Raw genomic sequence first — 144,179 nt, 5'->3', positions numbered from 1 at the left:
TTTAGTAAAATTCCCACCAAGATATAAAATGCTTTGTTGTTTATATTTCTCTGTTTTGTTTAGTTCAGCTATTACCTTGTCCCTATTTACTTTTGTTTTTTCACATTGTATTAGCACATGGAATTTAGAAAACGGGCCTCTTTTACACAGTGGACATTTTGGCGCTACTCTGACCATGCGCCTTATCACTGCAGCCTCTCCAGTCAACCATGCATTGTGCATGTATTTAAAGCAGAGGCTTTGAATTTTAATGGAGCCTAGTTTCATCCAGTGCCCCCATGCTCTGTTTCAGTTAACGTATAAATTTTCTTTTTCTTTCGTGCTTTTAATATTTTTATTACGTCCTCACTTATCCAGTTATATGTTAACGTTTCTTCTTTATTCCATGGTTCTTTTTTATCTCTATATTTTATTAGTAAATCTTTAATGTTTTTGAATTTTCTTGGAATTTCTAATTGTTTTATTAACTTATTATTTTTGTAAATATCGTCCCTATTTCTTATGGAGAATCCATAACGGTATATGTAAACACCTTCCCATGGACTCTTTGGTTCTAGTCTTAGCCTCTTAAATCTATTTAAAATATTGCCGGCTTTAAGTAGGATAGGGCTGGGGAGTCCTATCCTTCCCCTTTCTTTAGCTTTATATAGTGTTTCTTTATTAATATAATGAAGTTTAAAATCCCAAATGAATTCTATTATATTATTATCTATTGTGCTTAATGCTTTGTTACTAATATCTATCGATTTTAAGATATAATTAATATGGGCGTACATGTATGTTTTCGCTACTTGTACTCTCTCCATTAGGCATAGTGGCGTTAGTCCCCAGATTTTCACATTCTGTTCGATTGCATCTCTTATTTGTCTGCAGTTTTCCTTCTCTTCATTTTCTCCAAAATTGACTCCCAAAACTTTGACCCTTTTCTTGATTAAATGTGGGGGAAACCTAGGTGGTTACCTCTCCAGTTTCCTATTTTGAGTATTTCCGTTTTGTCGTGATTAATCTGTGATCCCGATGCTTTGCTAAATCTGTCAAATTCTTGGATCAGGTATTTAAAGGAGTTATGATCCTTTATAAAATTTGTACAATCGTCGGCGTGTTTTAACATTTTCACTTCTTCTTTTATATTCGGTATTTTAATACCTTCAATATTTTTATTTTGTTTAATGCTCATGCTTAGTATTTCAATCGCTATTACATATAATAGCAGAGATAGTGGGCAGCCTTGCCTCACCGATCTTTTAATATCAAATTTACCCGTCTTTGCTCCATTCACCTGCACTCTTGAAGTTATTTTTTTGTACAGGATTTTGGTCCATATTTGAAATCTGTTTCCAAAGCCAAATTTCTCTAAGACTTTTTGTATATAGTTGTGTTCTAATCTATCAAAGGATTTTTCTTGGCCAAAAAGTACCATAGCAGCTTTTTGTCCACTAACATTTATATGTTCAATAATTGTTTTTATACTTAACATATTATTTTGTAGATCTCTGCCTTTGGGACCACATGTTTGATTTATATTTGTTATTTTCCCCATTTCCTTTTTTATCCAATTCGCTAAAATTTTGCTTAGTATTTTATAGTCCGTATTTAGGAAGGAGATGGGCCTCCAATTTTTAAGATCTTCCCTATCCCCCTTTCCTTTATACAGTAGTGTTATTATCCCTTCCCTCATACTCTCTGTTATGATATCATTTCTAAGTAAAATATTATTATACAACCATTCTTAGATGAGCGACGACTCACCACAGACATTCGCATAGAAGTCCGTGGTGAGTTCATCTCCACCTGGGGATTTTCCTTTGGTGAGGCTTCGAATACTTTCCACTATTTCTTTTTGCGAGATGAACTCATCACATAAGTCTTTATGTGCTGATGATATCCTCTCGCACTGAATATTTTTAGAGAGTCATCAATTTTGTAGTCTTCAATTTTTTGAGCTGTATATATTTGGGTGTAGTATTCCTCAATGTATTTGAGTATTTTATTTTTATCAGTAGTTTTTTCCCATTAATTTTCAAGGTCTCCATAATTTTTTCTTTGTTCGTGCCATTGCCGACGATATAACAGGAGAGTGGATTTTTTGTGCTCTCCAATCAAGAAGTAAGACTTTAAATCTTGGTTCGCACAGGATACGCAATTAGCGGTCATTTTAAGAATGATGAAGAAAGTATGCCTCCCCCTATATTTATAAGAATGTCTGTTTGATAAATGACGCTCTAATTGTCACGACTGATTATCATCGTCTGTTTTCATACTTTGATCAGAACGCGCTTAATTGGATTAATCGCACACAATATTGATAACGTGATCATGTGTGTGGGAAAACTAAGTAGCGTGACCATATTGTAACCAGCAATTGTATAAACAATTAGCTAGTCGCCGACGGGGATGTTAATACTTAAATAAACACACTTGGATCAAATGTCCACACTTTTTGACATAACATCTGGTAAATAAATTAAGTGTGTCATTAAACCTCTTTTTTGTTTACCAATTGTATGTAGCAATCACAGTTTACTGCTGGCTGTACAATTACCGGTATAGTTAATTTATTTAAGCCGTGGACAGTATAGGGCTTCATTTCAGAATAAAATGGTTACGTCAATTTGCAGCTCATTAGCAGCTATAACAGCTGTGAAATACGACTTATAAAAATGACTGCATTTTATTTGTTTAGAGTTCCGAAACCAGGAAAGAAAAGGAATCTTACTGGATACTCCGCATTAGAACATTGAAACCAAGCGGTTTAAACCAAGAAGACTTGAAAAAGACAGCCATGCACAAATAAAATTTTCTTTTAAATAACTCTCTAAATTTACTTATTAGCCTAGAATTACTACTATAACAATGAAATATCCGGGATATAATTTGCACTTACATAAATTTACATCAAATAACAGATGTAATGGCTCATCGATTTCTAGGTCAATAAAAATATTTTCCAAGATCCGCAACGAGTTGAAATAAACTAGCTGAAACAATATAAATTTAAATGTTTAATTTCTGTGGAAACAGCCATGTAAAGTTTTGCAAACATAACCGTTTTTCTGTTTTATTTGTTTGTGTTGTCTATGTTTTGTATTTGCCTTTGAAAAAGACTCGTTAAGAGTCGAAATTGCCCAGGTAAGTTAGATACTAGTTTTGCACTGTTCGTTGTCAGTTTATTGCATATATATATATTCTTTATTTTGGTTGAAAAAATCTAAATGCTATAGTTAATATGGAGTTTGTTCTGGTTTCGGTTAAAAATGTGTTAACAACTGTCTTACGTAAATTTAAAAGCCGAATATCAACTTTTTATATTCTCTTAGTATGTCTGCAAAAACAGTAATAACTACTAAACTAAATAATGTGTGTTACACGGTTTTTCTTATAATAGTTCACATGGTCCGAATCAGCCCGTCATCTGGTCCAAATCAGCAGGTAATTTGGGCCGAATAAGCCCGTCGTTTGGACCGAATCAGCTATGGTCCGAATCAGCCAGCATTCGTCAAAAATACCGACTGAGTGTCTCCCACCATATAATATACTGTTGGTTACCTAGCCATATTGGCTTTAAAGGTAACGAAAAAGCAGATCGCGCTGCTAAAATGGCTCTTACTAAAAAACCATCTGATTTTAAAATACAGTATACTGATTTTAAACCTAGTGTCAGAAAGTCCTTACGTCAGAAGTGGCAGGCATCATGGAATGATTCAGTGAATAATAAACTTCATGCAATCAAGTCAACTCTAGGAGAATGGACTCCTTCCTACAGAACCATGCGTAGGGAGGAGGTAGTTATTGCAAGAATCCGAACTGGTCATACTTATATCACCCACTCACACATACTAAAAGGTGAAGACCCACCAGAGTGCGTCTCTTGCAATGAACGATTCACTGTTAAGCACTTTATGATAGTGTTTTGACCTGCAACCTACGCGCGATCATTATTACAATGTGCATGACATGAAGGAACTTTTTGATACAATTAACATCACTTGTATTATAGAGTTCCTGAAAGCAGTGAATATTTACTTTAAACTCTAACTTTTATCCTATCACCTTGTACAGTTTTATGCAATATATATACCGTCCCTTTTTAATACCTTTTTATCATTCTTCATTAACATACACCATTTACATCCCCCGTTGATCGGGAAGGTTTATTTTTCACCGTTACCAACTTATCGTTTTAATTTCAACTATTTGGTTTTGATATCTCTGGTCGATATGAGACTTTTTATAATTTTTAAAAGATTATACATCTAACATTTTGTTTGGCGCTAAATAGCTTAACAATGCTGATACGCCGTTAAATTGCAATCAATCAATCATTAGACATCGCAAGTTTATTCAGTTGTTCATTTAAGCATTCATCATTGAGATTAGTTGTTATATATATATATATATATATATATATATATATATATATATATATATATATATATATATATATATATATATACACATATATATATATATATATATATATATATATATATATATATATATATATATATATATATATATATATATATATATATATAAAGGAAAATTCTATTCTGCAAAGATGTTAAACGTTTTGCATGCATTACACCTGCGTAATCAAAGCTTTTAAACCAGATAAATGTTAGGAGCAGTTATTTTAAGACAAATTCTTTTTTTCAAGCAATATGTGAATCCATACTTTATATTTTGATGTCATAAAAGTACATAACATGGAAAACGTTTAAATTGCCTATATCATAATTAAGAAATTGGAATAAAGTGCCATTATCAAGGACATGCTGAGGAAGCTGACTTGGACTGGCCCAGGCAGGAATTGAACTTGTAACCTTGGGATTACATGTCAAATCCTCTATCAAATGGGCTATCAAGGATCCTTAAAATTGGTACGGTCATGTAGGAATGCGTCAGTGATTAAGCATGTCCTCTTACGGTCCATATTATTTGTGATGTATTGTTATCTGTTGGACATGCAATTGAAACACTTATCTATTCCAGTCTATTAACGGGAGTTTACAAGTTTTCTGATAGGCACCATCTCGTCGTTTAAATTCGCATTGACCTATCATCTTCTTCTTTGCTAATTTGCTAAGATCGTGATGAACAACTAACTACGAACTGGATGAACATCACTAAGATTCTTTCCAAGTATGTTGATGTTTATATCCACAATGATGGGAAACGATCCCGGCAAATTCATATGGGTAAGGTTACTTTTCAGGTTTATTTTTTTAAAGGAAACATAACTGAAATTGAAAATAAGTACAGCAACAACTTAGCAGTATCATTATCTTTATCAAATCTAGCGCTTAGCATTTAAAATACCCTCATATACAAAATATCAATAGGGATATTCACTACAGAATCTTTGAGAAAACTGTTGATAAACTGAATTTTAAAAACAAAAGAGACTAATATTATTCAGTTGTTTTCAAATGTCTCTTGACAGGACGTAAAGATGTGGCTGACTTTATCGAGAGTAAAAAGTGACAAGAACTTGAGTAGCTACCGATGAAGAAGATACATAACAGTCAAGCTAAAATGTTCAGTGAACGGAAGTTTCAGAAACTGGCTCACAAGATGAAAAGATTAAAATCATAAAATCTGCATTGGGGGAGGTAGGTACAGTTTAATCAGTGAGGATTTCCTTTCATTTGAATAATTCCTCACTTTTTTCAAAGAATCAAAGTATTGTTATGTTTACAGTTTTACAACGGTGAGGTTCATTTACATCCGGCTTACGGCCTCTATTTCTGACAGGTATCGTCATCCAGATGTATACAAAATTAAAAAAGATACTATAAATTTCTTTTGAAAGAAAACATTTGATTACAAATTTATAGAAACTGTCCACTAAACATACAAGGCCCAGTCTGTCCATGAATGAACTTTACATGATTGATGTTCAGTTTGAAGTCGTTATTATATATCTTCATCACGTTTCCCATTAATATGCAACTCTTACAGTTGGTAAATCAAATTTGTTCCTGTATCATTGTTTAAGATCACTACGGATATTATTTGATAGAACATTTGTTAAGTATTTTGAAACTTCATGGAGCTTTACTGCTTGTTTTGATACTTGCTTCAGGTGAAAGTGGTCTTCACAGAGATTAGTATGGATGATGTCCACTGTATTAAAATAGACATGTTCCCAACTTTTTTACAATTAACATGAAAACAGAATAATTGTATTTCTGCATTGTCATCAATGGTGTATGGATGATCTGCATTCCTATTTTGCTGACATACTATTTAAGGGTGAAACATCTGATTATATTCGTACACTTTGCTGAATTTCCACTCTGAAAACTGATCGAGCAACTGTCTTGAAAGACAGATTTATCGTTAGCAGAAGGGGTTGCCTTAAAGAGTAGGTTTTACTCTACTACAAACTGAAGTTATATTTACTGAAAATCTAATTTTTTGCATAATACGTATGTAAATTTGTCTGATTAACTTATTGTATCTAACAATTGTATATAGCTTTTCATAAGTTCATTTATATAAATTATTTATATTGATCAACAAGTACAGACGTTTTTGTTTCAGACAGTAATGCTTTCATTTTGAAAGTAATATATATATATATATATATATATATATATATATATATATATATATATATATATATATATATATATATATATATATATATATATATATATATATATATATATATATATATATATATATTACTTAAGCTTTTGTGAATTTCTTCATCAGTTATGTTTTGATGTTTCCATGAAAACAAGTTTTAAAGTCTGTTAACTTTGTTTGATATGTGTAAATCAAAAACTGTTGCAGCTATCAACATAGTACATGTGATGCATCATTTAATGTCACACTATTCAGACTTTTCAATATAACAAATATTCATAGATACTATAAATTGCCGATTTTGCTTAATTGTGAACAAGCTGATATTGGTATATTGAATGGAGATAGTTCCTCATCGGTATTGGGTAAAGAATTAGTTTGTTTCGCTTAAGCAAAAGATATAATGCAAGTTACCAATTAGATATTTGTCCTACGATTTTAGCAATATCATTGAAAATATCAAAATAATGTTCCGTTTGTGTAATAACAGACACATTAATAAACCACTCTTACTATATTGAACATCAGGTACATGAAAACTAATTAACTGTTGAAAATGTAACAGATGCCATTTTTGTTGTTGATGTTTGGTTTAACGCCATTTCTCAGCACACGATAGGCTATACATGGCAGGCAGTATTAATGGTTGAGGAATAATCCGGGAAAACCCCAGAAAGAAACATCGACCCACGAGAAGCTACTGGCAAGCTTTCTCACATACCCATATTGGCTGAATCCGAGATTCGAACCCACGCAGACAGAGGTGAAATGGCAGTGGTCCGTAACGGAGAGCGCTTTAGACCACTTGGCCATTCTGGGCCCCTGATGCCATTTTTGTTTCTTAACTGAAGATTATGAAACAAATAATCATTAACTTGAAACAATTGTGTTGTCATAATTTTTTACATCCATATTTTGTAATTTTGTTGTATTATTATTCCTAATTTGGGTAATTATGTGTCCTTTAAAACATCTGTTTCTATGCTTTTTCTTTCCTTTTTGTTCATTTGGAAGCACCATAGGTCACCTACCACCTCGTTACATAATCTGGATGATATAATTAAAGTATGCTGGGTCATTTTTAACCAATTTACGTTACTCCTTACTACTCACGTTTTTATAGCTCACCTGCCATTATGAAATTTCAACATCTGTGTACTCTATGACGTTTGCTCCTAGTAACAGACTAATTATTCGAGCTGAGGACTATATCCCCAGCACCGACTGCACATAATCAAACAAGTAATCATAAAAATCTAAGAAATCCTTACAGTATATACAAATGTGCATACTCAAAATTTATTACACTAAGATCGTGCATCTGGTTGCCATTGTGAAATGCCATTAGTGGTTTTGATAAAAGTGACACAAAAGGTCAAGACAATACTTTAGTAGTGTAGTATATAGTCACATACGAGAATGTTAATTGCAACAAGCAATTTATAATGAAAAGAAAAGTCAAAGCAGCAAATTAATAGGCAGTTATTGTTTACTGAAAGCATCTTATACACATCGAGGACACAACCTCTGGAGAACATACAAGGAAGTTGCCCTAATGACTGATATAGCGTAAGTAAACAATATTTTAGAAGCATTTGAGTTAAGCTATCTGATGATAATATACTTATAATGCCTCCCAAACCAGGATCCAAACACTTACAAAAATGGTACTAGCATCTGCCTCGCTTGGTGCTGAGCATTAGGACTGGTCGGCCTGGCGGCAGGATGATGTGTCTGGGTGGGACATCATGCTACATGTCTGCGGCATGATGCCCCAGTGCTAAACATCACTATAAACTGTCACACTGCATACATCGTAGCGATATGACTGAAAAATTGTGAAAGCTACGTTAAAAATCCAATCACACACCCACACACACCCAAAGCTGGATCCAGTGTTGCATATATATATATATATATATATATATATATATATATGATTTTAAAGAAATATATCTTGACAATTCATATAAAACTTGAAACCTTTTACTATAGTGTTGTCTTTATTTACTGCTGCTTTTAGATTCAGAAACTATGTTGTATTTTTATTCATCGACCTAGTGGGGAAGTATTAAATGTTGAAGGTCACTTATCGGTCCTCCATAAGTTCTTTTTATAATTGTTGTGTATCTCAACAGGGTTTAACAGCACGTCAGCACAATCCTAGCTATACATCGTCGGTAAAATTTCAAATTCTAAAACTATAAATGTAAATGATTTCCAACACTTTCATTGCGTGGTAAATGAGGGTGGTGAGAAAAAAAAAAGAGGTACTAGAGTGGGTGAGCATTTATTGGGCCATTTGTCTCGCAAATAAAGATTGCTGCACAAAAGAGTTTCACTTTGAGATAAAGACATACAAATAGCTGGCTATTTGATTAAAGCATCGTGAATAAATTATAAAGTTAGATAATTTTTTTTACGTGAAAGATACTAATGAAATATAAATTAAGATTCAGAAGAAATCGATGTAATGATAATTAAATTGAATTTACAACACTGTGAAATACTAGGTTTTATCAACTTCTTGCAGGCTAAATGCACTCTGCTTCACTAGGTCTGCGTGGAAAGATAGATTAATAGTTTTACCTTGGCATGGCACTTGTAGATCATTTCTCCAGCTGAACATTGAAATACCAATTAGAAACGGTAGATCAATATCTTAGACATGTGTCATGTCTCGAAATGATCCGATGAGGACCTGCATAATTCAGCAACATAATTCTTTATATACGCTATCAAAGCTTGCTTCCCCTACATGCTATCGATAATTCAATAAGGACATGGGAAAAGAAAAAGTATAATTGGCTGAGATATAGACAAGCCCCAGATTGTATGGCACCTGGATGAGTTAACAAAATGAAAGAGTGACCTAGACAAAGTAAAAGGATTGAAACTGGTGCTCCGTTTTTGGTCTTACAAATATTAACATAGGAAAAACAAACCAAGTAAAGAATTACCAGTGTGAAAGGAGGTCAATGTCGTAGACATAGAAGCCCTTCCCCCCCACCATATTTGTGTGTGTGATGTTGGGTATGTGATTTTATTATAATAAAATGTGTCCATATGGCAGATGGGTATTTTCTTTATGACCTATGGCGCTTGTACTTAAATCTACCTTGTGCAAAAAATAGACCATAACATCATTGTGCCTGGCTCCGTCATACTGTTTTTGGACAACGTACGAGAGACGCTTAGTAACAAGTAGTAAATTGCGACATATATGCAAAAACGTATATATTGTTTGCACTTCCCTCACTATGTAATGTTTTCATATATTCAACTATAATATGTGAGCGTGTACAGTAATAATTTTGTACATTTTATTTCTTTGTCATCCGTTTGTATTCTTTTCCAATCTTCGTTTAGTAAAACTCTCCTCATGTGCATATTATATGTATTTTTGTGCATGTATGTATGTGTGTGTGTTTTTTAGAGTTTTCAACGTAGCTTTAACAATTTTTCAGTCATATCGCTACGATGTCTGCAGTGTGGCAGTTTATAGTGATGCCCCAGCATGATGTCCCACCCTGTCACATTATCTTGACACTGGGGCCGACCAGCCCTAACACTAACCTCTTAATGCTGAGCGTCAAGCGAGGCAGCTGTTAGTACCATTTGTATAAGTCTTTTATATGACTCGGCCGGGGATCGAACCCACGACCTCCAGCATCCGAGGCGGACGCTCTAACCACTAGGCCACCTGAGCGGTTATGTATGTCTGTATGGATGTATGTATGCACGTACGTATGTATGCATGTGTGTGTTTGTCCCAAATGAATGTGTTGAAACCAATAATATTTATTTATATCTTTGTTTTCTTTTCAGTTTGTGTTTGTGTGTAAAATGTGTATTATTTTAAGGTTGGCTGTTGTCATCAGGGACAGCAGTTTTCGTGTTGTTATTTCCATCAATACATGCAGAAAATTATACCTCCCAATAAAATGTAATTGTATATATCTTTTAATTAAGGAAATGTATTACCCACGTAGTATAAATATAATCAATCAGTCCTGCTCTTTTCTACACCATAACTCTGACGAATATAATCCATTCTTATATGTTCTAAACTGTCATTCAAAATTACGATTTGTTTGTAAAACAGTTATTGAAATGAACATGTAAATTTACTCTCTTCTTTTCTTAACTTTGTTACAGATTAACACATCAGAATCAGAAAAGGTTAATAAAATCACTAACGCATAATACCGACAAAACAAAGAAATGACCAAATAAAACATCCAAACACACAATTATGCATTGTTTTTAAATATATGGAATATCTATGCAGCATATCTAGATTATACAAGCATATCACAGCAGATAAGCAGAGTGTAATTTTATGCGCTAAACAAAATGTACGAAATGGTCACTTTACTATATATACTCCTCTCTATTTAAAATATGAATCACACTAGGAATACTTCATCAACATTATTTAATGGGGGTGGGGGCTGGCAGTTCCCTTGAAAAATGTAATTGTATATAGCTTTTCATTAAGGAAATGTATTATTCACATATTATGCATATAATCAACCATTACTGTTCCTTTCAACAACATAACTTTAATGAACATAATGCATTCTTATATGTTTTAAACTATTACTCAGAATTAGGATTTGTTTGTAAAACGGACATTGAAATAAACATCTAAATTTTCTCTCCTCTTTTCCTAGCTTTATTTCCGATTAACATTTCAGAATCAGAAAAGGTTAATAATATCACTAATGCATAATACAAAAGAAAACCCGCCCCCCCCCCCCCCCGAATAAACGATGCATTGTTTTTAAACTTATGGAATACATATGAAACGTTTCGAGATTCTACATGCATGTCACATCAACTAAGCAGTGTAATTTTGTGCGCTAAATAAAATATAAGAAATAGTCACTTTCCTACATACATCCTTCTCTATGTGTATGTTTAAACATGAATTAAATATAAGAATACTTCATCGATATTATTTAATGGGGTGCGATGGGATTGGCAGTTCCCTTGGAATTTTCATCTCAAAATATTCAGGGTATATCTATCGGTGATGAAATGCAAGCAATTTGTGTATTATAGTGTTCTAGAAAGATTCATCAAATTTGATTATATGATTTATAGTCTGCAGGATTAAGCACCACTGTAACAAAATATTGAAATGCACATCTGTATTCAGATGAACAAATTTAACGTCTAGTACAACGGTTTTCAGTAAGAACAATAATACGAACAATATCAGGGAAAAGAGCACTGAAAGCCGTTACAACGGTTTGCCTTTAGAATGGTTCCCTGCTTAGTATGCTCTCTGCGTTACACTCCGCTATACTAAGTCAGGCGAACGCTGACACCATATTGTCACGTGATGAAAACAACTGGCCTCACATGGAGAAATATCGGTAATCTAACCGTGGCACATTTATTGCTTTAATATTAAGTTTGTTAGTGACACAAATGCGAACTTTACTAATACTTTCGATTTGAACTATAGCAGTCGCTATCTGTTTTCAAGCTTAACCAGCAAATCCGCTACTTAGGTATTTTTACAAATATTTCTACAATTAGGCGAAGACGACGTATAGGGATACACAGAACAATATTTTGTTAATATTGCACGTTTCCAACTACGTCATCTAAAAAAGACGAAAACATCTTCCCCATTTTACCAGGGGTGAGGGTAACGATTGTTTTGCAAATATTGCACATTTCACACTGCGTCATCTAAAATATTCTAGTTGCAATGAATTTCTTGACTAATTTTATATAATCATGTATATATCGTTTCCCTGACAGCCCAAATGTTATGAAATATTAGGATCGATATAACAACCCTTTTCTACGAAGAGGCGAAAGTGACGACATTTTGCCAAATATTGCACATTTGGACTGCATCAGGTACGACATGCCATTTAATATCGATTACTTGATAATTAGTATATGGTGATATATGACATTCTTAATTGGCGAAAGGTTAATATCAAATCCCTTCATTGAAAGGGGGAGGGCAAATGTTGCCAAAAAAACTGAATACTTTAGACGGCATCATCTCAATGTTCCATCTTAAATCAATTGTTTGATCAGTTTTACATTGACATTGATGTATCGTTGAACACGACAACCCACATTTTGTGAAAGATTAAGACCAAAATACCAACCATTTTTTATTGGGCTGACAATTTGGCTTACATAGGACATTTCTTACTGTCAGTTCTATTACAAATTGATTTCTTGATAGAAAGTGGCATAGCATCCCCTACAACCTGGGGTGGAGTGAAGGAGCCTAAAATAACATCAGACAAATTTTATTGGGAGTGGCCCCTATCAATAAGTCTTTGGGAGAGTAGGAGCCAAATTTCTTGCTACACTACTTAATTGATATAGGTATATTACTGTAAATATATTCTATTCATTAGGCAAGGCACATTAATTGCCTCCACATGATACAAATTTAATGTGTTGCAAGATTTCCAAAACAAGCCATGAACTGCATTCAGATTTCATTCACATGCATGTTTATATTGGTAAGATACTTCAAAATTCACTCACTATATCATCATAACTGAAAGACAGTGTTAGTTGTTGTTGTTGTTGTGGGGTTTAACGCCATTGTGCAGCACATGATAGGCTATACATGGCGGCCAGTATTAATGGTGGAGGAAGAACCAGAGAAAACCCCGGAAAGAACCACCGACCCACGAGAAGCTACTGGCAAGCTTTCTCACATACCCACATTGGCTGGACAGTGTTAGTACATTTAATGTTAAGCACTGTACAAAAATTGTACTCTTCTCATCACTAATTTGATTTGCTTTCATAATGAATGCTCTTTTCAATATTTAGTTAATAAAATTCCAAAACTTAGCATAAACTTAGTGTTTCAGTATCATCAGTGAAGTGGGACAATATGGCGCCAATGGAAATACATTAGGGACCCCCCCCCCGCCTGTATAGCGTCAAAATTTATAGCATCAATGGGAAAATACATTACGGACACGCCCTTGTGCCTGTATAGCGTCAAGACTTTGAAGTACACCCTGGGCCACTTTAGCGTCAAGGGTAATTGAACATGAGACTATTGGGTTTGTAATTTATTTTTGGGGGAGGCAAGAAAGTAAATTCTTTTTTATTCATTTGAGGGGCCCTGAATAGGTCATTTGAGTTCATCTGCTTCTTTTTCTTCTACTTTCTCCATTTTTTCCACCGTTCCAAACTTTTCCTAATATTACTTTTTTCTTCCTTTTCTCCGTTCTCCGCATCCAGTCAGAATGGTCTATCGCTCTGAATTTTTCCTGGACTTTGATCCAGTTGTTGTTCAGCCTCTCAAAGTCTTCTTTTTCTTTATATTGTCTCTTTCCTTCCTCTCTTTAGTCCAGGTTTCTTTGGTCTTCTTGACTTCTTCTGTCAGCACTTTTGTTCTTCTGCTTTCTTGAGCTGGCTTACTACCCACATTACAAATGACCACTCACTCCATTCCAAGATATCTTCTAGGAAGCACCTGACTCTCGTGACATGATCCAGGGCTTCCTTCAAGCTACCTACTCTTATACAGAGAGGGTGAATGAAGCCTCTTAATCTCTTCACGTCCTCTTCTATCATACCCTGTACAAGATCCATAGCTTCCTTCAGGCTTGTTACTTGACTTGTCACAAAATCCTTTGTAACTGTATGCCTCCATTCATGTTCAAGCTTTTCTACTGCATAATAGCCATCCACAATCCAATGCCAACTGTCCCTTAAGTTGTTGAATAAAACCGTGACTGCTACCATCTTCTTTTCGTTCATTCCGTAGAAGGGTGCGAATGATGAACGCTTTGACATTTATTTCTAAAGCACGGACGTGAAGGAAAACATCCCCTACTTTTCTCTTCTCATGTTATATACTATTCACACAAAGGTAATGAGACAAGAAACTAACCACATTATATACTATCCACACATGCGAAGAAGCCAAAAACTAATCATAATCTACTATCCACACAAGCGAAGAAGCAAACAATCAACCATAATATATTATCCACACACGCGAATAAGCTAAATCAAACCCCTGATCTACTACCCACACACGCGAAGGAGCCAAAAAAAAAAAAAATAACCAAAATATACTATCCACAAACGGGAAGGAGCAAATTCAAACCCAAATATACTATCCACACACGCGAATAAGCAAAAAACAAAACCCAATCATACCATTCACACAAAACAGAAGGTTAAAAAACCACACACTCTACTATCTACACAAACGTACGTGAGCGATTACAAAACCCAATAATCTGCTATCCACACAAATGTACGCGAGCTCATACAAACACACATAACCACATTATTAAAGGAGGACTTGTTTATAATCCCTCTACTCCACACTCATAAAATTGGCAATTTGAATAGTCTCTTTTCTAGAGCTTTGGTTAGCCCTGAAAAGGGCTGTTTTTCTGGAACTCCACATGCACCTGGCTAATGATGACATCACCTAGGTTTGGCACCGCAGACACATTTCCTGCTCCAGTCATTATCCCAGTTGGCTGTAGCAGATGGGAGTGCAGAGGATTGATGGTTAGCCTCAACACCCCAATCTTCAGTTTCTGGGATTCTGAAGATTTTCCTCTCTCTTCTTCTTCTATGCCACACCCGAGGATGCTGTCCTTGCCGTGGCTCCCGCTGTCTCTCCAAGTCCTCCTCCCAGTTTAATATTTGGGGGACAGAAGCTCTTGGTACTGGTAGTATTATCGGCTGTGGTTGTTGTTGATGCTGTTGTTGTGGCTGTGGCTGTCGTGTACCTGTGGAGGCTTCCTTGCTTCAGGTTTCACTTCACACACAGCTCACATCATGAAGTGAGACAGGATTCATTTTTTCCTTTCCTTCTCCTCTTCCTTCTTCGTTTTCTCCTCCTCCTCTTCTATTCTGGCTTCTTCGGCTATAACCTCCATAGCCAGGTCATCCAGGAGTCGCCTGGCGTATTCCAGATGCATCTGGAGTTCCATTAACTTCGCTATTTTGTTACTCATCGTTTTGCTGTTAACGAATCAACAGAGGTAGCCAGACTGACGAGTGTTTCCCATACATACGTTAAGCACGGACGTGAAGGAAAACATCCCCTTACACCAGAATCTTAGTTAGTTAGTTGGATTATAGTGGTTTTCGTTCTTTTGAATATGTACCACTTGTTTATTCACGCACTGCGTGATTTTTAATTACTCCTGGGGGAAGGAAAAGGAGCCTCATCCCCCATCCTTTTATGTACTCACACAGTACTTTTTAATTTAGCCACTCAGGTGTAGGACTAACTAGTCCTTAACAACCTGACTGAAAGGTTAATAAGCATGAGTGGGAATAGTTACACCACACACTCATGTTTCTTAGTTGGATTGAAATTCCCCAGGTGTCAACCCAAGCAGTATGTGACACCTGCTACGATTGGTCGGCAGCGATGACGTCACATTAGGACACCTGGTCTTGTGGCACGTGGAAATCGTTCCACATACTGCCACGTGTACGTTGTCCGAGCGTGGTAAAGGAGGAAAGGTACTCGGAGAGTCAGCCATGGATGGCATGTACTCCCCAAAACGCCAGCCCGTACTTATTCCAAATCATGTCCAGTTTTACTAATGGACAAAATATACCAATAATATGTTAGCCACCTCTGCAATTAATTAAATCATGAGAGTTATAAATTTTGAATAAAATTTTCCGAACAAGTTTGAATTTAGTGTACATAGTGTACATACTTATTGAAATTAAAAACCAATCGGTCAAGTCTAAACGACTTATAGCAATTAAGTAACGTATGGCAAAAAGTAAGTGTGAGAATTTAAACGGCGGTACCAAAACAGATCAATTCAGATGTAAGATTAGTTGACGTAGGAGGGATACCAAGAAAAAATGGATCACTGTTAGATATTTACAGGCAATTTTAATAGCCCTAAGAAGGGCTTTTGTTTTCACGCAAACGTTCCCCGTCTGTCATCTGCTTCCCTGCATAGATGCAGACTGGAGACTACCCCCTTTTACGGTAAAAGCGCGGACGCGAAGGAAAACATCCCTACACGGTTTCGAGTCGGAACGCAAAAATAGTTTGATGTGAAGGATAGAGAGAAGTCAAAGGGCGTGGTTCATGATATCCATGGCAAACACACGACATACGCATTTTTTTTTGAAAACACAACATTTTTATTAAAATAACTCACAATTAACAATTAACAAAATTTTTACAAAAATTAACAATTCAATAAACTAACAAGTATTTTTTTCAACTAACTATCTATTTTGGACAAGGTTGACAACGTCGTGAATTTAATTGTGATTTCCATTGTTGGAAGTCATTGGGCCATTGATGTACACTACGTTTCCTAGCTAAAGACAAAAGATAACCATTATGGTCACAAAAACAATCGATATACTTTCTCATCGTTTCTAGAAGAATGACGATCAAAATAAGTCACTAAATGTTCTAAAGAATATCACAGACTGCGATGATGCAGAAAATACACACAATCTTGTCCACACACCAAGGAATATGTGCCTTGTAATTTCACATTCTTGAATCGTGTTGTCTGAGCATTTCTTCCCGTAAAGTCAATGATATCGTCTTCCAAAGGGGTCCATCCATACGAATTGAAATACACCACACATCCTTTTTGAGGAAAGTAGACGGCTACCCAGTGAGTTCCTGGGAGATGACTGTCGTCCATGTTGATCACATCAACTTGATGGTCTTGAGGTTTGCGATGATGTAGTTCATGTTTAGCACATACGACAGGATTCCAAGAAGCAGTGTACAAACTGTGGTTCAAAAGGTAATAAAGTTCCCAGGTATCCATTTTTTGTGTTGTTTTTTTTCTTCACAGGTAATGATAAGTGATCAATTCGATCCTGACGTTTTGCTTGAAAATGTCTGACAAGTAACCGTTCATTCGCCTTGTCTCCCAACTCTGAGCCAAGAGAGATTCGATGCGATGGATCTCTTGAGTTCATAATGGAGCCTTCATGCCACTGATGCAACACATCTTCTTCCGAGATGAGACTCCAAGCTTCTTTTAGATATTCTTCCAATTTTTCTTCTTGACTCAACATCAGACATTTATCGTGTTGAATTTGACTGGGATGATCGTTTTTGACAGCCATAGCAATCTTTCTTGATCAATTCCTTAATTTTTTCTAACAGTTTTATAGCAAAACAGGAGACTAAATGTTCTTCTTGTTCTGGCTATCGGGACTTTATCACTATGTCCTTTTCGTCTTTGTCTTGGGGTTCTCCTTCCATGGTCTCCTCACATTCCATGTCCAAAGATTTTCCACTAAGTAAAGAGGGATAACAGTCTTCCATTACCTCCAATAGTCTAGAATGACTTCTCTCAAACTGTTGATTAATATGGTATTATCAAATTCTGCATACAGGATGACGTTCACTATCTCTCCAGAGCTCTTTTAAACTGAAGTTCCACTCAAATCTGACCAGATTTTATAGGGTGGAAATAACCCTCGTCGCTGCATTGGCCTGGAGTGAAATCAAAAGTCCACAATGCGTAACCTCCTAAATAATCCTTGTACAAAAAGCCGTGACTGGTGTTAGTCCCTAGCTGTCCGGTGGCTTCGCACAGGGACAAGTACGACCTCAAGTAACTGTTCTTGACAAAGTCAGGTTCGAAGAGTCGGGTGTTGGAACTGGAACATCTCGGTCTAATTGGGATTGGGAGGCAAATGCGGTGTTCGTTGTTGTTGTCAACGATGGTATTCCGTCCATCGTTTTTAATGCACTAAAGCTAGTTTTTGTCCTTCCATTCGATGTCAAGGGTTACCTCTGATATCTTGGGACTCCAGAGGTCCTTTTTATCTTGCTTTTTCGAGTCCTCCCAGCATGGTTCCCAATACTCCTTTCAGCAAAGGTCCTAACAATAGTGGCAATATTTCACCACGTTGGACCAATATCTTCTTCTTTTGACGAATAGGGATTTTCTTTTGACCAATTTGGCGAAGAACGTGAAGATGTTTGCCTAAGCATTGTTATTGGTGTTTCGACAAAGGTATCGTACCTTTCAAGACGTTCAAAAAACATTCGCACACGGTATTGATGACATCTTAGGAGGCCGTTTGAATGATTTTTTTTTTCCGCATGGGTGGGTAAGCTTTGGACAGGACAGACAACATGTATCCATGTTTGACTAATCGAGGAGGCAGTCCTTTCCTTTTGTTTCCTTTGGGTTTAGAAGAGGGATGTTTTCTGGTGGGTGACATCTTTGCTTTTTGGTTCCGGGAAGTTCACTAAAAATACACTAACGTCGATGACTTAGCACACGCCCTTTTATCATCGCTTCGTCAAAAAAGTGACAATGTGCTTTCAAAAATTGCCAAAGAAGCCTCCCCTTTGATTACTCCTCTTTTTCTTTGAACGACTGTGTCTTTTCTTGGGGTGACGTCGATGCTTGGCTAAGCGTTTTGTCGGATGACTGTCCTTGTCTCTTTCCTTTTTGGACAGGAAAATGACGATAGTGACGGTGTGCACTTCTTTGAGGTGACATCTTTGGGAGTTCAGGGAGCACAAAAAACTGATACCCATGTTTTGCCTAAGGCCTTTTTTATACTGGAACGCGTCGCCACTGATCGTCTTTACGTTTTATCAACTTGATGACAGGCATCACACGTCGTGGAGGGGTTCGCAACGGACTAAATCGAGTCAGTTCCTGCTTGGACGAATCCAGTAAACTCTGTAACATGCCTGATCTCTCTTGGACTTTGATTTTGGGAGCAGGTTCTTTGTGAGCAGCTGCCACTGCACCTAAAGAGGAGGAGGGTGTCACCGCTGGAGGAGAAGTTCTTGGAGACAGGGGTTTCCATGGTGTTATCAACGGAGAAGTGGATGAACCTTAGGCTACCGGAGACGCGGTCAACGTCGTTGCACGTCGTTGTTGGCGAATGTAAGGTTGCATCCTGGCTGAAGTGCCTCTCTTGCGAGTAGAAGCTGTTTTCTGTGGGCTTTTCTTTTTTTGGGAACTTCTCTGTTTCTTTTTCTGGGGTTGTGACCTGGTCTTGACACCGTTGCTCTTTTTCTTATTGGGGCTTCGTTTAGCTTTTTTGGGAGTGGCGTTTTTCTTGGGGAGAACTTTGGGGGCATTAGGATCCCATTTTAAGAGGGAGCGAATGATGACACCACCTAGAGTACCGCTACCTATAGGTTTCAAAATAGTTTGCTTTTTGGTTTGAGTGTCGACGTGGGGATCGGCCAGTTGGGACAAAGCTACTTTGTTTCTATCAAAAACGCGTTTGGTTCGATGAGGAATCTGAATGATGCCTTGCAGTAATTGACGTGCTGTCACCGTGAACCATCTTCAGACTTCTTTGAGACTGGCTTCTAAGATACTAGCACATATTTCTGGATTTTTTCGCAACTGATGCCATACAAGGCACGAATCAATTTGACAGGAAGATAAGACTGATGGGACGTCATGTTGACGCTGTGTGAGACAGACGAAAAGGGTCGGACGTTTTTTTTATAGATTTATTTGGTTAAGTCGAGGACGGAGACATGTACAAGACAGGCCCTCCGCCTTGACACCAGTGGTGAAACAAATGGGTACGAAATCGGAAATAATCGGGGGTAGTGGGATTCAAATCGACGAGTAATTAGGCTAGTTGAGTTTGAGTGGCATCGTCGTACGCGTGAGTTAGCCAAGGCGTTTCTAACTGTTTGGCTAAGACTAGCACTTGCGATTTATCTCGAGGGCTTTTAAACAAGACCATGTAATGAGCATTGAGACTGATGGTGCGATTGGCTTTACTTTAAAGTTTAATTTCTTATTCATCTTCTCCTATAATGTCGTCGAAAATGACCAGATGGGTTTGACGGGGTCAGACACGATTCCGTCGTCTTGGTTAGGAATGCCTTCCACAAACACAATGGAATCGCCTTGATTTTCTCGCAAGAGGCTGTACGCCGATTGCCACTCTTTGTAACACCACACGATTCGTTGAGGTGGACGATCGATCAAATGATGTTTATATTCGATCAAACGTTTGACAAATTCGGTTTTGCCTCAACCGTTAGGTCCAGCAATGAGCATGTTAAAGGGATGGCGAAGATACAAAGCCTCGCAACTGGCACGATCTAAGTGTACGTCGATGACTTTGAAAGTGAAGGAAGAGGGAACAGAGACAGCAGAGGTAGCCATAGTGCATGGAATGTCACTTGTGACACGCAGACAGACAAGACAAGAGTTTTTAAAATTTTTTCAGGACACGTTTATTGATGTTTTAAAAATAAACACGAAAGACTAAAATACATAAAAGCCAAAGAGTTAAGAACAAAGATAAAATGCACAATCAAACGACCAAAGTGGAATATCAACAAGTCTCTGTGCAAAATGTTTTTGGTAACCAAGATGTCCTAGGGACAGGGTGCAATGTTCTTACAGATTCTACAGGGGGTAATGTCACACAAGTGTCCTCCCGGAATGGTCTTTCAGGAATGTCCATAACACTCTTGTCCTCGCTGACGGGTTCTTCTGGTACTGTCACTAACACAGGTTTAAAAGTGACTTTTGTCTTATACATTGGAAGGAAGGATCACAGCTCTTGAGCATACTGGACCACTTCTTGGGTCCAAGCCTCAAACCCCCAATTTTTCCAGTCACGTACATCTGTCCAATGGAGGTGTAAGTCACAAGCAACACACACATCGTCATACACCATTTCAATACCTAAAAGTCGACGAATCTTTTTTTTTTTTCCGTAGAGGTCGAGAAGTATCCAGATGAAAATGCAAGGCTTTGAGCAAAATGAGTCTCTCGTGACCATTTAAAGGTACCACTTTCATGTTTGATTTATTGGTAAGTACTGTTCGTAGAGTCCACAAAGAATCGGCTGGTAAAAGAAATCCCAGAAAACAAGTCACTAAGACACACCACACGTCGACCCAAATTCAACGGATACAGTTGTCGTAATAAGTGTTGGTAATCTTCCACTCTTTGAATAGTGTCATTGATTTCCTTCCAGGGAATCTGTTGAATCACTTTTGAAAAAAGCCGTGGCATGGTAGCCTGTTTTTATACCCTCTTTTTTCCGGAAGCAATACATGTACTTTCTGCCCAGAGATATTCGTTCTCCAGTAGGGAATCTAAATGATCCAAGCACTAACCTACAGTTCAGAGTTCGTTCAGAAGTTTCCTCTTCCACTAAGCAGATGTTGCGTAAAAGATTTTAGTAATCCTTCAACTTTTCTTCTGGAATTCGTTGTAGTAGGCGGATCTCGAAGCAACGAAAATTATGAATATGCCGATTCTTCTCGTCCTCGAAGTGTTTAACAAGGTCTGACCACTGGAACACTGTTTCGTGAATCAGGCCTCTTATAGCATTCAGGTGCCAGTGGTTTAAACATCGGTGACGTAACGGATGCAATTGTTCTTTACGTTTGACTTGTATTTTAACCAGTTCTCGGTAAATGCGTTCTCTCAACTCCACAGGCAAACCACGAATGTTCTCTTGTAAAATATCCATTCAGGGATTACTGATATCGTCCCGCTAAAGGTAAATAGTGACAATTTGGAGACCATCGAGCATGTTCCAGGTAGGCCGAATCGTGTTGTTCCCAATGGTGAAGTGACACACTGCAACCGAAGCGCTTGATTTTATCCCCTTCGCCCAAGTAGAAAAATCCAGCTCTGGCTAATTCTTCGGGGGTTGGTCCTCCCAGATATTTAGGCCATTACTTTTGAACGATTGAAAACGATTTTTAAAGTCGCATATAATTATGACATGGTAAACATTCAGATATATAGTGATTATATTATTTTTCATTACAGTACTTCATTATAATAATAACTACTTTTTATATTCCCATGTGTACTTTACAAATGCATAAATAATGATAAACAATTGATTTTAATTAATACGTATTTACTTGTCTTACTGATGAGTTAAATGAGAAACATCATGTATAGATTTAAGAGAATATCTGTTTCACTTTTGTAACAGATCTGAGGCAAAATGAGTATCAACATAAAATGAGCATCTTCTTACACAAGGTCTTGAATGCAAACCTTGAGGTTAGACATTCAAAATTTGTACAAAGTGAATCAATATATATACTGAGCATCTCCTTAAACCTTGAGGATAGACATTCAAAATCTGTGCAAAGTGAATCAAAATGTTGCCAATTGCAAGCGTAATACAAAGCATAATATACCTCTAACTGTCTGCTCTTGTCTATCTGCACAGGAGTCTTTCCTGTTGGTGATGACCTCTCTCGTTTGCATTAGGTGTGGAAACTAGGATGACGCTCCATTCTATGAAATCAACTTAAAACATTTCTATTTTTTATTCTCACTGGGTATCAAGAATCAATTCAGTGTATTTTCAAATGACACAATAATTATTACTAATTTTGTAACCATTTTCTATTGTGAAAAAATATAGATATAATGAAGATATTATTGAAAGCATCTTTTTTATGATATATGCTTCACATATCTTGTTTTATTTTAAGTCATTAAACATACAATATTAAATTTAAGTTGTCTTAACAAAATGATATTTATTTAATACCATGAAGATTTCGTCATAAACTTTGGCATGTTTGTATAATCTAATTTAATGCTTGATTTTTAAAAAAAAATATGCCTATGTAAACACAGAACACCAGAGTAAATAAGACGTGACCAATTTGGTACATTTTGGATGAATCAGTTAAAATGAGAATTTTCATTCCATACTCGAGATCTATCCATGCTTTCAGCAAACCCTCATAAATGTAGGCTGGTGTTTTGGTTTTAATAAGTGCTAGCTACATATGAACAGAGGAATACTTTACCCACCCCATGCCCTTCTAAATTTCTCCCCTCGGACTCTCAACACAATTCTTAAACAATTCCTTTAAACTGTGCTGTTTTATATTGACTCCTCTTATTTTCAATGATTATATAATCTAACATAAAATCATGAATGCCTTTTTTATCTCTCTTTCCTAAAAAGGTGTTATACAAAACTGAATACGATGCATCATGTCATTTTATTGCAAAAACATATAAGTTTTTATGTATAAAGAGCCCCTGAATCATTCGACCAAATTACCTATCTCTTTGAGGAAATCCTAGCTAAATCATGATTAATCTTTGGCAAAACCTGTGCTGTTACATAGTACAATATATTAATATCAATGCAAAATTTTGGTCAAAGAATGTATTGCAAATGAAACATTGAGATGATGCTGTCTATATTGTTCATATTTTGGCAACATTTGCCCCCCCCCCCTTTTATTGTTGAAGGGATTTGAAATTAACCTATGGTCAATTAAGGGTGTCATCTATCACCTTATACCAATTCCGACGTAATAATTATCAAGTAATCGTTAGCAAATGGAATGCCGTATATGGTGCAGTCGAAATGTGCAATATTTGACAAAATGTCGTCACTTACGCCTCTTCGTAGAAGAGGGCTGTTATATCGATCCTAATATTTCGCAAAATTTGAGAAGTCATGGAAGACGATATATACATGTTTATATAAAATTAGTCAAGGAATTCATTGCAACTAGAATATTTTAGATGACATAGTGTAAATGTGCAATATTTGCAAAACAATCGTTACCCTCACATATGGTGAAATGGGGAAAGTATTTTCTTCTTAATCTTTGGCAAAATTAAAGCTGTCGTACGTAACCTCGTATCAATTTCTACGTACAATTTATCAAGGAATCGATAGGAAATGGAATTGTTTAGATGACGTAGTGGGAAATGTGCAATATTAACAAAATATTGTTGTGTGTATCCCTATACTTCGTCTTCGCCTAATTGTAGAAATATTTTTAAAAATACCTACGTAGCCGATTTGCTGGTTAAGCTTGAACACAGATAACGACTGCTATAGTTCAAATTGAAAGTATTAGTAAAGTTCGCATTTTGTCACTAACAAACTGAATGTTAAAGCAATAAATGTGCCACGGTTAGATTACCGATATTTCTCCATGTGAGGACATTTGTTTTGATCACGTGACAATATGGCGTCAGCGTTCGCCTGACTTAGTAGCAGCAGGAAGGAGAACATACCAATAGTCGAAAAACGTCTAAATTTAAAAAAAGCGTCGACAAATTTAAGAAAGTGTTGACAGATTTTAAAAAGCGTCGACACTTTACTGAGACAACCTCTATGGAATTTCCGATTAATATTACTCCATTGTTGTTGGTGATTTTTTCTAGTTTATTATGCGCGTTGTTAACGCAATTACGTCTTCGCGAGGTCCCACCCTCCCTGCTGTTATTAATTAAATCATTATGTTATAGTAAAATAGTACATCCGGAATCTCATACTGTAAAAATAGCACGAGAACGATTAGAAGCAATCAAAATTTTTCTTCCTGTTAGAGATTCATTTAGAGAAGACCTACAAGCGCAGCGCAGCATCAATCACATGTTGAGTACGAAGAAGACACTAAAAGTTTATTTAAACCCGTCATTACAGCTACTAAAAAAGCTGCAGCGGCTGTTGAAAAAATTATATGGTGAGATATAAAGGATGATGAGAAGAGGAAAAAGGGTATTTTTCCAGTATTAGGACAAACTGCAGCGCAGACTGAAAAAATAGCAAGAAGAGCCAAACAAACAAAAAAGATTTTACGAGATCTTCCAACTGATATAGCTGTGGCTCGGCCTCCACCCGATGAAGAAGTACTTGAGGGCATTGGAAAACTTCGTACTGAAGTCGCCGACTTAAGAGAAGAACTTGAAACAGGAAGAGGAAATGTTGACTTGATCGCAAAATGTAACAAAGGGTTTATCGAAGATATTAGAAATACTGAAGAAGCTGATTTACCCGGGAAAATATTATCTGGTATATTTAATAAATCTGATATTTTAAAACCCGGTTATGAAAACACAAACAATGAAAATTTTATTAGATGGGTATATCGTATACATTATAACAAAAAACAAGCTAGATGTTTAAAATACGATAAACTTGTTAAAGAAATGAAAAGACTTAATAGAGAGAGACTGGAGCAAATAGAACAACGATATCAACTTCCTCCACCACAGCAAAAACCTTCACCCCTGCAGCGATTATACACCCGACGAAGTACTGTATTGATGGAACCAATTGAAGAGTTTAAAGAAGAAAGAGAACGGATGTTGGCAGGGGGGGATGATGATGATCCTCCGAGCGCTGTAGGAAGTGGTTTTCTGACTACATCAGGAAACAATAATTTTGTTTGTCCTGACAATATCCTCAATGATGTGTCACGGTTAGAAGTTCTCATAGGGGGAAAACGTGCCGGAAATAACTCACCAGAAATAACCAATGACGCAGCTGATATTTGTCAACGATTATTTCAGGGTGGTATCATGGATATCGGTGTTTACCGAGAACTTTTCGATGAACTTGTTGATGATTACAGTGACTAGATAATTGATAAATAAGATAACATGATCGTACACAATAATCATCGTAGACCTGTACAGGTCAGAGCGGTAAACTCACGATTACCAATGTATAGAGCAATTTACGGAGATGGACTTGGTGATGTTATTCAGGGATTATTTACAAAGTTAGCCCCTAACGCAGCACCTATTGCAAAACAATTATCGACGAAAGCTTTTTGATATTGTTAGACGAAAATAATTACAATAAAATGTTCAAGCGCATGTCCGACACAGCATTTGACATGGAAGCACCTGTCATTAAATATGAATCGGTACGTGATTATCAGTTGTATTCTTATGACGCACGAACACCAGATCAACGTGGAAGAATCGAACTACAAGTTCATGACACAAGTAGGTATTTTCTACCCGCTGAGGCTTTTCTTGAGGTAGAAGGTACAATTGTAAAAACGGATAATACTAATTTAGCAGATGCAGTAAAAGTTATTTTTGTCAACAACGAGATCATGGCATTATTTGATAGCGCCACATATATGATTGATGGAAAAAATATTGAATCAATTCAGAAAGATGTCGACGTTGCTACAACAATAATTGGTCTAGCAAGATATTCTGTGATTATACAACATCAGCAGGTCCCACAATGATGTTTATGAAAGATAATTGTAATAACCCTGAAAGCAATCAGTATAATGTAAGACGACCAAGAAATGTTGCCAATAAAGCTGATGCTGATGTGTGGCCAGTGGTTCAGGGTGCTAACCCAGATTTTCAACTTGGGATTTGCAACGGGTAGAAATATGTTGCTAGAAGCCAATAGAAGGTTTTCATGTACAATTCCACCATCGCATATTTTTGGATTTTGTAGAAATATTAGAAATGTTATTTTTGGAGCTAGACACACTGTTGCTCTTGTAAGAAAGGTTGATGATAGCGATGCTTTGTGGAGACCTGCTGGTGATACTGGTAAAGTAGTATTATCGAAACTTTCACTGTGGATGTCGGTAATGACTCCAGCGATCGCACAAGAACAGCGATTGCTTTCTTTCATGGACACAGGTGGTAAATCCTTGTTGTCATGGTTAACAACAAGCACAGATAGTATACAAACTGACGTTAACGGTCAGTTTACATGGCATATAGCATGACAACAAGGTGTTTCTGCACCACGGCATATTTGTATTGCGTTTCAGAACCATGATCGTTTAAAGCCACAAACTCACTCTCATATGATATTTGATAAACTAGGTATCACAGAAATTTCCTTACGGATAAACGGACAACAATAACCAACGGAAAATATACAACTAAGTTATGAACAAAATCATATAGGACGTGTATATCATCGTTTGATGCCATTCATGGGACGTTATCAAAATGTTGATACTGGGTTGCAAATATCATAACATGATTTCAGAACTTTGTATCCGATTTATTATTTTTCACTGGAGCATCTTGATCTATCAAAACAATTTGTCCTTGATATGCATCTAATACAATCGCGGTTATACTTAGCGATAAAGCAATGTTACTTGAAGGTGGTAGTGGTCGAATGAGAGTCGTTGATGCACCAGTGGAAAATCTTTAATTATTTTTTGGAGCGTGGTAAGTATTTATCATAAAATGTCATACAGTCATGTTAATGATGTTCCGACGCCCGGTCAGGTAAAAAAATTACAATCAAAAAACGCCAGCAAATGCGGAACAAAAATATGACTAAAGCGAGATCAAATTTCTAGTGACGGTCCAAACAAATTATCGTTGACAAATAACCAGATTAAACGTCTTACTAAAGCCCTAGAATCAAAATCCGGGGTTCAATTTCATCTTTCTCCGAGCGCATCAAGGACATAGTTAAAACAGATGGTATTTTTCCACTTCTCGCGGCTATTCCAGCGTTATCAGCTGCTGCCCTTCAGCCGTAGCAAAAGCAGCCGCGTTAGGTGCTGTTGGAACCGCTGCTAGAATGTCTCTAAAGAAAGCAACAGGAAATGGATACAAAGAAAAAGGGCGCGGCCTAAGATTGCCGGGATCTAGTTGGGGAAGAGGTCTGAGGCTTCCAGGAACACGTTAGACGTTCCAGCATCAAATTTTGATTTACTTAATGCTGCTAAACGATTAAAAATAAAAATCCTCAGAGGTGTTTTTATGCGAGATGAATTACCGAAACAACCGAAAAAAACTCGAAACAGGTATTATTAATCTTGACTCGAATTCAGGACCTGGTCCTCATTGGGTATCATACGCGGTTGATCCACGTGGAATCGTTTATTTTGATTCATATGGGTTAGCTCCACCGGTTAAATTTATCAAGTATGTCGCGCCACTTCACGCGCAAGTTTGGTATTCAACGCTACCCACACAAACATTGACCGATCCGCCAATATGCGGCCGTGAGGTAATTAATGTACTTAACGCTATATCAAAATCATCCAAACCACCGCATAAAGTCGTGCATGATTATACAAGCAACCGCTTCGTTTTAACAGATCTTAGATTATAATGGTTGATATTTACGGAAGAAGATCTTCCCGCGTTCAGAAAAAACCCGGCAACGTTGATCTGTCGAAGTACGCGACTAAAGATGAACTCGCTGTATTATGAACCTGGCTGGGGTTGACCAAGATGAGGTTGTTATTTTTCAGGATCGATATGGTAAACTAAAAACCAGCAAAATCAAATGGAATGATATAATTCGACGAGTACTTGGCGCAGTTACGGATAATATCCCTGTGTTTACTGAAAGCGGAAAAATCAGGGATTCGAGTATATCGTTTACAACCATCAGAGATCAAATCACAGCAAGTGTTGCTAATCGCGTGAAAAATACCGGTGACACAATGATGGGAGAACTGAACATGAACGGGAATAACAAAGCAGTTTTAGCGGATCCAACATCGGACGAAGACGCAGCAACAAAAATGTACGTCGACGTCAACTACAACACCGCAGGCTGTAAATTATCCACGTTGCGGGCCGAGTATGACGTTTACGTACGCGGGTTCACAAGATTTCGAAGAAACTTTCAAAAAACCGATGAATCCATAGATAAATTTTTCGGCACTCCGCATACCGTTGACGTAAAACTCGTCGATATCAAGACGAACATTGACACAACCAAAAAAACACTCGAAGATGTCGTAGCGGGGATTCCTGATATCGTTAATAAAATCAGTTTGATTAAAATCGCGGCGGGGTTACTACCGGGCATATTACCAACATAACATACACAGTATCATCTGGATTCGCAACATCGTCGCAGCAGAATACTACTATTAAATATACTGCAATAGTCACTGGTTTGTACAGGCTTTCTGTGTTCAGTGCTGCAAAATTTGAAATATTTACAACGTATCCATGGCGTCATTCAACTGATACGTTTTCCGGGGTTGTATATGTTGTATTAAATAGCGGAAACGAAGAAACATTTATTATGGAAGCAGCTGATAAGAAATTAACCGCAACATCTTACTGGTGGTGTTTGGAATTTGTAGCTGAAACACCTTAATTGGTTACTGCATAAAATATAATGAGTACCTCAATCGACGTTCAGAAATTTAGGTATAATCAAGCGCGTGAATGGCAGGCATCGTTAAAAGATCGAGTCGAGCAATATACGGTAAAAGTAAAGAAATATCGACGACGAATAGTTATCGTCGACGTGATCGTTTATTCAGTATCCGCTGTTGTTGCTGAAACCGGTGTGATATTATCAGCGGTGACAATGATGGCACTAGTAGCCGTAGCTATTTGTATTTGAGCAGCAACAACTAATGCAGGTGTGCTTAATATCACTGCAATAAAGATATGCACCTGCATGAATGAAAAATTATCAGATTACATGATAGAATTACACACAGCGACGGTCGCATATTCGAAGTTATCTTCGTTGTTATCAGTAAGCCTCAGTGATGAAATGATTTCTGATTTTGAATTTTCAGAAATGATTAAAATATACAACTGCGCTGGTATTAAAGGTACGCGTATTAATAATGATGTCACAGGAGCTACTGCAGCAGATTGTGACAAACACAACCCCGCACAAGACCACGATGATCTCGGTAAGCTCGACTAATCCCGAATTTAGTGTTAATTTTCCAACTGCGATTCTCGCGAATGAAATCGCGTTAGTACAATTACGAGTATATTACAGCTGGCCAAACATCAGATCGAAATCATTTGGTGGTACACCAGCAAATATTTCGCTTGTATTTGCTAATAAAAACAAACCAGATGAAACAACTGACTGGAACGTTGTCGGAATACCAGCTGGCAGTTATGAGATCGAACAAATCAATGAGGAATTTGCTCGGAGAATACAATCAATAACCGGAAAAGAATAAAAAATTTCGATTAATGTTCATGAGCCAACGCTATCTTCTGCGGTTGAGATACATTCTCCTGATTATGCCGTTGATATTTATCAGTCCACGATAAGATCCGTACTAGGTTGGCCTGAAATTTCGCCAGAATATCATGGACCATCTGAACCGAAGTTAGGTGAATTTCTAGCGGACGAAACAAAGTTTATAATAACTCCAGAATACAGAGAAAAATTTCCATGGAATAGAGCCGGTGGTGCGTATCGGGTTTATAATTTCGGTGATGATATAACCTACATGAATGTTTTTAGATTGTATTATAATCCCATTAATCCTGAGATCCAACAATCAAGTGACAAATTACAAAATCTGTTTTTGTCGTTATCGCAATATTATTCGGAGGATACAAAACAACAAATTATTGAGTCAATACAACATCTAAATCAAGTAGGATCAGATCTCAATTATATTAATGATATTTTTGTTGAAGCAGCACTTAAACATGCCCCTTCCTTCCCCCGTCCTAGAAGACCATTTCTTAATCATTATACTATATCAGAAAAAGAGTATGAAGGACCGGGTAATCTCGAATATATAGTGCCAAGGTTTACAAAAGATAAACTACATAAAATTATCAACGAAAACTTTCCTAAAATACTCGATGCGTGGAGGAAAATAGCCCCACCACCAACCGTTTTTCGATATAATAATGATCCATATGGAAGCGGCAGGCATGTATCCCCCGGAATCGTTGATATAACATCGACAATCGCGGTTGATCTTGTTTGTGACGTAATCGATGGCAGCTTTCAAATAGATCTCGGAAAATCAAATCAGGCTCAACAAGGATATATCTTATACACGTTCACACCACAAGTTGCCACTGGGGATTTGATCGTGCAAGTACCAACCAATCCTGTTTATCTACGTACACATAATCAGTATCTGTCACGAATAAATTTCAAACTTACGGACCAAATAGGACGATTAATTGACCTGCGTGGGAGCAATTGATTGTCAATCTACATGAAAGATCTTAAAGTCTTGTATCGTAATGATTTTTGATCATAGATCTTTGATCAGAAACATTTTATTTTTATCAGAAATATTTTTATTTTATCGTAGATCTTCGATCTTGATTTTATCAGAAATATTTTTATTTTTTCTGAAACATTTTATTTTATCATAGATCTTTGATCATAAGATTTTATTTTTTCTGAAATATTTTTATTTTTTCTGAAATATTTTATTTTTTCTGAAAAATTTGATCATTTTACATAGTTCTGAGTACCAACTAGCCCATCAAAGTTACGAAATTGATTGGTTTGCATGATTCTGAGTACCAACTAGCCCATCAAAATTACGAAATTGATTGGTTTGCATGATTCTGAGTACCAACTAGCCCATCAATTTCAGAAAAAATAAAATATTTCTGATAAAATAAAGATCAAAGATCTAAGATAAAATAAAAATATTTCAGAAAAAATAAAATATTTCAGAAAAAATAAAATATTTTTGATAAAATAAAATATTAAGATCAAAAATCTAAGAAAAATAAAATATTAAAATCAAAGATCTATGATAAAATAAAGATCAATGATCTAAGATAAAATAAAAATGTTTCAGAATTACACGTGCTCGGTCGTTTCACCAACGAAGTTACTCTGGATCGTTTCACTAACGAAGTTACTCGCTAACATAATTTCTCTTAATTGTTTTATACGAGTACTAATTATTTTCTTGCCTCGTATTCGTGGGATAACTCCAATCTAATTTTTTCTAATGCAGCAGAGAGAGGGGCGAGTTCCTTCACTTGATCTTCTTCTATGGTAGCTAGCGACTGAAACATCGCCGCTTGAACCTGTTTCATAAACGTGTATACAGATGATAGTGTGTGTATTCCTTGTTTCCTACGTTCTTGTAAAATTTCAAAGTCAGAAACTATTTTTTCAGGATTTAGTTCATTAGATATATCAATTCCATCTTTTTCCAATTTTTTTATAGCAACAATTACATCATTAATATTTTCGTAGTTCATTATTTAGTATATATCTATCTAAATAAAAAATATATCCTCGTGTTAGCCCCTAATCGAGTATTTTAGCGAGCTCACGAGGATGTTTCTAGGACGGAACAAACATATATGATGAATGATTGAACTTCTATTCGAGTGTTTTAGCATGTTCAGTAAGTATACAATGAATGAAATCTTAATTAAGGACGGCACAACCCAGAACTCGTAGCTTGCCACCGCATTCTACCAAGTTCAACGGGCACACGAAATACTACCCCTATGAGAGCCCCTAACCCGTCAAACAACGGTCTAGAGGCCCAAGAGGGAGGACAGCACAAACATATATAAATGAATGAATGAACCTCTATTCGAGTGTTTTAGCAGGTTCAGTAAGTATGCAATGAATAAATGAAATAAAAGATATACAATGAATGAAGGACGCCACAAACATGTATGATGCCATTTTCTACGCTCAGCAGAACACGCAACCCCCACCCCTAATAATCAGTCCGTGGGTGATACAAAACATGTATCAACCACCAGTGACGTGTAGTTGGAGGGGTTCTATTGGGCGCAGAGGGGCTGGCGGTGCCCCAATTAATTATAAAAATCGCTAATATGCGTAACCACCGACGGTTGTCATTCATGGCATTCGATCCTGATACCGTGAGTATCACGGCCAGATACGTTATCAACTGAGCTATCAAATCATCTTAGCAATATATGTTTCAGAAATTATTATATAGCTACAAATCAGTTTCTGAATAGATTGTAAATATTTATGCATTAAAACAGCGGTTTTTTTAATAGATTGTAAATATTTCTGTATTAAAACAACGGTTTGTAAATATGTAAATGAGAGCAGCGTGTTCTGCCGAGATTTCTCGTAACAGATTTTAAATATCTGCATTAAAACAGCGTGTTCTGCCTTAATAAAATATATGTACATCTCCTACTGCATTATCAAACGTTTTACCACCTGAAGGTGGGTTTCAATATTTCTGTATCATAACAGATTGTAAATATCTGCATTAAAAAAAGCGTGTTTTGCCTCGATTTCTCGTAACACATCTAAAAATAACTCCGCTACATTGTATGATGGGAAATTGCGTTAATTTTTCTATTTTGTAAGTTAGAAACCATAAATATCTTTATTTGGTGTAATTATTGATATTAATTACGACGTAGATAATTAATTAACTAATTACGACCATAAAAATCAGAAATCTACGAAGAAAACTATATTACAGAAGTAATCTCCCTTTCGCATGAACGAGAAAAGTAGTATAAAAATGGTAATTTCTGCCTAAAAGGAAAAATAGTTAAAAAAATAGTAAATAAATATAATTCTACGTAATTACTTCATAGTGATGATAGTTTATCTCACTAATAATATTGGAATAAGATTTTCTGTTTATATTTACTGGAAAAGGTGGATTTAGTTATATTTTCCGCGACGTATTTTACCACACGTGAGTTAACATCAAAGTATTTCGCAGCCGCGTTCATTGATTGAAACGTTTTCTCCTCACAGTATCTACATTTGTAGATTTAACCACCCTCCTTGCAACTGTTTTTTCATACTTACCAGTCCCTCCCCGTGCAGAATTATCACTCTGTGTAACAGTTTGAAGACTGGATAAATTATTGTCGGTTTTCACAACGTTTATGTGATCGATCACACGACCATCTTTGATCAACCCAAAGAAACACTCGTATACGAAACGGTGACAGAGATAATTTTTCTGTTTATCAGAACGAAACGTGAACATGAGATAACCAGTATTATTAACAGAACCAGCTGGTTTTTTCAACCTGCAATTTCTAATCATACCATCAATATTTGATTCGTAGTCTGTTATTATAGGATGCGGGACAAATTTTTGCTCCATTATATAATAATATTATTTGTTGAAATAATAATTTGCCTGAAAATTTAGATAATCCTCCACGGATTTTATAGCTCCATCACTGACATCATTTTTTTTTATAGCATAATATCTTTTAAGCTCTCTAATCGTTTATCACCACAACACGCACACAAATCTGTTTTATCTCGTACCCCAACACCACATCGCAGACATGGAATTGGTCCTAAGCTTCCACGGTGAACGTTTTGTTGTCCGCAAAATTCCCTTTTACAGGATTTATTACAACTAGTTAATGATCCGATCATCAACCAGTTGCATTGAGACATTGCATACATACTATTTTAATTTAAATACTTTTTTGAAATATAATATTTTAATTTAAATACTTGTTTGAAATATAATATGAAAGAATTCGATGGATTATCCCGAATCAAGCCTTGGAGCGCAGATAAATTTAATCTAGACAGAATATCTCCTGATTTACCAATAAAACATCTAGTTGATAAGAAAAACAATAGTTTGATTAATAAAATTCACGACGCCAAGAAAGAATATCCGCAGATGGTGCATCTCGTGTCTGGTAACATTCAAGATTGTACGCGACAAAGATATCATCAACGCTACGATGAATGACAAACGAGCAGCAATTATCATTAACTATCTTGATAATCGCAAATACCTTTTCAGAATAAAATTTGTCGTGTTGACAGAAACAGATGATTGGATTATCCGTGACAAATATGATCCTGTCCACGGTGATAAAAAAAGTCTGTCATACTAAGTAGAGATTCCAAACCAGGTCTCGTGACCGGTATTGACAAACCGTATTATGAACGAGCATATCCTGTGACCGCGGTTATTTATGGAATCTATGTGATAAATGAAAAACCTAACATTGATAAACTGTCGCCGATGAAGTTTTCAAAAATAAATTGTTTGGCTGAACGAGTAATAGAACATTTTACAAACGCAGCTCGTGGAAACGGTCTAACGGATAAAAGACGTAAACTAATAAATACGTGGGGAGAAACAGTTAAAGATACCGGGGCGTCCATCAAAGATGTGGCTGATTTAGGAAAAATATTAAAATTTTCAATAACCGTAGCGACGATAAGAGGAGAGATTTTGTATGAATCGAAATATAAATCAAAAGGAGCTTCGATCGAAATTATTGATCATAACGCACACAGGTGGACTAACGCAGTAACAGTGTTTCCACGATATCGAACTGTTAAATGTTATTCCGGAGATATGTTTGATTTTATTAACGAAATAAGCAAAATCGATCCTGTGTCAGTATGGTTATTTCAGAGTTTTAGCGACGAATCATGAATAGAGGAAAAGAATAAGTTTGATCAGTTTGTAAGACCAAATGGTGTTATTTATCGAACAGATCTTCTCCACGAAAAAGTGAAAAATCTTGCACTGCTATATACTGATGACACTGACAAACTACTGAGCAACTGTTTTACTGTTCCGTCAGTTGCGGCTCATTATGGTAGAAAGAAAAATTTGTGGAAGCCAACTCGGTCTGATTTTCTCATAGACATAATATCTAGTTGTGCCGAGTACGGACATGGCGGACTATGAAATACTAAATACGATCATAAAGATGTTATTTCAGTTGATATGGTTGCATGTTATCCGGGAAGTTTTCTTGGATACAGAGATTGTTCTGTGTACTTTGAGCGATTCGGTCATTCGACGCACGAGATGACACGTGTATCGATAAATGGACCATTACCGGATGTTGACCTAAGTGGATTTGCTTGTATCGAGTAATTTGAAATGTCTAAAGAGCTCCATGCGATTTTTTCTACCTGGTTTGGAAAACATTTTTCAGAAAAAATGTGGGCACTAATAGTACTGTTACGGTATATGCTCGATTGTGCGATGTTAACACGGTTAATTGTAAGTGAAACAATTATCTCATACCGGAAACAAACCTAAGTTTGGTTACCACAACAAAAGGAGTATTCGGATGAAACCGATTCAAATGATCTTGGTAGAAAAATAATTGGCAAGTTTACCCAAGGAGGAGCATATGATCACAGACAACATTGTACAAGATTGATCATGGACGATGCTGAGTTAGATTTTATAATCGCTGATACAACGAACAGAAATACGTTTATAAGTTGAGAAATAGCTTTCTTGTCAAATGGAAATAAATTAGGTACAATTGTAAGTTACATGGACGGTGAGTCACCGCAGTATACTCATTTAAGATCATTGATGCTCGCGTACGTTTCGATAAATCTATTATCAATGATAAATAGAGTATCTGCACTCGCTGTCAGAGTTGCTACTAATTCGTTTTATATAAGTAAAAAATATTCAATACTGTTAGAAAATTTAAACATAGGTACATGTGCATCGTGGGGTTCGTGGAGAATAAAAAAGGAATATATTCTCGATTGTTCCGAATCCGCTGATGTTGCGGTTAAAGATATTTACCTGATAAAATCCGACAGAAATAATCAGATATATTCTGCACCATCGGTATACGATCCAATAACTAGACACAAAACGGTTTATCTAACGGACCTGCAGGTTCTGGTAAAACCACTCCAGCGATCGAACTATTTCAGAACTTGGATATGATCGTGCTGACACCTACACACAGACTCGCGCGAGAGATGAAACAACGAGGAGTACAATCGTGTACATATCATAGCTTCTTCCGATGGAAGGGTGATGCATGGACATCTTTAAGGATGGGTGAGAAATACATTGCAAGGATTATATTTTGGGATGAAATATGCACGGTGCCGTTAGAAACATTAAACACGTTTCTAGATTGGTTGTTAACAAGAAATACTGCCGTGATAATGTGCGGCGATCACGGTCAACCACCACCGTTTGTTGGACCATCTCCACATGATTGGCTGAAAAATTTCGCTGATTACTATGAAGAAGTTGCTGATGATCATAGTGCACTTGATGCAACGTTGAAGGAGTTTAAAAAATTAATCAGACTACAACCGAATAAAATTCAGTGTGAAGTAATGCGTGGAATAATTCCAGAAACACCCATGAATGACTTTCTACAAACGTGGCGACCAAATGATCTGATAGTTGCAAGTAGAAAGATAGTTCGTGATACACTTCAACGAGAGTTATTTCAGTTACAACGGGAAAAGTTTTCGACGCTGCCAGTGCCGTTGTTATGGATTAGCAGATACGCGACGGCAAAATATTGACGATGATATACCAGGACAGACCGAGAAACAGAATTTAGTATTAAATGATATTATCACAGTTGGTGTTGATGTTGTTGAAAAGGCATTATCGTTGAACAAATCTCCGTGGACACTAGGATACGCAATGACAATACATTCTTCTCAGGGATTGACTATTACCGATACAGTTGTTTGGATTATAGATGATCGTATCGAGTGTCTAGAGTCAGAAAAATATCTCAATTGAGACGAATTGTCCTGGACGAGTCAGTGACTAGTGATGATGTTGACGGTGACATAATAAGAAAAAAATTAGCTGGTTATAAACAGTGCAATAAAAAAATAATAATCGAGAATTTGATGTAGACATTGACGTTGTCATTGTGCTGAAACAACAACAGAATAATAATTGTGCAAATTCTAATTGTGTGATGTTATGAAGATATTCCAGTAATAATCCAAGACAATTTACCGTAGATAGAAAAGATTGTTGTTGTTGTTATAGGGTTTAACGCCATTTTCAGCACAAGATAGGCTATACATGGCGGCCAGTATAATTGGTGGAGGAAGAACCCTGGAAAACCCCGGGAAGAACCACCGACCCAAGAGAAGCTACTGGCAGGCTTTCTCACGTACCAACGTTAGCCGAGCCTGAGACTCGAACTCACGCAGACAGAGGTGAGATGGCAGTGATCCGTAACGGTGAGCGCTTTAGACCACTCGGCCACAGTCGCGGTCATACACGAGAAAATATCATGTTGACCTGTCTTGAGTGTAATCGACGTAGAGGAGCTAATTAAGTGATCGCGGTGGTAATTGCGTGTCCTCGGGAATTACTTGTAATTTGTTCACGTACAAATCCACGTTGAGGAGCAGTTGAATCTAATCTGTAAATTGCGGGTCTACCTGAGAATCTTGTTATGTTAGATATCTTATGTGTGGTAACACTCCAAATAGGATCAGTCGCTTTTTTTTACCACCTTCGAGTTCACCGGGTTTGTATAAATACCTGACAGTGATATTACCTAATACTGGTTGCGTTGAAAAATCACGTCGTTGTGTAGTTATACCTTTTTGTGTGACTGCGCTAACAGGTTTCATGTTGGTCGTTCGAGTTACTTCATTATTTAACGCGTCTATCACACTTGGTAATCTTGCAACCCATTCACGAGATCTCGTATCCTGAATAAATTCCTTCGCGTATTGATATCCAAATAACCGCTCAGCGAGTGGTCGATTAAATCGTTCAACAATTTGCCTGATCACGACGAATCGCAGTATGTCCTCGTCGTAATTTGGTATTATGTTGTTTCATCAGCGATGATACTGGACCAAGAAATTCCTTGCCAGGATCAACCTGTAACAGCTGTGGCCATCGTAAACCACCTCGTTGATAAATTCGTTTAAAAGCATCGGCTACCTCAGATGCTGTTTTCGTTGAAAGCGGTTCTGCATCTTTGTATCTACTTGCAACGTCAATGACAGTTAACGCGTATTTGTATGTTATTTGACGTCGACCAATTTTAACGGTATCATGTGGCAAAAACAGAATATCAGCTTGATGAACTCTTCCTTAGGAACACTAACATCGAAATACGCGTACTGAATTTGCTTAGGAGGTGGTAGATAAATTTGCCATATTGCTTGTTTGGATAATCATGCTTTAGCAGTAGAATGTCTGACCGCTGCTGCATCAGCAAGTTTACTAATTGCTGCTTTTCCCTTCCAGTATCCAATTGGTGAATACTAAATCGATTCCATTTTATATATTACCAGCCCCTAGTGCTAATTTACCTTTCATCGCGGATCCTACTAACCAATTAGCTATTTTTTCTTTGATATCTTTATTTTTTATAGAATCCAACGCATGAATTAATTTCACATCTGCAATATGCCTATGTTGTAGATCATTATTTTTATACGCAACATCATGATCATGACATGCTTTATCAATAGCATTTATTGGTTCCTCGCCTGGTTTTGGTTGATCTTGATTATCAAGCCTGATATCGAGTCGAGTACCAGGACCGCAATAATTATATCCTGGTAGATGTTTTTCTCCTGGGTGTTTAGCCCACGGAGTTCCCGGTAACTTTGTTAATTTTGCTGCAATGTCACCTCCGCGTTGCTTTTTTTTTAACGCTGACTTTGGTTTTGACCTTGGCTTTGGTTTTGGTTTTTCACCTGACTGCACTGACTTGTCAGTAGAGATAAATTTAAATTTCTTTGTACCACACCGCGTACACTTACCCGTAACCGCAGATCTATTATTTTTTGTAGTAATATTTGTTAGTGTATCCATCGGGGTACGCGTCTTGCACTTACCACAATATAAATCCATAGATATTTTATACAGCTTGAATATAATTGATTTCTCAGCGACAAGAAAACAAGAACCTGTCAAACACCATCCTGCGTTACCGAATTCAATTAGAATGATAATAATTGGCCCATCTGGAAGTGGAAAGACGCAGTTGTTACTTAATCTTATAATGAGATGGTTAAAGTGGGATAAATTGTATTTGGTAGCCCCGTCAGTTGATGATCAACGATGTTATGATGTACTTAAGGATTTTAATGAAAACGCGCAAATAGATAAAGATAACGATGTTATCGAGTTTATAACCGATATTGATGAAGCACCATCAGCAGATTCCATAGACGGATTTATTAATAATTTAGTTGTATACGATGATGTGATGCTGGACAAACAATCAAATCCAGCTAGGATTTTTTCTCGACGTAAACATAAAAACACCGATGTTATTTATGTTACTCAACGATACACACAAATACCAAAAGTGATCCGAGATAACTGTAATATTTTAGTTATGTTTAATGGAGTTGATACACACACGTTGCGAAATATTCATCAAACTTGGTGTAGCGGTGACATGGATATAATTAAATTTAAAAATTTCTTTCCACAAGTGCAAGCTACTCTGCATGGATTTATAACAATAAATTTGCACGATCCTAGAACAAGATATCGTATTGGACTTGATAAAATATTTGGATAAATTAATATCGCAGCAGGGAGGGTGGGACCTCGCGAAGACGTAATTGCGTAAACAACGCGCATAATAAACTAGAAAAAGTCACCAACGACAATGGAGTAATATTAATTGGAAATTCAATAGAGATTTTCTCAGTAAAGTGTCGACTCTCTTTTAAATCTGTCGACGCTTTTTAAATTTGTCGACGCTTTAAAAAAATGTGACTTTTTCGACTAGTGGTCTGTTCGCCCTCCCTGCTGCTTTATTATAGAGGAGTGCAAAGCAAGGAATCAGACTAGTTTGCCTTGTCCGAATGGCTATTTTTAGAAACTAATATCACTGCGTATGACGTTTCACAGAGGTAAAAAGTACAAGCGACAAAATGTTATGCTAGTTAAATACAGAATATCATTACTGAGAGACCTTTATGTTCCTTCTCAACGTTTATAAATCCGTCCCATTTTGTCTTGCCGATGTTAGGCAAGTCGGAACAACAAATAAAGATACTTGGGTGAGAAAAGGTAGGTCAATATTGTAGATACTTTACTTCCCCCCTCTACAAAGTACAGCGCATCCCATTTGGAGTTACACCTGTTTTAGGTACTATGTACTATGTACATGCTTCACCTGTGTATATGTGTCTTGTATCTACAACTACATCACATTCGTCTTACACTTAATACAATGTCTTTCACACTCTCACAGTACACCTTGGAAGCATATACTAGAAATACATCTATCCAAATCCCATCTTCGTTTGCATGCCAGGGAAGTTTTTACATACAAACGTAGGATTGACACGCCTATGATGATCCAATCATCTTGTAGAGGGTTATGTATTATTATATCTACACGGACCTACCAATAGTTAGTGTGCCAGGATGTATTTATATTCTGTCAAATAGTACGACGGCCTCTCAGAGGTATTTGATAATTTGAATATTATGTGTTAAGACTTGGTGATATCCCCTTTTGGGCGTAATATTATTTAAGCAGCCGATCTGGATTTCATCAAAAAAACTTAGGTCTGGAGTTTTAACCTTAAATTTAGAACCCAGAAATCTGATCGTTTGAAATGCAATTCTGTATTAATTTCAACAAATCAGTTATCTTAAATCAAGACTTGAACTTTAAGACATGTTAATAAATTTATCTAGAGCATATTTTGTTTTAATTATCGTCCCTGATCCCTGTATTTACTTCCCGGTGCAACAGGTGTTCCAGCTCAGTTTAAGCGCTATCAATTTCCATCCACCAAGCGCTCCATTTTCTGTCTATCTTAACGTGTTAGGGAATCAATACATATAGAAAGGGAATTATGAATATACATCAGACAGATCGGAAAGTGCCATCCCTGGATTCCCATAGAAGAATGCTTGATAATAGTAGGCAGAATTAATATTTTAATATAAATAATACTAATAATACAGGTTAGAGAAATTCTCATGCATCTACACGGTCATTCCAGATTCCTATGAAAGAAATCAAGGTATATGAATTGCTTATATAGACTTATAAATATACACCAGACAGAATGGAAAGTGCTATTTGTGAGAGAATATGGGCTCGTGTGTGTAGGCAGATAATACAATTCTGTCTTTGATCCAACTTGGACCTCTTTTCTGTTGCATCTGTCAAATAATGTTATTTACTCTTAATATTCACACAATCACATTTGGTGTTCTTTTTAATATTAATTATTTTAATTGATGAATTTCCCTAACATTTTATAATCCATGTAACATGGAATGATTTGCTGTTAATAATTATTTAGACATTTACTGGGACGGGTAAGGAAGTCTTTAAACATACCACAAGTTTAATAAACAATTTATTTTTAATTAAATATGGTTTTCTTTCTTTTTTCCTTTTTTTTTTTTTACAGTTTCTTTGTTTTTAATGTATCAAACTATTATAAAATTGATATTATCATAGGTTGCTATTTATTACATATTCAAATGCAAAGTCCTGATTGCTTAAGAAGACATTGTGTACAAAGACTGGTTTTCTCACTTCTTTTACTAAAATACTAATCGGAAAAACCTGTAATTAATGGTTAGTTTTCTTGTAGAGATTACAGAATATATACAATCTTGTGTCTTGTCAGATTTGATAGGGGGATTTTTCATTTTTATTTGAGATCCCAGTAACTTCTGCTTACTGTACAATTGAAGCCATTTTTGCGATGAACAATATTTGACACAATTTGACTTAAGAATAAGCTATTTCATCATGACTTTAATAATAAAAAGCTGTCTACATTGTGTAGAGAAAGTTTACTTATTGATTACTGAATTTTATATTGTTACAGGAGGCATAACGTTTAACGAGAGTTTTAAAATAATATTTGGGCTAAGACTATCGGAGTATTATTGTAACATTGTCTCCTAGGGTATTTTTATTAATATCGTGGGGGTGGGGTGTACAATCTAAAATTTGTAAATAGATTGATATATAGCTCCGAGCCCCAGGTCAGTAATGCCGATGATCTAGGCGGATAATGTCCAAAAAAAATAAAATATGAGGAATAACAATTTAAAAGTGATCTAAATATTCAAACAATACAAGTAAATTTCCACAATTTCTCCACTCTGTCGACCTATTTTATCTGCCAATTTCATCATCTGATGTGCAACGTGAGAGTGTTTTCACCAGTCCCTTCTACTTTACTCATCTGTATTATTTACATTTCCTTGACTGGTACTCCAGTACCCCTGCCGTCCCTCGTCTACGTATTTCACCCTTCCACTTCCTTTCTCCAGTCTGCCTTTAAACTTCTGCCTCCATTATTTTACCCGGTCCCATGACCTCTATAACCTGCTCCCTACTTCGTAAACTTTAGGTGGCACTCGGTCCAACCCGAACAACTCCAAACAGCAATGAAAGCTTCTCTGTAAATAATAAGGGACGTATAGTCTAGTCTCCCTTTCGACCGACCCAATCTCACACGACCTTTCATCAGCATACTGCCAATTAAAACATTAGGTCATGCATACACTCACTTCAAATATTCCATACACGCTTCAATGATAAATTAAACGTAATAATACAAAAACGGTATTAACAACTCCTGATAGATACAGCAGTATTATACTTCTGTGACATGAGTACATATTTTTAATTCTCGATATAGGAACTACCAACAGCACAACAATCAGACGCATTCCTTACTTTATAAGTCATATGAGGTACACACAATGTTATAATACAATATGCAGATACTTAACAATATATTCACAAGGGCATCAAGCCTACCTCTGTATAGTTCACAAATAAAAAATTAAAACAAGTACAAGTTTAACATAACACATTAATAAATGCAATAATTCAATACGATGCACACAACAGCAAATTAAACAATTAATTTCAATCACAGGCTAACAATCTACGTACTTCAGTCTTGTATAATATGAATTACTCTACAGGTAAATAACTCAAACACGTAGGTGAGAATAACTCTAATAAGGGTAACTTCTACATACCAACATAATTCTAGTAATCAATTTCTAGATACTATATATAAACTTACAACTTTCTGTTAGTAATGTTCAACAAATTCAGGCGAAGAATCCTTACCTTTAAGAAGATTTTCAAATCTGAATTCCTACTCACCCATTTACAAATGCCATGCATTCGGAGTACTCTCCATTGGTCAAAATCATGACGAGTACTGAAGTGATCGTGAAATGACCTATAGAGCAAGTGTGTGCTTCAGGCAGGTGCCCCACCTATATCCCCCTAACTCGGCCCTGATTTGATACTGGGGTCTCACTGAACTGTAGTCTGTCTAGTTTCTCATGTGCATGTCAAATTTCTTTCTCCCACGGCTAGGCAGAGGCTGGGTGAGAATAAACAACTTTTTCCGGTCCCATTGAAGATAGCCGCCCCTTTGTTCCCCTAGTGTCGATTCAAGCAACAATCCTGTACAATAAATGTCAGTCGCCAAGGTCGTGGTGACATTCTCAGAGCAGGGTTTGACAAATCTCCAACGAATAAAGAAATGCAACATTCATCCTGTGAGGCAGGTACTAAATGTTTTATTCACCCAGAATAAACTTTTGATAACCAGTTATCATAGAGATGTCGATGTTACTGACCTGAATTAAAGTATATAAAACATTGTTTCTATATTTTATTATATGACCATTCTGACGCCAGTTGCATGTAATTAAATTTAGGCAAATGTTTTCTCCATCCCGTAAACATTTATTAGTACTGAAGGGTGAAAGGTAAGCTCTTGTTTAAAGGTTTACAAAAACAAATGGAAAACAACCTTATTGTAGAATGTGTTTAAAGAATCAAGTCGGCAATATTCTTGACATTAGAAACAATTTTCAGCAGCGTTGTGCTTTGAGGGAGACCTATGAAGGAGACCTATGACATCCCCCCATCTCAAACAGCCAAAATGTTCCTAAACTTAACAAATCCCCATGTATTGAAAATTATAGATGACTTGATACAAAAAATCCGCCCAAGAGTTCAACCATATTCAGCACTTGGTAGCACTGCCTCACCACTCGTCTAATCATCGAGTGATTTGAAAATCAAATTGACACCAGAACGTTTAAATTGACATTCTAGTTTTGCTTGAATTTGAAGTTCCAAATAGGACAAAGAACATGACCTCATATTGGTGTCTGTCATATTTACATAGTGTCAAGTCAGCAAAATTAGATTGACAATATGCCATGTCACCTGTCAAGAGCTTTGGTCCAGGGTGGACGACTGGTCTAAAGAACTCATTGTTAGAGGTCACTGCCATCTCACCTCTGCGCTGCTCGAGTCGAGTTTGGTCAATGTGAGCCCGTGAGAAAGCTTGCCTTGGCTTTCATTATTTTTTCCTGATTATGAACTCATTCATGGTTTCACAGCCAATAAAAGCTATTAGAGTGTTTCAAAAGCCGATTCTGTCTTTTTCTTATTACAGAATACATGTATTGCACTGTATGAACTTGAAACTGCCCATGATAGCGAAAAGATGAAACCAATAAAGTTATGGGGACAATGAACCAATAAAGGTAATGTAAATAGACCAAATTATGTTGCTAAAATAGGCATGATAACAAATGTGAGGCTAGATAAAACTGCAATAGCATCTGGTTCATATACTGTATCTAATATCTCTGATGCATATTATTCAATGACATAATATACATTCATGAGAGGGACCTTTCCACGAGAAACATTTCGATGCCGATGCTCTTCATTAGGCTGTCCATTCAAGAAGGGCACATTTCCTTTAAGATATTAAGTTTGAAAAATCTAAAATTGTGACTAAACCAGTTCATTTCTTCGCTTACATCAGAAATATGTTTGTAAATATCAAGGTACGGTGCTGCTACATTTTATGAAGTAAAATCATATATAAAAGAATATGTATGGAAGGTACCAGACCTAGATATTTAACACCTCGAAATGTATACAATTTTAATTAAAAAAGATATAACCTATTCTCACGAAAAATATATTTTGTTCCATTTTAATAGTTTTCATATAAAATATAAGAGCTGCGATGATTATTTTTTATCAATACAAGTAGGTTATTTAGTGCCATGTCAGCTGAGATAAAATGGACTAAAGTACACACCACGGTAGTCGAATCTGTATTATCCTATGGGTAGGAGCCCGACATTTGTTTTTTTTGTTTAATTCTGTTTGTCAATAACTGGACAAAATATCTTGTTCTGATTGATGGCAAAATAGCAATATATTATATAAATAATATTATTAGGAAAAACATAAATTATCTTGAAATACAAGAACAGAAAATTATCTGGCTACACTATTGATATAATAGGCGCGGAAACTTTTAGTGGGATGCCAACACTGGGGCAAGACATTTATCAGAGAGGGCCAGTAAACATTAAACATACTTACTCGACAAATGAGAAAATATTTAGTGAACTTGAGAAGTTCAGACTGAAATCAAGTACGCTTCTGAAACGCGTAGAGAGATTAGAAGTGTTCCAAATGAATGCATATACTTAACACATTCACTTACGCTAATACATTAACTAAAACATGACATGTGTTGTTGTGTGCTGGGGATGGTGGTTGAGGTTGTTGCTTTGTTATTTAACCCGAAAAAAAAATAAAGGAGGATTTTGCCCGAAACTATCGACAAACTGATGCAGTTAAAAAGTACCGTGTTAGGTACCACAGGAAAAAATACCGCGGTAAACTGGTATACCTCTGGTCTGAGATTGGGTTTAATATATTTAAAGCCATACTTAAATGTGCAGGTGGGAGTCGAATATTTAAAATCTGTTACTGTCAGTGACGTAGTGGTTGGTGGACTATTGATTCAAGAATATAAAAAAGACGCAGATCATCCCATGTGTTTTTTTCTAAAACACTAAACAAGCACCAAAGAAATTATTCCATAATAGAGAAGGACTGTTGACTTTGCTATTGGCTTTGGACATATTTAAATGCATGTTACTTCTGCTCCTTCTCCGATGATTGTACTATTCATTGATCACAAGCCCATTGCTTTTATGAAGAAATTGAAAAACAAAAATGAGAGTAAGCTTCAATGGAGTTTGATGCTGCATGAATACAACACTGACCTTGGGCACATCAAAGGGAAATATAATTTGACATTCACCTTCACATGTTTGGAAGTACTGTATTGTTGTAGTTTGTGGATGCTTTGCTGTTGTTGTCGGGTTTAACGCCATTTTTCAGCACAATATAGGCTATACATGGCGGCCAGTATAACTGGTGGTGGAAAAACCCAGGAAATCTCCGGGACGAACCACCGACTCACGAGAAGCTACTGGCAAGCTTTTGAAAGTACACACATTAGTCGAGCACGAGACTATAACCCTCGCAGACCGAGGTGAGATGGCAGTGATATGGGACGGTGAGCGTTTTAGACCAATGGGTCGCTGTATATTTTGTTTTTTTTATAAGACATCTTCCTATGTAATTTTAATTATTATATTATCAAATGTATATTTCACGAATGTGTAAATGAAAGCTGTATTGTATAAATCTTTCGCTTGCTTTATATGAGGCATACGTATATTTAATTTGCATTGTGAGCTTGACTTTTCTCCCTAATTCTGGGCAGAGTTATGGCCTACGCGAAATTTGTCATGTTTTTAAGATATTTACGAAAAAATAAGTTCAAGACATAACCTTGTTTACCAGTTGGTATGTTCTGCAAGCTAACTTGTTGACACTATTTTTTAATTTTCTATTACCTTTTCAGAAAACGCTATTTCGACATAGGTCACGAGGGGATGTATATAAAGAGGTTTTGTAAAAACAGTCTTCGTTCCTATTTTAATATCTGTCTTTGGGAATCTATGATCAGAGTTTATAGTTCTAATTTGATGGACTTATTTATTTTAGATTTTCATTGGAATTACAAAGTACTCATTGACATTTTGGACTAAACACTATTTTGGGATTATTGAGGCCCCGTTTAACGACATTCTGGATTATATCATTATCATGCACCAATACATTCAAGACCATTGGATTTGTTTCGGAGCAGTCAATATCGGTCCTGCTAAAATACTGCTAAGCCTGACGAAGCCACACAAAACCTGAAAAATCACGAGAAAGCCTTACAAAGCCACACAAAGACAAGTCAAATAAAAAATGTGTATTTGTATTGTTAATTATATTGATGATTGAATTCAGTTTTCTAATATATGTTATAATATGCAAAATACAACTGAGTTGAACTTCATTAGTTTAATGTTGATACACTTTATTTCATGTTTTAAAACTGTGTTTGACAAGACTTTGAACAATAATCTTTGTATATATTTAGAAATTTTTAGTTGGGGCTAGATATGCCATATTTTATATAGAAATCTAAAATCTATTATAAAGAAATAATGCGATACTTTCTGTTGTTCGTTGTTTTGTAATGTTGTGTTAATAAATATATGCTGAGAATTACTATGTACCAGTATGTTCTGTTATTCGTACTTTAAGATCTTGGTAGAATCAGTTGTGTTATGTTGTGTACATTAATTAATCCTAGAATTGTTATTTTTAGTTCTTGTACCTGTATTTTTCATGTACGCGTGTGATTTGCACTGATGAATTATGTTGCCAATAACGCTTATTATTATTATTATTATTATTATTATTATCAGCAGCAGCAGCGATGTTTCATGTTTAGGTATTGTCTTCCAATACAACAATTATCGTAGGAATATCAAATGATCTAAAATCAGGTGTTGCCATCTAAATGTCGGGGAGGGGGCTGGAAGGTCGTGATCGTGAGCGTTTTAGCTGAAATATTTTCTTTCTGTCTCATGATAAATTATATATTTTTCCAAGTAATTTAACAAAAATATAATATGACTTATTTTGGTATACCGTATCGGTCCTACTAAACAAATCAAAGACGGAAAATATATGTAGTGTTGATGCAAAAATGTATATCAATAGAATTAGAAAATGTTTTCTTTGTCTATGGTCGTTCTTTTTTATTATATATTTAACTCAAATACAAGGACAGCAACGTTTTTAAAATTGCAATACTGGGAAATATTTACTGTTGATATAAATGTTAAGGCACATGGTAGTGAAGTGCTAATGTAATCACGAGTAGGTGAGTAGACACGCGCTACCTTAAACTGAGTTAACACGAGGGCAGGTACAAAATGTTGATTATGCAAAATATCAGTTTATTAATATGTGATTATGATTTTATCGCTTTCTTTCTATGCATTCCTAAAATAAAGTAAAATTTACAGTGTATTAGAGCAGAACATAATTCTTCAAAATGTTCTAGATGCCGTTTTTGGTTCTTTTCTTTTCGACCGCTCCGGTGGCCTAGTGGTTAAAGCGTCCTCCTCGAATGCGGGAGGTCGTGGGTTCAATCCCTGGCCGAATCATACCAAAGACTTACAAAAATGGTACTAACAGCTGCCTCGCTTGGCGCTCAGCATTAAGAGGTTAGTGTCAGGACTGGTCGGCCCGGCGTCAGGATAATGTGACTGGGTGGGACATCATGCTACATGTCTGCGGCATGATGCCCCAGTGCTAGACATCACTATATACTGCCACATTGCAGACATCGTAGGGATATGACTGAAAAATTGTTAAAGCTACGTTAAAAATCCAAATCACATATTTTCTTTTCAACCTTATTAAATTTATTCAATTTTGGACTGTACTTCAACGAGAAAACAACATGCATTACTGAACATTCATTATTACATTGAATTTATTAGATATTGCTATTATAAAGGGTGGAATGTAGTGTAGTTGATAATTAAGTTTACTATACTTTATTATTATTTCCATAAATTAACGAGTTTGGAATACAGATGCAGGGAAAAGGATGGAAAGGACTGTCGATTTTTTTTTTCATGTATTTTTGTATCCCCCAAGATGTGTGTGCTTTTGTAAATTTTACAAAAGAATTTTGATCAAAATTTTAGTTTATAACTAAATTTTGACGGGTATTTATTGAGTCCTAGTGTTATTTCAAAGGTAGTAGTCCGAAATATGGGTCTCATCCCCATTTTTAGATTTTCTATCCTTAATTTGTGGTGATCTTTGCCATAGGTCCTACTAAACACAGCAAAGACGCAAAGACATATATAACTATTGTGAATTATGTTAAATATTAAATCATGCATTTTCTCAAACTATTTCTTATTATTATTTGTACAATATTGTAACATTATAAAAAATATTTAATTACGGTTAATGTAAGTTTATACAAATATTGTCCAAGAATGGAAGTTGAATTTTCTTATTTATTACTTCTACTCTTTCTCCTTTTGTTTTACAGTGAAACATCCTCGTGTCAATTTATAAAAATATTTAATTAGGTTAAGTGGTGTGAGGAAAAAGTGACAGGATCACGACGGGCAAATACATGGCAGTTACTTATAGCATTCGAAAATATTTTGTGTTGATACAAAATTTATGTCAATAAATATAACAGAATTATAAAATGTTTACTTTGTCTATGATCATTGTTTTTTTTATCATCTATTTAATTCAGTACATAGAACGTTTTTAAATTTACAATACTGGAAATTATTTACTGTTTATACAAACTTTACGGCATATGGTAGTGAAGTGATACTGTATTCCGTTAACAACGAGTCAAGGCCTGTTACAACCGAAAGTATGTGAGTAGGATAATATCACTTTTGACTTAACAGATCTGTGTTATGCCATTTTATGAGATTGTGTGCCTGTGTGAAAAATAACAATTTATGTTTATAGTTAATCATCTACAGACATTTTAAAATAATAAACATCGCAGTTAAGACTCAGGCTCTGCATGCCTTTTTGAGATGCATTGAAGTTGGAATTTGTCTCCCAATGACCGTTCATTCATTATGGTGTGCGTAGTAAATCCAGCATTTTTAAAAAATTTTTTTTTTTTTTTTTGGGGGGGGGGGATAATTTATGCGGCAAAAACACCATACAACAATCGTACAGTTTTATTATCACTTTGTATGACTTGTCAGGCTGTGTATGCCTTTGTTATGAAACATCGAAAGGTTTGTTGAGTGTGTCAACCTGTTTCGACAATCAGTCAAATGAACAGTTTATAAACTAACAAACATTTCAAATATGTTTTTTTTTTCAGACTTTATCAGACTTTATCAGTGCTTTATCATTATTTATAATTAAGTTGAAAACTAGTCCTTCCGTTTCGTTTAATTATTCGTCAATATAATTTACAATATACATTTTTCTAATTTGACTTCGCACGACTCTGTCAGACTCTGTTAGGCTTTGTGTGGCTTTGTCGAGCTTTGCATGTCAGGCGTTGTATAATTAGGATATACTGAAATATTGTATTTTCTTTCAATTATCACTCAAACGAATATTTTATTAAATTATAAATATTTCACTTACGATTTTCTTATTATTCGAATTCAAACTTTGCCGCCAAATTGTATTGGTTATTTAATTCGGCATAATTATGGTGAAAACTAATCATTCAGGTTGGTTAATTTATTCGTCAATATAATTTACATTATAAATACACTTGTCTAAAATAATTTTTATGACTGTCAGGCTTTGTAAGGATTTTTTTAGGCTTTGTATGACTTTGTCTGGCTAGTATATATTGAAAAATTGCACTTTCTTTCGATAAGTTCAATGAACAATTTATAAAGTAATAAACAGTTTACGTATGATTTTGTCAAACTTTGTTATTACTTTTTCATTATTCTATTTCGAATTTGTACTCTGTCGTCCAATTTTCGGTCGATTTTTTGCACAAATATGTTGAAAACTAGTCTTTCGGCTTTGTTAATTTATTCAATATTATAATTAACAATATAAATGCACATTTTGTATTTGACTTGGCTTTGTGTGGCTTTGTTAGGCTTTGTTAGGCTTTGTCAGGCTTTGTCGGGCTTTGTCAGGCTTAGCAGCATTTAGCCGGCCCCGTCTACACCTTTGGACTTGAGATAGAAAATTTGAGATTATCTGAGATTTAATTAACAATAGTACAATTTCCTCATACATTTTCACTTTGTAACTTAGACAAATACATTATCTGTTGATTTTACTAAACGACTTCGTTTTTTTTTTCTGTCACATACTTTAAGATCACGGAGTCGTAAAAGGATATATCATCCAATAATATATTGGACTTTTAAAAGAATGCGGTTTATACAATAAATTTTTATCACGTTATACATTTTAGACAATTTTACCGTTCTTTACGTTTTCTATTTTATCATAAACTCTATGTTTATATCTATCTTCCAAAAGTTTGTGTGGAACTTGTTTTGTTTTGTTTTTAGAGCTCTACCTTTCGTTCGTTGATGAGCCGTAGAACAGCAGCTGCCCACCTACCTACTTACGTGCGTGCGTGCGCACGCACGCACACACACACACACACACACACACACACACACACATACATAGCCCGTTGTTCCAGAGTGGGTCACTAAAACTGCTGAAACTAAATAACAAAATAAGAAAATTTAAAAAAAACTAATTTAATAATAATGTTTTTTTCCCCAGATACTATTACTAGGACACTGAGAAACAATATAATTTTCAATCTCATCTTAGGATAAATGGTAATTCACTGAAGCAGCACGTATTCCTAAGGTATATATAAAAATTATAATAATAAAAGGAATGTCTTCAACAAGACAGCCATGTTTTTTAGTATAGATGACAAGGTACACATTGACCAGAAAACTTCCTCGACAGAGTTGTTTGTCATAATGCATGAATAGCTGACGTTTATTTATAGCTATGTTACCTCTTCAAAGGGTAACCTGTGGATCTGTTATTATTGGACTACGGATATAGTATAATAAGATACAAAACTGAATGAACCACTGTCTTTTGCTGTGTGTATTTATAGCTGTAAAAAAACGGTCTATATACTATAAACCGTGTTTGAATTGTCTCGAGAAGATAAAACAATTAAACTTTATTTGTGCTAATAATGGCATTAAACTACAAATATTATGTTCTTGGGTTTCGGTCTCTGAAGACGATGATCGCTCGATAAAATATTCAGTTGGCCATATTACAGCGTAAGTATCAAAACTGCATTTTGAAATGTGCTCAGAAGTTATAGTTGTCGTGAAAAGCATTATTTACATTCCAAACGAATAACATTTTGTTAGATTATTCATCGGTGCAGACTTTACAGACAAGCTCGATTGCGCTATTGAATAATTATTAAAGTCGATAAAAATGTTTAACATTACAAACTTGTACAAAATATATTTTCAAGACTTTATGGAAGTCGAAATTTAAGCAATTTTCATGTTTTGAAGATTCTAAATAATTTCAGGTCTGATTTCTCAAAATACTAGTATAAACGATAGTTTGCTCTCTAGGAACCTTCGTATGGGGCTTGAGATCTCTGTTATTTATGACCAAACGTCCTTTTCAGAATATGCCACACTGTATTATTTCATAACTTTCCTATCAATTCTTTCGTTGTGGCTAATTATTATGGGAATTTGTTAAACAAATCTGGGTGAAGTCGTCACTTTCTTGTTGTTATTCGTACTTTATTATTTCCCAATATTGGCCAAACGCACACCGATCGAGTGAGTGTGCGTGCGTGCGTGCGTGTGTGTGTGTGTGTGTGTATGTGTTATTTTGACTTTTTAACGTAGCTTTAACAAAACTTCAGTCATATCGCTACGATGTCTGCTGCGTGGCAGTTTATGGTGATGTCTAGCACTGGGGCATCATGCCGCAGACATATAGCATTATGTCATATTATCCTGACACAAGGCCGACCAGCCTTAACACTAATCTCTTAATGCTGAGCGCCAAGCAAGGTAGCTGTTAGTGCCTTAGTGCCATTTTTGTAAGTCTTTGGTATGACTCGGCCGAAGCGGATGCTCTAACCACTAGGCCATCGGAGCGGTTCACCGATAGATCGAACAGACTGTGATCACACTTTCCAGATAGAAGGTTTAGGATCATTTTACTATGGTTGTGTTTTTGACACCCTGTTAGCATCTGTTCGGCTTACATGGAAAGCAGATACAAATAAGGTATGAAAGAGAATGTTCACGTAATGTTTTGGTTGGATGCAACCATTGTTAGCAGGGATACTTTAAAACAGGTGATATCGTCTAATGTTTGATTAAAACTACGATCAGTCAGTCAGCCAGAACATTTTAACTGGACTTAAACTAAGGATTGAAATATCGTGTTGAATCATATTAAATCTTGTTTCAACTGCAGGTAGACTATACTTGTCGTTTTTGGTTGTTTTTTATATATATATAATCTAGGCACTATTTAATCGTTCGCTTGTTGCTTAGATTATTCTATATCAACAAAGATTATTGTGATGATTTTGTCCATACCACCTTCGTAAATATTGCGTTTCAGGCGAAGGCGAAGCTCTGCAGAGACTTTATTTAAGTGTATTCATGTGATCAGTTCAGTGGTATAGCACGGGGTGGGGGTGGGGGATTCTCTTATCGTCGATAATGACAAAAATGTACATTGGTAAGTCGGTTCTACACATCAATTTTTAAAAATTAAAATTAACAGAAAATAGCTCTGTTGTACATCGAACACATTATGAGTGAATTAATAGTGTTACAACTAAGTATCGTTTGATGTTCATGCCTGTGTAGTTATGATATTACAATTAATTGTACGTGGCATGTCGCATAAATGTACAAGGGGCGGGAGTGTGGGAAAGTGAATAGGGAAAACAGTTTAAGTTAGATAGAGATGACATAAAATTACGGGTAGAACCAGTTATAACGCGATTCGTGATACCGCGATTCCGCTTATAACGTGATATCAGCATGGCTCACATTTTTAAAAATTTAATGGGACCTCTCTTTTAACATCTTAAATACATGCTCTCGAAAAAGCCGATTATTCGTATCCGTAGCAGATTGTAATCCCAGCACTGCGATTAATGTTGCCTTAACTTCACAGTGCACAGTTTCCGCCATATTGGCGTGTATACTATTCAAAACTGATGTATATTTGATGTCTGATGAAACCTGGCGAACAAAACAAACGATCTACTGTATGATCAAGATATTACTTAAAACTGATGCCACTGAAATTTCAATGCACATTTTCTATGGTGAAGTTTTTCTAAAAAAATTTTAACGCGATCTTGCAATGTTATTCTTTGGAACCCGATTATCGCGTTATAACGGGGTTTACCTGTACTATCATATTAACTGGTGTTATCTCAACGGGCATGATACTATTAATGGTAGGCACCTACAACGGAATTGTCTTAAATACCAGGCGCGCACCATACTATATCGTTGTTTGTAAAGTTTAGTCTTGGGTAGATCAATGCATCGGATTCCCTTTTCATGCTGAAAGCCTTTTTAAAACACTGACACACCATTAATATCCCAGATAATACGGAAACATGGCTTGCTCATACACTCTGAAACAGTATTATTAAGCGTTGGCTGCCTGGATAGGCAACTGTTAATGGCAGGTAATGCAGTCAAAGCTGCCTGGCAGTCACCAGTTTCTAACTGGAAATTCCATATATTGACTTCAAAATTGTATAAATCGGCATGTTCTTCATTCTTGGAAAAAAATGTTGAATGAACACACCGCAGATAAGCCTTAGAACATAAAACCCACTAGTGGAGAGTGGCATCCCTCATATACGATGCAGCATCATGCAGATCGCCCCGGTCACTGGAACATATTCTTTTTCGTGAGTCTGTCGCCTTCTACCCTATGAGACAGACGGGTTTTTTTAAACGTTAACTCACTGAAGGAACTGTATGATGATGTGTCGTTGTCGCTACAAACGGATGATCGGATGAGCAAGGGAGATAACTCTTCATTGCTTACGCACATATCCATGTTAAACCAATTTATATCTGGCATTAACCAGTTTAATATATTTTGCGTAAGGTGGCATGGTTCAAATACACTAAACTTTAAAATTAAGTATGTTACTCATATTATATAATTATCCGTATTCATTTGGAAGACGGAATACTCTCATGGTCTTAGTACATTTACGCTTAGCAACTAGTTTTAATTAGTACGGAACGTAGGAACACTACCTTAATGCAACAGTACCACCTCCTCTTCCCGTAACAAGCTACGCGAATTTTAAATTCAAATTTCAAATCGTGTTTGAATTCTGTAAATATGAATACTTGATAAAACTACCTGACCGTGAAGTATGGATATATTGAGTGCCAAGCAGTTGGAGTAAATCACCTTGTCCAAATGCAGACTACGGTTGCTCACCCACGCTGATCAGATGGTAGGATTCGAACTCGCACCTTTTCCGTCCTGAATCCATCACGGTGACCAATGAGCCACCGCACCAACATAGTCACGGTTAATAGAAGTTAATATGACGATTGCAATGCATATCGTCTATCGCGTTTGCGTGATTTTTGTCCGCCTCTGCAATTTCCTCCCTTTATGTCCTGCATTCGATGTGTTTCAGCAGATTGCCCTGAAAAATAACAAAACTATCAGTGTTTCATTCACTCCACAAGACAAAGTTCGAAAACAAATTATTGACCAATATTCTCATTAAACATACCACGCTGTATACAATATACTGCTGGTTACATAGTCATGACGGTATTAAAAGTAATGAAAGAATAGACCGCGTTGCCAACACAACCCTATCTCTGCAACCATCTGGTTTTAAATTATATGCACGCGAACGTGCAGCATGGATTCCCAAGCCGGAATCGCCCATTTTTTATTTGTTTGACCTTGATGAAGATTTGGCACCCACTGATGGAAGGATTCTCGTCACGCAAATTCGACATAACAAAGGTTTCTCAGGAACGCAAAATACGCGCAAATCGGCGGTTTACTGTAACTGAAGATGAGAATAATTCCCTTATAAAGCTCGCGTACCATTAAAGAGAGCAAGAGAAAAATACGGAGATTCTATGTCTATTAACTGAACTCTCGTAACTGGTTTTAATCAGTATGGAATATGGATGACAAATCATTGGTAAAGACACAGGCAGTTATATCAAACATACAAAGAAATCTGATGAATGGTCACGTGTCAGAAATATAAAAAATACATTGGTCGAAACATCGTTCATAAACTCCTTACAGGATTCTCAAGACTTACATGTCATAAACCTGAAAGAAATGGTTCCTCTAAATTACATTACTAAATTTAAAGCTCTGCATTCTATCACATAATTAGGTAAAGAAATAACTTGGTTTTGTCTTAAAACTATTCGCCTATTTCTCGTTGTACATGCGTACAACGTTATCTAGGGTGAATGTGTTTTTCCAGGTAAGCGACTGTATTAACATGTACCTAGCCACAGAGATTACTTGTGACGAGGTAACATGACTAACATGATATGCACGGGTATTCTACCTTGACTTGTACTCACTCTCCTATCGATTAAAGTAAGACCAATTTCTAAAACCACACTGGTAGTTTTTGGATCACGTCAAGGAGTATACACTCTCCATTGTTCTCCAGCCATAGGGGTAAGTGTTAAATTTACATTTTCACTTGATATGCGAAGCTTATTCGGTTTGTAATGTCTTAGCGTAATAATGTATTTATTACAACGCAGATTTAAAGTATTGAATTACAAGTAACTGTTAGAGGTTAAAGTATTATCACATATCTAGAGATTATACAGAAACTGTTCTTATGACCAATTTGGTTTTATTGTAGCTGACTGTGTTTGTAGCTGGCTGGGTTTGAAGCTGATTCTGACTGTTATCGTAGCTGACTGTTATTGTAGCTGATTGTGACTGTCGCTGTGATTGTCTCTATGAAGTGTGATTGTCAATGTGACTGTGAATATGACTAGAGCGGTCTGAAGCTGTCCGAAGCCGTCTAAAGTTGCTTAGAGCTATCTGGAGTTTCCAAAACATTTAATGCTACGTGCTGTCGATACGTATGTATGTATGTACGTATGTCTGTGCCACGGACGTGGACGTAGCAAATTAAAAAAAGTGCTGTATGCTGTCTGTACGTGTAACGTATGACTGTACTCGTGGTGGATTCATAAAGGGTGCGAGCGGTCGATAAGAGTGTGGACCAACCCAAGGAATCGTGCGACTGTACAAGGGGTCTAGCAGCATACGTTTGGATCAATTGTTGTTCCATTCCATTTTTATATCCATAAGATTATTTTGAATCTTCATTATGTTCATAAGATTATTTTGAATCTTACTTGTGTTCATAACATTATTTTGAATCTTAATAGAATTCATATTCGAGATTATGTGAATCTCTTATTGTGTAAAATACTGTTTGAAGCGTATGTGCAGTCCATGAGGTTTTTTGGATCTATACTTCATTTTGATTTAATATTTTTGGTTTATTTTCGATGTATGAATGCTGTGTAGAGTGATTTGAGTAAATCGTATGTTGAAAGCGTAAGAGATTCATTGCATGTTTACATCATATATTTATCTTTATTAATTCATTAGTAAATTTCCATCTTTCTCACATTGTGTTTGTCTTGTTCATTTAGTCCAAAAACCCACCCGGTTGCAATTGTGCGACACACCCAAAGAATTACAAGATTCTCTTGACAAGGCTTTCTTAATATATCCGGTGACACGGCAGGACCAGATCATATCCACTGACAACGTTTGAAACATTCACCTGATGTACCTTGCAACACACTGCTCAACATGTTCAGTAACATTTGGGAAACTGACGACTTTCCACAGTCTTTGCGAAGAGGAACAGCGATACAAGTACCAATATACCGAAATGGACAAGGTATCCTTCCAGATATCGTCCCATGTAATTAACAAGCAGCATTTGCAAAACAATGGAAATGATGATAAATAAAATACTATTCTGGTTTCTGGAATACGGCAAACTACTGTTAGACGTTTACTGTGGATTCAGACACAAGATAATCCCACTATACTATTTGGTGAGCAATGAAACACTTATTAGCCAAACCTTCATGAAAAGAACATATAGCTGGATGGCAAAATAAACATCCTTTTCTATAAACAGCATAGAACATCCCCCATCCTTTTAGAACATTTTGAAGAAAAAAAAAAAACGCCAAGAAACACCAGGCAAATGCAACAAGAAACCAGCGATGTAAAGCAAGCAGGACCGTTCCCGAGCTCTCCTTCCCACTAATGACAGCCAAACATTCAACTGTAGGGACCTTTATGGACCCACAGATTGAGGCCAAACTATCAGGGTTCCTTGAATCCATAAAAACCTGGGGGAGGTGGCACCATCCCCTTCCCCAGGAACAACTAGCAGGCTGCGGTGCAGTCAGAAAAAAGTGGCAGATGCACAATTGTGCGCACGCCACTATAATTAAACTCAACAACAACAACAAAACATCCTTTTTAACCTAGGCCACTTACTCAACTCTCACCGTCTTGTGTATTTAAAAAAAACTGTTATTTAGGGTTCACCATTTTCATTAGGTCAACGATTATGACGAATTTGTTTTGAGTTTCTAAACCATATCTTTTTGACACATGGTCTTCCTTGAAAGTCGTTAACACAGGGCAAATTAGTGCGGATTCTTACGTTATTATTGAACTCATGCCCTCGTCACGAATTTGTGACTCATAAAACTTCATAACTGAAAAATACGCCGTTCAAAGAAACCGGCTTGATTGTGAGTACCTAAAGTCAGGGAATGTTTGCACATCACCCATTGTGCAATAATCAAGGGCAGTGACCTAGACACTCATTTTCATATTACATAGCTGCCATGAGATAGCTAAAAAAACAGTGCAGATGTTGACGAATCTAAGTTATAGTTGTATATGCATGTATCAAGCTACCACCTGTTTGATACTTGCATGCATGCATTGGCAAAAAAGGCAGTTTTGCTTTACGTCTTTCACAAAAAGGCCTTGGACTACATTTGATCGGAAAATTAATTATGACAAATCTACCAGCGATACGTTAAAATGTTTTTTTACGTCAGCTGTACCAAAACGAATGCCATGACCCCATAAGGACGTCAACATTTCTGTCAGGGTATCATGTATTTCTCTGCACAATCTTTGGGGGATATTATATATTGCAAGACATTTAAAACGTAACAAATACATCGACTCGGTCAATAAATCAGATGAGAATAATGACGCGAAAGCTAATTGTTCAGGAAATATCAACAGTTGAGGACGAAAGCAAAAATGAGTAGCTAAACGAAAATAGTCTAACAGCTAAGTGAACGCCAATGACGTTGGTGATATAAAACTCTCATTTTGTTTGTTCATACTATTTTATGGAATTCTGTAAGGTTAGTAACAAACTACTTAACTTATAACAAGATCCTAAAGCATCTTGGTCGGCCTGGTATCAGGGTAATGTTACTGGGTGGGACATCATGCTACATGTCTGCGGCATGATGCCCCAGTGCTAGACATCACTATAAACTGTCACACTGCAGACATCGTAGAGATATGACTTGTTAAAGCTACGTTAAAAATCCAAATCACACACACACACACAAGCGCGCATCCTGGGATTTCATATCTTAGTTAAATGGATTGAATTTACTTACTTTTAACGTCATTTTCAGCACTAGTCCGAGTTTCCTCTGACCTTTGCCACCCCATTTTTTATATTTGGACCTTTATGTTGGGGTGTAGGGTCAGAGCGCATTCCCTATCGAAAAGTTGGAATTCGCCGACACTTATTTGGTGTCGGCATGGGGTAGCCGCTTACTATCCGGCCCAGCAACCTTGAACGACCTTTCATCGAAATATACCTGCATGAAATTTATAGCAATATGATTTATTTTCTCAGAAATTGCGATCATAGCATTCGTTATGAGTTTAATCCGCTGATACACGAGACGAAAGTACATCGTTGATACAATTTGACCTGTATCTGGCCATTTGTATACCTAGTCACGTGACTACACAACTCTGGCAACCGACATCTCAATGACATCAGATGTCATAAAGTCACGTGATATCAACAACATACCATTTCTAGTGTTGCTGTAGGATAACAAATCGATCATATAAATAAAAGTCTATGTAATTTTATTTTAAAAAAACTCAGAATCTGTAAATGTTGCAGAAGTTTGAAGAAAACCAGATTCACTACGAAGAGCACGTGTCAATGTCGTAGTCACGTGACACCAACAAAACACATTGCTGACACGTGCTCGGTACTTCTTGAAAATGGTTTTCTTCACCTTGCTGCGATACCGACAGTGTTCTCAGAATCAGTATGTTGAGAATTAAGTGTTTTTTTATATTTATTTACAAACTATAAGTGACCTGTCTATAATATGTCCAAATTACAACAACTTGGGAAATTTGTTTATTGTCGATATCACGTGACTATATGACCTCTGATGTAATTGACATGTAGGTTCCGAGATTTGTATGGTCATGTGACTCGGAATGCAAATGACCAGATCTAGGTCAAATTTCAGCAACGACGTCCTTTCGTCTAGTCAGTTCGTCTAGTCTGTCAGCGGATTAAAGACATCACAAATGCTATGCTCACGATTTTTAAGAAAATAAATCATATTCCTATCGATTTCATGCAGGTATATCTCGATCAAAGGTCGTTCAAGTGTGCTGGGTCGGCTAGAAAGTGGTTATATCTTGCCGACACCAAACTGTGTCGGCGAATTAAAACTTTTCGATAGGGAATGCGCTCTGACCCTACACCCCAACATAAGTATCCAACAATCGACAAATGGGGTGGCAAGGGTCAGAGGAAACTCGGACTATTTAAGCACAAGATAGGCTATACATGGCAGCCAGCATAAATGGTGGAGGAGGAACCCGGAAAAACCTTGGAAAGAACCACCGACCCTCTAAAAGCTGCTGGCAAGGTTTGTCACATACTCACATTGGACGAACCTATACGCAGACAGTGAGATGGCAGTGATCCGTAACGATGAGAGCTTTAGATCACTCGGCCACTCGGGGCCCCTCTTCTGACTGAGTAAACAGAAAAATTAAAGAAACGTTTGTTTATGGAAGTCTGACACCTTTAAAATTTGACACATCTGGTTCTAGTTTTCTCAGAAACGTGAATCACATCTCGCACTATGTGTGTGTGTGTTTGTGTTCGAGACGAAATAAAAATAAGAAGTTAAGGTACGAGTGTGAAAAGGTAGGACAATGTTTTAGGCATACTGTAGCCCCACTTCCACTCACAGGCGCTGTTTAGCAAATCGCGTTAAGTTTTCAGACGTACATGCGTACAAACATATGACAAACACAAGAACGACAGCCTGAAATACATCATACAACGGTTACAAGGTTTGTGGGGACTGTCGCGAACTCACAGTTTGCCACAGTGTCACCTCACATATAAGAATAATCACCTATTTAGGTATTAGTGAATAAACCATTCACCCTGTGAGAGGTATTGCTTATTGCTATGTCTAATCGGACCTACCAACAACCTAATCATCTGGAGATATATATATATATATATATATATATATATATATATATATATATATATATATATATATATATATATATATATTGTGGAAAGTTGTTCTTTAGTCTGTCAATGGTAGTTGATAATTTGAATATTGAACATTACCACCTTATTATTTCCTCTGTTATGTTGGTGCAGCTAAGATAATTGATGTTGTAGGTAACATTTTTGATTGTCTCCCTTTAAGCTTTCTGTCACTTTTCTGACTTGAAACCTGTATCAAGTGCTCAGTTTGTTTCAAGCGTTTGGGTATCGTTTAGCTTTTTCATCTGTTGTAAACTTTTTCTCCCTACTTTAGTTCACATCCTACCTGCAAATGCATTATAACAAAAGTAAACAATGCGTGAGAGCACGAGACCTATGTCATAGGATATGAATTACTGTATCGAGTTAACTACTATTTATAGTTCATTTACCCCTTGAATCATGTATAATTCTAGGGCATGTGATATGTATATCTCTATTGTATGTCTGTGTTGGCTCTAAGTTTTATCTCACCGCATAAACGTGTTTTAATTGTGTCGGTGTTATTTCTATAAAAAGTGAACAGCCAGAAGAGATGCTAAAATACGATCAATATCGCGAGCTTCTACCTGGTCAACTGTAATTTACTTATTGGCGTATTAAATGGAGATTTCCGCTTACCCTAGGCTTACCCCCTTATCGAGCAAAGATAAATAGACAAACGCAAACATTTGAATCGAAAATATCAAACTTGATTAAACATATACAAGTTTAAATGTATATTTACACAACATTCTTGTCATTTCATCTCGCTAGCGAAAATAGTTTCATCAGTAAAATGAGGTTTGTAAATTATTGTAAACAGACCAAACCACTGCCTGCCTTCTATTAAGATGCACGGTTTGTTTGAGCTGAACATGTTGTTTCAAAAGCAGTTTTGTACATCTGAAAGCACGCAGTGTACATGTTTTCTAGTCGACTCATTGTGATTTTCATTGTATCCGGCCTAAGCTCGCAATCTAGTATTATGGTAGTCTGGTTCCCTGTTTAGTATGCTCCCTGCGTTGCGCTCTGCTATGGTGGCAGGGTCCAGTTTCGTAAATTGGCCCCTGGCAAATTTCTTAACTTAAGGCTGTGGTGTGACTTTTTCCGCTATTATTGTTTAGTATTTATAGATATGGATAGATTTGGGAACTAGGTGTTTTGGGCTTGTGTTGTTCTTGAAATTGATGTCAGGCATGTACACCTTCCATAGTTGCTCTGCCAGTATGTTGATAGCGAAATACCAATAGTTGGCTAGGAAGAAGAGCTAGCCTCCCATAGCAGTAGACACGTGGGTTCAAGGCAACTAGAGTATCTCATAAACGGCTTGGATGACAACTATTCTGAATTGCATCAAACTATTTAGTAGACAATGTTTTTCAAAATTTTTTATCCTGGGAAAGGGCTTGCGTTTGCACCGTGAGCATCACATGCTGTAAAAAATGGCATTTGGATGTGAAAAATGTAGGTATAAAATAGGGGTTGGGGTGCATAAACCTCTTCTGCTGTTAATTGCCATTGACTTCTCTGGTCAAGTGAATACTATTCTTATGCTTTGTTTTAATATAGGTATCTAAAAATATGGACCCTTTTGACCTCACTTGTGTATTTGATTTTGTTATGATTTTTTATACTAGGTCGCTGATTGCGGCATTATATTTGTACAAAAAACCTGGACCCTGCCCCCTTAAGGAAAATTGACAGTTTTTTGATGGTGCAGTCAGCCACATCTATTATACTTTTTTATTTCTTTGTGTTTATTTAAATAATTTGTATGCATTAACTTTATTATATCTCCTTCCTTTTTCCATATATCACTTAGTGTTGTATGTAATGCTCTTTGGAGAGGGAGGTAACTGTGTTTTGTACCTCCATGTAAGAACTGTTTACATCATGACAAAGTAGCATATTTTGGACTTAACTTACTAAATATGGGAACAAAATGGTAACCATAATGTATTGTCTTGCATTTTCTGTAGCTGTCAAGGTTTTGCACCTCTATTTTTATGAATAGAATTCACATTTCAATACAGACACACCTAAACAATTGCATAGCATGTCAACATGTATTCTTTAAAGTAATTTAACTCCACAGGAGCAGATAGAATTCGGAGGAATCATACATAAGCATACTGTTGTGAATATTTAATGTCACCAGTGGAACGGTCTTAGAAATAATGATGCATATGGCATATTACTTGCTACATTTTGGTGAAAAGAATGAAAGTTTTATCACACCGACATAGTTTCCACCTTCATGACCCCACTCTGAAGTTAACATAAGAGATTTATATCTCACACTTGGGTGATAATAGAAAATGTTTCAGTGTTATGTATATATCTTGAAATTTCTAGGTTCAGTTAACAAAGGGGGAAAAGCTTAAAATTAAGTGGCAGCTTCATGCATTTGACAATACACATACAGTTTCTCCTCTGAAAGTCTTATGTTTTCACTGAATGTTAAATGTACTTCAATATCACTGGTTTCTTGTCTTTTTGCAGGTCTCAGTTTGCATGGTAGGAGATTAGGATTAATCGGTTAGTCATGCTGAAAGAAAGAATAGCTTCAATCTCATCCAGATACTCATTCTGATCTAAGTGCACAAGAGAGTGACTTTGACGGACAGATTTAGCTTCTGCAGGAGTTGTTTTATGGTACGTGCTTATCAAAAGCCAAGTCGGTGAAATGGTTTTTACCTTGAACTGGATTTTCAACTTTAAATACTTGTTCTATACCTTATCTTATTATTTACTATGATTTTGTAAACTCCAGAAAACATTAAAATCAGTTGTAAGTAAATTGGAGTCTGAGAAGAAATTTCTATGTCAAATTGTATTGAGTAATTTGTATATGTATGGTCAATTTCATTGGCTATGTATCAATGAATTTTTTTGCTAGGTCACTTTGTAAGTTTTAGGGTCCCACACATCAGTATATCAATATTCCAGCATTGTCTAATGTTAATTGATTAAACTTTGACTTCTCCAGACTAGCTAGACTTGTGTTGCGATTAACCCCCCCCCCCCAACACACACTGACACAACACTGAAACACTGATGCTGCTCTTAGAATCTCCAGAATGATAATGAAAAGTTAGGAACCACTCCTTTTATATCAGTCTAAGAGCACTTCTAAAGTACATGATTAACTTAAATGTGTGATTTCTTTAAGTTTGCTAGAAGAGTCTATAGAAACTTTTCACTTCTGTCACTGACACTTAACATAGCATTTCTGTCATTCCCTCCTAAAATTTATAACTTCCAGATCTCTTCTTGACATTCATGAAACATTGTAAAGGAATTTTTATTTTGTACTGATGCTATGGTGGTAAACAAAGACCAAAAGCATTGTAGGTTGCAAACAATTTGAAATCTTTCAAGAAATTCAGTCAGTCATAATTCAAAATGTAGATAATGCAGTGCTTTTTGCCGCAAAGTGGTAACTTTTTCAAAAGCATAATACCATTTTTAGTTTTGTTCACAAAAAGTTTTCCTTTATACCATTGTACTAGATCTTGTCTAAATATATGATATGTACACAACTTTTGACATAAACCATTTTCAGCCAAATTCTTAAGGTGGCAGGGTCCAGTTTCGTAAATTGGCCATTGGCAAATTTCTTAACTTGAGGCTATGGTGTGACCCTTCCGCTATTATTGTTTAGTATTTATAGATATGAATAGATCTGTGAACTAGGTGTTTAGGGCTTGTGTTGTTCTTGAAATTGATGTCAGGCATGTGCACCTTCCATAGTTGCTTTGCAGTATGTTGATAGTGAAATACCAATAGTTGGCTAGGAAGAAGAGCTAGCCTCCCATAGCAGTAGACACGTGGGTTCAAGGCAACTAGAGTATCTCAAAAACGGCTTGGATGACAACTATTCTGAATTGCATCAAAGTATTTAGTAGACAATGTTACTCAAAATTTTCATCCAGGGAAAGGGCTTGCGTTTGCACTGTCAGCACCACATGTTGTCAAAAATGGCATTTGGATGTGAAAAATGCAGGTATAAAATAGGGGTTGGGGTGCATAAACCTCTTCTGCTGTGAATTGCCATTGACTTCTCTGGTCAAGTGAATACCATTCTTATGCTTTGTTTTAATATAGGTATCCAAAAATATGGACCCTTTTGACCTCACTTGTGTATTTGATTTTGTTATGATTTTTTATACTAGGTTGCTGATTGCGGCACCAAATTTGTACATAAAAACTGGACCCTGCCCCCTATACTAAGTTAGGCGAACGCCGACGCCATATTGTCACGTGATCAAAACAAATGGCCTCACATGGAGAAATCTCGGTAATCTAGCCGTGGCACATGTATTGCTTTAATATTCAGTTTGTGAGTGACGCAATGCGAACTTTACTGATACTTTCGATTTGAACTATAGCAGTCGTTATCTGTTTTCAAGCCTAACCAGCAAATCGGCTACGTTTGTATTTTTACAAATATTTCTACAATTAGGCGAAGACGAAGTATAGGGATACACACAACAATATTTTGTTAATATTGCATGTTTCCCAGTACGTCATCTCAGAAATTCCCTTTTCAATCGATTCCTTGATAAATGTTACGTCGAAATTGATGCGAGGTTACGTACCACAGTTTTAATTTTGCCAAGGAATAAGACGAAAATATCTTCCCCATTTCACCAGAGATGAGGGTAATGATTGTTTTGCAAATATTGCACATTTTACACTACGTCATCTAAAATATTCTAGTTGCAATGAATTCCTTGACCAGTTTTATATAAACATGTATATATCGTTTCCCTGACAGCCTAAATTTTGTGAAATATTAGGATCGATATAACAACCCTCTTCTAGGAAGGGGCGAAAGTGACGACATTTTGTCAAATATTGCACATTTCGACTGCATCATATACGGCATTTCATTTGCTAACGACTACTTTTTAATTATTACGTCGGAATTTGTATAAGGTGATAGATGACACCCTTAATTGGCCATAGGTTCATATCAAATCCCTTCACACAAAGGGGGGGGGGGCAAATGTTGCCAAAATATGAACAATATAGACAGCATCATCTCAATGTTTCATTTGCAATAAATTTTACATTGATATTAATATATTGTTATATGTAACAGCACAGGTTTTGCCAAAGATTAATCATGATTTAGCTAGGAGTTCCTCAAAGAGAGTAGTAATTTGTTCAAACGATTCAGGGGCTCTTTGTACATAAAAAGATACATGTTTTTGCAATAAAAGGACTTGATGCATCTTATTCAGTTTTGGATAACACCTTTTTAGGAAACAGAGATAAAGCGTCATTCATGATTTTATGTTAGATTATATAAACATGAAAAATAAGAGGAGTCAATATAAGTAGCAGAGGAGGTGAACATACCACTTTTTAGAAGGGTCCAAATGTCGAAATAAGACTTCGTGAAAAAAGATTAAATTACGTAAATAACTTTAAAAAGCAAAATATTCTAACCACACTGAGGCTTTTCTCAAATAGTCTCTCTTGGGGGGTTAGTTTGTCCTATTTTGTTGTTTTATCTCGGACTGAAAAATCGAGATAAGCGCCAATATATTACGAAATTGAACCAACTTGAGGTCGCACCTCCTCTGCTGCTATTAACCAAATATTTTTTCAAGACCCACATGATATCTTGTTTTGGGATCAAGTAAATATATTATTATAAATCCGTGTGGGGTTGACTGTGCTCGCGAAAAGAAAGTGTTAAATCTAATTTTGTCCATATCTCCTCTACACCAAGTCTGATGAATATTTCGCAACGTATGTGTATCGACTCCATTAAAAACGACCAAATTATTACAGTTATCTCTGATCACTTTTGACATTTGTGTGTATCGCTGAGTAACATAAATCACATCAGTGTTTTTATGTCTGCCTCGAGAAAATGCTCTAGCTGGATTCGATTGTTTGTCCAGCATCACATCATCGTATACAACTAAATTATTAACAAATCCGTCGAAATCATCAACACTCGGCGCTTCATCAATATCAGTGATAAAATTAATAATATCCTCGCCATCTTTGTCCAACAATCTTGCGTTTTCATTAAAATCTTTAAGTACATCGTAGAAAACTCTGATCATCAACTGACGGAGCTACTAATTACAACTTATCCCATTATCAAATTAAGTAATACTTGCGTCTTACCCGATCCAGATAGACCTATTATTATCATTCTGATAGAATTTGGTAGCGCTGGATGGTGTTTGACTGGCTCTTGCTTTCGTGTCGCTGAGAAATCAATAACATTCATGTTATATAAATATAATAAATAATATGGATTTGTATTGTTTAGGTTGTAGAGTTACAAACCCAACCACTGATTTATCCACTGTTATGACAAAAAAATAAAAGAATAGCGTATGGTGGAAGATGTACAATATGTAAAAGAAAGAAATTTTCGTTTTCACCTAGAATTCAACATAAAGACGGTAGTGATATTGCTACATTAATGTCAAAGTTTCCAGGAACCCCATGGGCCAAATACCCAGGAGAAAAACACCTTCCAGGATATAATTATTGTGGTCCTGGTCCCCGATTTGATATCAGGCTTGACAACCAGGATCAGCCAAACCCAGGTGAGTATCCTATAAACGATATTGATAAAGCATGTCACGTTCATGATGTAGCTTATAAAAGTAAAATCCTACAAGATAGACATATTGCAGATGTGAAGTTGATTCATTCGTTAAATTCCATAAAAAATAAAAATATCAGAGAATCATTAGCTAATTGGTTGGTAAGATCCGCGATGAAAAGTAAACTAACATTGTGGGCTGATAATTAATTAATTTGTTTAATGGAATCGATTTATTATAGCCCAAGAGGATGCTGGAAACGTAGAGCAGCTATTAGTAAACTCGCTGATGCAGGAAATGTCACACGTTCCACCGTTGCAGCGTGGTTAGCAAGACAGGCAATATGGCCAATTTAGCTACCACCACCTAAACTAATTCAGCATGCACGTTTTGATGTTTTGATGTCAGCGTTCCTAATGAAGTTCATCAAGCAGATATTTTATTTTTACCTCATGATGCTATTAAAATTGGGAGAAGTCAAATAACGTACAAATGCGCATTAACTGTTATTGACGTTGCAAGTAGATATAAAGAGGCAGAACCATTATCAACTTAAACAGTGGCTAAAGTTGTATCTCCTTTTGAACGAATTTGTTAACGAGGACCATTACGATGGCCACAACTATTACAGGTTGGTCCTGGCAAGGAATTTCTTGGTACAGTATCATCGTTAATGAAGCGACATAATGTCAAAATACGACGAAGGCATACTGCAATTCATCGTGATCAGGCATTGGTTGAACGATTTAATCGAACACTTGCTGAGCGGTTATTTGGATATCAATACATGAAGGAAAAAATCCAGGATACGAGATCTCATGAATGGGTTGCAAGATTACCGAGTATGATAGCTGCGTTAAATAATGAAATCACTCGAACAACTGCCATGAAATGCAATTACAAAAAAAAAAAAAAAAAAAAAAAGTACAACGATGTGATTTTTCAGCGCAGCCAGCATTAGGTAATGTTACTCTAAGATATGTATATGAATCCGGTGAATATGAAGGTGGTATAAGAAGAGCGACTGATCCTATTTCGACTATTACAACACATAAAATATCTAGCGTGGTAAGATTCACGGGTAGACCTGCAATCTACAGATTAGATTCAACTGCTCATCAACGTGGATTTGTACGTGAACAATTACAAGTAATTCCTGAAGACACATATTTACCACCGCGATCACTTAACTAGCACGCCTACGCCAATTACACTCAAGAGAGGTCAGCATCACATTTTCGCGAGTATGATCAAGACTACTATCTTTTCTATCTACAGTAAATTGTCTTGGATTATTACTCGAGTACTGCGAAAACATTACACAATTACAGCTCGTACAATGATTATTCTGCTGTTGTTTCAGAGCTATGATAAATTCAACATCAAGGTGAAAGTCGCGTTTATTTTTTTTCCACACTGTTTATAACTAATTTTTTTCTTATTATATCATTGTCAATAACACCGCCAGTGGTTTCTGTAACGTCTATGACAATTTTCCGCAGCTGAGATATTTTTCTAACTCTAGACACTGCGAGATAAACTAAATTTGACCATGCGATACGATCATCGACGATCCAAACTCGAGTATCAGAAATAGTTATCCCCTGAGATGAATGAATCGTCATCGTGTATCCTAACGTCCACGGAGATTTGTACATTTTTAGCTCATCTTCAACAATATTGACATCAATTAAAATAATATCATTTAATACCAGATTCTGTTTCACATTCTATCCTCGTATATCAACGTCGATATTCTGTCGTCGCGTATCTGGTAATTCTGGAAACTTTTCTTTATGTAACATAAATAATTGTCGTTGAAGTGTATCACGAACTATCTTTTTACTTGCAACTATCAAATTATTTGGTCTCCGCAAATTCCAACAGTTATTAATAGGGGTTTCTAAAATTATTTTACGCATTACTACACATTAAATTGTATTCGTTGTTAGTCTGATAAACTTTAGAACTCTCTTAGTTCTACATCAAGAGATTTATGTTCATCATTTATTTCTTCATAATAATCAACAAAATTCTTTAGCCAATCATGTAGAGATAACCCAACAAACGGTGTTGGTTGACCATGATTGCCACACATTATCACAGCAGTTTGTTTTGTTAATAACCAATCAAGAAATGTTTTTAATGTTTCTAACGACAGCGTACATATTTCATCCCAAACGATAATCTTCGGAATATATTTCTCTCCCATTCGATCAGGAGTCCATGCGTCACCCTTGTATCGAAAAAGCGAGCGCTTTAGACCACTTGGCCACTCAGGGCCCCTCACGGTGTTCTGTACCAGTCAAACCATATTGTACAATATTACACTTCTCAACTGGTATAATTCATGAACTTTATTGTTCAAATGGTTTACTAAGTGCCAAAGTTACGTAAACATCCATTCTAAAACTTCGAGCTAACTTGTATCATATTATCATAATTAAAAGAAAATATAAAACCAACGATAGAAGACGCTGTCACTGATGAGTGCCAAGTTTAAAGTGTGACATAGTTGCAAGGGCAAAGAGATATAATACATTTTTACCAGTGTAGAGGTTCAAGGTGTCCCAAATAGGACTGAATTATACTTTTGAAGCAGAAATGTCTAGCTGCATAATGTGACAATGTACTGAAACAGTTGTGTGATGAACTAGAAGTGCTTCTGTCCCTTTTACAGAAATCATACCAATGTATAACAATGGCTAAAAAAAAAGACAGTTGTGTGATGAAATTGAAGTGTTTCTGCCCCCTTTACAGAAATCATACCAATATATAACAATGGCTTAAAAAAAAGACAGTTGTGTGATGAAGTTGAAGTGTTCCTGCTCCCTTTACAGAAATCATACCAATATATAACAATGATATAAAGAAAACCTGGTTGAAGAGCTGTATGATCAAGTGTCAAACGAAAAAATACTTATGTTACCAATACTCATCCATTAGTTAATTGACACTGATGCAATTAATAACATGTTTGAATCAATGGTGCTTACATGTAGATAAAAAGTCTGAATGCTAAAAATGGTCATTGTTTCCATCAGCACTGCTCCAGTGGCCTCGTGGTTAAAGCTCAGCCTCGGAATCAGAAGGGCATGGGTTCAAACCCTGGCCGAGTCATACAAAATACTTGTAAAATGTTACTTACAACTGCCTCACTAGGTGCTCAGCATTAAGAAGTTAGTGTTAGTAGTGGTTGGCCTGGTGCCAGGATAATGTGACTCGGTGAGATATACTACAAAATGTCCATGGCATGATGCCCCAGGGCTAGATATCACTATACACTGTCTGAAGTGTTCCTAATGTAATATATGACATTTAAATATAACCAGATGACCACAGGTTTTTAATTGACATAATCACTCTACTTAAGACGTAAACTCATGGAAATTGATCCTTTGTATAATCAAATAAACATTAGAAAATCATTAATGCTTTTTAATCAATTCTTAAAGGAAGTAACACTGAAACTAGTAAAGTGCCTTTCAGTACTTTAATTTTATTGACTTGACAGGTTGAAATCAAAAGTACTCTTGAGTATCTGAGGTATTAAACACAATATAATAAGTCCATCAGACTTCACAAGTTTTGATGATTTTTATTATTTCCATTCAGGCATTATTGAATTCCGGACTATGTGCAAGAATGATTTGCCTCCGAAACTGAAGAGTTTATCAACAATCATACACTACTCATTTGAAAGTAAAGATTTGACATAGAGATTGCTCCAGTGAGCATTTTATGGTTTACAAAGGTGCACATTGAAGCACTTTTATGAAGAATATTAATTAGGCAAAATTACAATCAAAATTATATCAGAATTACCTCATCCTGTAATCAATGCAAGCTAAGTAAAGTATCAAGTAGTTTGAACTGGTAGACATTTAACTTATGTGTCTGCCAAACTGTGCAGAAGAGCAATAATGCACAAAACTGTGTAGTGAATTGCCAGATAGGAGGAACACTTACTTAGTGGCCAAACTGTTGAGAAGAGTCGATAATGCACACAACTGTATGGTGAATTGCCAGATAGCAGGAACACTTACTTAGTTGCCCAACTGTTCAGACGAGCGATAATGCACAAAACTGTATAGTGAATAGCCAGATAGGAGGAACACTTACTTAGTGGCCAAACTGTTGAGAAGAGTCGATAATGCACACAACTGTATAGTGAATTGCCAGATAGCAGGAACAGTTACTTAGTTGCCCAACTGTTCAGAAGATCGATAATGAACACAACTGTATAGTGAATTGCCAGATAGCCGGAACACTATCTTAGTGGCCAAACGGTTTAGAAGAGTGATAATGCACACAACTGTGTAGTGAATTGCCAGATAGCAGGGACAGTTACTTAGTGGCCAGATTGTTCAGAAGAGCGATAATGCACACAACTGTGTAGTGAATTGCCAGATAGCAGGAACACTGACTTAGTGGCCAAATTGTTCAGAAGAGTGATAATGCACACAACTGTATAGTGAATTGTCAGATAGCAGGAACACTTAGTGGCCACCATGGCCTTTTAAAACATTCATGGTCATTAATTATATAGGAATTGTTTGTTTGAAGTGTTTTTATTTGTTAATAATTTAGTCGCAAGCCCAATATGCAGTCTAGGGAATTTGAACAAACATTATGTGACAGTTATCAAGGACCACGTGCTGTATAGGATGTGAATGGATACATGGACAGAGGTGGATTCATGCATTTACTACATGTGACAGTTATCAAGGACCACACACTGTATAGGATGTGAATGGATTAATGGAAAAGAGGTGGATTCATGCATTTACTACATGTGACAGTTATCAAGGACCAGATACTATATAGGATGTAAATGGACAAATAGAAAGAGGTGGATTCATGCATTTGCTACACGTTACAGTTATCAAGGACCACATGCTGTATAGGATGTGAATGGATAAATGGGAAGAGGAGGATTCATGCATTTACTACATTCACCAAGATCGCCAAGTAAAATTTTGCCCCAGATGTTCTTTTTCCCTTCAAGGTCGCCAAATCCATTTTGCTTTTAAGTGTCATTTCCAGAATTGCCCTAATGTGCCATCCTTTTATCTATAGTGCCACAAAGTTCTACTCTGGTCACAGTGCTTTTTATTCTGTAATCCGTTTCTTCAGAAGGTTTCTTAAATCGGTGTTTCATACCAGCGATGCATCTGTATGGTTAGCACAATGATAGATAGACATTGCATTGGAATTACTAATGTGTGATCTTTATATTCTATTAACGATGTGATGTTATAAAAATGAGATAAACAGGGGTCACACACTGAACATGCAGGTATCTACAAGGAAGACTTCCCGATTTTTTCTGACTTTTTTCTTCTCCATCTCGACTGTTCAAATCTCTTCTCCGTTAATATACACTCATATACTATTTATAAAACACGCGAAACACGATGCGAACCAAACACAATCCTATCACCACAACAGATCGTACCGCTTGGGCTGAACCTATTTGAATTTCACAAATTCAGTACTGATAAAAAAACAAAATCTATTTTCCACGGCTTTGCAACTGCGTTCCTATTTATAGACCTTCCGTCAGCATACTCATTATGCCCCTTCTAATCAGCCAACCTATGTCAATGTGATAGCATTGGTGTTTCAGTATCTTAATTCTCTGTGTAACCTCTGTAGGATGAAGTATCGCGATATGAGTTAAGCAAATAATAGAAAGCAATCTATTCTCAACGCTTCTATCAACTGTACGCAAAGAAGTAAATGATACCTGTATATTTTCTTCAGTGTGGCGAAATACCGGTACAATAAAGAGTATTAGAAATATTAATAATTAGTATTCTTTGCTTAATGGATATTTTGCAAATGAATAAAGTATGTTACGTAAATTGTCATCGAACTACCTTCTCTCTCTCTCTCCCTCTCTCTCTCTCTCTCTCTCTCTCTCTCTCTCATATAAACTAATCTTATTGCAAGTAGCAATTGTATATGATACATATGTTTAAATAATTACAATACTTAAATTACCTGCCAGATGTTACTTCCCTTGCCATATTCCCGTTAATGGAAATCGCCCTATCGAATGACGACGCTTTTCATGCTGCAGGACTATAGTCTTGATTGATTCTAAATATATATTTCATGATCTAAAACGACGTTCTAGCAAATCTTAGACTTGATATATTTAATCAGCATGAATACAAATAACTCAACAAACAAGAACAATTTTCAACATATACATAAACAAGACAAGTTTTATGTCGAATAACAGTCGTTTCTAGTGCAATGGATCTAGCAAGGAATCGCGTATGTCAAGGACTGATTTAAGATAAATGCAACGAACTGACAACGAAGAGTGCAAAACTTGTTCTTGACTAGCATGGGTGGAATCGACTCTGTGTCTTTTTCACAGACAAGACATATCATACACATAAACAAGCGTTGAAATGACAAATGATTATTTAAACATTTCTACTAGATTGAATGAGTATTTTGTTTAGACTAGTTTGCAAAGGATGACCGATGATGTTGTGCATCTATTTATATCGACCTAAAAATAGATGATTCATATCAAAGTACTTTCTTTACGTAAAGATGTGTAACGGTAAACTATATCCCGGATATTTATTGTTTTAATAGTAATTATAGGCGAGTATGTGACTAATGAGCGATTTTAAAAAGGATATTGAAATATAAATGTTCTTGCCGTAAGAAGATGATGATTTTATATTTGTACGTGATTGTCTTTTTTTAGTCTTCTTCACTGAGGCCTTTTGATTGCGTTTATCAGATGGTTTTGAGTAGTCTATATGGCGTTTGTTTTCTACCAAGCTAATTGCTGTGTCCAGGAAGACGTGGATAGAGTTCGAGACTTCGGCCGTGACTTTTATTAAAGGATGGAATTTGTTTGCTTATACTTTGCAATCAACTGAACTTTCTCTTGTATGTTTTGAGTAAGTTCCACCGATGATAGAAGCTGACCCTCTGGAATACCCATATTTTTCTCTCCATTAAGTACAGAATTATTGAGTTTTAGGAACAACTCATAAAGTATAACTAGGAAGCGAGTGGGTGGATTGTTTATAGGTTTTGCTTCCAACATGGCTTTCAAAGTGTTGGTATAAACCAATCAAATTGTGATTCTCCCATGGCTCAATAATACGCATGCATAATCATTTTTGGAACTGTGTGCTGTTTGGTCAATTCCTCTAGATCAATGACGAATTTCCACTCATTAATCATTAGTGACTAATGGCAATAACGAAAAAGTTATAACAATCCCCGTTTTTTTAATGAATTTAGCTTGCTACACAAATGAATCGCATTCCTTTCTTTTTCCGTTTTCCCCTCCGCTATCATGCCACAGGGAAAAATTATGCTGACGTCTGGAGTGAGAGAGAAAAATAAACTGGGCTGGATTAAAAACATTGAAACTGAAATTGCACCAAGTAACCTACAGCAGCAGTGAGGGCGAACAAACTAGATCGTTTGTCCATAAAAAACCCTCAACAGAAAACTTTCTTCGCAGAAGGGCTGAAATTCGTAATAGAACGCATCTACGATGATTAAAAATCGCCAAAAAATCTAAAAATAACTACATAGTATGTATCTAGTTGTCATCGTGGTAGTAATGCATTTTTTATCCGAATATTTTTAATTTCATAATGATAAAAATATATATTATTATTCTAAAAACTAAATTATATATCAATAATATGGATGTTGGAGAAGCATATGGATTAGCACGAGAACGATTAAAAGTATTAAAGAAATATATTCCAGTGAGAGAATCAGTTAAACGAAAAATGCGAGCAGTTGATGATGCAAAGGAAGGTTTCGCTGAATCAACTGAGTTTTTATTTAAACCAGTAACTGCAACTACTGAACGAGTTCTATTAGGAGATGTTAAAGATCCCGAAGAAAGAAAATATGGTATTCTTCCATTGCTAAAAAAATTGAAGAACAAACTCGACCTCAACCTGTTCCTGCACCTGTATCTGTTGCACCTGATGATGAACCAGAACAAGCTGCTGCTAGAAGGGAGGGGGTTGCTGCATTTAATAAATTTACCGAAAATAGAGTCATGGATATAAGAGAAAAAAATATTGATAATTTAGCTGCATATGCCGTATTATCATTTGATCGGCGAAATCAGCATTTAAGACCTGAATACGTTAATGAAAATATATCTCGTGAGACATGGTACAAATGGATATATAAAGTGTATTACGGAGTTAATCAAGCAAGAACAAATGATACCAGATTTATTGCATATAATCAAGCAATAGATGGAGTTCTTGCTACATTACAACAACAACCACAGCTGTTACAACCTCCAGCACAACCTAAACAAAACAACCTGAACAAAAGCAACCTAAACAGAAAAAGCAATACTACCACATGATATATTTACCGATAATATCCTTAATATTTTCAAAGATAGAGATAGATTAAACGATATTGCCGCGTATGGTTCTGATGATAAAGAAAAATATTTAAAACCTGAATTTGTAGATAGAGTAAAAGAAACAGATTGGTTTACCACGGTATATTTTGCATCTGTAAAAAAACCTGTGAAATTAACTGATGAAAATTATAAGAAATGTTATAGTAATATATTAAAAACAAAAGAATCTAAACAATTAGTAATACCTGAAATATCTTCGGAAATATTTAATATAAATGTACCTAAATTCCTTAAAGATCGCAATAGAGTAATTGAAATTGCTGCATATGATTATGATGAAAGAAAAAAATATCTACTACCAGAATATGTTGATGAAATGAATGAAAAAAAAAATGGAATACCGCATTATATTTTGCTTATTACAAAAATAAAAAAGTTAATTTAAATGATCCAGATTATAACAAATTTATTAAAGAAGTGGAACTAAAAAAATTATCTCCAGAAGAAGAAATATTTCAAGATGTACCAGAAGAAAAACTTGTTGATATTCCACCAGAAAAATTAAAATTACACGACGTAATACCTGCAACAATGTTCAATAAAGGTGCCTTCAAAAAACTTAGAAATAAAGATGAATTAATTCGTATTGCTGTATTTGATTACAAAGAAAAAGGAAAATATCTATTACCAAGATATTCCGATGATATTACTGAAGATGACTCGATTCCCGCGTTATATTTCATTCATAAAAGTACCAGGGTTGATCTTAATGATCCGGATTATAAAAATTTTAGAAAATATATGTATAAAAGAAGAAAATAATCTCTTGGTGCTTCCGGCAGCGGTTATAAATCTGTCTGCCGCGGCAACGTTGTCAATGATGTATCTTGGTTAGAGGTTCTTACTGGATGAAAGCGAGCAGGAAATAACTCACCGGAAATAATTAACGAAGCAACTGATATCTGCCGAAGATTATTTCAAGGTAATATTATTGATGTTGCTGTATATCGTAATCTCATCGATGAACTTGTTGATAGCGACTAGTTAAATATAAATAATTAAATAAGATGATAGTACATAAAAATTATCGTAGATATATCCCTGTCCACGTGGTAAACTCACGGTTACCTGTGTACAAAGTTACCTACGGAAACGGATTAGGTGATACTGTTAGTGGTCTTGTTACACGAATAGCTCCTAAGACTGGACCAATCGCAAAACAATTATCAATGAAAGCAATGGATTTTATTTGCGATAAAGCAACCGCTGCTATTGGTAGCGCTGCCAGCAAGGAGTATAGCGCAGTCAAGGACAGAATATTAAATTTAGTTCATCGAAAAAAACCTATCGCGTTACCGAGTATGGCAGTGATTCCCAGCAATGTTAGCAAGATAATAAATGATGCGGCAAATAAAAAATTAACATCGTTGATAAATCAGCAGGATGAAATAGTAAATACCAGTATGTTTTCAGGAAGTGGTCTTCGTTTTAGAAGATAACAATTACAATAAAAATATTCTCGCGAATATCTAACTCTGCCTTTGACATAAATGAACCAGTAAGTAAAGATGAATCAGTGCGTGATTATCAATATTATTCGTATGACGCGGTAACGTCAGATACTGGTACATGATACCAGCAGATATTTTTTATCGTGTGAGGCATTTATCGAGGTTGTTGGTGAAATTATAAGAGCTACTCCATTTCGTGGTCCTCCTGTTGTTAATACATTTGATGAAAATTTTAAAATCGGATTTGTCAATAACGGCATTACATGATTGATGGAAAAGAAATTGAATCATTTAACGATAAAATCGATGTTGCTACAACAATTATAGGCTTAGCTAGGTATTCGGATGATTTTACTAGATCAGCCGGGCCTAGTATGATGTTTGTCAAAGATAACTCTGATCACGCTGATATTAATCCGTATGATACTATACGACCAAGAACTTTCGCTGACGCTAATGTTGATGCTAATGTTGTAGCGGTGGTCCATGGTTCTAATCCCAAATTTAATCTGGGATTTTCCACACGTAGAAGTATATTAAAAGGTACTCGTAGAAGTTTTTCATGTGCAATTCCACTATCGCATATTTTTGGATTTTGTAGAGATTTTAGAAAAGTTATTTTTGGAGCTAAACACACATTCGTTTTCTGCAGAAAAGGTAGCAATGATGCTTTATGGAGAGAAGCTCTTGCTGATGCTGATGCTGATAATAATGCTAACGGTAAGGTTGTTTTATCTAAATTTACTCTGTGGATGCCATCAATGGTACCATCACTCATTGAAGAACAAAAACAAATATGCTTTATTGATCAAGGTGGTAAATCAGTAATGTCATGGTTGACAACAACAATTGATAGTACTCCTCCTACCATCATCAACAACGATAATTTTACTTGGCATATAGCATCACAGCAAGGTGTTTCTGCACCCAGACACATTTTTATTGCTCTTCAAAAAACAAACTGATAGATTAGATAATCAGAAAGCTAAACATATTATATTTGATAATTTTAATGACAGCGAGGTATCGTTGCGAATAAACGGACATCAGGAACCATCTGAGGAAATTTCGTCAGGTTTTGTTAAGTTTTATGGGACGAGATCAAAATATTAATACTGGTTTACAAATATCACAGTTAGCTTTTATGTATAGAAAAATTTGGATAGATGTGGTGGCATTGTGTCGAATCGATATCGTACTTTCCTTGTGCATACAGTTCTAAAATCTGAACCATAACCATGAAAGTAATCGCTTTAATCTTTAAGAAGTACCATTAGACGACATTATATTCAACCATAATGCTGACATAGTTAGATAAACTATTTATATTTTATATAGTGCAATTAACCCATGCGATGTAACTTTAACAATCCACCAAATGAGTTGAATATCCAGTATTTACGACAAAAAAGATTTCCAGGCAGATATATTAGTAATATGATCTTCAGATCTCTAACCTATCCATGTAAACAACTAAGGTATTTTAAATTTTCACATTCTAAAAACAAGTGTTCATGTTCAGCATATAATCAAGGTCAGGTATACCCAACATACATACATTGCCAATATTTTCTCTGTGCATACATACATACATACATACATACATATATACATACTGACATGCATGCGTGCATGAAGGCATGCATACATACATACATACATACATGTGTTAATATATATATATATATATATATATATATATATATATATATATATATATATATATATATATATATATATATATATATATAATTTTTACATCATTCTTTCGTGTAAAATTTGTTAAATCGACTCTTTACCAATACCTGCATCTTAACAGAAGTTTATTACAGTCTGGAGTCTAAGGGGTCGCAATTGTCTTGCTACCATTTCATTGGTATAGGATTAGACTTATTAAACATAATCAGCATATAGAGCAAAAACAGCAATAAAATAGTACAACCCATGCTTATTGTTTTTCTAACAACTCAAAACTATAGTCCAATGTCATGTTCATATTGAACAGTTTGCCAATAAACATTGAACCATTTATTAACCAAGATGAAAGCAACATGTGTGCATCAGCTTGTAGGGACACTATTATTGAAGTATGTTATTATTATAATCATAAGTTACCATTGGAATGAGAATATTGTCATTGTGAAACCACCATATATCAATATTACTTTTAATTCAGGAAGGTTAGCTATAACATGGCTTTCAAGCTGACTCCTGTGGTGGCCATACGTGGCATACGATTAGTATCAGTTTAATTTAAGACAAACTAGACATGATTAGAACTCTTCTAGTAAATAACCTGATATAACCATTGAATCTGGAGGAATGGTGATAACACTGTTTCCATGATGTCCACCGTGGTGGTAATATCAGATAAGCAAGCTGCAACGTTTTAATTTATGACCAAGTAGACCAAAGCATGAATGTTTGTGTAAAGTGTCATGAGATTTTTTAAACTAGTTTTGGAGGAATATCAATACAAATATTGTGCTGAAAGGGTGTAATGATGAAGGCGACAGATGGATGATGGATAACAAACAACCGACCATACTATAATGTCTTTTGGTTCATGACCAGTTGAGCAAAGGATAGAAACACCTATTGTTATCCATTCATTCGTTTTAAGCATTTACAGTTCTCTGGGCTCATATTCCACAACCATCTTTAAATTGCTCATATGCTGTGAAATATAAATTACAAATGCATGGTATTTATCTAAAGTTTGTGAGCGGTAAAATACACACTGCCAGTTTATTTCGACATTTTTGTTTTCTGGGTTTTTAGATCCCTTAATATGATTGGTCAATATTTGATTTCTTTGCAGCTTCAGCATCACTGAACACAAGTGATGATATTTCTCTGATTGCATTACATTTGTGATGCTAGTGCTTCGGTAGGATTTTACCAATAAATTATTATTTGACATGACTGTAACAAAGGTTTCTGTGATCTAATAATTGCATCTAATCTATATAACATTCTGTCTACTGAGAGAACAAAATCTGACAGAAGATTATAATAATCTGGGATAATACAAAAAATTGGAATGGTCGGCATCTCTGCAATTATGTGCATGTGTTGAAGAGCTATGGTGGTTGTCTACAAGAAATGAAAATGTGAATACCATATGACTCATGCATCTCGATACAGGTCCCTAGCAAGGACTCTTCAACATAATCCAGCATACCAAACATGGCTAAAATCCAACAAGGCTAAGTAGCTTTGTTGTAGAAACCTGTTCTTTGGGGATATACAATCAGGTTTATATCTACTTCTGAGCTAATGCACACAATATCGTAACATAATGTGTCAATAGTTTCCGAGATATGATTCATACAAAAATCGGTTCCAGTACAAATTTAAATTTGATATAACAATTGCAATAATTCAATAATAACATTTGGTCTTGAAAAAATGACGTCTTTATATAAGCAATACAAGAGCCAAATGGCATCAAATTATGTCTAAGGATTGCAGAAGTATGGTTATAAGATGTGGTCGATGGCATACTTGACGACGTTTAGATATTGGTGTTGGGTTTCTCGAACTTTGAGTATGTAGGTGGTTGTCACTGTACATTTCTTATTTAATTAACTTCGTATTCATGAAGTAAAAGTTGTATATTTAAAATAGTATCTGCCTCAATCACAATTGTTATTCAGCAGTTATTTTAAATGTAGGTGGAAATAAGACAAGGACTGATACACTGAAATCCAGCTGTTCTGTCCTTAGCACAATTAAACAAATGCTGTAACAAGCTATACTTTTTATAATGATAATATTACTTTTGTTTGTAATTGTTCTTGTTAGTCATTAAGGGCATTACTTTGTCAATGGTGGCAATACGTCGATGCTTTATTTTGTCTTTTTTCAATAAATAACTTACAGACAAATGGTGGCAATATGTCAGTGCTTTATTTTGTCTTATTTTATCTGCCTTCAATAAATAACATACAGACAAATGATTTAATTAAAGCATTCGATATTGAACACAGTTAATTTAAATGGTATTCCATTTATATGGATAAGCTATTAAAACTTTGCTTTGGTCCATAATACTTAGTTATCTCCTTCGCAAGTTCATATTTTCTAACCAAATGAACAAACAATGACATTTAGTGCATTTTGGTGTATATCATTATATTAACTAATATCATTATATATATATTTTCTGACCAAATGAACAAACAATCACATCTGTACATTTTGCTCAATATCATCATATTAACAAATATCATTATATGTATATAAATAATATATAGGTATAATGACACAACAATTGGTAAGGGTGTGTGTATGAATTGTAGACCAACATTTCGAGCTAGGCGTATATAGAGATGCAATTCAAGGTGAGCGTGCCAAGGTAACGTCTCACACAATGTAATGGCAGTATTCAATTAGATTGAAAAGGAATATATATATATATATATATATATATATATATATATATATATATATATATATATATATATATATATATATATATATATATATATATATATATATATATATAGTAATGTAACTTGTAACTCACATTGTTTGCATATTGTTCTTAAGATGTACACGTCTATGTACGTATTGAACAGTTGATTAAAGGAAGACATACCAGCAAAGAACAAGGTCAAATATAGACTTGAAACATTTAAACGCGTTAACTAAATTACCAAAAGAGAACACAGCATATATACCATTTTATGTCAATCTAGACGGAAGATACATATAACTTCCATTTTATCAGACTGTCATTAACCCTGCACACAAATGAGATGCTGCTACCTAGACATATGCTTCATAAAGACAAGAAAAACAAACCCATCCCCAATGGGATTAATACATGACGCAACTCAAGTCCCTGAAGGAACGAAATACCAGAGGAGAAAAGGTTACAAGGTATGATTTATACAATGAGCAGCTAATGTAACCGTGAGACGGAAAAAACTGCCAGGTTGCTAAAGATACTGGCAGATTTTCTCTGGTGTATAGCTTTAGTACAATTATAATATCACAACATCCTTCTATGAAACCTACCTACCTACCTACTTACCTACCTACCTACCTACATACATGCATGCATAGATACATATATAATTACATACACATACATACATGTATTGATACATACATACATAATTACTTAAATACATACATGCATTCATACCTACCTAACTACCTACCTTTATACATACATACATACATACATACATGCATACATACATGGATTTATACATACATACATACATACATACATACATGTATGGATACATACATACATACATACACCTACACACACACACATACATACATACATACATACATACATACATACATACATACATACATACATATATACATACATACTTAATGTTACTTGTAATTCACTTTGTTTGCATATAGTACCTAGAGCCAAGCAATATGTACAAGTTGTCATACTGACATTTCCTCATCATTGAGAAGGATTTGTTCACAACAAATGGACAGTAGGGTTTTCAGGATGAAAATGAAAGCAATACAAAAGTGATGGTAAGCTAGGTGTACTATTAAAATATGACTATTTGCAGAATATTGTAACGTGTATATATATATATATATATATATATATATATATATATATATATATATATATATATATATATATATATATATATATATATATATATATATATATATACTCATGATTATATTGCACCATAAGCTGTGTTATTGGACACTTGTTGACGCTTTCAAATAATTGTAATTTATTTCTTTTGTTTGGGATTTATGCATCCAGTTTTCAGTTTGATAACATATTAAAACTCACGATTACAAAAAAAAAAAAAAAAAACTTCACTGATTTATATTTTGCTTCAATGAACAAAGACAATGCATCAATGTTTTAACCTAACGTAAGCGATATACGCTATGGATGCATAAGAAGACTATCAATTGGCCACCATACATTTATTCAGATTTTCTAAAAAGGACCAAAGGTAGCAAAACAGGAGTTTCTCGAAGGGACTGACATTCTACTGGTTATAAAGCATTTTATCGAATCAAAATTAAGACCATTTCTTCCTTTCAACTGTCGAATGTAAAACCCATTGGATATTCTTCAGTGACATTATTCTTTTCATATGGCTGCCGTGGTGCACATACTGGTTATCAGCTATTTTCATTTAGTACAAAGTAGACATTATAAAACTTTTGGTGTAAGCCCAATGTCATAATAATGATCATCCATTATAAGGGAGTGGTGACAAGACAATTTTGAAATAGTCAGCGTGACAGCATTACAGTAAATACAGCTGGCTACATTTTCATTTTCGACCAACTAGGTAGTATAGGATGTCAAATGGTGAAAACCCCATGTTGATATAACTACCATGGTGGCCATAATGAGGGTTAGGTATTTTCATTATAGAAGGAAGAGAAGCAATAACATTTCCGAGATGGATGCTGTAGTGTCCATATTATGCCGTCAGATTGGTACCACTTCATTCAGGATAAACCGGACATTATAAGAATCTTAGAAAAAATCTCATGGCGATTTGACCTACCATTCAGGACGAATAGTGACAAAATTTTCAAGATGGATTTGGTGGTAACCGTTCAAGCAACTCTTTCATTTAATAAGTCTTTTTTTTTTTGAAAATACCCACATCAATACAACATTCTGTTCAAGTGAAGTTGTGATATTTTCGAGATGGCTAATGCGGTGGCCATGCTGGATGTAAGATTGGCATCATTTGTATTTATGACCATGTAGACATCATGAGAGGTCGTTTAGTGAAAGCTCCAAGTTAAGATAGTCATACATGCAAGACTAGCAATAATACGATTCTCATGATGACTACTGCAGCAGGCATATTATATGTTTAATAGGCATAATATTCGTTACTGCCAAGTGGACTTTTTATGTCTTTTAGTATGCTGATTAAAATTTTGATTATCCTCTCAGGTGGAGTAGTGTTAGAACGTTTCTAAATGGAATGAACACTGTAGCGATCACGATGGATATACAAGCAGCACCATTGTCTTTTAGGACCTACTAATCCGTGGGATTTTGGTGTGTGTAAACGTTTATAGCAATCCTCCAAGGAGTTAGAAAGGAGAAACTATGACAAACTTGTGCTAATGGATGCACAAAAGACCATTCCAGGAGCTCTTTTGGTATTAAAGATACTCTGACGCATGCTTTTACAATCGCAAACAGCAACGTGTAATAGCCGCTCTAACAACTTTTACCTTGTAAATGAGGATATCTCGAAATGAAGAAAAGACGTGAATGATCATATCCAGGTTGTTGATGAAGACCTTGCCAACACAAGGCATGCGCAATGAGGCTCAAATTAGGACTACGAAAGCTGGATTGGTCTGCTGTTCATCTTGTCAAAGTTCATAGTGTCCAAAGCTTTTTCAGCTTATAGTGAAAAGGGAACCAAGGTCATTTCATCAGTCTTAATTCTACATTTAACACACATGTCGTGTGTCTGCACTAAGGCTGTTACATTTTCATATGCAAACGACTAAATATAATTTTCGTGATGTGAATGTTTACAATAAATTAAGTTAATGACATCATAACGTTAACTTTGTATTTCTGTCCTATTTGAAATGGCAAGTAAGCATTGCTAATGCATTAATACACCTTGAGCAATTATATGGTTGAGAGGCTTGTCAACAATACAGACTAACATTTGAACAGCCAATGAATGAAGATCACTCATGGAAAGATTGAGACGTCGATTTGAAGAATGAGTGATCTGTTTTAATCATCTTTGCAGAATTAAAACTAATTTTAAAAGTCATGTATATTCAATGCATCCATTTTTTGAAAAGCCTGAAATGCCAACCACGCAATTTGTCATTAAGCAATAATGGCTTCAATCATGTGGTTGGATATACACAACTTTGAACCAGTTCAAGTCTGACTCCATATGTACCGTAACCGATTGACCATTTAATGTATTGGGTTACGGACAAAATATCAATGTATACTAAGTAATCGTTTCACCTCAAGAGGCAGCTACGTTATAACTGAAGACAGCCGAATAAGAAAGCTGATCGCTTTTAATAAATAAATCGGGATAGGATAATTTGATACAAACAGTCAACCCTATTTAGTCATGCATAAAACTAGACTAACAAATAGATCTGTTTTTCTGCTCACATTTACTGGCAGTCATGAGGGGTAAATATATTAATTACTAGTAACCAGTCCACTGTCAGAACAGATCGAAGAGTGAACGCCTCATTCCAAATTCTGCCTGACATGGTTGGTCTCCGCTACCAGTAACGTCAGAAGAAAAAAGTGGAGATGTACTGGTTTTCTAGTACTAAATGAGATGAATTACACTGTATGTTAATTCAAGTGGTGTCGAAATACTAAGTGCATATAACAAACTACTTTTGGCTACATTTAGTAACGCTGACCTTAACATACACCGAGATACAGAAATATATATTATTCGCAATGCTTAGCAGAACAATCTATAATTCGGATGCGAACATTAACATCATGCTGGAAGTTAAAGTAGGCATAACCCAAGGAACATCTGATGATAATGTCCCTACAAATTCGATCATTGAGCACAGGCCCTGCTGGAGTGAATTTATCAAACAACATGATCCCCCACATAGAAGGAAACTGTATGATACGATACGGGTCTAGCTGGGTTCACCGACATCTTGCCACGTTAAGTATTGATAATCCTACTAGGCCAGGTATTATACAAACTGTTCAAGATGGCGTTCGAAGCATTTTCCTGAGATGGTTATTTTACTATAATATCACCGTTTCTATTCCTGCTTTCTATTCCACCATATGTTTCTTTCTTCTTCCGACGAAGCGTTCAGCAAGACGCAGATTATTATTATTATTATTATTATTATTATTATTATTAAAACGGACCTGTACCAAAACGGACTTGTGCTTACAAGGTCTGGACCAAAATGACCCAATTACTAATTACTAATTACTACTATCTAATACATAAATATAAAATGGTGATGTTTTATTATGGAATATCTATAGATAATGTGCAGTAGAGAATTATTGTGCAGTATGTCACAATTGTACGCGAGTGATCATGAAATTAATTGCGACACGCTACTACTTGTTCTATATAAAATGAAGAACTTGGAACCTGTTGAAATCCACACCCAATACCCATACATCGGTTTGAAAGACATGAGATGGAACCAGTGATATTCAATGCAGATCATTGATCATACCCCTTAGGTTGTAAGTTTGAACTTGACTCATGGCATTGAAACAGTTGAGATCCTCACAGTTCAACCATACATTGGTTGAATAACGTAAGAAGAAAACATGCACATTTCCAGTAAAGACCTGTAGAAAGAGACCTGCTCTTGGGTCATCACTTGGAAACATTTGAGATTCCCAGTCTGTACCTATATATAGGTTTATTGGGCATGAGGTGCAAACTTAGAAACTGATCCAGCATCGAACTAGAATTGTCCACCCACGATTGGAACATTGACCATAGGTCATAACTAGGAAACTATTAAGATTCCCATTCTGGAACAATTATATAACTTAATGGACACAATGGAATGCATGCATTTACACATCCGACACTAATCCTGGATCACGCCCCAGGAGTAGGGGACTTTGCTCATAAATAGTCAAGATTCCTGCCATATAGCCAGATATAGATATTAAAAGGGACATACACATTTTACAGTCTTGGAAAACGTGCCCCTGGATAAGGCCATACCCCATGTCATATAAATCTGAAGCATGATGCAGTGTCATTTACCTGCTACTATGTATTTTTCGGTATTCGGCTTTGGATTACACTGATTGTAATGGTTACCCATGCAATTATCCAGAGTGAAAACTGTACATGAGACACTATCCACATATTTCTTGAAGAAAATGTGGAGTCAGTGTGAATGGATACTAGCGTAATTTTGTACAAAATCGTTCTATAATATTATGATTGAATCCAACCTATGGCTGGATGATATTTTGTAAATTTTATCAAAACTAAAGAGTGTGTTGTTATTATTTCTCAAAGTTAAGGTCATATATTAAGGTTACAATTACTTTAAGTATTCTGTCATAATCGGACAGAAGTACTGTTATGAATACTGCTAAACCTTTACACATATTTAAGACAAGGGTGTCAAATCTGCAACTTTCACGATCAGTGGTAGAAACTACTGTCTTTGTGAGGAGCTGGAAGTCGCAAACTTCTGAATGCAGTAACAGATATTAACCTTCGAATAGCAGTACATCATGACATCATTTTGTTCACTTGGGACTTTCATGGATTTGTCAGTGTGTGTCAAACTCTCATTATAAGTAAAAATATTCACCGCTTCCGTATATGATCAAAGTGTGCCTAAATTCGATGAACTACTTCTGGCTACGACTAAGCTAAATAAAAAATGACGACATCAATGTGGAACGATGGCCACAACATACATCTGGTGAACATAAGCCGACAATGACTGTATCCCTTATTCCTGATACCAGTACTGGAGAATCATCAGGTCTACCTCACATCCTATGGAAAAAACACAATCTATATAACTCTTAAGATCATATAAAAAGAGATGTTACACACAATACAACAAAATAAAAAATGAAAAGGTAATATGTAGACAATTTACTAAACTTCAAAATCAAATTAATTGTTATCATCCTTTAAAAAAATTTAAAAAATTGATATGCTTAAAGTTTGATATGCAAATAAGGAAACTGTATTTGTATTATATTAAAATTGTTTGCGTTGTGCCTATTCCCCAGGGCTTCGGGTAAGTTGAAATAGTGATTTATTACCTGGAAGATAAATGAAGCCGATTGGATTGGATCTATTGGAAACACTAGACACAATTATGTAAAGGAGATGTTTATTTATAATGCATACATATTATGAATGAATCCGACGGCTAACGTATGGGAATTAAGTTCAATAATGGATGCAAAAGATGGAATCAATCAAGACATGGATATTCCACAAGAAAATATCAATGACTCCATATTGGAAATGATATTGCTTGATTGCTTGAATTTACGTCGCGTGCACCCAGAAGGGCACGTGCAACAGTGAAAGGATATGGTTCGCGTATAGAACTATCACCAAATAAGATAAATATATGGTATTATAAACAAGTATCAACAAGATGATTTAGCACTCAGAGTTCATTGACATTAGCCATTTGTCGGATTATATATTTTATGAATTGACATTAGAAAAAGGGTAGTATGAAAATAGGGATTTAGACATTAACTACTGATCTACGTCACATTCTTGTGCCACATGACTTTTTCCTCATATTACGGGTACTTACCAACGGACGAAGGTTACTCCCAGGTGCCCCCTTAGGAAGAAAGTCATGTTGGTTAGAACACTGTGCATATGTGCGAATATTATCGCGAGCGCAGGCAAAGACAAAGCGAACCTAGGAAACAGACACAGAAGTTCAAACAACGATGGAAGGATTGTAGCAATTGCAGATTCACATCCTGTTAAACTAAAATCAAGAAGACAAAATGTTCTCAATTATGCACTGTTTTCCTTATATGCAAACAACATAAACAGCAAGAATAAGAGTATTAAGCGGGATGACAAAGGCTGTTATAGGATGTAATGTATGAACTTTCTTCAGAGGAGCCATGATTAATCCTACACGAGCAAAGTGACATGAAATAGCACAGGTAGTTAATAATGAACATGAATGTCGTTGCCGTATTGCGCTTGACATTGGTAATGGGCCTACAGGGATAGCACAATAAAGAAATTGGCTGCATTAACTCAGTGGTGATACAAAACATGACTGAGCAATTATTTCAGCCGATTAAAAGCCAGGTAAAACGTGATTGAATTTATTTCCAATATTAATTTCACAGACTTCAAATTATCCTATGTACTCTAAGTTCTAAAGGATATTATTATGTCATGGCTAAAAAACCCATCCCAAACTCTAAAGAATGAAAGCAAGTATACTATGAAGGCCAATACAAAACCAAATTTATATTTAGTGAAGTTATGGTATGTTTCTTGTAGTTATTTTGACACTGGCAATTGCTAGACTGCAAAAAGTACTCAGCCCTAAGATGATAGATGGGAACAGCTGATGACCATTCAGACTTACTAAAGAAGGATAGCGGTCAGGAATAAAGAAATGTCATTTAATTATCATTAAGTCTTCTATGCAATACCCACATGTAAGCTGTGGCATGTGAGATGTACTGATTATCGAACAAAAAATAAACACTTGTCTGCAGTCGCCTTTGTCTATCATCTGAAGCGTTGTTCTATAAAGCACATACGAATTAGTATATTAATAGGTATACCATGTGTACGTACAATAACGTATTGATCACGCGATATATCAGCTATTTATAGTTACTTTGTGAAATCGATGAGTGGTTTCAAAATGATATTGTGACAACGCTTCATATGAATTATATCAGTGACGCTGATGTTGGAGGTATATGTTAATACACGAGTGTTAAAAATCCAAACGATATTTTTATGCATAGTTGTTTTTCATATTCTAGCGTCTTCTATAATATCGCTGCATTGACTATTTCACTTCTAAATAGACACTTGTACCATGTGCCAGTCATTTCAAACTGTATAATTATTTGATAATTACTAATAACAAATTGTTTCAACAGTGTTTCCCTTTTCTGGAAATAATTTATGAAAATAATTAACAAAATATAAACCGTATCAAAGATCTACTTTCCCTTTGCCCTTATCCAAACACAAGTCCTGCATCTGATAAAGAAAGCCCAATCACGTGATTAAATAAGATCATCGACTTGATGATGCTAACACTAGTACAGCCAAGGTCACACGATTGATCTTGTTAACACATCGCTCACTTCCCAAAACATGGTAGATAATAAAGGTAGTTGTATTTAAAGGTCACCGGCCATACTCTAACATTATGTTTTTTACATCAGATTTGCATTACATGATTAATAACATTTATGCTAGAACAAAAAGAATTAAAAAATTATAAAGTGTAAAGAAGAAATAATAATTGAATTACTCGAAATAGAAGTATACAAAGCTGATATGCCCCCTTAGCTACAATTTCCCACTTATAGAGGACGCCAACCGGAAATGACGTACAGTAATCCCCACAAGAAGAGGTAAATGCTTCTTGTTTTCAAATAATAAAACACTATAACTATGGATAGGGAACGTTTAGATGAAACTATTGAAAGCTAATTTGCTGTTCAGTCTTATTTCGATGTGCGTGCACGGCGCAATATATTGTGTCTCTTTTAAAACTATTTCATTGTTTCAATTTATTTTAAAAAGTCCCGTTAAAATATGTTGCCCACCGTAGCAAAAGAATATCAATGTTGGCTTCCCACTTTGAAAAATATGAAATCCGCACACTTGAAAGAATCAATAAGATCCAACGTTGGCTTCCTTTTGTCGGCCGACTTTATGAAAAACAATTGGCACACTTAAAAGAACCGAGAGTCAGTTTTGCTCGGTTGGTTTGCTTTGTAATAAAATAAAAATTGTATCTGATATCCTCTCGGTAAAGTTTAAGCAATGAGGTTTTTGACGAAGTATACGGTTGGGGTGGGGTGATCCCAATATTTTATTTAAACTAGTATAGTAATCCCTCCCAGGCTCTGTTTTGTTGGAATTATATCTAGTTAAAGATAGACTTAAAGCTCTGAGCCTCCAGTCAGCAATGCCGACGGTTAGATGGTTAAATATACAAAAAGGTTGAAAATCAATTACTAACAATTTAATATCAACTAAATAATAAAATGACTCAAATTTCCAATTACACTCCTTGCGCTCGACCCTTTAAAAAGCCTGTTGCATCACTTGATTAGCTGTGTGATACTGACATCTACCTTTTCTTGTGTTTCCACTCACCTGTTGTATATTTTCTCTCTCCTATTTCTCCCAATTCATTCTCCTTGGTTGGATAAGTCGCCCTAAACGTATCGGAAGATGTCGCCCCAGGGTGGATGGAGAAGTCGCCTCAAATGGTTGTAGAAGTCGCCCAAAACTTATAACCCAGAAAGATTATTTAATATTTATCTTTTGAATAAACAAATGATTTAAAAGATAGAAATGTGTACCTTAGCACAATAATGTTAGCAACAAATATCTCGCCATGGTGATTACCGTTTTATTTGATCGCATTTTTAATTGTTCAATAACCTAAGTGTCAGAGCATTGTCGAATAAATGATGTAGATTATATGCTGCACCTGTATCCTATTTCTATTTTATTATCTTTGTTATTTCAACGTAATGGTGCAAATGTCATCATATCAACGTACATATCGCATTTGGTCATTTGGTAAATTTCAGAGGTTCATTGATATATGCAGTGACCTAAATTCATTGTCAAGTTTGCTGAGATCCCACTTTTCATCGCACAGCTACGAAAACAAATTGGGCACATGTTTGCAAATTAATATTGATGTAAATGATTAGAATTCATTTGATTGCATACAAAAAGCACGAGTCGTGATTGTTCTAAATGATCTAAACATTTTGTTCTTAACCCATTTTGAAAAAATATATGTACGTCCCGTGCACAAATGATTTAAATTCATCGATGTTCAAATAAATGTACTTAAACATTTTATCAAACCTACTATTAAGAAGTCACAGTCATTTTTGAGTAAGTTGAGGGTTGATAAATAGTTGCACACCTTTTCCTTGATTGTATATGTTCAGCGGGTATCGTAATATCCTAATACTAAATGGTATGGTTATATTTTTCCGGTTTTTTGTCCCCTCAATCATTGTTCATCTCTGATAGTTATTGGACACAGCTGTTTCCATATTGGCAGCAAAAAGTATTCGTTTTGAAATCCTTACTTTATTTCGTTGTTGAACCAGGATAAGGATAGTTCTCTTATTATATTTACATGGGTAATTGAAGAATCCTCACTCTTTGTACTCTTTTATCTCCATCGTTGAGTAGTAAGACATTATCTACCGAACGAAACAACATCAAATATATGTTTACGCTTTGTCATTCAATGTTTCCAACATCAATTTATTATGCACATTATATTATGTATATAACTGCTTTGGATGAATATGCAGTTTTTTCCACACTTATGTTCAAGACCGTTTTCCACTAGATGTATAATAAACACTTTCTTCCCAGTCTATATCACCTATAATATTGAAAATCTGTGTGGTCGGATAAACTCGTTCTTGATTCTGCACTTTTGATCAAGTGTACGGGATATACACTGATTACCTGCCACGTTATACGGCAGTGAATCTGGCTTTTGGTTGCATAACTATAATAATAATAATAGTAATAATAATAATAATAATAATAATAATAACAATAATAATAATAATAATAATAATAATAATAATAATAATAAGTATTATTATTATTATTATTATTATTATTATTATTATTATTATTATTATCAATTCTTGATTATGGCCTTTGGGGTCCTGCGCACAGCCAGACGGATAATTTGAAAAGATCACTGTTCACTACGAGATGCATTTTCATGTAGTTCTCAAGGCACTTAGGTGGAAGAAGACTAGTACACTAAATGTAAAATACTCGCAAAAACTCAAAATCTTTTCTTTTTTAAAATTTGGCTGGAAGTGAAATCATGCCACTGGTAGGTTTTCATCAGCTGTTATTCGTGACTGTTTTAGGCAACATCTGACAATTCGTGGTGTGTATAATGGATTAGGATGGCATTGTCAACACTAGAAATCCTAGTGTGTGTATGGTGGACTGAGTTCACTTGTATAATGGATTAGGATGGCATTGTCAACACTAGAAATCCTAGTGTGTGTATGGTGGACTGAGTTCACTTGTATAATGGATTAGGATGGCATTGTCAACACTAGAAATCCTAGTGTGTGTATGGTGGACTGAGTTCACTTGTATAATGGATTAGGATGGCACTGTCAACACTAGAAATCCTAGTGTGTGTATGTTGGACTGGGTTCACTTGTATAATGGATTAGGATGGCATTGTCAACACTAGAAATCCTAGTGTGTGTATGGTGGACTGAGTTCACTTGTATAATGGATTAGGATGGCATTGTCAACACTAGAAATCCTAGTGTGTGTATGGTGGACTGAGTTCACTTGTATAATGGATTAGGATGGCATTGTCAACACTAGAAATCCTAGTGTGTGTATGGTGGACTGAGTTAACTTGTATAATGGATTAGGATGGCACTGTCAACACTAGAAATCCTAGTGTGTGTATGTTGGACTGGGTTCACTTGTATAATGGATTAGGATGGCATTGTCAACACTAGAAATCCTAGTGTGTGTATGGTGGACTGAGTTAACTTGTATAATGGATTAGGATGGCACTGTCAACACTAGAAATCCTAGTGTGTGTATGGTGGACTGGGTTCACTTGTATAATGGATTAGGATGGCATTGTCAACACTAGAAATCCTAGTGTGTGTATGGTGGACTGAGTTCACTTGTATAATGGATTAGGATGGCACTGTCAACACTAGAAATCCTAGTGTGTGTATGTTGGACTGAGTTCACTTGTATAATGGATTAGGATGGCATTGTCAACACTAGAAATCCTAGTGTGTGTATGGTGGACTGAGTTCACTTGTATAATGGATTAGGATGGCATTGTCAACACTAGAAATCCTAGTGTGTGTATGGTGGACTGGGTTCACTTGTATAATGGATTAGGATGGCACTGTCAACACTAGGAATCCTAGTGTGTGTATGGTGGACTGAGTTCACTTGTATAATGGATTAGGATGGCACTGTCAACACTAGGAATCCTAGTGTGTGTATGGTGGACTGAGTTCACTTGTATAATGGATTAGGATGGCACTGTCAACACTAGAAATCCTAGTGTGTGTATGGTGGACTGAGTTCACTTGTATAATGGATTAGGATGGCACTGTCAACACTAGAAATCCTAGTGTGTGTATGGTGGACTGAGTTCACTTGAGAGAGATGCATGTATGCAGTATATAGTAAGATTAATCGTGGTCTCATCCTAACGATAGGGCCTTATACACTAATAACGGCGGTAAATGCTCCGAATGCGTCATTGAAAGTACACACAGGCCAAATGGTAGTACATTCAAGGAAGACTTCCGATGAGACGTAGAAAGTATACACAGATCACATGATAGTTTGTGCAAGGAAGAGCACCTACGGAGCACAGAAAGTACACACACAGTCATATCTTAATATCTACAAGGAAGCTTTCAAACGATACTTATAAAGTCAACACAGTTCACATGATGTTATCTACAAGAAAGGCTTCCGGATAGCACAATGAATTTTCCCTCCTCTTGCTGAAGAATACATTTTATATTCAGATTTATTTCTTTCAGCTACCTTGTAAGTCTACTTCTGGGTACGCATCAACTGAATGGAATCAAAGGTGTTGTACAAGAACTTTTACGGATAAATACTGTCGTGCATATGTTGCCAATTTGAATCTGAACGCGAGAGATAGTGCGCGATGACACTGACTTGGGCAGCAGAAGAAAAAGCTAGAAAAATTAGTTTTTGAAAATTAGGAAATACTGAGGAAAAATGGAGTTTTTCATGGCAGTTTGTAAAACATTTTTCTCATTAAATATGCGCACTGTTTGTTTTGCACTAATTGCATATCTGAAGGTGAAGAAAATCTTTGAGTGAGCTCCATCTTGAACGGCAAGTACATGAGGATGCAAAAATTGATATTGCCAATTGGTCAGGGTTACTTCTACATAGAATGAAACGAAGAGAGTTTCTTAAAATGTATTTATTATGCTTCTTTGTCGGGCTGTAATAAAATGTTGACTAATTGGAAGTAGTATTGAAGACGCAGGAATTATTTATATGTTATGTAAAAGAAGGATGGTCGCTTTCTAATGAATAATACGACTACGCTATTTAAGATAATGATCGAAATTACTTAATTATTAATATTAGCATTAAAATCAGTACCTATGTCTCTCAGTAAGTAAAGGTCCAAATTGCAAAAATCTGATTTATATGAAACCTTACAAGACAAATTTCAATCAATTATTATCTCTTTAATTGTTGATGAGGTGGGAAATATGCCTCAGACTTATGATCAGGATGCAGGTGATAATTGATAATAAAAACTCTCTCAGGCTGACCGTACTACAGCAGCATTTCCTAACGTTTTTGTCAACAAATCGGATAATTGATTTTTGAACGCACCTTAAAATCACACCTCACAAAATCAAGGCATCATTACATTTTTTCTGGGAAGAAAATCTCGATCATAACAAGAAATTACCACTTATTTTAGGTCCGAATGTAGAGAATAAAATTTCATAGGTCGCTGTAAGGACTATAGACTAAAGATATAAAACTAGGAACAAATAAAATGTGAATTATACTTTGAGTTTTATCAAAATAGTATAATAATTGGGAATATTTTCTACACATTTTGATATTGATGCAATGGTTGAGAACGAAATTTCGGATCCGGTTTTAATGTCTCTTCCAAATGTGTATAAATATCCCACTGGTATAACCTCGCGAAGTTATTTTATCTTAATCCGTCTAGTTTTCCTTCTGGCTCAGATACTTATAGATAAAGAATCCGTTTCACTAAACAAGGATCATTAATCCTAAATAGCACACTTCTAAAGGATTATTAATCCTAAATAGCACACATCTAAAGGATCATTAATCCTAAATAGAACACTTCTAAAGGATCATCAATCCTAAATAGCACACTTATAAAGGATCATTAATCCTAAATAGCACACTTCTAAAGGATCATTATTCTTAAATAGCACACTTCTAAAGGATCAATAATCCTAAATAGCACACTTCGAAAGGATCAATAATCCTAAATAGCACACTTCTAAAGGATGATTAACACTAAATAGCACACTTCTAAAGGATTATTAATCCTAAATAGCACACATCAAAAGGATGATTAATCCTAAATAGCACACTTCTAAAGGATCAATAATCCTAAATAGCACACTTCTAAAGGATCATTAATCCTAAATAGCACTCTTCTAAAGGATCATTAATCCTAAATAGCACACTTCTAAAGGATCATTAATCCTAAATAGCACACTTCTAAAGGATCATTAATCCTAAATAGCACACTTCTAAAGGATCATTATTCTTAAATAGCACACTTCTAAAGGATCAATAATCCTAAATAGCACACTTCGAAGGGATCAATAATCCTAAATAGCACACTTCTAAAGGATGATTAATACTAAATAGCACACTTCTAAAGGATCATTAATCCTAAATAGCACACTTCTAAAGGATGATTAATCCTAAATAGCACACTTCTAAAGGATCATTAATCCTAAATAGCACACCTCTAGAGGATTCAGGTTCAGATTGTCTTCTTCTCCCTCCCATTCTACTGCTATCTTTCATACCCTAAAGCCCCATGCGACTGAAGGACTCTAAACCCTAGATCTCAAACTTCAGCTTTAAACTGACCATTTAGTCCCACCCCAGTCCAATAAATATTTGCATTGAATCATGTTTTTGTGCGTCAATTGCAAAACATTAAAATATATTTTTATCTCCGATTAAAACCTACTAATAAAGACAGAATATATGTCATTCGATTTAACTAATAGCAAAGTGTTACTTTTATGAAAGTTTTCAACTAATTAGTTCGCATTTCCTTGGAAACATGGATGGCTGCCAACTTTTGATGGTGTGTTCTCTTGTCTTTAGCTTATATTATACTACATTTTTAAACATAAATCGTATGGTGAATTCAGTCTATAATTCATCAATAGTTTTTTATGCTACTTTATTTCAAACACCCACTTTACACGCCATTCTGTATGTTCTGACCATTTTCATCACCTTTGAGGCGGAGTCAAAGTGTTATATCAGTTTAAAGATATGTTACTTGATGTCACCAGGAAGAATTGTAATTGAAATGGCTTGCAGATATATCTATTATTACATGCGGAAATAGCGAATCAACGTCTACGCTTTTCATTCGACGTATGTTTTCAACGGAACAGTGAAGAACAGAACGACGGTGTCGCATGTATCACACAGCTGCGAGAAAGGATCAATGTTTTGATAAGTCATAAACACAGGAAAATATTAACTCATGTTTCGAATTGTCAGCTCAGTATAATATAGTCTCGCATTTTCAATGTGGAAAATTTCATAGACAGTGAACTCTTCTCAACGCTCCAATAAACAGCGGTGTCAAAGGGAAGCAATGTATATGGTGCTACGACTTTATGTTCTTAACCTAAGTAACAGAAATAAGAGAAAACCAATATTTGTTGTAAAATTCAACAAATAATTTACTTGTCTAGAACACGAAGAGACAAGTTTTATAAAAAGTCCTAATGTATTGAGTATTCGAACATGAGTTTCAGTAGTGTTCCGTATTCTAAAATGTGTTTCAGTAGTGTTCCGAATGAAGTTCACTATATTGTGTTGATGTGCCAATAGCCTTGAATAATGGTGATATGCTTATGATATTGGTGTATCTTAATAATATATTCCAAAACGTCTTCAAATGAATTCACTATAATTCAAAAAACAGGGGACGATATACAGAATGGTAAAATACAATACAGACCCCCCTGTGACAATATATGGACATGATTTATACGAAGAAATCTTAGTGAAAAACACCTTGGAATTATATACCGACAAAATATTGGGGTTATATACAGAGAATAGGAATGGAACAGGGAAGGTAAGGTCCCAGGACTGAAGATGGTTAACAATGTTGCTTGGTTGAGTTGGTCATTGTAATTGAGGGCTTATGGACTTTCTAACAAACTATTTCTTCGTGACTCTGTTGATAGGATATAATGAGCCATTTTCTTCAGTCTCTGTTGATAGTATATGTAATGGATTATTTCTACACTCTGTGTTGATTGTATATAATGCTTTATTCTTTCCTCTGTGTGGTAAGTATATTAGTTTTTTTTTCTTTCTTCACTCTATGAGAATATTGTATATAGGGTTATTTTGTCTTATTCCCTTTGTGTATATAGTAGATATGGGGTTTGTTTGTTTAATTCTCACCTCTGTGTGGATTGCAGATACATGATTTGTTTTTTTTTTCTCTTTCTCTCCCTGTTCTCTGTGTAGATATTGTATGCAGTCTTTGTTTTCCGTCCCGTCTGTGTTGATAATATATTTGTTTTTTTTTTGTTTGTTTTTTTCTCCTTCCGTGTGTGGATAGTATAGTTTGGGATTTGTGAATAGTAAATTAGTTGTTATTTTCTTCTTCCCGTGTGTAGATAATATACTCAAGGGTTTGTTTTTTCTCCTCTCCGTGTGTGGATAGTTTATTTTGGGCGTTGTTTTTTCCCTTTCCGTGTGTGGCTAGTATATATTAGGGTTTGTGGATAGTATATACTAATTTTTTCTTATTCCCTCCGTGTGGATAGTATATTTTAAGTTTGTTGTTTGCTCCTTCCCGTGTGTGGAGAGTGTAGTTTAGGTTTGTGGATAGTATATTATAGTTTTCTCTTCTCCCCGTGTGTGCAAATTAGATATTGGGTTGTTTAATAGTATTATTATGTCTTTTTTGTCTCATTCCAGTGTGTGGATATTAGATATTGTGGTTTGTAGATAGTATATAATAGTCTTTTTTATTCTTCCCTCTGTGTGGATAGTATATTTTTGGGGTTTGCTATTTGCTCCTTCCCGTGGATACCAGATATTGGGGTATTTGATATTATAATTTGGGTTAGCTTTTTCTTCTTCCCGTGTGCGTATAATATATATTGGGTTTGGTGGATATTATATTTTGGATTTGTTTGTCTCCATCTCGTGTGTAGATACTATCGTTTGGTTTCGTTTGTTCTCGTTCCCTGTGTGGATTGTATATGTTGGGTTTTTTATAGTACATTTTTGGTTTGGTTTTTCACCTTCTCGTGTGTATAGTATATTTTGGTTTTGTTTGTTCTCGTTCTCTGTGTCAATAAGATATTGTGGTTTTTGACATTATGTTTTGGTTTGCTTTTTCTTCTTCCCGCGTGCGGATAGTATATTTGGGTTTGTTTTTTCACCCTAAAAATATGTGGATTATATATATTGGGGTTTGTAAGCGATCGCGAACGTTTGTGTGGATAGTAGATATCGTTTTTTTTTTTCTCCTTCCCTTGTGTGGATAGTAGATATTGGGATTTGTGAATAGTATATGACATTTTATTCTTATTCTCTCCGTGTGGATAGTATAGTTTAGGTTTGTATATAGTATATAAAAGTTTTTTCTTCTTCCCGTGTATGTATAGTAGTTATTGGGGATTTTGATAGTATACTTTGGGTTTGGTTTTTCTCCTTCCCGTGTATGGATAGTATATATTATGGATTTTTAAAGTAGACTTTGGGTTTGATTTTTCTCTTTCTCGATTGTGGATTTTATATATTGGGGTTCCTAGATAGTATATAACAGTTTTCTATTCCTTCTATGTGGATAGAATATTAGGGGTTTGTTTTTAGCTCCTTCCCGTGTGTGGAAAGTATTGTTCAGGTTTGCAACTTTTCGCGTACGTTTGTGTGGTTACTAGATATTTTGATTTTTCTCCTTCATGTGTGCGAATAGTTTATTTTGGTTTGTGGATAGTATAGTAAGAGTTTGTTTTTTCTCCTTCCCGTGTGTATGGATATTAGATAATATGTGAAGTGAGTGTAGGGGATGTTTTCATTCACGTCCATGAAATCAAAGAGCTCTTCGTTCTCGTTCAAACCTGTTATCATAAACTGCTACCACTGTCACATAGTAGAAGACCTGCTACATGTATTCAATGATTGCACTAAATTCCAGCTAGCAATAACCAATTTCCAAAAATCACTAAAAGCATTTGCATTCCCTTATGCCTTTCCATAAATCCTAGACATGAAAACCCTTGACATACAATTAACATCACATGATATATTAAAATTCATTTTTTTTTTAAAATTCTGAGCTTAAAGAAGGATTCAACTAGCCTCAAACAACCTTGTCAGGCAGTTCACGAGAGACGGGCTATTTTGACCTGTCTAACGAGACATGATTATTCAGCAAGGAAACTCGTCTCCAAATAACACATATCAAATAACCTCCTCCACATAACGTTATCTACTCTAATTAAAAACCTGAAAAATACAATCATAACTAAAAGTCAGGCTAACAAATCTACACTTAGGGGTAAAACCATGAAAATAAGTTCAGATATCCTTGACACCTCCCAGCGAGTCGATTAAATCAGCAAATATATTTGTCTTATTAAAATAGTTATCCTGAAGTAAAAGAACAACACATAAATAAAGCAAACCATAGTCAGCGATCATTTAAGTAAACAGGCTAATAAACGTAAAATCTAGGGACTAAATAATATTAGACGTATTTGACATGTCATAGAGACGCGATATTTCGGCAAAGATATCTATCTTAATAAATTAAAACTTAGCCGGAAATAGAATTATAGCTTCATCAATAAACTGATGGCATAATAAACCAAACAACCCTAAAACCCACACCAGGAGCAATAAAATGAATTAACTCTTAATCTTTATTTAACCATCTATTTAATTATTTAATTTTTAATCTTTAACACGCCTTGTTAATTCAATAATAGATAGATAGTTCGCGCTCATTCCATTCGGGCAGTGGACAGGCAAGAAGCAGGACCGGCATACCAGGATCGGTGACTGGGCGGGGAAAGCAGGAAAAACTTGGAGTAGGAACAAATAACAAAGAATGTGCCCACGGCACTAATTAACTACCAGAAGAGCAATATAATTCTGCTCAAGTACGAACTTTCAACAAATGCTGTTGATATAGAATTCACCGAAACTGACACAGAGAGACGGGAGGAAGCAGTCTACACGTGGCAATACACATACATGGAGGCCAGCCAGTGAAAGATGCACCGCTGGACGGTGATGATCAATATTAGCTGACCGAAGAAAGATGAGTTTAACGGGACGGCGTATCAGCAGGTCAACTCCTAAGAAAGGGAGATGTAACTCCAGGGGCGCCACCGGAGAAACATGACGTGGAAGCCGTCTTATACGGAAGCAGCTAACCAATTTCCGGTGACGCCTGCACCTTTATGTCAGTCTATGAGAAGACTGACGATAAAAATATTGCTACCATTGCCTTAATGTATACGGTTTTCATTTGGCTGAGAACCTTTGACCAAAATGTTATTTTAAATCGTAATTTGACCTGTTTTGGTACCACCATCAAAACTGTATTCCCTTTTTTTTACATACGCATGACTCAAACTATTGTAAAGTCACTTCGACTTTACTGACTGGTATTTAATTAGTATATCGAATAACTATTTTGTACACTAAAACCCAACTCTTGAATGAATCATTTTTCAAAATGTCTGACTCTATAAATTTGAACAATTTCACAGGTAGCTTTTCGGTATATCATTGTCCATTTACATAGCTGTACTAGATTTGAAATAAGTACGAGCTGACGTTTTACGGAGTACACGACATTCATGGCTGGCTTTCCGAGTCTCTCACTTCCTGACCTCTCTTGGACATCGTACCTTGACGGAATTTGGGATCATATCCACCCGTCAAAAAACCAGGTGTCCTAATGTGACTTGATCGATGCCGACCAATCGTAGCGGACGTTACATACTTCTTGGGTTGACATCTGGTACGTTCAATCGCAACTGAATTCCAACTGTTTAATCATGAGTACGTGTTGGGTTCATTCCCACTCATGACGGCCCCACATTCAGGTCGATAGGGACTACGTAGTCCCAATATCTAATGGTCAAATTAATCAGTGTCCTTAGAACACATAAATGCCTGGGGGATAAGGCACCAATTCCTTCCCGCAGCAATAATTAAACATAAAGCTGTGCTGGAATAAACCGTCGAACATACCCTAAAAGTCGAAATCGACGTTAATTTAACTTACCTACCATCGTTCGCGCTATTCTACACAGAATAAAAGACGATGACCATAGTGTTGTTTAAGCAGTTAAAGAATAGATGGTACTGGATGACAAATGTCTTATTCTATGAGGTGGAAAGGCTACAACATGTATATAGGTATCCAGTCATCAAAGACTTTGTGACAAGTCAAGTGACCAGCCTGAAAGTAGCCAGGGATCTGATTCAGGGCATGATCGAAGAGGAAGTCAAAACGTTACGAGGCTTCATTCAACTTCCGTATATGAGAGTCGGCAGCTTGAAGGATGCCCTTGATAATGTGATGAAAGTAAACTGCTTTTTGGAAGACATATTACATTGGCGGAAGTGGATTTTTGTGAAGTGGGGGCTGGAATAGTTAAAGAAGCAGAAGAACTAATAAGAAAAGTGATGGAATAACAAGTGAAGAGGATAAAAGACACGTGGTCTAAGGAAAGAAAGGAGAAAGAAAAAAAAAAGAGTTTGACAGACTAAATGAAAACTGGATGAAGGTGCAAGAGAAATTTAGATCAATGAGTCATCCTGGCTGGATGCTAGAGTAAGAGAAAAAGAAGAAGAAGAAATGAATGATTGATAAAGTGAGGAAATGGTGGAAGATCTGGACAAATAGAAAAACCTAAATGCTCTTTTCAGGGCCGCTCATATGCCTCGAAAATATTTGCTTTTATGCCCTAATATTTTATAGACATTTGTATAGTGGTTTGATGTTGTTGTTGTTGTTGTAGGGTTTAACGCCATTTTTCAGCACACGATAGGCTATGCATGGCGGCCAGTATTAATGGTGGAGGAAGAACCCGGAAAATCCCCGGAAAATACCACCGACCCTCGAGAAGCTACTGGAAAGCTTTCTCACATACCCAGATTATCCGAATCCGAGACTCGAACGTATGCAGACAGGGGTGAGATGGTAGTGATCCGTAACGGAGAGCGCTTTAGACCACTCGGCCACTCGGGGCCCCGTATAGTGGTTTGAATGTTGCCTGTTGTAGATATGCCTCGAAAAGATTTGCTTTCTTGCCTAAAAATATTTTTAGTTAGTTTGTATACGGTATATTGTCTGTGTTATCTTTGTCTCTGTCCCGCCAGTCCCAGTACCGCCAAGCGTTCTATGTGTTTGTTCCCACTGTTTGGTTGATTGAGGTAAGCCCCTTGCAACATTGCTACCCAACGTCAATCCTATGACCTTACCTTCCACGTTCCATTCCTATTGTTCGTTTATAACCCCAATATTTTATTTATTTATAGTCCCAATGCGTTTCTGACTGAGATTTCCCTTGTCCGTATATCGTCCCGGGGGTGGGGGTGGGTCTGTAATGTATTTTCCTACTGTCCGTATATCGTCCCTCTTCACTACTAATATCAGTGAAGGACTTGGAAATGAACTGTTGATCTTCATCCTGGTTTTTAAAATTGTGTCTTAGTTTTTCTATCATAAACATCTGTGGTTGTGCTTAATTATTACACAAGAGGATTTGTTTATTTAAAATTATTCATTATTCATTTTAATTAAAAGGTGCTCTTAACCATAAGGACTGAACAGCTGTTTTGGAATAATTGTGAAAGTATTTGAAGAAGTTTTGGAATTTATCATTGTGATACACCAATACTGTTAGCATATCAACATTATTCAAGGCTATTGGCACTTAAGCACAATACATTTGACTTCATTCGGAACACTACTGAATACTCTATACGTTTGGACTTTTTATAAAACTTGTAAGACTATTCGAATTTCATTTACAATACTGCAGGTTATTTTTAAATTTTCTCTTTGTATTCTAGACAAGTAAATTATTTGTTGAATTTTACGAAAAAGATATTTTATTTTCTCTTTTATTTGTTACTTATTTGAAGAACATAGAGTCGTAGCACCATATACAATGCTTCCCTTTGACACCGCTGTTTGTTGGAGCATTGGGAAGAGTTCACTGTCTTTGAAATTTTCCCCACTGAAAATAATGAGCTGACAAATCGAAACATGAGTTAACATATCCCTGTATCTGTGACCGATCGAAATATTAATCATTTCTCGCAGCTGTATGATAGATGCAACACCGTTGTCCGTTGAAAACATAAGTAGAAGGAACAGCGTAGACGCTGATTCGCTGTTTTCTCATGCAGCGATATATATATATATATATATATATATATATATATATATATATATATATATATATATATATATATAGCTGTAAGCCATTTCAGTTAATCTACAATTCCTTCCTGGTGACATCAAGAAACATGTTTTTAAATTGATATAACACTTTGACTCCTCCTCTAAGCTGACGAAATTGGTCAGATAATACAAAATGGTGTGTTAAGTGGGCATTTGAAATAACGTAACATGGCCACTCTTGACGAGTTAAAGACTGAGTTCACTGTGCGATTTATTAATTTATGTTTAAAAATCGTAATATAATATAAGCAAAAGACAAGAGAACACTCTATCAAAAGATGGAAGCCATTTCATTGAAATGCGACCTAATTAGTTGACAACATTCAGTAAATGTAAGACTCTGTTATTCGTTCATCCTATTATACCTTTATTAGCATGCTTACATCGGAGAAAAAAATATATTTTGTTTCCCCATTGATGCAAAAACAAAATATCATTTAACGCAAATATTCATTGGATTGGGGTGGGACTAAATGGTCAGGTTTAAAGCTGAAGTTTGAGTTCTAGTGTTTGGTATCCTTCAGTCACATGGGGCTTTTGGGTACGAAATATTGCATTAGAATGGGAGAGAGAAGAAGACAATCTGAAGCCGAATCCTTTAGAAGTGTGGCGAAATTATTCCCAAGTATTTTATTATTTTGATAGACCTCAAAGTTTGCTTCACATTTTATTTGTGCCTAGTTTTGTTTGTTCTGCTTACAGATCTTGCAGCAACTTATGAAATTTTATCTTCTACATTCTTACCTGAAATAAGTGGTAATTTTTCAGATATGATCGAGGTATTAATAAAGGTATTATTCTTTAGAAAGCGACCATTATTATTTTACATAACAGATGAATAAGTCCTACTTGTTCAATACTACTTCATATTAATCGACATTTTATTACAGTGACACAAAGAAGCATAATAAATACATTTTAACAAACTCTCTTCGTTTCATTCTATATAGAAGAAACCATGACATTGGCAATATCAGTTCTTGCATAATGATGTACTTGCCTTTCAAAGTACTCGTGGACTATCTCTCGTGCGCAGATTCAAACAAATTAGCAACAAATGCACGACAGTATTTATCCGAAAAAGTCATTGTACAAACACCCTCGATTCCATTCAGTTGACGCGTACCCAAAACTAGACTAACAAGGTAGCTGAAAGAATTAATTCTGAATATAAAATGTATCCTTCAGCAGGTGCAGGGAAACGTCATTGTGCTATCCGGAAGTCTTCCTTGTAGATACCAAAATCTGAGCTGTGTGGACTTTCTAAGTCTCGTTGGAAAACTTCCTTGTAGATACTAAGCTTTGACCTGTGTGAACTTTCTGTGCTTCATCAGTGCTCTTCCTTATGTAAACTTTCATGTGATCTGTGTATACTTTCTACGTCTCATCGGAAGTCTTCCTTGAATGTACTACCATTTGGCCTGTGTGCACTTTCCATGTCGCATTCGGAACATTTACCGCCTTTATTAGCTATAAGGCCATCTCGTTAGGATGAGACCACGATTAGATTTACGTTATACTGCATAGAGGCATCTCTCTCAACTGATGGGTTATAGATTGAATTCACTATACAATAATGTTGATAGTGCCATCCTAATCCACTATACAACTGAACCCAGTCCAACATAAACACACTAGGATTTCTATTGTTGACAGTGCCATCCTAATCCATTATACACACCACGAATTGTCAGATGTTGCCTAAAACAGTCACGAAAAACATCTGATGAAAACCTACCTGTGGCATGATTTCATTTCCAGGCCAGTATAAAAAATATTTTACTTTTTCGTCCACCAAACTGCTTTGAGAATCATATTAAAAAGCATCTCATAGTGAACATTGATCTTTTTCAATCATCCGTTGGAAAAATCAATTTTTGTAATTACTATTTAATAGTTAAATTCAAATGATACAACTTAGAAAAAATATCTAGTCAAACAATCATACCGTTTTAAAAGGTATTAAACTGAATAAAAAAATGAAATAACATGCTTAATCTTTCATTAAAGTACCTATATCTCAAATCTCTTATAAATGAACTTTTTCTATGGTGACTGGAAGGTAAGGTATTATAAAACAAACCGTATTCAAAGCAAACATTTGTTACTTTGCAATTTTCTAGTTTGTTCACAATCGAGAGATTTTGATTTGCCAGCGTCTTTTTCAAATGATGGTATAGCGTATAGCTGAAAGGCAAGATGCGGAGCAATATTTTGTGGCACACGTATGTTGAAAGAGGATCATCACACTACGTTGCATTAACTATTGTTCAATTGTTCATGGGACACTTGATATGTCATCCATAGATTACACAATCCATATCAATTACTACGTTACTATGTTGCTACATTATTACATTACTCTCTATAAAGTCTAGCATATCACTGAGAACAGTTCATATTATTTTGTAATTGGCTTCATAGAGTACATGAGGCTTCATTCTTTTGAGTTTACCAATTCAAATTCGACATTCTATTGAGATTCAAGTTTTCTTAATAATAATAATCAGGGCCGTATAATCCTCAGGGCAAAGTGGGCAACGTGCATAGGGCCCCTGATGATTAATGGGCCCCGTAGAGTATCGTCTGATTTCACAGGCAGGGCCCCCGAGGATCAAAGGGTCCCGTATATTATTGTCTGATTTCACAGGGAGTGTTGTTTATAGTACTGTAACCATATCTATGGACAAGGCAGGATAGCTATGGGCCCATATATAGGCAGTTCCCAGGGTTCCCAAAGGCATTAATCCGGTCCTGATAATAATAATAATAATAATAATAATAATAATAATAACAATAATGCTTATTATCATTATTATTATTATTATTATTATTATTATTATTATTATTATTATTATTATTATTATTATTATTATTATTTTCCGATATATATGGTCAGTAAAACTGTGCAAAGAGGCAGGAACAGTTCATCAAGTTTCCAAATCAAGAACATTTCACAATCTGTATTTAAAGGACCCTCTTGGAAAACACACACAAGTGATCATTGAGACAAAGATGAAAGCTGCAATTATATTTATTTAAGATTGCCTTTCATGAAACAATATGGCTGATTACGCATTGCCTACCGTTCTCCTTTTACAGTATTGCGGGCACGTGTAATTCTGTATAATCTGTAACCATCGTTCCCTCAAGCTCGACTTGATTGGCCTTTATTTAAGTCCAATATGATTGAACTTTATTTAACCAACCAACCAACGGTCGGATACTTTATCGATTCCAAAGTTTATTATAATTAATGAGTACAAACTCAGTTCGAACTGATTAATGTAAAGAACATCTTACATTGATATTACCACCTTGTCGTGTCCGTTATTATTATAAATTATTATAAATTCATACTTGATGTATCTATTACTATTAGTTTTGTATTAGAGTCATACCATCATAGCCAGCTTGTATCACACACATGTCAAGAAAGGGGTGGTTAGCTCAGCAAATACACCAGTTTGTTTGCCGAATAAATAAAACTTAACAATATGTGTTAGTTCTTCGTCTTCCTGATATGTGACACCTGGATAATTGCTTTTATACACCTATATTTAAACTCCGTGTCTTCTCAATGACTTGATTTCGAATGAATAGGGTGTTGACATGCATATTAGGCGTCATCATCTTTGAGTAGCGTAAATCCAGACCGAATGTCGCATGATCTACTAGCTGATCAGGTTCTTTAATTTTGTCCTGAAATGACAGGTGGACCGAGCAGCCAATAGCCAGTTTCGCTGCAGTATAACGTACACGGTAATTAGTGTCTACGCCGTACACTTGATCAAGAGTGCAGAAGCCAGACCGTCTTTTGTATAGCGTACGAACCATGAATACATACAATGTCTAATTGAAATGAGTAACTACCTATCATAGCTTAACGTAACAGCTGAGCGGGTCTAAAGTCTGATCGAAGTAATAAATAAACCGCACATCGCTCACAAAGACTTTCTCTTCAGTGTCCGTTGTATTCCTTTCAAGTCATACGTAGGCGAAGCACGTAGACCCCGATGTACCGTAATATGATATACCACTTGAGCAGAGTCTATATTTTCACCATGCAAGCATACGTGGAATGAATATAGTTGAGCCATGCCTCCCATTGCACTAATTATGTGCCAAACCCAATCTACTAAGTTTTATTGAAATCATAAAGACCTGTGTATTGGCTTTAAATCAAATGTTACCGTATGTGCCGCCCCATGTGCCGTCTTCATTGGGTGGTTAAACTTGTCAATCAGCGTCCGCTTTTGCTCACTGTGGTATAAATTCTATGCTTGTTTGATCATCTTTGCAGAGTAACATACAAATAGAATACTTTTCGCTTGCCTGGAATTTATTAACTCGGCATAATGCACTGTCGCCAATTTTGCGTTTGAATTGTGTCGATCTTTTTAGTTCAGACTCGGCTAAATTCTTTGTGTCGCAAAAACGATGATACCAATCGGAAGACATCTTGTTAAGTTCGGGTTCATCGATTTTAATAACGCCCAAGCTGCCAAAGTCTAGCCTTAAGCCATCTGCTGCCTGATCTGCTGTCGTTACAAATAACAAACTATGCATGGGCCGCCTGTATGCCTGTAAGTGGATGCTTTGCTCGTAGTTTAAAAAAAAAAAAAAAACTATAAAAAAACGATTTTAAATAGGTTGGTTGCCCTGTTTTCTTTACGACAGCATATGTGCATTTGTGCTTTTTCCTCGAAACATAATTTATTTTGATCTGGAAGAATAAACATTATACTAAATTAACTTATCCCTCTAATAAATGTTTTTAATGTTATCTAAAAATCGATTTAACGTCTCGCGGTGACTTGAACACTACTGCATCTGAGCCAAATATATGCATGTGTAAGCAATCATTTTTTGCGCGCATAAGCAACGTTACATCAGGCTGAATCAATAGAACAGTCTACATTTAGTTTATAGAAGTCCATGATCTATTGCGACATATTTTTTGCGTTTTCATTGGGGATTAACACTAACATATTTATAAAGGAATGTGACTGATCGTATATAGAAATACTAGCCTTTAAAAGGGGTTTCTGTGCCACGCCCCTATTTTGTACAAGTGCGACAGCAAGAATAATTCACACTTGAGTGGGTTTTCTCTTCGGTATTACGATCAAGATCAGAGTAAAACTTTGGGAACCAGAAGGATTTTATTCATAAGACTTTTATCTAATTACTGTAATAAAATCTCAGGTGAATTGAGAAGCATCCTCAGAGCTAAAATATTTATGAGCAATGGAGAAGAAAAATATGTGAATTTTGTCGTTAAATATGATCCTAACCCGGCATTTAATGTGTTACTGACAGATTCAGAGGTAACAGAACTTGAGAAATATTTTCAAAACAGATTGCGAGATGTGACATAGATAATGTCATGAAGTGGGCCTATTACTATTTGACAAGGGAAGATATATCAACTTTCTGAAAATTGATCTGTAAATAAACTGCTAGCAATTAAATTTTGTGTTGATTATTAGGATAATGTGGTGAATCGTTATCAATTATAAGAAACTTGTTTCGCGGCAACTTCAACGTTATAGCTCATTTCAAATTAGAACGAGAAAAAGTTGATATTGCTAAACAAATTTGAGGTTGATACGTCAATTGTTGTCAGACAATGATTTGGCGAATATTTTAAATAGCGATTGCTTCGTATCGAAAGATTGTTCTCCACTTATTTTTGGTACAGCAGATTTGGTAGCACCATCTGCATCGAGATTTTTTGATGTTAGGCAAATGTGAAGGCGTTTTGACTCTGGATTTATTGATGGCAATGGTATTTCTTTGCCTGTGACAGAGTTAAATGCAACAACAGGTCTAAGATTTTAAAATTGTCAACATTTCCAGCACAACCTCATCTAGCATTCTCTGGCTTGCAAGATCAATATTCTCAATTAAATTATCAGTTTTAGTTCCGTTTCTATGACCTACAAGTAAGCCACTAAGATTCAAATCATGAAACACTTCATAAACAAATCTAGGGGATCTGTAACAAACCTGATTAGTATTAGAATCATCACGTTCAAGTAACCATATTTATTTATATCTGCAACAACTTGTTTGTTTTAATATTTCTGTAGATATAGGAAAATGGGGTTTGATGCGGATAGGGAGCATTCAATCTAATAATATTTGCAACTGCATTTGCTGGGTTCGATTACTGCTGAAGATTTGATAATAAACCAGGGAAATGTCTTTGCCACAAACCTATATCACCTACTTCTGTCAACTGTAAAATCTGAGCTTGCCTCAAACAGAGAACAAAATATTATAGTACAGTTTCGTGTTCCATTTTCTGAGCTAAATATTTATTCAGTTATTCAAGTATTCCAACAAGAACAACTCGAGGCATTTGTTAATCCTTATATCGCATCAAAATCTCGTAAAATTTTAATTGGGAAAGATTTGAATTCAGTGGGCTATATTATCACCGCTATTTCAAGCACGAGATCATCCTTATCGAGTATCGAATTATATGTCTCATGTTAACAACCTAATCTTTAACTCCAGTTGCTGAGAATGAAAGTAAAAAATTTGAAAAATAAAATAATCTCCTGTTATCAACAATGGATGATGAATCACAATAAATATATTCAACATATATCAGCGATTGAGCAGCACAAACGACAATAAATGTATTGTGTTATTAAAACTCATTACGCGTGGATAAAAATATTTAACGGGTTCGTCGGAGGTCAGTATAACAAACATAAAGAAGAGAAATATTTCTGTATCAGATGCTTGCATGGCTGTAAGTCTCAGCAAGTTCTTGAGCGACATCTCGAGTATTGCTCTGACGTACAGCGGATATCTATGCCTGGCGGAGATGAAAAGATATTACAATTTAAAAATGACAGACGCAAGATAAAAGTGCCTTTTGTTATTTACGCAGATTTTGAGTCTATTTTGCTTCTAGTGCTAGAAGCAGAATCTAACCCTACTAAATCCAAGACAAGAAAAAATAAAGACATATTCCTTGTGGAGTAGATTATGAAGTTGTCTTTGCTGTTGATAAATGTTTATCAAAATCAATAAAAAGGTATCGTGGAGCGGATCCTGCTGTTAGGCTTCAGAATAATGAGTGAGCTTGATTACATCCTGATGTTACTAGCCAAGATATCAGCGATGGAACCGCTCACAACAAAATTGGAAATTGATTTTGCAGCAGTGAAATATGTCATATTTGTAAGCAGACGCTTACCTCTCAAGATCATGTAAAAGATTGCTGTCATAATTGTCGCGGTCAATCACATGACAAATATAATTTAAAATATACCGCAACAGATTTTGTTCTTGTTGACTTTCAAAATTTTAGTGGTTATGATTATCATATTTTTAGGCGTTTTTCAACAATGATATAATAAACCGTCTGAAAATTGACAACAACGATCAAATAAAATATTCCTGATAGCACTATAAAGTAAATGTCAGTGACCCTCAGCAAGTTAAGACTTATTGATAGTTTGCAGTTTATGGCAGCATTTTTGGATGAGCTTATAAAATGCTTAGGAAGGTTAGATAATTTGACAGAACATTTTGGTGACCAGTCAAGCTTACTGACATGAAATGAAATCTCTCCCCCCCCCCCCCGAATACCCTAACAATTGGGTTAGATTTGATGAAACAAGCTTTCCTGACAAAGATAAGTTTTATTTTCGGTTAAAACTTGAAAGCGTTAGTGATGATGATTATGATTATGCTTAATCGATATGGGACTCGTTGGACAGTTAAAACGTCGGTGATTATCATTACTTGTATCTTATCACATATGTGTTCTTGCTTGTATATATATTTAACAATTTCAGAGAAGTCAGCGCTGATAACTGCGTACTTGACCTAGCTTGGTACTGTTCTGCACCAGAATTAAGCTGGGACGCATTTCCGACACATAGCAAAATAAAACTGGAGCTGTTAACAGACCTAGATATGTTCTGATTCATCGAGCAGGGAATCAAATGCGGAATAAGTGTCATAACACAATTATGTGCTAGCGCCAACAATAAGTATTTGCCCTTCTATGATAATATATCGCCATGAAGTTTTTATCCTATCTCAATAGCAATAATCTGCGTGAATAAAATAAAATTGGAGCTGATAACAGACCTAGATAAAATTGGAGCTGATAACAGACCTAGATATGTTCTGTTTCATCGATCGGGGACTCAGAGGCGGAATAAGTATCATAACACAGTTATGTGCTAGCGCCAACAATAAGTATTTGCCCTCCAATGTTAGTACATCAACATCAAGCTTTATAACCTATCTCAATGACAATAATATGGTTGTTTCAGATGGACCAGTGAAAACAGTCTTTTTTATGACACTGATATCATTTTTAACAGCGGGATGCGAGCATCCTGATGCTAGTTATTTTGTTGAAGTCGATCTTGACTATCCTCGTGAGATTCATGGTAAGCGTAATGATTATTCATTTTGTCCGAAATCTAATCGACTACAGTTTATTATCAGAAACACAACAAAATTATTCGCAGTGTAAATCGGTTGTTCATAAACTAGTTTCTAATCTGCTTAACATGTGGCGTTTTGCATTACAAAACTCTGAAACAGGCACTTGATCATGGTCTGGTAGTACGAAAAGTTCATCTTGTGCTAAAACTTAATCAGTCATGTTGGATGAAAGAAATATCGACATTAACACTAGTTGAAAAGTAATTGCTAAAATATAATTAATTTTTTCTTCAAACTCATGAACAACAGTGAGTTTGACAAAAATTTGGAAAATATCGGAAAGCGTGTCAATATTGAGGTCGTCAACGTCGTAATAAACCTATTGCATCTGATGGATTTGTTAGCATACAAATATTTAATGAAATCCAGTAGCCATTTATAAAAGAAAGACAAACTTGAAGGTGAACAAGCCAGTTTATGTCAGTATGGAAGTTGGACAGTAAAAACATCGGTGATTATCACTAATGGAAAATTAGTTGCTAAAAGAGAATTAAAAATAAATTTTCAAGCTCGTGAACAACAACAGTGTCTTCGGCAAGACTTTGCAAAATATCAGAAAGCGAATCGATGTTCAGATTGCTGACGTCTTAATAAACTACGTGGCATCTGATGATTGTGTTAGTATGAAAATATGAAAATATTTAATGAACTCCAGTAGCCGTTCATAAAAGAAAGACATGTCTGAAGCTGAATAAGTCAGTATGGAAGTACTTGAGATATCCAGGTAGTTAATTTACTGGTTCCACTACGATTTTATGAAGGTTAAGTGGCCTGATGTAGAGACACTGATTCGCTAAAGTATAAGATAGAATCTGATGAAATTTATCAATAGTTTTACGAAGCCAAGAATTATTTGATTTTTCAGATTATTAAAATAAGCGGAGTTCACTGTGACAATAACAAAAAAGTAATATGAAAATTTAAAGATGAAACAAATGTTGTTCATATCCTTGAGTATTTCAGATTGCGAAGTAAAATGTACCCCATAAAATTGGCGATTAATGAAGTTAACAAAACAAGAAAAGGAACCAAAAGAAATGTAGTACGCAAGGTGATAGGATTCGACAATTATATGGCTGAACAAGAGGGATTTTCTGGTTATGTTGAGATGATGACAATAAAATCTTATTGTCTTCATCTTGAGACTAATGTTATCACAACATCTGGCCTGTGTAGTTTAGATAATAATAAATAGTGTTCTGATTGCATTAACACATTCGTGTTAGGATATAAAAAGTCTGATGTTGACTTTACCTAGGTGGATTTTTTTAGATTGGTTATTACAGTAAATTTTGCATGAATGTCAAAATAGATGTGGTAAACATGTCGTAATCTATCTCGAGAAATCGCATTAGTCTTAGGAAAGAGGATTGTTTCTGGGCCAAAACTATTATGTTTGACCACGATGATGATTTTCTTCACTGCACCTCGAGTTCGATAATCGATAATGAAATCAAATTTGTTGCCTCAACAAAGTTGTTTTCGTATTTTGTTTAGACTAAAAATCTGCGGAATCTGGGATGTAAAAATCATACTGTCGTCCTAATACAAAATAGGACTTTATCTCAGAAACGCATTGTTATAACACTACTGAAATTACTGTTTATTTTAATGTTCTACAATTAAACATTATTAAAATAATCTAAGCCTGAGCTATTTCAGCCTTTGATAGAAAGAACATTGTTTATAAAACTAGTGCGATTATTAATTGGCATCCTTCCATTAGCATTGAAAGAGATGAAGCAAATGTTAAATTCGTCATCCATCTAATATAATTGAAAAGAGACGATACCGATATTAATGTTGGCATCCATCTCACAATATTGAAAAAAGATGATGCCGATGTTAGTTTTGGTATCCTTCCAATAGCATTGAAAATAGACGATACAGAAGGTAAATTTGACATCATTCTAATATCATTCAAAATGGTCGATACAGAGATTAAATTTGGCATTCTTCTAATAGCACTGAAAATGCATGATAGAGAGGTTAATTTGGCATGTTTATAATAGCATTTAAGATATACAATACGGAGGCTTCTAATAAAATGAAACAGAAGATACAGAGGATAAATTCGACATGATTCTAACAGCACAAAAAATATACGATACAGGGGTTAAATTTGGCGTCCTTCTAAAAGCACTGGAAATAGACGATACAGATGTTAAATTTGGCATGCTTCTAATATCATTGAAAATGGTCTATACAGAGGATAATTTGCCATGTGTATATTAGCATTTAAGATAGATAATACGATGTTGAATTTGGCATGCTTCTAATATGGAAAATACACGATGCAGAGGTTAAATTCGGCATGCTTATAATAGCACTGAAAATAGACGATACAGAAGTTAAAGTTCGCATGTTTCTAATAGCATTGAAGATAGACGATAATGAGGTTGAATTTGGCATCCTTCTAATGTCATTCAAGGTAGACGATAATGAGGTTGAATTTGGCATCCTTCTAATATCATTCAAGGTAGACGATACGGAGGTTAAATCTGGGAATCTTTTACTGCAGCATTTATTGCTTAGCGAGTTGTTATTTTTTGTACACTGTACGGTCTGTACATTTAATAATAATTTTTAGCTATCCCCACACAGATAAGAAGTTGATAAAATGTGGGAAAAAACAGCTGTCGTGTTCGATTATTAGATAAACTAATATGACATAGAACTTGTAACCTTTCTTGTCAACAAATTTTATTCGATACTTGGATGCAGCACTTTGGAAAATCGTTGCATAAAAATAAGACACAATAATCCTAAAATAAGTAACAGGAAAAGCGAAACCGTCATGTTTAGTAAAATCTGTGAAGGTTGCTTTTACGTGCTAAGCTCCATCCTTTTATGATACAAAGAATACTGCGTACCATAAAGATTATTGTTATTGTGCAAAATATAGTTGGGTACGGGGAAAATACGGAATTAATTGCACTACGCGCTTTCTTCAAATAATGGAAGGGAATAATTAGACCCGTGAATATTTTGTTTTTTATAATTACGAAGAGTATCGGCAGCTATATTAAATACTCCCTGGCAAATTATATTCCAAGAGGGAGAAATAACAAAATGACTTTCAGTATTGGACCAGGTGGCTCTTCCGTACTGCGCGATCAGATCCTTGATAGTCGTAATTGCCATAGATGTGTCGGTATGCTGTTCCATTAAAATCACAACTTTTCTGTGTTTCTTAATAGCCACAGCACATTCTTCCTGGCTCCATTGGGACTGGAGAAATGCTGGTGTGATTACAGGGACTACTACTAGACTTTCGTCAATACATCGATGTATCTCATCTATGATACGCATGCCAGGAACAAATGAATCAGCTCCAGTGCACACAAGATCCTTGTCGGTGTTAAGCCTTTCCATTAGATAACTATTTAAGGAGGGCCGGATGGTTTGCTCTACGATATCATAGTCTTTACTGCAATATGGCATAAAGACAACATATTTGAATTTTTTGTTTTTCTTTAGAAGTTTTCTTTTCAGTTTTGTTATGCTTTCGTCTTTTCGTGTCATTCGGCGCCTACAACGACGTAAAATAAAGAATGTGGACATACATAAAATAATTGCCACGAATGATGCAATTACAGTACCGATAATAATTGGGAGTCTGCAAGTTTGTTTGACAGTTTCGAAACTTTTGAAATTCAATACAATTTTATGATTGCCATATTTGCATAGCAATGTTGTTCTGTTAGTAATGCTGATATTTGTAGTCATAATCCACTGTAAAAAATCCAGTGTATCACAATCACACAAGAGAGGGTTCTCAGAAAGGTTGATTGTCAAATATGGTGGAACAATTGCCGATCGTTCTGTGATTTGTTCCGTTTTTTCTGCATTGTAACCATATCTGTACCTCTCTGCTAAAATGTACTTATCAAGAAACTGACTGAGCAACATGTTCATTATGCTGGTATTCTGTTTGTTAGCCGTGACTTGATGCCGAAATATGTTCTCTACTTGTTCTACGAATGGTATAGGTAAATTTTCCAGCTGGTTGTTTCTTAAGTCAATCAGCGTTAAATACTGCATGTTGTGCCACTCGCTATTCAAAGATGTGAGATCATTGTCACTCAAATCAAGAATGCGTAGCTTGAAATTAGATGAAAACATGTTTGCCGGTACTACACTAAGATAGTTGCTACGCAAGAATACTATCTCAAGCTCGTTGTTTCGAGACAATATATGCACAAACTCGTCCATATTTTGCATCATATGGAACTGGTTTTTGGACAAGTCAAGTATCTTTAGTGAAGGAAAGCCGCTTAAAAAAGATTGCGATATGTATTCCATATCGTTACTATTTAGGTCCAACATCTGGACTGCATTGAAATTAGATGCCACTGAAACCGTTATATTTAAACTTCTTAAGCTTTTATTGCTTAAATCTAACAATAGTAATTTGTTCGTTTCACACTTTGTCAGATTGATTGCAAAGTTAGCCCTGACATCGGTACCTACTTCTACTATATTCTTACCAAGCAAATATGTTATATTTTCAGGTAAATCACATGTACGTGTAAAGTCCCGTTTTCTAATAACGTCTTTTGTCACAGAACGACATCCACTAATATCTAAAAGTTCAAGATTATACTTTGATACAGATGCACGCAATCTGAACCCTAGTATAACGAATGAAGAATAAGAAACATTGAGATATCTTACGGTCGGAATTGTGTCGTACCATACTTCAGGGGGATATAAAGATTATGTTGGCACGACTTATATCTAAATATGTAAGATTTTTGCCTACAAGAGCCTTAGAAAAGTTAGTTCCGAGCATACCAGATTCCGTTTTAGCTTGGATTGCAATTAAAGATAGATATTTGAGCTTACTCAGTTTGCCAGTCAAAGCCGCTTCCACGTTAGATATTTTAAGATAAGGGTTCTCGTCCAAGTGCAGTGCATGAAGGTCAGGCATATAACGAAATATGTCGGGATCCAGGTATCTGAGGTGGTAACATGACGATATGGAAAGAAACTCTAAATGTTCTAAGCCGTCAAGAGAACCTGCCGGAATAAACGTCACAGCTGGAAATTCAATTATTGAAAGCTCTGATACATTTGCCCATGTTTGTTTGCTGAAAGGTGCAGTGGGGAAATGTCTCTTCAATTCATATGTTCCTTTCAAGATTACTTTACGTATATTCGAAGGCAAGGAATGTGGGAAATCGCTCGTGTTGGCTATATTTTTGCAGAGATAAGATGTTTTGTCCTCAGTACAAGTTACAATGGCTTCGATGGCTGTTATAATGACATATATTATCAACAATACTGATCGAATACGTCTTCTTGCCATGGCCTGATTATCAAGTATATGAGGCGATTGGTGTAATACAATGAAATGATCGAATAGATCTGTGCAGCTCAATCAATTATTTCACTTTTCGTTGAGACGTTTTGGTTATCAAGTATATTTTTATTCGCAACGTTCAATATTTGTTCTTGTAAGTTCATCAGTGCTTATTGTCGTTGAGTCTTTGCTTCCTAAAACAGATAAACATGAAGAGATATAAAACAAAGCAGATAATTGTAAGAGCGCACTATTTGTCGAATACAGCAATTAAAAACAATTACATTAATGAATGATAAAATCCAATTATATTAGAACATATAATAACTTGTCACTTAGGTTCTTTGGGTCTGTTTCATGTTCTATCTACGCGTATTGTCGCAACAAACCAAACGGATGATCATTAATTCAGTTTGATACTATCTTTTCTGGACGGTGTATTCCTCTTTTGGTATCGACAGCATGACTTTAAACATGAATCAGATTTAAAATCAGAGTGAAGACACTTCTACTAAGGAACGATATAGCTTCTGCTGATTAATTATTTTTAATTGATTCTAGAATCAGTTCCAATCTTCTGATTTTCATCGACATTTCGATATAGAAATAAACATACAATAATGAACGAAAGCCTTATTCAATGATGAACTTAGCAACATTGTAATATATATATATATATATATATATATATATATATATATATATATATATATATATATATATATATATCGTACATCACTGCTAACTATCTGCGTGTGTCATGCGTGTGTCGATGTTTGAACAAAATGAGTATTTTAATTAAAATACAAACGCTTTGCATAAAGTACAATTTAAAACGTTATGACATCAAAACACACATTTAGAAGATAGGAAAGAAATATTGCTCACGTCAATGTGTGATGCATGAAATAATGAAATATCACAATGAATTGTCACTTTTAGTCATTCAGGACTCCTACACTTGTACGAATCTATCTTTCGTCATGCAACAGAGAGGTGCAAAACCAAGTATTGTAGAAACAGACGATTTACATTAACTATCTAAACTTTTAAATGAAAATTGTCAGGAAAGTACACTATCGACATTAACTGATTTAATTTATATAATTTATTGAAATACACAAAGAGGAGAGAGTTGTATGAAATATATTGAATTGTACTGTTAGTTAAATAAACCTTACATCAGTGAGTACTGCCTGATATATTCCACTGAATTGACAAGTTCCATCACAATAGCCTTATACAAATGAGTACTTTATGAAATATCCCTTAAAGCCCGCATCAGCCAGTGCTGAATGAGTACTGTATGGAATACCCCATTGAATTGACAAGTTGCGTCACGATAACCTTATACAAATGAGTACTTCATGAAATATCCCTTAAAGCCCGCATCAACCAGTGCTGTATGAGTACTGTATGAAATACCACAATGAATTGACAAGTTCCGTCACGACAGCCTTATACCAGTGAGTAATTCATGATATGTCACACAAAGCCCAAATCAACCAGTGCTGTATGAGTGCTTTATGAAATACCTCATTGGACTGACAAGTTCCGCAGTAGTGTGCTTATGATGGTTTTGTCATTTTAATTCTATATACATCACTGCCGTCATCTCCCATGACTTTTGAACTTTTAGCAGGCAGGCCAGATATGTTATCCAGCCAGCGTAGTATTAATACTAATAATACATCAACGTAAAATGGCCCAAGTAGAGTCATGTAGTGACGCAGAGAAGTTACCGGCAAAACTGCCATCGTCACTCTACTCATCTCACGTTTTCAACCATAATCCACATACCATTAACAGGTATGCAATCATTGCATCTAAAAGTCGTTGTTGAGCAGTTTTATTAATTATTTTACCAAATGAAGCCGTCAAATTTATGTTAATGGTAAATTAGTCGCTTTTGTTGGTACTTGAGTGACTAATCGTTTTCGTCGACCTCGAAGTGATTGAGCCTTTTTCATCCGATCCACAGCAATGTTTTTGATACTGTCAAGAACTCGCATTGTAACTTGTTGTGCAATTGATGCAGAACACGATGATAATACAGTGAGCATCTTTGCGCCTTTGAAAAATACACGAACAACGTCACCGAGTCCTGATCCTTCATATGTCGCATGACGAGTGTGCGCGCTTTAACAACTGTCATGGGTTTCATACATACATGAACACTGTCATGATATTAAATACATGGTCGATCTCTAAAGTACAGTTGTATCAACAATGTTTCACACCCAAGATCTACAACATTCCAATCTGGATACACAATTGTTATGACATGAAAGATAGGTGGTGCATGCCTTATTGATATTAAATCACATGATTCCACAAATTGTGAAAACGCAAATGCATATAACTTTGGAAGGCTCTACCTCTCGTGCCTATGCCCATGTTTTCAGAATTCCATTTATAACTGCTACTGACAGCATAATGCGTTTTGTTGATGTGCGTCATTGAGATAATTCTGTCTCAGGAGCAATATGATATCGAGTCCCTTTAGGCCCTAAAAGTTGCTCATTCTTTGGCTAAGCAAACTCTGTTCTCAAAAACGACATTCCAAAGTGTACCCGCTATTGCTGCAATTCATTTGCAGTGATAGAACTGAGTGTGTGCTGATGTTCATTTATATACATTTTAGAGTTTTTGCTGGTGAATACTGACATTCTTCATTGGACTGCATCATTGATTGTGGTAATATCATACGTGCCTGTAGCATGTAATCTGTCCAGATATGAGGACTGTTAAGGGCACGTACAGGAATTTAGAAGATCGGATGGTGTGCTGTTTGTTTAAAGTATTTAAGTGTTGTTGGGTCGATTTATAGTCGGGAGGCATGTCTGGTTGTTTGGCAACTGCCTAACAGACCTACGAATGTGTCCGATACGCGTGAATGAACAATGGTATCATGGCGTTGTCCAACAGTGTACATTATTCCATACCTTATACCATACAAGGAAGGGAAATTTTGTCAATTCTTGACAACGTAGATCTTGCCATGACTATTGTTGAACTTACTAGGTACAGCAATGATTACGCGATATCAGCTGGACCAGCTATGATGTTTATCAAATACACATCTAATAATTATGGTTCTTAACCGTATGCCATAAGGTGGCCTCCAAACGTTGGAGGAAATACTAACGCAGATGCACAAGATGTAGTTCTCGACCATATTGGCACTTTCAAGAATGGATTTTCACAACTTCAATAACAAATTACTTGATCCTCATCATGATTTTCGTTTGCAATTCACATCAGTTACATATTAACAAAGCTGCAATATCATCATCGTTAGTTGCTGGAGACGAAATTCAGTTCTACGTACTCAATATTAATCAGGACGGATACTTAACCATCTATGTGATTTGTGTTTAAGCTTTATCATCGAATATAAGTAATGGATTCTAAGAGCGGTAATGAAGCTGCGGAATTTACCAACTCACTTTTGGATCAACTGGCAGATGTGCTAACATCAATACTAATATCGTTCCACTTGTACAACTTGTAGATGAATGTCTGTTTCAAATTGGTCTTACCAAACACTCTTATTAACTGATATATAATTTTGTTAAAAGCCATGTAGAAATTGGCTGTTGGAACCATGCAGAGGACCACTACCAGCTAGAGGCCAATTTAGGATCAATGGCCCAGGCAAACGTCTGAAAGTTGATAAAACCTCCAGTTTTCAAGTCATTCATGGATTGTTTCCATAATGGCGTTGTATCCGTCCAGATCACGTTCACCAATTTTTCTTTAATAACAAGTGAGACAAAAAATATCTCGACTGTTTTTCAACAGGAACGAACTTGTTCGGGTAACAGTTATTGAGCAAAGATGACCATTAGATACAAAAGGTACATGAGTAATCGGTGTGTTTATACAATAAGAGTGCCCACCCCCAATTCACATCGCCAACCCGCAATCGCTAGCAATTAAGATATACCCTAGGAAAGAATAGATTGTATTAAAAGTGGTTTAGAAGGACCAATCTGAATTCATGTAATGACAATGTCTTGATACACGTTTCGTACAGTTTGAAATAGTTCTTGCTCTGTTCTAAATTTCATATTCTTTGAATGATGGTAGTCTTTACTGTATAAATAAGGATAATCTACCATAAAAGGTAGCGGATGGAGAGAGTCTATATAAATGTCTAATTAAACTCGACGACTGTTTTCGCAGGGTGCATTAATATTTTGCAACGAATGCAGATGGGATTTTTAAATTCTGGTATGTAATCGAAAATAAACGGCTTTTCGTGGTATGGTGCAAACGCTATGTGATTTAGAGACGTAAATATATTTCAGATTCTTAATGAAGATTATTGAAAATAACAACACTATTGCTTTAATATCATTCAGTGATATGTATGTTGAGTAACTGTATTGAGTAATCGTATGTTGTAATAGATGGGGATAATAGTATCATAAATTCAGCCAACTTTGGGATGACCGCTCCGGTGACCTAAGTGGTTAGAACTTCCGCCTCGGATGCGGGAGGTTGCGGGTTAAAGCTCCAGACGGTTCATCCCCAAAGCCATAAAATATGGCACTTGGCTCTCAGGATCAGAACCGGTACCAGGATATGTGACTGGGTGGGACATAATGTCACATGTCTGCAGCTTGATGCCCCATTGCTAGAAATCACACTAAACTGCCGTACTGGAAACATATTAGCGATATGACTCGAATTGTTAAAGCTTATTTAAAATAAAATAATGCCAGAAGCATATACATGAAACTTTGCGTCTAGAGTTGTGATAATGACTAAATTGAACTTCGTAAGTGAATCTGACAGACAATTATGTGACTTCCGGTATTGCTAGAAAGTTGACAAAACGCCAAACAGCAGAACACCGTGATATGATATAAAAGTAGTACATTAATCAAACATAAAGTATTAATCTCTCTCAAAACACTCTCAACGAAGTACAATAATCAAACATACATCATTAATCTCTCTAAAAACACTCTCAACGTAGTACAATAATCAAAATACAGTATTAACATCGCTCAAAACACTCTCAAAGTAGTACATTAATCAAACATACAGCATTAATCTCTCTCTCAAAACACACTCAAAGTAATACATTAATCAGACATACAGTATTAATCTCTATCTCAAAACACTCTCCAAGTAGTACATTAATCAAACATACAGTATCAATCGCTCTCTGAAAACACTCTCAAAGTAGGACACTAATCAAACATACGGTACTAATCTCTCTCAAACCACTCTCAAAATAATACATTATCATAGTATTATTCGCCCTGAAAAAACTCTCAAAGTAGTACATTAATCAAATAAACAGTATTAATCTCTATCCAAACACTCTCAAAGTAGTACATTAATCAAACATACAGTATTAATCTCTGTCTCAAAACATTCGCAAAGTAGTACATTAATCAAACATACAGTATTAATCGTTCTCTCAAAACACTTTCAAAGTAGACTTAATCAAACATACATTATTAATCTCTCTCAAAACACTCTCAAAGTAGTAGATTAATCAAACAGTCTTAATTTCTCTGAATACACTCTCAAAGTAGTACATTAATCAAACATACAGTATTAATCTCTCTCTTAACCCTCTCAAAGTAGTACATTAGTCAAACAAACAGTATTAATCTCCTATCCAAACACTCTCAAAGTTATACATTAATCAAACATACAGTATTAATCTCTCTCAAAACACACACAACGTAGTACATTAATCAAACATACTGTATTAATCTCTCTCTCAAAACACCCTCAAAGTAATACATTAATCAAACATACTGTATTAATCGCTCTAAAAACACTCTCAAAGTAGTACATTAATCAAACAGTCTTAATTTCTCTGAATACAGTTTCAAAGTAGTACATTAATCAAACATACAATATTATTCTCTCTCTTAACCCTCTCAAAGTAGTACATTAATCAAACAAACAGTATTAATCTCCTATCCAATCATTCTCAAAGTAGTACATTGATCAAACAGTCTTAACTGTTCTGAATACACTCTTAAAGTAGTACAATAATCAAACATACAGTATTAATCTCTCTCAAAACACTTTCAATGTAGTACATTAATCAAACGTACAGTTTTAATCTCTCTCTCTCTCTCAAAACACTCTCAAAGTAGTACATTAATCAAACATACAGTATTAATCTCTCAAAACACTCTCAAAGTAATAGATTAACACAGTTGTAGCTTGATCAAAGATCCAAAGTGAACCACTCTGAAACTTTCTCTCAAATTAGATGTTTAAAACAGCTTCCAATATTAACCTACTTGAACACACTCTGAAGGCAGTAGATTCATCACACATTTAATATTATCATCATTGAAAGCAAGAGTAGTTAGCTTTATCAGATGTTCAATATTATAGTTTCTGAAAACACTCTTAGAGTTGCTAGAATGATTGGTCTCTTCGACTAGCTTTCCACAACCAACGCCATCTTTAAATAGTCAGAGTCGAACACTCTCATAATGACACGACAGTGTTTATTATATATGTGATCTACACTTAGTATGTTCAGTGAATATAGAATAGACAATGCTGCGTAGTGTTCCGCGTTTATTCTCAGTCTTACTTGCCTTGATCACATTTGTTGCAATTCAGTGCATATCAGATCAAAGTTGCTTTCGAACGAAACCCAACGAACATGAGCGGCCAAATTTTCATGGAATACAATCGCCAATTTGTTAGGAAAAAGTATATATTAGTTTCTACAAATTTTCTTGAAATTACAACGAACGAATGGTTTAGGTGTTCTGCATAGAACACATAAGATCAGAACCGAAACAAATTACTAGTCCCAATAATTTATCCCGACCAGGTGATCGATATGCGTCACACACTCAAAATATAAAATTAAATATGATATAAGGAAGTTACAATGCACAGAAAACATGCCATTATATGTAACCGAATACGTAGCCAATCGAAATGCGACACTAAAATCACCAGAGCGCGCAAAAACACGATCTAGCAAATATGAATAGGAGTGCTATATATTTGGCATAGGAAGGTTTACATATGTAAACACAGGTATCCGGTTTCAAACGGGTAATTTTGAAACGGAATGATTTTATCCCATCAGTGTGTGTGAATGTCTATGAGTGTCTTTGTATTTAGATTTGTAACATAGATTGAAAAATAATTTCAGTCATATCGTTACAATTGTTTGCAGTGTTGCATTTTATAGTGATATCTAGCACTGGAGCATCATGCCGCAGACATGTAGCATGATGTCCAACCCAGTCACATTATCCTGACACAGGGCCGACCAGTCCTAACACTAATCTCTTAGTACTGAGCGCTTTGCAAGGCACCTGTTATTACCGTTTTCATAAGTCTTTGGTAAGACTTGGCTGGGGTTCGTACCCGCACACCCCCACACCCCGCCGTCGAGGCAGACGCTCTAATCACTGGGCCACATGAGCGGTATATCCCATCAAAAGAGCGCTTATTTTACGTGAGTGTATATTTACAATCAATGAAGACTATTGTCCTGAAGGATTGATTGAAAGCGCTGTCTTTCGATAACGCGATTTCCATGAACGGGAATATGGCAATGGACATAACAGCCATCAGATAATTTAAATATTGGAGTTGTTTAAAATTTATATTTATGACATATAATTACTATTTGCAATAAGATAATTTTGTATCAGATACAGAGAGAGAGAGAAGGCAGAAGGTAGTTAAAAGAATGTTACGTAACATGCATTATTCATTTACAAAATGTTGTTGTTTTTATTGTTTTAGGGTTTAACGCCTTTTCACCGCACGGTTGGCTTTACATTGCGGCCAGTAGTAATGGTGGAGGAAGAACCCGGGAAAACCCCGGAAAGAACGACCTACCCACGAGAAGCTACTGGCAAGCTTTCTCACATACCCACATTGGCTGAATTCTGGATTCGAACTTTACAAAATGTACATTAAACAAAGATTATAATTCTTATTCTCTACATTGTACCGGTACTTCGCCACACTGATTAAAATACACAGGTACCCATTACTTCATTGCTTCCAGGTGGTAGAAGCGTTGAGAATATATTCCTTTCTATTGTTATTTGCTTTAGTCAAATCACAATACTTCATTCTATAGAGATTCTATAGAGATTACACGGAGAAATACAATATTAAAATACCTATAATAGCGCATGTTAGCTCAAACAAGCAGGGGTGTATTGAGTTTGCTATCGGGAAGTCGATAAATAGGAACGCAGCTACAAGGCCGTTGAAAATAGATTTTGTCTGTTGCCAAGCGGTAATGATTTATTGTTGTGATTCAAAACATTAAAACATTGGAAAGTTGTGTCCGGAAATATAAAGGTCAGATAATATCATTGAGTTATCAGGAAATCTTCCTTGTAGATACCTGCACGTGCAGTGTGTAATCCTTATTAATGTCATGTTGAGGACATGACACATTTGCAATTTCAATGAAAGGTCTATCTGATCATTGCGCTAACCATAAGAATGCATCAGTGGTATGAAACACCGTCTTAAGAAACATTCTGAAGAAACGGGTTACAGAATAAAACTGGGACAAGAGTAAAATTTTGTGGCACTATAGATAAAATAATGGCTCATGGGGGCAATACCGGCAACAAACAGTGAAATGACACTTACAGGCAAAATGGATTTGATGACCTTGAGAGCAAAAAGTACATCTTGGGCAAATTGCGATCTTGGCCAAAAAATGGCACCTGGGGGTAATACGGAAATTAACATTCAAATTTAACTTGGGGGCGAAATGCACTGAAATACATTTGGGGAAAAATGACACTTGGCGGGAAATGATTACAGCGGTTACTTCATTTTGGGGCTTAGATAATAACAATGTTCCAGTTGCACAAGACATGTGGGGAAAACTGGCACTTTGATGTAATGGGGACACACAAACACACACACACACATATGTGTATATATATATATATATATATATATATATATATATATATATATATATATATATATATATATATATATATATATATATATATATATATATATATATATATATATATATATATATATATATATGTATATATATATATATATATATATATATATATATATATATATATATATATATATATATATATATATATATATATATATATATATATATATATATATATATATATATATATATATATATATAGCACTGAGCATCACTTTAGTAGCTGTGGTACAACCACCATGATATCGATCGCAACATGTAACTTTCATGTCATCTTATTCTCCATAGTTTCTTCTTGTCGAATTGACGACGAATGGTACAAATGACAAATGCGTCTCTTTATATGCTCGAAATGCGTTAGTGAAGGTAAGAGATGGGAACGTGCGGACCAAAAGAATTCTCAACATTTTTACAAACATCACATACTCCGTACCAGAACACAACTGGGAAAAATGATGACATTTTGAGGAACAACATACAAATTTACTACACAACATACTTTAGAGCGGGTAAGGATCTAGTATATTGGTTTAAAGACAAAAATATACAAGCAACAAATGTATCAAATACTTTATCTTGCTAAACCCTCACATGTCAACACACACGGACACACATTTTATATATGTGAATTGGATGATTTTGTTTGGGGAAAGACATATAAAACAAACACATATTTATGACAAAATGACGATAATCTCCTTTCTAGAGATCTGGTCGGATCTTAAAATGGTCTTTAGTTATGTTCGTGTGTACCTGGTTAATGATCTCATCTGCCAGGCCTAGCACAACACACCGTCTACTCCATCGATTTCCAACCCTGGGAGTGATAGCGATTTGGAGAGGAGAGAGGAGTTGGGAAGCTTAAGAAACCCTTTTTACCGTTTGAGGGACTCTTAATGTTGTGTCCCTTGCTCGTTGATGATGTGCCTGTGTTCATCTCCATCACTGATCCTAGTCCTCTAGATGAAGGTCTAATATCATCTGTGTCACTCTATACTACAAACACAAATATATTTAATGCTTCTTTGTAAAAGCACAAAACATAATTACATTAAACATTCAAATAAACACACACTATCACATAAGTATATGAAGTGTTTATAGACACACTACTATTACCGTACATGCAAACACTCATTGAAGACAGGAAATATTTTTCGTCTTTTAAGAGCAGTCAACGACAAAAACTGTTTTGGTTAAAAGATGACTCTCCTTTCTAAAGATCTTAGGAGCGTTAAAAAGGGCAGATTTATTTTGGCAATATATCCTGATTGCCTTTTGGTTTCTGAGAAGACCACCTCGTCTCACTGCGGGCTTTACGAAATCACATGGCTTTCTTCTACTAGAAAAGAAAGAGAACTTTTTAGTCTCCACCAGGAATTCTATACCTTTATGCTGATGTTGCATATGTAGTCCCTGTCTATTGAAGGGCACGATGATTACCTTTTCTATAACCGAAAAATTACACAGCGTCAATCCAAGAATCAAAAATCAGTTAATATCGTAATATCGTTTCCAACACACTTTCAATCTTTTGATTCGTTTGATATGTTACACCTCGTCTAATGCGAACAAGTCAAAACTTCCTTTTACTACTTCTCAATGTATATCTTCCAATTTAACCCAATCTACGTTCCTTGGGGACCGAAGACGTCGTTCCAAACAAGCGATAAAAGACTGTCACTTCTTTACCTTGGGTTTCTTCTTCGGGAACACATCCGATGTTCCGATGGTACAATTGGTTGTACGCTTTGACCGAACGAGATCATATGTCAATGTACATAATCGTCTGTTGATGCATGAAATATGTCTACAAGCATTCATTTGAAAACTTTATACTATGCTGGTATTCGGTTCGAGATGCTGGTAAGAAATGGATGTCTCTTTCCTTTAATTGGTTTTGGAAAACTTTAGAAATTCGTTGCCGGTTTTCTGTTTCCTTGTATGGGTAATAAAAGCTTTGTCCCGACATCAGGCTTTAGTCTTGTACTAACTCAAAGCTGTTTTGATGTCAAAACTAAGACCCAAACAAATTTGGAAAATATGTCGATTACGCAAAACAAATATTTGCAACCGAGACTTTTACGTGGCCATAAAAGATACGGATAAAACGCCTTGACACTGATGATCGATTCAATCCACTTTGCTTTGACTTCTGGATAAGTGATGTCGAGTGGTATTGTGCAACGTGATCGTCGATTGTTATTGTAACCATTGACACACCTAGAGTAAACGTACACTCTTCAATTTAGTTTTGGCAGCACAATGCAATAATTGAACTCCGTTGTAGCCTGTATCCTGTGCAGGATTGTAGAAAACCTTACAAGATTCTGCATGAGGACTATCTTCAATACGTCATTCACTGTTTACCGATGCTACTACTAATTTAGTTTGGTTTGGAGATGGCTTCGTGTTACCGACGAAAAAGAGGGTGGATGTCCGGGAGTCACGTTTCTGTGGATTTGATTTTGTTCTTGTGTCATTCCACTTTTATTTTTTTCTGCTGAAGTAGGGATCGATTCATCTTTCTGTAGACTGTTTCAACACATTTTGCATCAAGAACGTACCGGAATAAATCAATCACGTAGACTGTATTGGAACAAATCTAACAAAAAAGACCGTATGATGAAATAGCTAACATATAAACTGTACTAGAGTAAATGTAACACGTAGGTCGTAGTGTAACATTTCAAACGTTTATACCATATTGAACCAAATCTAGTACTTGGCCTGTTTTGTAACACATATAACATGTAGACCGTATAGGAAAACATTTAACATATAGACAATATTGGAAGATATCTAACTATGTCGGCTGTACTGGAATCAATCCAAGAAGTAAATTGTAACGATACATTAGATGTATACCGTATTGGAGCACAGCAAATATGAAAACCGTGTTGGAATAATGATCTATCACGTAGACCGTATTGGAACAGATCTAAAATGTTGACCATATTGGAAGACATCTGACATGCAGACCGCACTGAACTCAATAAAAAAAACTGTATTGACAAAAATGTTAAATGTACACCGTATTGGAGCATATCAAATATGAAGACCATATCTGAAAAAATATATCAGGTACACCATACTGGAACAAATCTAACATGTGGACCATGGAAGAACATATCGAAGATTTGGAACAAATCTAATGTTTAGATGGTGTTGGAATATATGTAGCATGTAGACCACGTTGAAACACCTAAAATATAGACCTTATTGGAAAAATTCTTTGACGAAGAATTATGGTGGTCAAAGCCAACATGTATACTGTATTCGAATAAATGCAACATGCATACTGTATTCGAATAAATGCAACATGTATACTGTATTCGAATAAATGCAACATGCATACTGTATTCGAATACATGCAACAGGTATACTGTATTCGAATAAATGCAACATGCATACTGTATTCGAATAAATGCAACATGTAGAATGTATTGGAACAAAAATAACATGTATACCATATCGAAAGAAATTTAACATTTAGACCGCATTAGAACACATACTACATGTAGAAGGTATTTGAAAACATATATCACCTATATCTCATTGGAACAAACGAACCAAAAGGTTTATGGGAACTGTTAAAGTATTTATTTACCAGGGTTGACACAAATTTTTATGCAAATTGCATATAATTCAGGAATGGAATCTCAAATTAACGAATCAAAAATTTACATGACATTCATATTATCCGTTTCTAATAAATTCCTAGTAACAAATGGTGAGTTAGGTAAATATAATAATTACTTTCCTAGCTATTGCAATATTATTTGCTATTGAAAAATAACTGCAGAAGACGTTCAATACTATTTAGTGAATACAAGATATCAATACAGCTAGGAAGGGGAGTAATACTGCCCTGAAAGGTTTTTTCCCATGGAACACAAACTCAAACAAATGTATAACTTAAACAAGCTGTTGTGGGTAACAGTTCTAATCCAGTGTGGAATATCTGATTAATTTTAATGTCACGTGATATTTCAAAGCTACTTAGATTAAAGCTTACACTATTAAATATTACTGACCTCCTTCTGCAATCATTCTTAAATAACAAATACTAATACATGGCGGCAGCGGTAAAAATACAGGATTGAAAATATCAGAGCTTAAAATGGCTTCATTTCTATTTACAAATCCGGACAAATTTGACTTTTCGAGACGTGAACCTTGGGTAAAGTGGTTTGAGCGCTTTAAACATTTTCGTTAAACATCTGAACTTAGTGAAAAAGAGGACGAAAGACAACCAAATACCTTGATTTATTGCATGGGAAGTGAGACTGATGACATTTTGTCTTCGATCAAATTGATAGATGAAGATCAAAAAAAGTGAAAATCCGTGACAGATAAATTAGTGCGATATTTCATTCCAAAGAGAAATGTAATTTTTGAAAGGGCAAAGAAAACAGAAAGATGGTGAAACAGTGGATAGTTTGTTACAGCTATCTATAAGATTGCAGCTAATTGCAATTGTGGTCCACTACATGATGAAATGATTAGACATCGGCTTGTAGTTGGACTGCGAAATTCACAATTGTCGGAAACATTGCAGTTAGATACAAATCTAACTCTACATTATGCCCTTAGTCAAGCTCGATAAAATAAGGCTGTATGATATCAGCAATCAAGTACGCAAACAAATGGAGAACGAATGACTGAAATGGATGCAATAAAAATCATCTTCACTGAAACATGGGAAACAACAACATAACATCATAAAAGTTAAACAGAATAGTGTCAGCAGCAAAGTAGAAATGAGATGTGGACAGAAAGTTAATCATTCTCGAAACCAATGTCCAGCAAAAGAAGCAGAATTCCACAAGTGTGAGAAAAGAGGACACTATGCAAAATGCTGTCTGTCAAACTCAAGCAGTTTGCACAATGTAATTCAGAGCGGGACCTGGCTTTATAGGGACTGTTAGCACAAAGAAGGGTCAGCCGTGGATAACGCGTGTGAGATTGGACAACACTTTACTTTTGTTCAAGATTGATACTGGAGCTGATGTGACTGTAATTCCTGAGGGGTACTTGCGATCAATGTCTGATCGAAAACTGCATGGACCTGGAAACTCTGACCTTAAAGTGCAAGGAAATTAACACGTGGACTGGAATCAAACAATACGTTCAGTGTACAAGACACATTTGTTGTAAAGAGACTGAATCAGGCTCTGTAGATTAATGAACAGTTAAATATATCCTCAGCAAATGTCTCAGATAAATTACTCACGAAATGCAAGCAAAATTCCCGATAAATTCATACGTTTATGTAGGGATTATCGCGAGAAGTTCCCAAATTTGTTTAAAGGTCTAGTGAAAACAAAATAGTTCCATAAGATTGCTCTGGACAACTATACCAAATCTTATGCCTTATTTACCCCAAAAAAAGTCCATATCCCAGTCATTGAATAAAGTTCAAGTGGAGTTGGATCGAATGAAAAAAATGGGCGTTATTTCAAAAGTAGATGATCCCACTGAGTGGTCGCGGAAATGGTTGTTGTTCCGAAACCAAACTTTACGGTAAGAATTTGCGTGGATGTAACTAAACTGACCGAATCAGTTAAAAGAGAGGACCACCCACTACAATCAGTTGAAGAAACCATTGTAAAACTAGCAGGTGCAAAGTTTTTCACCAACTTTAATGCAAATTTAGGCCTTTGGTAGATAAACCTCTCAGAATATTCACGCCGCCATACAACTTTCATTAATCTTTTTGACAGGTTATATTTTAAACGCCTTTCATTCGGAATCTGTTCCGCGTCTGAAATTTTTCAGAAAATTATGCCAGTAACAAGAAGGCAATAAAAGGAAAACATAATAACCAATATGGATAACTATAAGAACAAGGGAAAAAAGCAGAAGGACTAAGCATTGTAACCAAAAGGACAAAGTTTGAAAATCTGGAAGCAAAAAGGTTGATAATTGTAATGACCTTCAAATGGAAGCAAAGTCATCAGGACAAAGAAGAAGGGTAACTAGAAGAACAAGGAAGATTAACCAGAAGGACAAAATCAAGAGTTACATTCTCGTAGAGCGTAATGCTAGTCAAAATGCTATACTTACGAGAAAAACCGGAAAATCAAGCATAAATTTACAAAGCGATGAAATGTAAATGCTGTCCTGCGCGTTTTTGATAAGGTTTCGTGATTGCTCTGTTGATATTGTGGGCCACTTGTAATATGCCTGAATCCATTATAATGGATGTAAGTAACTGTACAATAGTTTGAATTAAATTCCAAATAATGTGTAATCGTCCATCACGAGTCAAAAATAAATGAACGTACTGAATGATTTGCAGTAGTCGTGAATGTCCTGATGTCCCAGTGGATCTTTCCAGGATGTCATTAAATGAATTCACAACAAATCCAAAATAATATGTTAGTTAAGACGTCAATGAGCACTTCAGAAAGATCAATGAAGGATTTGACTAATTCCTTTCATTAGCTCTTTAGCAATTACAACGACTGATTACTTTTGCCTCTCATATTATACCTGAACAGAAGGATAACAAGTTCCAGATACTTGCCATAGACAGGAATGAAATAGAAATGGATGCTTGTTGTGAACGACTGTATTTGAAATATTTCACGTGGATTAAGAGACAATATTATGTTCTGGAATTACTAAGATGCGAGTCATTTCTAATAGGAAAATTCCATCAAAATGTTTCAAGAATATTCTGAACACAAAAATCTATCTGAACATAGCTATTTATAGCTTACAACTATGGATACAAGTTAACTATGTAAACATGTTATCTACAAAATGAACTTAAATTTAAAGTAAAATGTACAATCACAGACAAAAGATAAGCATACATAAATATACATAACAATGCACTATCCTAGCAATCATATTATGTGAACAAAGCAAAACATTGATGATTAGGCTTTATAAAATAACCGGCATTTGGACTGGAATAAATAGAGTTTTCCATTACGTCACTTAATATTGCATTTGAGTGGACTTTGCAATGTATTCCAATGACTCAATGAATCTTTCCTTTGACGTCGCTTATAACTCCCTGTGGATATTACAATTGATCGGTGTATACAAAATATTACTTGGCGGTATTAGGATAAATGATACACTACTGATGTATTGATGTTAAAAATTTCCTAAATATATCATTCCACACGTTGTGAATAATACATTAGCATTCTTTACCTGACCATGGTTATGTCGTGCACTTCTATGTGAACATTTACATTGTCTTCAGAAGTTTAGACGGTACCGTCTGTTACTCAATGAGAACCTCATATTTTTTCTCTTCAATATAAACTTCATTTTCTTGCGCTCACATCTGTAATTGCAAGGTTGTCAGTGCTACAGTTGGAACACCATACATAATTTCATTGATGGATGCAATGGAGTATTGGTTTTGAAAGCTAATGGCAGTGCAAAACGCGGAAGGCATTGATATAGTGTTGGCAGCAAAACGTAGGGATATTATATCTTTGGATAGAAGGGGATCGTCTTTCGCATCTTCAAATATGGGCCTTGTATACGTTAAAGATTTTGCTTATTACTCAGTGCAACAATCACATTCGAGAAACTGACACGTTATAAAGAACTGTGGCAATGATCCAGAGATCACCTCGTGTCATGTAAGTCTGAGCGCCAGCATTTCCGATAGTTGTTTGACATAGATGAACAACATCATCTAGTATAATAAAAAAGGCTCGATCGATATATTTGATAAAACATATCAACTGGGACATTCTTATTTCAAGACAATATCATTTACACCTCAATAAACTGAAAACGCCCCCACCCCTACCTCTATAACTCAGAGAGAGAGAGAGAGAAAGAGAGAGAGCGGCAGAGATTTTGAGGGGACCACACATTTAGAAATCCACATTGAAACACGCAGTATGGATAAACAATTTCAATGAATAGGCATATGTCATTGAATTCCAATGATGTCAACAACGAAAAAGAAACTGTCGGATTAACTCAAAAGTTGAAATATGTGATTTCTATTATAATTAATCCTTTGTCTGCAGTTATTCATCCAAGCGTAGGACTGTATTATCTATCCGTATTATATGTTCTTTTGTTACATAACTCTGTAAAGACATTATCGGATAAACTTAATGCAAATATATTACTATATAAGAAATAAACAAATGTTAAAGTCAAAACATAACAACATGCTTTTGATGAAATTCGATTATAGGTATTTATATCATCGCCAAATAAGATTGAAAATGTGCTACGAAATCAATTATTGTGAAATATTCATCAGACATTTGTCTCCACGTATCAAAGCAAAATATTACTATTACATTTTGTTTATTCAATTATAATTAGGTTAGTTTGCAAGTAAAACACAGGTGCACGAAAGTAGTACATCTACAAGGTTTCCGTCCGTTCCACAAAAAACAACAATTATCACAGAAGCTCTTACAAATTGAACTCTGGAACAATGATGTTGTTTTATAACGACATCATAGCTTCCACGTCCACATATTGTGAAGGCATATAATCAGGAATGCACATTGAAATATTTATAGAGGTATACTTTTAATGAAACCTAAACATTAAGTGCTCGATTTGCACACTGAATCCACCTGTTTACACAAAATATATCTTCAAAAACTCTCTCAGAACTTGTTGGCATATAAAAATCACCGTGGACACTTTATGGCAATGGTTTCCTATTTAAAAGTACTAAGATATGCTGGCACAAAGTTCGTAGACTATGAGAGTAATAATAGCTTATCTAAAAAACGTCAATTGCCTTGTAAAATGCTAAACCGACAATTCTGAAATACAACTTCTAACCTTTCTCATAATTATTATTTTGTTTACACTCTATTTCGATCACCTGAAAAATCAGTGGCATACAAATGGATACAACAAGGGTGTAAACATTTTCCCTTAGATCACTCCATATATATATATATATATATATATATATATATATATATATATATATATATATATATATATATATATATATATATATATATATATATATATATATATATATATATATATATATATATATATATATATATATATATATATATATATATATATATACATATATATATGTGTGTGTGTGTGTGTGTGTGTCGCTGCTGCGTGCTAAGGTCCATCCCTTTATGATACAAGGAGTACTGACGACCATGAAAACTAGAATTCTGACAAAAGAATTTGGAGACGGACATGACCTAATTATCTGCATGATCCTCTTTCTTCTAGTAATGGAAGTGAGTTATTTGACTGAATAACATTTTGTTTCCTATAATTACGAAGTGTATCAGCAACAATGTTAACTACAACCTGACAAATTACATTCCAAGGGGGACAAATAACAAATTGGCCTTCATTAAACGATGTTCTGGTGTACTGCGCTATCTGATGCTTGATGGTCGTAAGTACCATCGATGTGTCTTTATACTGCTCAACTAGAGGCACAACTTTTCTGTGTCTGGCAAGACAACAGCACGTTCTGCCTGAATCAATTGAGACTGGATAAATGGTTTGATTACAGAAACTACTACTAGACTATGATCAATATATCGGTGCATCTTATGTATGATACGCACGCCAGGAACAAAGCTATCCGCTCCAGTGCACACAATGTTTTTGTCGGTGTTAAACTTTTCCTTTAGGTATATATTTATCGAGGGCCGTATGTTATCCTCGACGATGTCATGGTCTATGCCTGAGTATGCCAGCAAACCAACACATTTGAATTTTTAGTAGCCCGTCACAGTTTCTGTTCTCAGATTACCTATGTCTTTATGTCTGCATGCCATTTTGTGCCTATGACGACTTAAAAAGGCAACTGTGGATAAACATTAAATAATGGCAACAGATGTTGCAATTGCAGTACCGATAATGACTTGGAGCCTGCAATTGTGTCTGTTTCAAAGCCTTCGTAATAAAATACAATTTCATGATTGCCATCATTGCATAGCAATGTTTTCTTGTTAACGATGCTGATATTTTTAGTAAATATCCATTGTAAAAAGTTCAGTGTATCACAATCATACAAGAGAGGGTTCTCAGAAATTTTCATGGTAAAATATCGTGGAATAATGTCCGATCTTTATGTTCATATCTGTATCTCTCAGCTAAAAGATGCCTATCGAGATTCTCATGGTTCAAATTATTCGTCATAGAGGTCTCCCCTTTCTATGGGGGTGGGGGTAGCTTGATTCCGAAGTATATTATCTAATTGTTCTGCTAAGGGAAAAGACATATTTCAGCCGATTCTTTCTTAAGTCAATTATTTTGAAATCCTGCATATTCTACCAGTCGCTATTCAAGTGTGCGATTTCATTGTCACTCATATCAAGGAAAACTAGCTTGATATTTGATGAAAATATGTTTACTGGTACAACACTATGGGATTAGGTACGTAAGAATTGCATCTCAAGCTGGTACTACACTATAGGAGTTGCTACGTAGGAATAACATCTCCAGCTGGTACTACACTAAGTGAGTAGTTACGTAAGAATAGCATCTCAAGCTGGTACTACACTATGGAAGTAGCTACGTAAGAATTACATCTCAAGCTGGTACTACACTATGAATGTAGCTACGTAAGAATAGCATCTCAAGCTGGTATTATACTATGGGAGTTGCTACCCAGGAAAACCATCTCAAGATGGTATTATACTAAGAGAGTAGCTATGTAAGAATAGCATCTCAAGCTGGTACTACACTATGGGAGTTGCTACGTAGGAATAGCATCTCAAGATGGTATTAAACTAAGGGAGTAGCTACGTAAGAATAGCATCTCAAGCTGGTAATACACTATGGGAGTTGCTACGTAGGAATAACATCTCACCCTCCTTGCTTCGACAGAATACAATGACAAAATCATCCATATTCTGCCTATTATGCAACTGGTTTTTGGACAAGACGATTATCGTTAAAGAATAAAATACTGTGTAAAATTATGGATATACGTATACCATATTAGTACTGTTTAAGTTCAGTATCTGAAATGCAGGGAAATATAATTCTCCGGAGATAGTGATAACTAAGATTGCTGTGTCATTATTGCTGAAATCTAACAAAATAAATTCTTTATTCTCACACTGTTGTTTTAATTTTGGGAGTATTGACAGTTTTTCTGTTACAGTTTTACTATAGACAACGTATTCCAGCAACATACAACATCCACTAATATTTAACATTTCCAAACTAGACATTGGTTCAAATATAGTGAGGGGCAATCCTAGCATAGCTAATGAAAAATAAGAGAAGCTTAGATAAGTACATTTGGAAATATTTCGTCACTTAAATCAAGTTCTATCGAAGGTATGCTGGATCGACTGATATCAACATATGTAAGGTACTTACTTTGAAGAACATTTGAAAACTGAGTCCAAGGACATCGTTATTCCTTCTAGCTTGGATTGCAATGAATTGTAAATATCTGAGCTTGGTCAGTGTGCCAGACAATACCGCTTCTGCACTAGATATTTCAAGATTGGGGTTCTCATCCAAATATAGTGTTTGTAGATCAGGCGTATTATGAAATACACCAGGATAAATTCTTCTGAATAAAGGTCATGAAGATATGGACACAATTGTAATGTTCTAATCCGTCAAAAACATCACGTGGAACAAAGCGGACATCCATGAGTTTGAGATAGGAATGCTCTGATACATTTACCGATGTCATGTCTAATTGCTGAAAAGTGCAATCAGAAAATATCCCTTCAATTCATCTGTCCCAATTAGCGTTACTGTCAGAATATTCAAAGGCCAGGAATGTGGAACATCATTCTTGTTGGCTATAATTTTGCAGCAATACAAAGTATCATGAACAGTACACGTTAAATTAGCGTCAACATCTTTTATAATGACATATATTATAAAACTACTGACCGAGTCCGTCTTATCTCAATGTTCAGCCTATTAAAAGAATAAATTGACAAGGGGAACAGAATCCAAATTTCAGCTCCGTAGTGTAGTATAAGTTAGAAGAATAATGAATCGATTGATGGAACACAAAGTTTCCTTGCCTTGTGGTCGCATTGCTTATGCTATGTATGAATCTATTTGTATGTCAAAATCCACGGTTCACATTTACCATTGCTTATCAATATTATCGTTATATTTCAACCTTCGATATTCTATTCAAACACTTTCTCTTGAGTTATTGTCGATGAATTTCGTTAGGTAGAGAAACTAAAAACTGTAATTAGAAACAGATGTGAATAGACACATCTAATTATAAGAGCACACATTTTATAAAGACCGTCAATTATGATCTGAACGCTGAATTGTTTGAATTTAATTTTAAATATATTGTTTCATTGTATCAGATACATGCAACTGAAGACCGCAAATGTGTTAAAAGAGGCAAAGGAAGGACAATTTTGAGTGCATGTCATGATCGTGACTTCATGCAAGTATTATACAATTTTAAATTTTACTTGTTTTACTCTGAATTTTGAGTGATTTGACTCACGGCATATCTCTACTGTATAATAATTATAATTTACCATAAATGTTGCGCATATACAAATAAACAGATTGAGAGAATCGCCATGAAGGATTGATGGCAATGTTCGACTGTTCTCATACTGTGTAGTAATTTCTTCTGAAGTAAACAACTTATTGTTCATATGTATGTGTCTATTTATGTATATAAGTACGAATGTATGTGTGCATGTATGTATGTATGTATGTATGTATGTATGTATGTATGTATGTATGTATGTATGTATGTATGTATGTGTGTATGTATGTATGTATGTAGGACAGATGGATGGATGGATGTTGTTATTTACACTTAATTTGTAATGTTTTGGGGTCTTCTCTGTGATTATATGTTATGTATATCTATATTTTGTGATTTACCTTTTTCCAAAATCAAGTTAGTAGTCTACATCGCTAGTCGCGTTTATTTGGTAAGCAATCTAGTCTGTAGCTAATAGTCATAGATTAAATATTGAGATCTTTATTTATGGATGTAAACAAATTGATTTGCATGTCAGTGTAGAACATTAGTTTTTCACTAGGAGACTTCTGATTTCGTTGACTACGTTAAACTATAGAAGCAAACTGACCAACATCCTGGTTCTATTATAGAGTCTTTGTTTTTTATAACAATGTTGTTTTTCCACAATTATTGGTTGTTGTTGTTGTTGTGGGGTTTAACGCCTTTTTGAGCACGATAGGCTATACATGGCGGCCAGTATTAATGGTGGAGGAAGAACCCGGAAAACCCTGGAAAGAACCACCGACCCACGAGAAGCTACTGGCAAGCTTTCTCACATGCCCACATTGGCTGAATCTTATACTCGAACCGCCGCAGACAGAGGTGAGATGGCAGTGATCCGTAACGAAGAGCGCTTTAGACCACTCGGCCACTCGGGGCCCCCCACAATTATTCGTACTTACCTTAATATCCAATGCTGAGTCAGTTAATTTGGATAGATTCTTTTTTAAATTAGATGCTGGCACTACAATGCTACAATGAGCTGATTCATACTTCTTTAGACTTCGTTAATGCCAATTCTGGATTATATTACTTTCATATATCAAAAAGCCCATTGGCACCTTATTATATTCGAAACTACAATCACGTGGACTTTTATTAGGAATATCACTCTAGTTTGGTACACTTTGGACTTGTGACAAAACAATTAGACCATTTTGGAAATTAGTTCACTATATATATATATATATATATATATATATATATATATATATATATATATATATATATATATATATACATACTTCACATTGCACGAGCATCATATTCTTATCTGAGATAGTTGAAGATAATGCAATTAATGCTTTACAAACATGCAATGATTTCAGTATTGATTAATTGTAATGACTCAAACTTATATTATATAAGAGACGGGATGGTAGTACAACGAAGTCAGTCAACATTGGGGTTCCGATTTCATTGAACGTTTAGACTAGACATTATAGACTAAAAGAATGGACAACATAGATTAATCAGGTAGACAATTATACAACGAGAGGCTCTACAGGAAACAAAACTAGCACCAAACATTAGAGCATATTGATATAAGACATTTAATGCGTACAATATGATATTGCTATTTACAATGCACAAATTTGTATCCTGCATATTAATCCCAAGACATAGAGATTTTATATACTGCCGTTTCACCCGAATTATATATATAATACATTGTTAGTTCCATATTGTTCTGCGATTCTGTGGTTTAGATAACCTTTCTCATAAGCATGGCAATTAATTGCACTTCAGGAAACTCAAAGCGGTTTTCGTGTGATATTCTGCGTTGAAAAATGATATTCTCTGGAAAAATGTTATCGCCATACTGATAGTTCAGATAGAATATAGACAACCCAAATAAACTATTAGTCGAAATAATATGTATGTATGTATGTATTTATGTATGTATGTATGTATGTATGTATGTATGTATGTATGTATGTATGTATGTATGTATGTATGTGACTGAACTATCTGGTTCAAAATGTTATTTCTTCGTAAATACTGGATAATCACCTCATTTGGTGGATTATCAAAGTTACATCTTATGGGTTAATTGTTATATCTGAAATTACACAAAGTTTATTTATTCATGTCAGGATGGAATGCTTGAATACAATGTGACTTAATTGTTCCACTTCCAGATTAAAGCGATTACTTTCACGGTCCAAGGAATGGCTATGATATCGATTGGGCACAATGTCACCTCAACTGTCACAATTTTTCTATAGTTAAGATGTCACCATCCTATAGTGGGCTTAATGTTCTTAGGCTTCTTTGTGGATTTGTCATGTCAGATATTTTCTTCAAATATAACAAATATGCTCAATAATATAATAGTTTAGCCAGTACATTAAATCTTCCATTCGAAAACAGGTGACTGCTTATAAGCATTGGCTGCTCTGCATACTCTTCAATTACATGTTATGTCCGTCTGACAAAGGAGATTACATTACATTATATATTACCCAGACTTCTTGAGAATGTACTGTTTGCATAATATCATTAATCAGGTTTTCCAATGTCTTGAATGTGGAAACGGATTATCCAAAATAACAAAATTTGGTTTTTCAGTGGTTAGAACGAAGTTCATAGATGTGAGTATGGATGTAATGTTTGCAGTTGAACATTAGATTGTATACGTAACTGGTTCGAAATGATCTCACAAAGTGCTGAACTAGCAGAACCGAATTTGTCGTCACCATTCACACGGGGACTTTAGCAACAATCAGATACTCTATTTCATTGAATTTTCCCGGAGACAAAAATGTTTAATATAACAGTTTTCGAATTAGGAAAGGTCAAACATTATTTTGGAGCTTTTAATTACCATGGAAGTGACGTAAATACATAATTCTGCAATATTTCCAACTTTGATTTGTTATAAGTGAGGTCGGATTTGAATGGTAAGGTGGAATAAAGTTCGGTTAATGAGCTTGCACAGTTCTTTGGTGTTTGAGCCTAAATACATCATCATATGCCGGTTCAGATGGATTGGAAGATAGTTTGGTAGCATAATGAATAGGCACTTATGCTTGTCTGAGGTACAGTAATGGTTTTTTTTTTCTTATTCTGAACATTTACATTTCCTTAAGTAAACTTTCTAAATGCATACATAAGACGTCTTTCTCACTGATTGTATATCGGATCACACGTCTGGATGTAAACCTAACAAGTTGATCTGCCCAATCTCAAACCATGGCCAAGTTTCAATCTTAATAATGCCGTTCCTATTTGCTCTCCGATGTTTAT

The 144,179-nt window shown here is 35.4% G+C and overlaps 1 protein-coding gene and 1 long non-coding RNA gene across 2 annotated transcripts; both read right to left on the bottom strand.

The window, feature by feature from the left end:
• Positions 1-52,625: 52,625 nt before the first annotated feature.
• LOC149774723 (uncharacterized) lies at positions 52,626-126,329 on the bottom strand. Its single transcript, XR_016416723.1, has 2 exons — positions 126,072-126,329; positions 52,626-56,229 (listed from the first exon to the last, which is right to left on the bottom strand). It is a non-coding gene; the product is annotated as an uncharacterized LOC149774723 (long non-coding RNA).
• Positions 116,990-118,879, bottom strand: LOC149774724 (toll-like receptor 10). Its single transcript, XM_089944941.1, has one exon. It carries the CDS (start codon positions 118,506-118,508, stop codon positions 117,117-117,119), a length of 1,392 nt encoding a protein of 463 aa, XP_089801067.1. The 5' UTR covers positions 118,509-118,879; the 3' UTR covers positions 116,990-117,116.
• Positions 126,330-144,179: the final 17,850 nt, after the last annotated feature.

The sequence above is a fragment of the Sinohyriopsis cumingii genome, unplaced genomic scaffold, assembly GCF_028554795.1.
Source record: "Sinohyriopsis cumingii isolate HCF-2022 unplaced genomic scaffold, ASM2855479v2 utg000160l, whole genome shotgun sequence".
Classification (NCBI taxonomy): Eukaryota; Metazoa; Mollusca; class Bivalvia; order Unionida; family Unionidae; genus Sinohyriopsis; species Sinohyriopsis cumingii.
This window is presented reverse-complemented; position numbering and strand designations above follow the sequence as displayed.

What these genes read in the sequence shown, in the direction of transcription:
- LOC149774724 (XM_089944941.1), bottom strand. Translation starts at nt 118,508, where the DNA reads ATGTTGGACCTAAATAGTAACGATATGGAATACATATCGCAATCTTTT.